The sequence below is a fragment of the Leiobunum rupestre genome, chromosome 4 (assembly GCF_980474605.1).
Source record: "Leiobunum rupestre chromosome 4, qqLeiRupe1.1.hap1, whole genome shotgun sequence".
Taxonomy (NCBI): Eukaryota; Metazoa; Arthropoda; class Arachnida; order Opiliones; family Sclerosomatidae; genus Leiobunum; species Leiobunum rupestre.
The window spans coordinates 69,926,049-70,070,227 of NC_143387.1; the positions used below are offsets into that span (position 1 = coordinate 69,926,049).

At 35.8% G+C, this 144,179-nt stretch overlaps 8 protein-coding genes across 13 annotated transcripts; 4 read left to right on the forward strand and 4 right to left on the reverse strand.

Annotated features, from left to right (window-relative positions):
- The first annotated feature begins 10,434 nt into the window (after positions 1–10,434).
- Positions 10,435–11,546, forward strand: LOC149948878 (uncharacterized). The gene is made up of 2 exons (XM_090171176.1): positions 10,435–10,767; positions 10,837–11,546. Exons 1-2 carry the CDS (start codon positions 10,749–10,751, stop codon positions 11,544–11,546), a joined length of 729 nt encoding a protein of 242 aa, XP_090027302.1. The 5' UTR covers positions 10,435–10,748.
- A 32,919-nt stretch (positions 11,547–44,465) lies between these two features.
- On the reverse strand, positions 44,466–54,641 carry LOC149948879 (neuronal acetylcholine receptor subunit alpha-7-like). The gene is made up of 7 exons (XM_090171177.1): positions 54,593–54,641; positions 53,830–53,984; positions 48,471–48,515; positions 48,291–48,400; positions 47,305–47,566; positions 46,946–47,246; positions 44,466–44,829 (listed from the first exon to the last, which is right to left on the reverse strand). Exons 1-7 carry the CDS (start codon positions 54,639–54,641, stop codon positions 44,507–44,509), a joined length of 1,245 nt encoding a protein of 414 aa, XP_090027303.1. The 3' UTR covers positions 44,466–44,506.
- Positions 54,642–55,940: 1,299 nt separating this feature from the next.
- On the forward strand, positions 55,941–60,933 carry LOC149948880 (uncharacterized). Of its 2 annotated transcripts, XM_090172765.1 has the most exons (9): positions 55,941–56,001; positions 56,094–56,434; positions 57,196–57,302; positions 57,363–57,434; positions 57,768–57,956; positions 59,049–59,156; positions 59,436–59,522; positions 59,594–59,696; positions 60,798–60,933. In XM_090172765.1, the coding sequence occupies exons 2-9, from the start codon at positions 56,350–56,352 to the stop codon at positions 60,836–60,838; spliced, it is 792 nt and encodes a 263-aa protein (XP_090028891.1). In that variant the 5' UTR covers positions 55,941–56,001; positions 56,094–56,349; the 3' UTR covers positions 60,839–60,933. The 2 variants fall into 2 exon arrangements, with proteins under 2 accessions (XP_090028891.1, XP_090028892.1); XM_090172766.1 differs by lacking the exon at positions 55,941–56,001 and having other exon boundaries at positions 57,196–57,290.
- A 5,586-nt stretch (positions 60,934–66,519) lies between these two features.
- On the reverse strand, positions 66,520–92,629 carry LOC149948881 (transferrin-like). Its single transcript, XM_090174054.1, has 11 exons — positions 92,369–92,629; positions 81,618–81,717; positions 78,581–78,705; positions 78,169–78,426; positions 73,041–73,340; positions 71,391–71,546; positions 69,892–70,138; positions 68,970–69,085; positions 67,606–67,824; positions 67,276–67,544; positions 66,520–67,141 (listed from the first exon to the last, which is right to left on the reverse strand). The coding sequence occupies exons 1-11, from the start codon at positions 92,454–92,456 to the stop codon at positions 66,806–66,808; spliced, it is 2,214 nt and encodes a 737-aa protein (XP_090030180.1). The 5' UTR covers positions 92,457–92,629; the 3' UTR covers positions 66,520–66,805.
- A 191-nt stretch (positions 92,630–92,820) lies between these two features.
- On the reverse strand, positions 92,821–98,023 carry LOC149948882 (WD repeat-containing protein 91). Of its 3 annotated transcripts, none has more exons than XM_090174057.1 (14): positions 97,841–98,023; positions 97,475–97,739; positions 97,162–97,284; positions 96,998–97,080; positions 96,513–96,607; positions 96,359–96,447; positions 95,924–96,217; positions 95,733–95,859; positions 95,340–95,436; positions 95,035–95,277; positions 93,693–93,801; positions 93,512–93,624; positions 93,258–93,452; positions 92,821–93,184 (listed from the first exon to the last, which is right to left on the reverse strand). In XM_090174057.1, the coding sequence occupies exons 1-14, from the start codon at positions 97,958–97,960 to the stop codon at positions 93,029–93,031; spliced, it is 2,109 nt and encodes a 702-aa protein (XP_090030183.1). In that variant the 5' UTR covers positions 97,961–98,023; the 3' UTR covers positions 92,821–93,028. The 3 variants fall into 3 exon arrangements, with proteins under 3 accessions (XP_090030183.1, XP_090030182.1, XP_090030181.1); XM_090174056.1 differs by having other exon boundaries at positions 95,733–95,856; positions 96,302–96,447; XM_090174055.1 differs by having other exon boundaries at positions 96,302–96,447.
- Positions 98,024–98,234: 211 nt separating this feature from the next.
- LOC149948883 (uncharacterized) lies at positions 98,235–100,609 on the forward strand. Its single transcript, XM_090174062.1, has 5 exons — positions 98,235–98,412; positions 98,587–98,847; positions 98,919–99,217; positions 99,382–99,527; positions 99,994–100,609. Exons 3-5 carry the CDS (start codon positions 99,165–99,167, stop codon positions 100,242–100,244), a joined length of 450 nt encoding a protein of 149 aa, XP_090030188.1. The 5' UTR covers positions 98,235–98,412; positions 98,587–98,847; positions 98,919–99,164; the 3' UTR covers positions 100,245–100,609.
- A 1,941-nt stretch (positions 100,610–102,550) lies between these two features.
- trbd (ubiquitin thioesterase trabid) lies at positions 102,551–108,174 on the forward strand. Of its 2 annotated transcripts, none has more exons than XM_090174059.1 (11): positions 102,551–102,602; positions 103,709–104,133; positions 104,542–104,822; positions 104,889–105,066; positions 105,134–105,685; positions 105,763–105,955; positions 106,032–106,103; positions 106,177–106,375; positions 106,441–106,915; positions 106,982–107,393; positions 107,466–108,174. In XM_090174059.1, the coding sequence occupies exons 2-10, from the start codon at positions 103,984–103,986 to the stop codon at positions 107,270–107,272; spliced, it is 2,391 nt and encodes a 796-aa protein (XP_090030185.1). In that variant the 5' UTR covers positions 102,551–102,602; positions 103,709–103,983; the 3' UTR covers positions 107,273–107,393; positions 107,466–108,174. The 2 variants fall into 2 exon arrangements, with proteins under 2 accessions (XP_090030185.1, XP_090030184.1); XM_090174058.1 differs by lacking the exon at positions 102,551–102,602 and adding an exon at positions 103,222–103,421.
- Positions 108,175–108,374: 200 nt separating this feature from the next.
- Mgat2 (alpha-1,6-mannosyl-glycoprotein 2-beta-N-acetylglucosaminyltransferase) lies at positions 108,375–115,621 on the reverse strand. 2 transcript variants are annotated; one of them, XM_090174060.1, is made up of 11 exons: positions 115,417–115,621; positions 115,267–115,337; positions 114,373–114,750; positions 114,102–114,300; positions 113,936–114,033; positions 113,639–113,869; positions 113,495–113,570; positions 113,322–113,411; positions 113,225–113,259; positions 109,925–110,014; positions 108,375–109,863 (listed from the first exon to the last, which is right to left on the reverse strand). In XM_090174060.1, the coding sequence occupies exons 3-11, from the start codon at positions 114,669–114,671 to the stop codon at positions 109,626–109,628; spliced, it is 1,356 nt and encodes a 451-aa protein (XP_090030186.1). In that variant the 5' UTR covers positions 114,672–114,750; positions 115,267–115,337; positions 115,417–115,621; the 3' UTR covers positions 108,375–109,625. The 2 variants fall into 2 exon arrangements, with proteins under 2 accessions (XP_090030186.1, XP_090030187.1); XM_090174061.1 differs by lacking the exon at positions 115,267–115,337.
- Positions 115,622–144,179: the final 28,558 nt, after the last annotated feature.

A 144,179-nucleotide genomic window follows, 5' to 3' on the forward strand; every position in this document is an offset into this window, starting at 1 on the left:
GACTTAACGGAGCCCTTATACGCTTTGTTGCTGGCTAAACCAATAATGACTCTGTTGGGCATCGGACCTAAGAATATATTGTCAAAACTATCGTTCTGAATAGAACTAGCTAATGTTTTAACTTTAATTTCAGTACGAGTAAAGGGATATTTGGCATTGCTACGTAATAATCCTTGCTGATGGGCTAATAAAATTTTAGGCATAATTTTAACTTTACGTACAATTAGAGCAGCGTCTATAAATTCGACTTTATACGCGTCGACAGTGTCGCTAAAAAGGGTAAAATTATCGCTATTTCTAGTGAGTGAAACCTTAAGTTGTACGCCATTAATTAAATATTTGTTGAAATTAAAAATGTCACAAAAAATGTTCCCGTAAAGTTCAATTTCTTTTGATTCAGCAGCTAGAACCTGACGTTTTATGAATCCGGCGTTTGTTATCAGATCCATACTTCCAGCCGTGTCATCGTACCATCCAGATGTCGCAAGGTGAGTGTTTTTTGCATCGTACCCAAAGTTGAGCAAGGTTTCGATATAGGCCCTATAGGGGTAATTTGAGGCCGATGGTGAAACCGTCGTATCATTGAGTTTCACTTCGCATTGTTTGAATAGCGAATGCAGAGAATTGTTCACGAGCGAAACGTTAGACCCGGCATCCAAGTTGTCACCGTTGGTTTTGACGATTTTTACTTTACAATATATCATTGTCATTGCCAAATCTGTGTAAGAGTCTCCCGTACCCGGTACCACGAATTCGATGATAGAACTGCTGTCGATAGATGAAATTGGCTTACACCATACCGTTTGACCTTTTTCAACGCTGAGTTGAGTTGGTAGTTCGTTGAAAATATTTAATTCGCTTTTAAGTACTTCCATTTTTTTAGAGAGCAAAAATATCGCGAACCGTACGCGTGAACTTGCGGCGTTTAACTGAACTCTTTTTCTTCTTCAATGGTTTCTTAGTAGTTTTTCTTCTCTTGCGACGACCCGAACCTTCTTGCGCTGCCATTTCGTCCACAGTTTCTGTCATTCGTTTATTGGCTGACGTTTTTAAGTCCTGACCTTGCAAGACGTCTCCGAGTACTTTCTTTCCTGTAGAAAGAGCCCTTTTTCCCACGTATTTGGCAGACTGTTTTAGGAATGGGAATACAAACCTAGCTAGCCCTGAAAAAAAGCTACCAATTCCGTGTCCTTTTTGTCCCGCAAACCCAGAGAAATAAGGTAAATCTACTCCTCCCCCCGCCTGATTTAAATAATATTGCATGTAGGGACAATTTCTATCAACGTACTGATAAGCCATTCTTTTTTTTTTTACTGAGCTCGTCGTAAATGTACTTTACACGTGACTGAACCAAACTGAAATGGCACGAATTCACCTAAACTAGTTCTTATATTAATGTCGATACAGTCAAAATAATTTCTACTCAGTTTAAGGTAATGCGGAGAATCGAAAGTTTTTGAAACGGTTGATCCATTGGGGGCGTTTTGGTCTACAACAATTGTTCGCAAAAGGGGGGCTAATGTATCCCCAACCATTTCATTTCCTACCAAATCGGAATACACGAACATAAGATCGGGGATGAATAAGTTTAATTGCATAGGGGAATCTGATCTGAATGCTACCTTAGGTGAAATATCAGTAACATTATCTCTAAATCCTAAAATTTTCCTCAACTTTGGCGTTAACTCGAGTTGATAATAATGTTTACTATAGGAAGTGTATTGTACGTGTCCACTTTCTAAACTATATTCAAATTTTCCTAATGAATCATTATCGAACTCTGAATTAGCGCTTTCCTTTAAATCAAGGTTCAAACTTTTAATACTTTCATTAAGTACTGCCAAAAGTTCATGAGGATTTTTGTAGTAGCCCTGAGGTATCTCGCGGAAGTCGTAGGTATATTTGTAATCTACTATGTGGGCTGGAGGTTTCGATAGTAATTGCTTAATTTCTATTCCACATCCCATTGGCTCGCTTACGTTATAAAAAGATAAAGGATAAATAATTTCTACCAGAGCAATTTCCCAATCTCCGCGTAAACTAATGGGTTTGGCCAACGTTGTAGAATACGAGGCTAGAGTATTTTCTGAATTATTCTTATTCTTATCTCTAGTATTACTAGGAAGAGTTATGTAAATCCCAGACGTCATCTTGATTAACCCAACTATTAAACGATGGAGGATATCCTAGCCAACTAACGTACAATTGTTTTACTCCGTTTTTAGTTCTCTGACGTAAAATCTTGTTTAACTTGAACGAACGAGGCGCACTGACCTTTTGAAGCTCTCGAAAATAGAACGTTCCTTTTATATCGGTTTCTGCCAAGTCTTTTATTTTATAAACGGGGGGATGTCTTTTAACTATAGCTACGACTTTAAATATTTCTTCGGTATAATTAGCTTCGAAACCCTTTTGAAATATCATTTTAGTTGTATTTATTCTAACCAAATCCCCTACTTGGAATTGCGGTTTCATTTTCAGTTTCTCGGCATAATATTTAGAGTAGATATTATTGTACACACGTAATACGTTATTTTCCGAAACGTCATTAGGGGCCATTTTAATTGAGCTATGATAAGAGGAATTGTACGCTTCGACCAAGTCCTGTAAGACTTCCAAATATCTATTTGTGGAGTGATGGGTAAAATATCTATACATTTTTGTTTTTAACGTTCTATTAAACCTTTCTACGATAGAGGCTTTTATTTCGTCATTTTCGGTACTAAAAAATTTAACTTTATTCTTTTTGAAATATCCTTGTACTTCTTTATTCCTAAATTCCGTGCCCTTGTCCGATTGAAATTTATATGGAATTCCGTCTTTAAAAACAATTTTTATATTTTTCAAAACCTCTTTCCCCGATTTAGTTTTAAGAGGTAACCCCCACGCTTTTCTACTAAAACAGTCTATAATTGTTAAAATGTATTTGTATCCGTCATTATCTGCCTCTAACGAACGCATATCGTTAATATCAGCCTGGTATTGTTCCCTTATATTACTAATTACTATTTTATTTCGTTGAAACTTTTTATATTTCGGCCTATGCATCGTAAAAGCGTCGATTCCTCTTAACCATTTTTCTACAGTTTCCCTACTTAAGCCGTGAGACTTTACGGACTGGAATAACCTTTCAGCGCCTCCGAAAGAAGCCGGATGCTTCGGGTTAAAATATATTTTTTCTAAAATAGCTTCGCCCATACTTTAGACTTTTGCGCGCGACTCCTTGTTTGTTTATAAGAGTGAAGAGAAGAGTCAGACGTGGAGGAGTGATCTCGGTCGAGGCTACGAGTGGGACGGGGCTTATCTGTCCTGCGCGCACGCCCACTTTGAGGAACCGGATACTCGCGCTTAACGGGAGAACGTCGTTGTCGGGTTCTCGGAGCTATCGGGGAGGGAAAGCCTTGGATAGCCGGTGAAGAGTTAAATTGGGTTAAATTGGAAATAAACGCGAAATATCCGATAGGTTTTGGGTGGGTTTTAGGATTTAAATACGCTTTGGTAATTTCGCTAATATTGGAACCTTTAATAGGTCGACCGTTTATTACGAGCTCCCCGTTTTCATCCCACCGTATTCTTTCGGGTACAGTTTCCAACTGATCCACCATGCTTTGCGCTTTTTGGTAATATATCAAAGGCAAATCGTCTATCCAGTCCCTACTTAGCGAGTCGAATGCGGGGGCAATTTCGATTTCTTTAGGAGCCGAGGCTTGCTTACGTAGATTTCCGTGTGTCATTAAAGCTTGTTCGTATAAAATCCATTTCGAGGCGTCGTCTAAATCTTTCATATTTAATATTTGGTCCATCTTAACGTCTAATTCAGAGACTGTCAGAGCGAGGGGGTGCGGGAACGGGTCTGGCTTTAAAACGCCGCTAGGGACGAGAATCATTTTTCTGGCGTGTTTCATTGTTTACTACCAAATATAGAACCAAGAAGGGTTGAAACGACGGGTAGAAGAAACGAGAAAAATCCGCCCCCAGACTGAACTAACAATTTCTTTTTACTTTTCCAAGCTACCCGCTTACTAGCTAGTTTTCGAAGGGTATTTTTATGACGAGATAACCTGGTTTTTTGGGTATTTGATAGTTTTACGTTACCAATTAAAGTGTTATGAATACATTCACTGATAGCGTCTATGAGGGATTTGTCGGCTTTAGCTAAAATGGCTTTTCTTTGAACGGGTTTGCAACGACCGAGATATCGGAGAGCGTCTCTCTCGATACGTACTCTACGAGACATGATTCATAACTGATTGAAGTTACGAAATGTAAGTTCTATTTATTTATTTAGGGAGATAACCGTAGCACGTTTCTCCAGGTAAAATATTAGTCAAGACTCTTTGATCTTCGGGACAAGTTTGAGTTAAATTGAATACTAGGTAACCGTGAGGTCTCGAAGTCGCGTCTTCGTAAGCGTCAACTACAAAACGCCACTTATCAGGGAACATTTGTCTAGCGAGATAAGCCACTTGCTGACGGTCTCGTGGGCTTTTCAATAAAATTATGTAATGCGAATTCAGGGATATGGATCTGCTATCTTTTGATTGATGGAATAAGTTCTGTGTAATAAAAATAACGCTTAGAGAACGGTGATGGGTGCCTTTCACGAATAAATCACCAATTTGACCTTTACTCTCGCTCATCTGGTCGTCGATAACTAATAATATAGGATCTTTTCCGTCATAATCAGATAAAACAGGCAATCCTTCTTTAAAAACTACCCTGTGCTTCATTTTATCGTATAGAGCTTGCCATTCTCCGTAATACCAATGTATTTCTTTGAAACCCGGAACAAACATTTCCTCTTCGTGATTAATTATAGATTCAATTAAATAGCTTTTGCCACTCTGACTCGGGCCTGCCGTTACGCAATTAAACGGATGAATAAATTGCATGGTTATCTCTCTTCGAGTACTAGCGTACAAATGAAAATGTAAATTAAAATTCGGTTAAATTTATGGGACTCTTCAGCGGAGGAAAAATATAATCGAATAACCTATTTCATCCCTTACCCCGTATAGGTTTGATATTCACATTAGAGTCGCAAGACTATATTTACTTTAGAGTCGTAAGACTGAAACCTATATTCACTTTAGAGTGGAGAGACTAATTTTTAGCGAGAATTAGCAATTAGATTCGCTTTATAGCCGTAGGGTACCGTAGTGAAGTCGTCCAGTAACCGTACCTTGTCTACGACGGGTCTATAGATTTTAGTACGGTCGACGGAAACGACCGTATGATCAGGTAGACGCAAAATCTGCCTCGGCTGGGGTACGGTTACTGGCTCGTTCGTTTCTCCGTCGACACCTATTAATCTTTTAAGCGTGTCCATATTAACCAAATCTTTAATGCCTTGATTTATACGGAACCCTTTGACTTTCATTTCGTAGGAGACTTTACCGGTCGTAGGGTTCAGTACTTTAAAGGCGTAATTTTTTGCGCCACCTGTTGCCAATTCTTGGATGTACGAGCCTTTTCCGTACTTTGCCAACTCATCGGTCATGTCTCCGAGATAGTTGCCCGTATCAATCTCTATTCCATCTCGTTCTTTTAGATAAATGCAACTATCCGTATCATAATAATACGTAAGCTGGCCTAATCTCCTTAAATAAGAGTATAACTTGATCCTAGCCATTGCGGTCGTATAGGCGGCAATTACTACGTTCGTGTTTGGGTAAACAAGATCAATATCTTTCAAAAACGCCCACTTGATCACGCAATGCGTTTGACTTAAGGGAATAACCGATTTAACTTCTATGTCGGGGTCTAAGAATAAATCGAAAAACTTTTTGGGATCGCTAATAATAGCCGATTGGTCTTTGCGAGGGTTTAAACCAAAACGACCCCAAAAAGAGTTAAGACAAAGCTTCGCGATGGTACGAAGACCAGGGTTCTTTTTAATATTGGTAGGATCAAGTTTTACTCCTTCCTTTTCGTAATATTCGTCAACGTATTTCTTAATCTCTTCATCGGTCTCTATTCCCGCGGGTAAGCCGCTGGATTCCTGTTTGAGTTTAAGAAACGCGTTGACGTACTCGGAGAAAAGACCGCCCTCTTTCGATATCGGGTCGTATTTTACTACCTCGTATTCCCAAATTTCGTGAATAGAAATGACCTTGTAACCCATTTCGATTGCCAACTGTACCTCGTCTGCAACCCAAGTACCTGTTATTTGTCGCTCTGAGTCTTCGTGGGGACAATCCTGCTGGTTTCGAGACTCACTACATTTTTGGCAGTTGGCAAACACTAGTTTCGATCCTATTCTTTGGGGTAAAACGGGATGGTAGAGAGCTTGAGGCGGTAACATTGTGGCTTTTATTAATCCGTTTACGGTAGAAATGTCAGGGAAAGGAGCTTTTACATGTATTTTAGGGTGTCCCACGGGTAACTTGCAATACTTGTTACACCACGGATAGAGTGAACAAATATCAATGTATTTAATTTCCTCCCCCTCTTTACACTTGTGATGTAATTTCAAGGCTGACGTACGTCCTCCGAAAAAGGCTTCGCGGGGGCAGATTGGTTCTTTAATTTTTAATTTTAAATTTTCGGTAGAAAGATATGCGTTGATGGCGGGGTTAGTACTCCGCTCAGCTTTGAAGGTACATCCCCATTTTTCATGGACAGTGTATCCCAATTGTTTCAAACGGTTAGTGGTAGCAATGGTTGACGCGTATCGCGAATTATGGGTCTGAGTGTGGTCGCCGTATAACGCTAAGTTTCTATTGATAGGAAAACACTTTTTACACCCGTGAAAATAACATCCGTGATATTGAAAGACTTCGTTATCGAGAAGTCCGTCCACGTTAATGTTAAGAATTCTAGGTTCAAATCCATTAAAAGCAGACTGAATTTCCTTCCCTCGTAAGTGAGACATCCATTCAAGCCATTCGATCGCTACAAAACTCTGGTTGCAGTTCATACGATAGCCGAAAGGGGGCACTACACCAATCGTATCGGACTGTAAAAAGTGTTTCCTAAAGATAAAACTGCATACTCCCGCAATCGTTATCGCAGTTAAGAACGGGTCTATTTCAAATTTATCCATGAAAATAGAACGATATGATAAACAGCCTTGCAAAAGAATGTTTACGTCCTGGCGACAGTACCGGATTAAATCTCTTTTATAATCAAAATAATTAAAGTTGGGGTCCGAATTACCGCAAGCTTCGGACAGGGAATCGTTATACCACTGGATAAATTCATCGTAGGCCTTACCGCTTAAACGATTAGGGTCGTACGCGTCCATCGGAGGCATGTCATTATGTAGTACGTAATTGGTTTCGTTCGAACGGGCTGGATCAAATTCATGGTCTACGGTATTAAACAGTAAATGCGGAAAATATCCCTTATTTAAATTATTATCTAAACCAAATGTGGAAACGAATTGAGAAAGGGCAAAGGGCATAAAATTTAAGGAATCTAAGAATTTTAATTTTTTATACTGTACATACATGAATTTGGTCCCGTCTGTCAAGACTTTAGGGGTCCACTTTAAATCGATCATTTTACGTACTATAAATTGCGCGTCGTAACCTTTAGCGTTATGGGCAATACATATTATCTTATCAGCCACTCTGTTAAGCGTACGAAGATACTCTAGAAAATCGCCTACGGGGTCTTTTGAGAGAAATATTTTCTCCCGAGGACCACTACCGCATTTAGCGCATGCGTACTGACTATCTTTTTCTTCGAAACAGAATTTACACGCTTTTTGCGAAACGCATAAAATTGGTTCGTGAATCAAAGCATTGGCGTCAGTACGATTTGTTTGTTTACATTCCAAGTCATAAAAAACAAAGACTTCCGTTTTTGGAGTACTTCTCTTGGTCAGTGGAGATTGTTCATTGTCGGAGTCGTGGACCCGTTTATTATTGCTATTTATTCGAGAGCGAGTAGTTTTATCGGCAGAATCTTTACGGACGGTCTTTAAAGGTTGCATGTAACATAGATGACCTGCGGGGTTAAACTCACTACACGAAAGACAATAGGTCTCTCCACAAACGTGTACTGCCTTACGCTTAAACATACTGATAAATTTTCCGCAAAGATTACAAACGTAAATTTTATTACATAAGGGCTCAGGTCCTGATAAATGGTAATCGTAACAATTTTGATTAGGGAAAACTCTTAAACATGTTTGGCAAGTTATTTTATCCACGTCCTTCCTGCAATCTTGTTTTCTACAACAAGCGTGACAGAAAAGAATGCATTTATGCTCACTGAGATTATTAAAACCTACTAAACATTTTTCACAAAAGTAATTAAACGCGAAAAGGGGTTTGGGGTTAGTAATTACGTTGAAATGTCTGTCAATATTTAGAAGATAAAGACGTTTGCGGAGAGGCCCTTCTAGTTCCCTCTCTTCTTCGATGTCGCCGAAAATAACTAAGGGTACGGGATCGTGTAATCGAAAAACGATAATACTGTATTCAGGTAAGATTTCTTGGAAGCGAGTTAAAGCGTCCGGACCAGCGCATTCTTCGTCTGTTAATGCAGAATATACCAAAAGGGTCCTAGCTTCGCGGGTCTGTAATAGCGTTTCAATATTTTTTCCTCTACACTGTCTTATAGTAGTATATTTTCTTTTAAGTTCTACATCATTTTTATTATCCATGTATTCTCTATGAGCTATGGCTACTACAAGAGCGCGTGCTAAACAAATTTTATCCTGGTTATTTATCGTTATCGTGCAATGTTTATAAAAAGAAAACTCTTTTTCAAGGGAAATCCCTAATCTAACTGATCTAGTTCCTCCTTGCGGTAATCTGACTCGATTAAACGTAACCGTAACTATTCCTTCAAAAAAACTACCATCGTTCTCGGATCTATAACTTTTTTCATCGATATACGTCATCAACCATTGCAAGTCTAATTGGTCCCGACGCCGGAAACTGACGTTAATTTGAAAACCGGGGTTAGTAACGTTCACGAATGAAACCGAAACCATATCTGAAGGCAAACAGTCCTCCAATAGGGTTTCCATCAATATATAAATACCGTTTTCTATATTATTTTCTAACCGGACATTTAAAGTCCGTCCCATTAGTCCAAAATTTGGGAAATTTTGGATATTATTATTTAATATTTTAATAGAACCTGGTAAATTAGGAAAGGATGGAGGCGTTATTGGAACGTCAACCAGCCCACCTCCAACTTGAGGAGGAGACGAAGTGGGGGCAGCCAAATTTGCGTTCTCGGAGTTCGCGTTTTTCTCAGCAGTCTGAGACGGTGGAGGTGAATACTGCGGAGCTCGTGAGGGGCCAGCGACCGCTATAGGGTCATTATTACGCTGAGGGGAAATATTATGATGTGGCCTGCTACTACTAGCCGTACGAGCAGCTAACAACGCTTTAGCTTCCTCGAACATTTCGGCTGCTCTTGCTGCTGCGGCTGCAAGTTCCTCCGCGTCCCGTCGGGCAACTTGTACGTTCTCAGCTAAACGCTGAATGCTGTCCGTACTGGGGGGCGACGTGATAAAATTATCTTCCAAAGATAAAGAGTGGCACGTGTCATCTGATTCTAGAAAGGGTGAGGGAGCATCCATAGGCGTATACGAGGGCGAATAACGTACTTCGTCAGGTGGGATAGAACTAGGTCTTAAAAGGGGTGAAGGTAAATTAACGATAGGGGGCGAACAAATTTGATGGGTTAGTTGATATTCTCTAAGATAATCTCGTACCATTGTCATTTCTTTTAAACGTTCCAATTGCGAATCAGTTACTGTAGTTAAGGAAAGGGTAGGATCTTGGGTATCAGTTAAATCTATTATTTCCATTTCTGGAGAATCGGGTAAAGTTACTATGGGTACTTCCGGGAGCTCGTTATCAGTTATATCAATCAATTCTGGGGAGTCGATTATAATCATTTCCGGGGTATCAACTAAATTAATTTCTGGGTAATGTACACCTTTCATTTTTATGCCAATTTACTTAAACCTTATTCAAAAAAATTACTATAAAAAAATCAAAATAAACTTACGTAGAGAGAGAGCGCGCTTCAAAAAAAAATCCTGGTACTAGACGCACAAAGAACAACAATTGAGTGACGTTCCCCCGGTTCAGGCACCCCCTTATATAGGGCCTAGGGGAAGATAGTAAGCTTATCTCTTATTCCCAAAGAACTTGTTCAGTTCTCGAGAATATATTTGGGTTATGCTAAAATTTATACTTATTTACGCAAAATATTCCATATAACTTCATTTCCGATATGGACACTGAAGTACAAACATCAGCCATAATCACCGTCCTGAAACAACCTTCTAAAATTATAGCCTTAGTGATTATTTTAATTACAATTTTCTTATTTGAGTTCATTTTGTGGTATTTTGAAAACGTTTCTACCGTAAAATTGTAACTTTTTTCACTGTAGTTCACAAAATGGTATTAAAAGTATACTAATTTTATGTTAATTTCTATTAATTGTATTGTTTTCTAGGATATGATTGCATCACAAGCTCTCGAGAGGAAACTACAATGGGTTTTTTTCTTCTTCCAAGTGGATTAATATGTGACGTCAATGGGAATAATTAGAGGTAGTTTCGAGAACGGGACGGTTTAATTTCGAGTGTCTAGAACAGTTATCTCTGAGAGAGAGAGCCGATAGAATTTGAGGGTTATTTGAAGTTTAGATCACGTGATGAATTAATCTCAACAAGATAGGAACTGATTAATCTCCCATGCGTCATTTCTCTCTGAGACGCTGAACTGAAAAGAAGTGCATCCGCTTTGCTCTCGTCATCTACCGTAAACATGGAAAAACGATCTATTGGTAAGCATTATTTTATTAATACTATTACTATTTCAATAGACAAAGGCTTAACATTTTCATTTTCTATAGCCGAGACGCATACCGTATCCAAACGCATGGGCAAAGAAAGACGTATCAACATAAAAATCACGTTAGGAGGATCAGTCTACATTTCTTTTGGTTTCGACGGATCAAAATTACAAGTTCTCTTCTTCAAAAAATCGAACGAAAATATTCTGTTCCTGACCTCCGAAGCTTTCACCAATCTACTCTCTCTTTGGGGGGAGCTTTTCGCCGCTACGCAAACCGGAGCATCGTCTCTAACCCACAACATCATCGACTATCACGGCAACAACGTATCCGTCGTCGCCACGAACAACAACAACATCAAATTTAGCTCAGCCTACGGTCATGTTCTGGATCTGGGAGCTCGCGAAATCGGTGAGTTCCAAAAAAAAAATGATTTTATTCGGTTTCAAATAAATCTTTTAAACGAACATAAAAATGTTATCGAATGCATGTACTTAGCTATTGTTAAAAACCTTAAAAAAATTCACGAATTATTATATGGAAAACCTTTCGAGGGTTTATTTTTGTACCCAGATCAATTTAATTCGTACCATCAAGTAAAATCTTATTTTGGCTGTTTTAAATCACCCTCGGAAGTACTACAAGATTTTACTAATTTACTCGTAGATAATCAATTAACCTGTAAACTTAGCTACTTTAATTTGTTTTCATTGTGTAATGCGCAAGATAACCATCTAATGGAATATCTGATAGTACCTACTAACATGTAAACAAAGTTCTAAAATAAAATAAAAAATTAATTAAATTGAAAATAACTTGTTATTATTGCCTAGAGATTAGAAATTAAGGAGTTCTGAAGCGATAAGCAAACGGGTAAAAATCTAATCTCCAGATATCTGCGCGAGGAAAACAAATTCTGGAGAATGGGGATGGGGGAAAGCAACTGGTGATTAGAAGGGGTGAACGCAATGGGGGAAAGGAGCTGGTGAACGAGAGATAAAGTATCCAGTGAATGGGGGGTGGGGGAAAGCAACCCGTGAACGGGGGAATCTGGTGATTAGAAATTCTGGTGATTAGAAATTCTGGTGATTGGAAATTCTGGTGATTGAGATGGGGGCGCGGGTGGGGGAGGAACGGGGGAAAGCAGTGGGAGCCAAGCAAACAGCTTTGTGTCCTTCCGGTGATTGAGAATGAAATTCTCAATCACCGAAAGGACATCCCTTTTCTCTATTTATTTTCTCTATTTCTCAGGTTCTATTTCGATAGTGAACGGCTCGCTGGGGTCCAATTGCTCAGCGCGAAAAGAAAAAGAGGCTTCTGGACATTGCGAGAAGGCCGCTGGTTTTGGAGGCCGGAGGATAAAGCTCGGCCCTCTCGGACGTAGAGGCCACAAATGGAATATCCTACCGCTCCTTTGTTCGTTGCTAAAACCTTGTAAACGCCATTTCTTGAAACGTTTTTAGATAATAGTGAAATTAAGGTTTAGGATTAAGTATATAAAAATAATAATTTTTTCAAAATTTTAAGCCAGTAGTGCATTTAAAAATTAGGACTAATTTTACAAATATATAAAAATAAATATTTTTTGGAAATTTTAAGCTTGTACTGAATAAAAGGACTAGGTCTAATTTTACAAATACATAAAAATATAAATGTTTGTCTTTTAAATTTTAAGATAGTAAGGCATATAAGAATTAGAAATAATTTTAAAAATCTATAAAAATACATATATTTTTGAATTTATCTCACTGAACAAAAGAAATGGGACAATTTAAAAATATATACATACAAATTTAAATATATTTTTAAAAATTTTAAATATATTTTAAAAAAATAGAAATTTTAACTTGTACTGAATAAAAGAACTATGACAATATTTACAAAAATATATAAAATAAAAATAGATTTTTCAAAATTTTAAATATATAAAAATATAAAAAAAAATTTCAAAATTTTAAATATATCAAAATATAAATATATTTTTTAAAAATTTAAAGATATAAAAATATAAATATATTTTTCAAAATTTTAAATATATAAAAAAAAAATTTTGGAAATTTTTAGCTTGTACTGAATAAAAGGACTCGGAAAAGGTACTTCCACCGTAGGGAAAATAAAATTTGCAAATTTTTAATAGCGCCATCTTGTTTCTTTTACTAGAAGTATATATACTCTTACGGGAGAAGTTTACTACTAATACGTTATTCTCTTGAAACATGTACCTTCGCAGGCTCCAGATGGTTTTTCAAAATACACTTAGGAAGAAGAAACTATAGCTTATTAAAACTATTACTATTTTTATATTTTACGTTTGCGGAGTTATTGCGCCATCAGAAGCCCCCTATTGTCGAGATATGCCCAAATTGAAATAAACTAATACCAAGGACGATAAAATTCTACTCCGTTTGGTTGCTAGTCCAAGTCGGAGTGTCAGTGTCGAAAAAAAGGTTCGGTCAGAAAATTAACAAGAAAACAATGAGAAGTGTCATTATGTTACTTATAATAAAATATACTTACATCATCGTAAGCAATAAATTCGAGGAGCAGGTCACTACGTGATTATTAGGATACCCTCAAAATGGAAATTAGATATAATAGTGATTAAAATGATTAAATTATGAGTTAACAAATTGATTAATTTATGAGTAAATTTATTAAATTATGAGTAAATGAATTAATCGTGATTAAAAATAATTAATCGTGATTAAAAATAAGTAACGTGATTAAAAATAATTAATCGTAATTAAAAATAATTAATCGTAATTAAAAATAATTAATCGCTATTAAAAATAATTAATCGCTATTAAAAATAATTAATCGTGATTAAAAATAATTAATCGTGATTAAAAATAATTAATCGTGATTAAAAATAATTAATCGTGATTAAAATGAAATACTCGTGATTAAAATGAATTTATCGTGATTAAAATTATATAATCGTGATTAAAGTGAATATATCTTGATTAAAATTAAATATTCGTGATTAAAATGAATTAACCGTCATTAAAAAGAATTAATCATGGTTAAAATTAAATAATCGTGATTAAACCGAATTAATCGTGATGAAATCGAACTAATCGTGATCAAAATGAATTAATCGTGATTAAAACCAATTAATCGTGATCAAAACGAATTAATCGTGATTAAAAATAATTAATCGTGATTAAAATGAAATAGTCGGATTAAAATAAAATTATCGGATTAAAATGAATTAATCGTGATTAAAGTGAAATAATCGGATTAAAATGAATTAATCGTGATTAAAGTGAAATAATCGTGGTTAAAATTAATTATTCGTTATTAAAATGAGTTATTCATGATTAAAATTATATAATCGTGATTAAAGTGAATATATCTTGATTAAAATTAAATATTCGTGATTAAAATTAATTAACCGTGATTAAAACGAATTAATCATGGTTAAAATTAAATAATCGTGATTAAACCGAATTAATCGTGATCAAATTGAACTAATCGTGATCAAAATGAATTAATCGTGATTAAAACAAATTAATCATGATCAAAACGAATTAATCATGATTAAAAATAATTAATCGTGATTAAAATGAAATAGTCGGATTAAAATAAAATAATCGGATTAAAATGAATTAATCGTGATTAAAGTGAAATAATCGTGGTTAAAATGAATTATTCGTGAATAAAATGAATTAATCATGATTAAAAATAAACACTCGTGATTAAATTGAATTTATCGTGATTAAAATTATATAATCGGGATTAAAGTGAATATATCTTGATTAAAATTAAATATTCGTGATTAAAATGAATATATCTTGATTAAAATTAAATATTCGTGATTAAAATGAATATATCTTGATTAAAATTAAATATTCGTGATTAAAATGAATATATCTTGATTAAAATTAAATATTCGTGATTAAAATGAATTAACCGTGATTAAAATTAATTAATCATGGTTAAAATTAAATAATCGTGATTAAACCGAATTAATCATGATCAAATCGAACTAATGGTGATCAAAATTAATTAATCGTGATTAAAACGAATTAATTGGGCCTAAGGTGGTGCCTTGGGTAATAGCTTAGCTGATTATTATTATTATTATTATTATTATTATTATTATTATTATTATTATTATTATTATTATTATTAATATTATTATTATTATTATTATTATTATTATTATTATTATTATTATTATTATTATTATTATTATTATTATTATTATTATTATTATTATTATTATTATTATTATTATTATTATTATTATTATTATTATTATTATTATTATTATTATTATTATTATTATTATTATTATTATTATTATTATTATTATTATTATTATTATTATTATTATTATTATTATTATTATTATTATTATTATTATTATTATTATTATTATTATTATTATTATTATTATTATTATTATTATTATTATTATTATTATTATTATTATTATTATTATTATTATTATTATTATTATTATTATTATTATTATTATTATTATTATTATTATTATTATTATTATTATTATTATTATTATTATTATTATTATTATTATTATTATTATTATTATTATTATTATTATTATTATTATTATTATTATTATTATTATTATTATTATTATTATTATTATTATTATTATTATTATTATTATTATTATTATTATTATTATTATTATTATTATTATTATTATTATTATTATTATTATTATTATTATTATTATTATTATTATTATTATTATTATTATTATTATTATTATTATTATTATTATTATTATTATTATTATTATTATTATTATTATTATTATTATTATTATTATTATTATTATTATTATTATTATTATTATTATTATTATTATTATTATTATTATTATTATTATTATTATTATTATTATTATTATTATTATTATTATTATTATTATTATTATTATTATTATTATTATTATTATTATTATTATTATTATTATTATTATTATTATTATTATTATTATTATTATTATTATTATTATTATTATTATTATTATTATTATTATTATTATTATTATTATTATTATTATTATTATTATTATTATTATTATTATTATTATTATTATTATTATTATTATTATTATTATTATTATTATTATTATTATTATTATTATTATTATTATTATTATTATTATTATTATTATTATTATTATTATTATTATTATTATTATTATTATTATTATTATTATTATTATTATTATTATTATTATTATTATTATTATTATTATTATTATTATTATTATTATTATTATTATTATTATTATTATTATTATTATTATTATTATTATTATTATTATTATTATTATTATTATTATTATTATTATTATTATTATTATTATTATTATTATTATTATTATTATTATTATTATTATTATTATTATTATTATTATTATTATTATTATTATTATTATTATTATTATTATTATTATTATTATTATTATTATTATTATTATTATTATTATTATTATTATTATTATTATTATTATTATTATTATTATTATTATTATTATTATTATTATTATTATTATTATTATTATTATTATTATTATTATTATTATTATTATTATTATTATTATTATTATTATTATTATTATTATTATTATTATTATTATTATTATTATTATTATTATTATTATTATTATTATTATTATTATTATTATTATTATTATTATTATTATTATTATTATTATTATTATTATTATTATTATTATTATTATTATTATTATTATTATTATTATTATTATTATTATTATTATTATTATTATTATTATTATTATTATTATTATTATTATTATTATTATTATTATTATTATTATTATTATTATTATTATTATTATTATTATTATTATTATTATTATTATTATTATTATTATTATTATTATTATTATTATTATTATTATTATTATTATTATTATTATTATTATTATTATTATTATTATTATTATTATTATTATTATTATTATTATTATTATTATTATTATTATTATTATTATTATTATTATTATTATTATTATTATTATTATTATTATTATTATTATTATTATTATTATTATTATTATTATTATTATTATTATTATTATTATTATTATTATTATTATTATTATTATTATTATTATTATTATTATTATTATTATTATTATTATTATTATTATTATTATTATTATTATTATTATTATTATTATTATTATTATTATTATTATTATTATTATTATTATTATTATTATTATTATTATTATTATTATTATTATTATTATTATTATTATTATTATTATTATTATTATTATTATTATTATTATTATTATTATTATTATTATTATTATTATTATTATTATTATTATTATTATTATTATTATTATTATTATTATTATTATTATTATTATTATTATTATTATTATTATTATTATTATTATTATTATTATTATTATTATTATTATTATTATTATTATTATTATTATTATTATTATTATTATTATTATTATTATTATTATTATTATTATTATTATTATTATTATTATTATTATTATTATTATTATTATTATTATTATTATTATTATTATTATTATTATTATTATTATTATTATTATTATTATTATTATTATTATTATTATTATTATTATTATTATTATTATTATTATTATTATTATTATTATTATTATTATTATTATTATTATTATTATTATTATTATTATTATTATTATTATTATTATTATTATTATTATTATTATTATTATTATTATTATTATTATTATTATTATTATTATTATTATTATTATTATTATTATTATTATTATTATTATTATTATTATTATTATTATTATTATTATTATTATTATTATTATTATTATTATTATTATTATTATTATTATTATTATTATTATTATTATTATTATTATTATTATTATTATTATTATTATTATTATTATTATTATTATTATTATTATTATTATTATTATTATTATTATTATTATTATTATTATTATTATTATTATTATTATTATTATTATTATTATTATTATTATTATTATTATTATTATTATTATTATTATTATTATTATTATTATTATTATTATTATTATTATTATTATTATTATTATTATTATTATTATTATTATTATTATTATTATTATTATTATTATTATTATTATTATTATTATTATTATTATTATTATTATTATTATTATTATTATTATTATTATTATTATTATTATTATTATTATTATTATTATTATTATTATTATTATTATTATTATTATTATTATTATTATTATTATTATTATTATTATTATTATTATTATTATTATTATTATTATTATTATTATTATTATTATTATTATTATTATTATTATTATTATTATTATTATTATTATTATTATTATTATTATTATTATTATTATTATTATTATTATTATTATTATTATTATTATTATTATTATTATTATTATTATTATTATTATTATTATTATTATTATTATTATTATTATTATTATTATTATTATTATTATTATTATTATTATTATTATTATTATTATTATTATTATTATTATTATTATTATTATTATTATTATTATTATTATTATTATTATTATTATTATTATTATTATTATTATTATTATTATTATTATTATTATTATTATTATTATTATTATTATTATTATTATTATTATTATTATTATTATTATTATTATTATTATTATTATTATTATTATTATTATTATTATTATTATTATTATTATTATTATTATTATTATTATTATTATTATTATTATTATTATTATTATTATTATTATTATTATTATTATTATTATTATTATTATTATTATTATTATTATTATTATTATTATTATTATTATTATTATTATTATTATTATTATTATTATTATTATTATTATTATTATTATTATTATTATTATTATTATTATTATTATTATTATTATTATTATTATTATTATTATTATTATTATTATTATTATTATTATTATTATTATTATTATTATTATTATTATTATTATTATTATTATTATTATTATTATTATTATTATTATTATTATTATTATTATTATTATTATTATTATTATTATTATTATTATTATTATTATTATTATTATTATTATTATTATTATTATTATTATTATTATTATTATTATTATTATTATTATTATTATTATTATTATTATTATTATTATTATTATTATTATTATTATTATTATTATTATTATTATTATTATTATTATTATTATTATTATTATTATTATTATTATTATTATTATTATTATTATTATTATTATTATTATTATTATTATTATTATTATTATTATTATTATTATTATTATTATTATTATTATTATTATTATTATTATTATTATTATTATTATTATTATTATTATTATTATTATTATTATTATTATTATTATTATTATTATTATTATTATTATTATTATTATTATTATTATTATTATTATTATTATTATTATTATTATTATTATTATTATTATTATTATTATTATTATTATTATTATTATTATTATTATTATTATTATTATTATTATTATTATTATTATTATTATTATTATTATTATTATTATTATTATTATTATTATTATTATTATTATTATTATTATTATTATTATTATTATTATTATTATTATTATTATTATTATTATTATTATTATTATTATTATTATTATTATTATTATTATTATTATTATTATTATTATTATTATTATTATTATTATTATTATTATTATTATTATTATTATTATTATTATTATTATTATTATTATTATTATTATTATTATTATTATTATTATTATTATTATTATTATTATTATTATTATTATTATTATTATTATTATTATTATTATTATTATTATTATTATTATTATTATTATTATTATTATTATTATTATTATTATTATTATTATTATTATTATTATTATTATTATTATTATTATTATTATTATTATTATTATTATTATTATTATTATTATTATTATTATTATTATTATTATTATTATTATTATTATTATTATTATTATTATTATTATTATTATTATTATTATTATTATTATTATTATTATTATTATTATTATTATTATTATTATTATTATTATTATTATTATTATTATTATTATTATTATTATTATTATTATTATTATTATTATTATTATTATTATTATTATTATTATTATTATTATTATTATTATTATTATTATTATTATTATTATTATTATTATTATTATTATTATTATTATTATTATTATTATTATTATTATTATTATTATTATTATTATTATTATTATTATTATTATTATTATTATTATTATTATTATTATTATTATTATTATTATTATTATTATTATTATTATTATTATTATTATTATTATTATTATTATTATTATTATTATTATTATTATTATTATTATTATTATTATTATTATTATTATTATTATTATTATTATTATTATTATTATTATTATTATTATTATTATTATTATTATTATTATTATTATTATTATTATTATTATTATTATTATTATTATTATTATTATTATTATTATTATTATTATTATTATTATTATTATTATTATTATTATTATTATTATTATTATTATTATTATTATTATTATTATTATTATTATTATTATTATTATTATTATTATTATTATTATTATTATTATTATTATTATTATTATTATTATTATTATTATTATTATTATTATTATTATTATTATTATTATTATTATTATTATTATTATTATTATTATTATTATTATTATTATTATTATTATTATTATTATTATTATTATTATTATTATTATTATTATTATTATTATTATTATTATTATTATTATTATTATTATTATTATTATTATTATTATTATTATTATTATTATTATTATTATTATTATTATTATTATTATTATTATTATTATTATTATTATTATTATTATTATTATTATTATTATTATTATTATTATTATTATTATTATTATTATTATTATTATTATTATTATTATTATTATTATTATTATTATTATTATTATTATTATTATTATTATTATTATTATTATTATTATTATTATTATTATTATTATTATTATTATTATTATTATTATTATTATTATTATTATTATTATTATTATTATTATTATTATTATTATTATTATTATTATTATTATTATTATTATTATTATTATTATTATTATTATTATTATTATTATTATTATTATTATTATTATTATTATTATTATTATTATTATTATTATTATTATTATTATTATTATTATTATTATTATTATTATTATTATTATTATTATTATTATTATTATTATTATTATTATTATTATTATTATTATTATTATTATTATTATTATTATTATTATTATTATTATTATTATTATTATTATTATTATTATTATTATTATTATTATTATTATTATTATTATTATTATTATTATTATTATTATTATTATTATTATTATTATTATTATTATTATTATTATTATTATTATTATTATTATTATTATTATTATTATTATTATTATTATTATTATTATTATTATTATTATTATTATTATTATTATTATTATTATTATTATTATTATTATTATTATTATTATTATTATTATTATTATTATTATTATTATTATTATTATTATTATTATTATTATTATTATTATTATTATTATTATTATTATTATTATTATTATTATTATTATTATTATTATTATTATTATTATTATTATTATTATTATTATTATTATTATTATTATTATTATTATTATTATTATTATTATTATTATTATTATTATTATTATTATTATTATTATTATTATTATTATTATTATTATTATTATTATTATTATTATTATTATTATTATTATTATTATTATTATTATTATTATTATTATTATTATTATTATTATTATTATTATTATTATTATTATTATTATTATTATTATTATTATTATTATTATTATTATTATTATTATTATTATTATTATTATTATTATTATTATTATTATTATTATTATTATTATTATTATTATTATTATTATTATTATTATTATTATTATTATTATTATTATTATTATTATTATTATTATTATTATTATTATTATTATTATTATTATTATTATTATTATTATTATTATTATTATTATTATTATTATTATTATTATTATTATTATTATTATTATTATTATTATTATTATTATTATTATTATTATTATTATTATTATTATTATTATTATTATTATTATTATTATTATTATTATTATTATTATTATTATTATTATTATTATTATTATTATTATTATTATTATTATTATTATTATTATTATTATTATTATTATTATTATTATTATTATTATTATTATTATTATTATTATTATTATTATTATTATTATTATTATTATTATTATTATTATTATTATTATTATTATTATTATTATTATTATTATTATTATTATTATTATTATTATTATTATTATTATTATTATTATTATTATTATTATTATTATTATTATTATTATTATTATTATTATTATTATTATTATTATTATTATTATTATTATTATTATTATTATTATTATTATTATTATTATTATTATTATTATTATTATTATTATTATTATTATTATTATTATTATTATTATTATTATTATTATTATTATTATTATTATTATTATTATTATTATTATTATTATTATTATTATTATTATTATTATTATTATTATTATTATTATTATTATTATTATTATTATTATTATTATTATTATTATTATTATTATTATTATTATTATTATTATTATTATTATTATTATTATTATTATTATTATTATTATTATTATTATTATTATTATTATTATTATTATTATTATTATTATTATTATTATTATTATTATTATTATTATTATTATTATTATTATTATTATTATTATTATTATTATTATTATTATTATTATTATTATTATTATTATTATTATTATTATTATTATTATTATTATTATTATTATTATTATTATTATTATTATTATTATTATTATTATTATTATTATTATTATTATTATTATTATTATTATTATTATTATTATTATTATTATTATTATTATTATTATTATTATTATTATTATTATTATTATTATTATTATTATTATTATTATTATTATTATTATTATTATTATTATTATTATTATTATTATTATTATTATTATTATTATTATTATTATTATTATTATTATTATTATTATTATTATTATTATTATTATTATTATTATTATTATTATTATTATTATTATTAAAACGAATTAGTCCTGATTAGAATTACTAAACCATTATTACATTTTTAATCATTTAATTATTGGGAATTCCAAAAGTATAGTGTGCTGCCGCCCTTAAATAATTTAAGCAATAAGCAAGGAACCACCTGAACGGTGAACCATCTTTTCGGCGTTTATAAGGTTTTGCCAATGAGAAGCGGTTGGTGGGGACATCGGAGATCGTCGGACAATAATGGAACTTTAACAACCTCGGGCGCCAGAGAAATGAGGGAAGCCACCAGAAACGGAATGAACCGCGTCACACTATTATTATTTCTTACGCGCCACCTCCCCCCTTTGATATTGATCTCATAAACGCTGGAATGTTAAAGGTGCCTTTGGAAATTATAGCAAGAATATATTCGGGTTGACAGAGGATAGGTAGCAGCGACTATTGTCTCTGTCTTCGTGATATCCAGAAGTTATTCTCCGACTTCGTACAGGAGCGTCTTCACCCCCTTACAAGGAGAAAGGATGACCGATCACGCGAGGGGCGTGGTTTTTCTTCCGGGTATGACGAGGCCAACAGGGTACTTACTGCATATTCTTCGTTTGACGAAATGCAATGTTTGCTTAAAGAGATTGAAGCCACCCCAAAATGAGACGCTCCTTATATTAAACCCGATTTATATTTGTCATTTAGAAAATGGTATTAGATAACGTGAAGACTTGAAAGCGTCAAAGATTCGTTTGAAAATCAGTTGGATAAATAATCCGATCCCAGTGTCTAGATTCGTAAAATTATAATAGATAAAAGCAGCTCATCCTATGACGTCATAAAACCCAGAATCCCCATTTGATGATTGACAGCTATGAATACTCGCGAAGATTTGGTTTGCATCCTTAAGCCCCATTTTCATGCTCGCTGGTAGCGGGTAAAAATCGAAACAATCCGCTTCATCTATACACTTTTTCACTTTCCGCGTCGATCTGTTTCAAACAGATATTTTAGCTTTATTTTCACGCTTGCGAGTGGCGGATGCGAATTTTGACGATTTTTATCCGCTACCAGCGAGCATGAAAATGGGGCTTTATTCCTTAATAACAACCATTTCGCTCTGTTCGAGATTTCAAATGATTGATTTAAATAAATGTGTTTTAAGTATATGATATATCCATAAGCTTTAATAATTATTTATTCTTCTTATTATTAAACATCCACTTTCTTTGCGGTAGATGGCGCCACGTACTCTATAAACTAGATTTAAAGACAATATTGGGACGGTAATCCTAAATATGAGAAGGGGAAGCGATCGCCTTGACGATGTTACAATGTTTTTCAGAGTTATGTTATTCAAATTTATCATTACTGCGACGGAGCGCCATCTATGTTAATGACATTGAGAAACGATACCAATAATTTTAAATAAATATTTAATTTTAATATTTATTATGAACGTGAGTACATTTTATTAAATTATTTTCATAAATAATTGATTCCACCACGAGGGGCAAGTAAAATGTTTTCCTATTTTTGGTGAGCTCCTATTAGTTTTCAATAGAAGGCGCTGTTGACCAAATCAACTCTAAGTTCCCCACATGTTACTTTTACGGGTATAACATCGTAATCCAACCCCCTAAAGGTTAAATAGCCCTGGTTTGGGAGATAAAGGGTTCCCAACTGTAACGACAGTCAACCAACCTCAAAAAGGCGCGAACTAATGGCGGAAGTGCACACTTTTTTAAACCAATTTACTCCCAAAAAACATTGTCCATAGAGCTCCCCGTGGTTGGCTAAAAGCTAGAGAGATTTAAGTCATGTATCCCGCGAAATTAAATTTACTTGAACAGATTTATTAAGATACGCCGCTTTTGCGACATGAAAGGTCGTTCATTAATTAAAATAAATTTAAACCGTATCTTAGAGGTCGGGGACGGTTAATCATTATCCATGTTTAAATTGATTTTTGGGGGGGGGTAATGTAAACAAAGAAATTCACAGGTTAATATTTCGTAAAATGATTAAAAAACATGTATTATTCGTAAAATTTGAGCTTTTTATCGAAAAAACATCGTTTTTCCGATTAATTTTACAAGTTTATCAAAACATTAATCGGATAATACAGAAATATAAATTACTCGATCAAAATGTTTTACGAATAATTTTGAGAGCTTTATCTATTGAATAAAAGTTAACCATCCCCGACCCCTACCGTATCTGACGACATCGTACGTCACCATTACGAAATGCTCGTCAGCCAATCAGAAAAAAATCACGAAATTCGAGGTTGGTCGGACTGTTGTTACACCCGTAAAGCATTATACAGGGTGTTTAAATTTGATCACCCCAGGAATTTTTCTCAAAAGCTATATTGCCTAGAAATTTCAGGGTGAACACTATCGGGGAAGGTTGTTGTTATTTGTAAATTTCAGGTGGTAGATGAAAACTGTAAATGAACAAGTTGTAGAGCATACTCGAAATCCTGAAATTAAATTGGTTTGGTCGGAATAGGTCAATTTCGCACTGAAATATTAGGTAATATAGTTTTTGAGCAAAATGCCTGGGACGATTAAATTGAAACACCCTGTATAGATAGGCAGTGTCACTCTTCCCATTTATATCCCTCTGGTCATAGTAAGTAAATAGTAGTAGCGTAAATTGACTTTTAACCGTCAAGTTACATTACATATAAGTCATGGTTACACATCTATCGCTTGTAACCAGTTTTTTGCGAGTTTCTCAAAATTGTATTGGTCAAAATTACACTATAAAAATCCATTTTTAGGTTACCTTCTTGTACTCAGTATAACTTTTCTTCTGATTAAACCTGTGGTACAATTATAGCATGCTGGTGCCCTTCAGAAAACAGTTTTCCATCGGCGTTCTCCTTATAACACGCCCGTGTCTTGTAATAGCCTTAGAGAAAAGACAGGTTAAGCTCGCGTTACAAAACGCGTAAGGAGAACGTGCGCGAGTGTAGATGAAGAATTATTGTGCACAGATTGCTATACCCCTCTCGTTACAGTTACTCGTTTTCTAACGTAGGCTTAACATGTCTTATAAATCGTGACCAAGGGGGAATGAATATTACACGAGCCAGGGGAGGGACTAATACGTGGAGCCAAAGGATCGTTTTCCCTTTAGACCCATACATATTTGACAAAGGGCAAATATCCTTTCATGGAGGGTAACGCCATTAGAACACGATTATTAAATACCCGAATTATCAACAGATGGCGCCCACAGTCTGAAAATCTTTCGTGTTTCTTTTTCACTATATTTTTTCAAGACGACCTCTTTGTTTGTAGATTTTACATAAAACAGCGCTTAAAGTAGTGTTAAAGGTTCTTGTTGTCGTAATAAATCAGGAAGCATTTATTCCTTTATTACCAAAAAATGTAAAGACGAGTCATCTAGTTATTTATTTCGTAATAAATCAGTTTGTATTTATTCTCATTTCGCCAAAAAGTTTTGATTGGGGTCATTCAGTTATTGATTTCGTAATAAATCAGTAAATATGTATTCCCTTCCTGCCAAAAAGTGATAAATGGGCGCCATCTAGTACAACTAAAAACATTAAAATAAAACCTCTAATGGCTTCACTCTAATTGTTTCTTTCCTCGTAATCAATTTGGAATCGTTCTATAATCTATTCTACAAAACTGCTATTACTAATACTAAACGAGTCTAAACCTGGTTTTATAAGCCTCGTCTGAAAAGACTATAAAGACTATAGGGAAGTATAATAGAAGTATCGAGTTCTATCTGGAAGTATATTCAAAGTATTGTGCAATATCTGGAAGTAATAAAAATCTTTGAATTACCGAGAATCTCGTAATATATTCGTAGTATTGAAGAATTATTTAGTACGGTGTACGTTTCAAATGATAGTCGTTACCCCCTCGGACTAAAGAAAACGCAAAAACCCTGTACATCTCTGTGATCATTGGAGTATCACTCTTAAGCCAAAGTAATTCTTGGTCGCTGATATAATCTCGAATAAAATAGCTCCCAAATTTAATCAAATAAATTGAGCTCAACTCGATTAATTATCAAATAGGCCCAGTTGGGCCAAAAAGAAGACTGAAAAGAACGCGAAAGTAATTCGTCAATAAAAAATTCAAAAGCAATCGGTGCATCCGTGAATTAAAAGTATAAGTGAAAGAAAAAAATATAGACACGCAATTACTCTTCGATGCGGAGGGGAGGAACTTTTATACAAGAAGGAATATTAGCCCTCCCCCCAAATATGTGTGAATGGGCGGACTCCTCTCATTTTGAGACGGTTTTTTTCATTTTGAGCCGTAACGACCTATTTTTTAAAAGAGCACTGATCTCAATGCTTAAATAAAGAGCGAAAAAGAGGAGCCGTAATTGAGCCCCTTTAAATAGAGCGAAAGAGAAGATCTCCAATTTCGCCATTCAGAAATGAGCGAAAAGAGAGGAGCGTGAATTTTTCAATTCAGAAATGAGTGAAAAGAGAGGAGCGTGAATTTTTCAATTCAGAAATGAGTGAAAAGAGAGGAGCGTGAATTTTTCAATTCAGAAATGATCGAAAAGAGAGGAGCGTGAATTTTTCAATTCAGAAATGATCGAAAAGAGAGGAGCGTGAATTTTTCAATTCAGAAATGAGTGAAAAGAGAGGAGCGTGAATTTTTCAATTCAGAAATGATCGAAAAGAGAGGAGCGTTAATTTTTCAATTCAGAAATGATCGAAAAGAGAGGAGCGTTAATTTTTCAATTCAGAAATGATCGAAAAGAGAGGAGCGTTAATTTTTCAATTCAGAAATGATCGAAAAGAGAGGAGCGTTAATTTTTCAATTCAGAAATGATCGAAAAGAGAGGAGCGTTAATTTTTCAATTCAGAAATGAGCGAAAAGAGAGGAGCGTGAATTTTTCAATTCAGAAATGATCGAAAAGAGAGGAGCGTGAATTTTTCAATTCAGAAATGAGTGAAAAGAGAGGAGCGTGAATTTTTCAATTCAGAAATGATCGAAAAGAGAGGAGCGTTAATTTTTCAATTCAGAAATGATCGAAAAGAGAGGAGCGTTAATTTTTCAATTCAGAAATGAGTGAAAAGAGAGGAGCGTTAATTTTTCAATTCAGAAATGATCGAAAAGAGAGGAGCGTTAATTTTTCAATTCAGAAATGATCGAAAAGAGAGGAGCGTTAATTTTTCAATTCAGAAATGAGCGAAAAGAGAGGAGCGTGAATTTTTCAATTCAGAAATGATCGAAAAGAGAGGAGCGTGAATTTTTCAATTCAGAAATGATCGAAAAGAGAGGAGCGTTAATTTTTCAATTCAGAAATGATCGTAAAGAGAGGAGCGTTAATTTTTCAATTCAGAAATGATCGAAAAGAGAGGAGCGTGAATTTTTCAATTCAGAAATGATCGAAAAGAGAGGAGCGTGAATTTTTCAATTCAGAAATGATCGAAAAGAGAGGAGCGTTAATTTTTCAATTCAGAAATGAGCGAAAAGAGAGGAGCGTGAATTTTTCAATTCAGAAATGATCGAAAAGAGAGGAGCGTTAATTTTTCAATTCAGAAATGATCGAAAAGAGAGGAGCGTTAATTTTTCAATTCAGAAATGCGCGAAAAGAGAGGAGCGTGAATTTTTCAATTCAGAAATGAGCGAAAAGAGAGGAGCGTGAATTTTTCAATTCAGAAATGAGCGAAAAGAGAGGAGCGTGAATTTTTCAATTCAGAAATGATCGAAAAGAGAGGAGCGTTAATTTTTCAATTCAGAAATGATCGAAAAGAGAGGAGCGTTAATTTTTCAATTCAGAAATGATCGAAAAGAGAAGAGCGTGAATTTTTCAATTCAGAAATGATCGAAAAGAGAGGAGCGTGAATTTTTCAATTCAGAAATGATCGAAAAGAGAGGAGCGTTAATTTTTCAATTCAGAAATGAGCGAAAAGAGAGGAGCGTGAATTTTTCAATTCAGAAATGATCGAAAAGAGAGGAGCGTTAATTTTTCAATTCAGAAATGAGCGAAAAGAGAGGAGCGTGAATTTTTCAATTCAGAAATGAGCGAAAAGAGAGGAGCGTGAATTTTTCAATTCAGAAATGAGTGAAAAGAGAGGAGCGTGAATTTTTCAATTCAGAAATGATCGAAAAGAGAGGAGCGTGAATTTTTCAATTCAGAAATGATCGAAAAGAGAGGAGCGTGAATTTTTCAATTCAGAAATGAGTGAAAAGAGAGGAGCGTGAATTTTTCAATTCAGAAATGATCGAAAAGAGAGGAGCGTTAATTTTTCAATTCAGAAATGATCGAAAAGAGAGGAGCGTTAATTTTTCAATTCAGAAATGATCGAAAAGAGAGGAGCGTTAATTTTTCAATTCAGAAATGATCGAAAAGAGAGGAGCGTGAATTTTTCAATTCAGAAATGATCGAAAAGAGAGGAGCGTGAATTTTTCAATTCAGAAATGAGTGAAAAGAGAGGAGCGTGAATTTTTCAATTCAGAAATGATCGAAAAGAGAGGAGCGTGAATTTTTCAATTCAGAAATGATCGAAAAGAGAGGAGCGTGAATTTTTCAATTCAGAAATGAGTGAAAAGAGAGGAGCGTGAATTTTTCAATTCAGAAATGATCGAAAAGAGAGGAGCGTTAATTTTTCAATTCAGAAATGATCGAAAAGAGAGGAGCGTTAATTTTTCAATTCAGAAATGATCGAAAAGAGAGGAGCGTTAATTTTTCAATTCAGAAATGAGCGAAAAGAGAGGAGCGTGAATTTTTCAATTCAGAAATGATCGAAAAGAGAGGAGCGTTAATTTTTCAATTCAGAAATGATCGAAAAGAGAGGAGCGTTAATTTTTCAATTCAGAAATGAGCGAAAAGAGAGGAGCGTGAATTCAGAAATGAGCGAAAAGAGAGGAGCGTGAATTTTTCAATTCAGAAATGAGCGAAAAGAGAGGAGCGTGAATTTTTCAATTCAGAACTGAGTGAAAATAGAGGAGCGTAAATTTTTCAATTCAAAAATGAGTTAAAAGAGAGGAGCGTTAATTTTTCAATTCAGAAATGAACGAAAAGAGAGGAGCGTTAATTTTTCAATTCAGAAATGAGTGAGTAGAGAGGAGCGTGATTTTTTCAATTCAGAAATGATCGAAAAGAGAGGAGCCTTAATTTTTCAATTCAGAAATGATCGAAAAGAGAGGAGCGTTAATTTTTCAATTCAGAAATGATCGAAAAGAGAGGAGCGTTAATTTTTCAATTCAGAAATGATCGAAAAGAGAGGAGCGTGAATTTTTCAATTCAGAAATGATCGAAAAGAGAGGAGCGTGAATTTTTCAATTCAGAAATGATCGAAAAGAGAGGAGCGTTAATTTTTCAATTCAGAAATGAGCGAAAAGAGAGGAGCGTGAATTTTTCAATTCAGAAATGATCGAAAAGAGAGGAGCGTTAATTTTTCAATTCAGAAATGATCGAAAAGAGAGGAGCGTTAATTTTTCAATTCAGAAATGAGCGAAAAGAGAGGAGCGTGAATTTTTCAATTCAGAAATGAGCGAAAAGAGAGGAGCGTGAATTTTTCAATTCAGAAATGAGCGAAAAGAGAGGAGCGTGAATTTTTCAATTCAGAAATGATCGAAAAGAGAGGAGCGTTAATTTTTCAATTCAGAAATGATCGAAAAGAGAGGAGCGTTAATTTTTCAATTCAGAAATGATCGAAAAGAGAGGAGTGTTAATTTTTCAATTCAGAAATGATCGAAAAGAGAGGAGCGTGAATTTTTCAATTCAGAAATGATCGAAAAGAGAGGAGCGTTAATTTTTCAATTCAGAAATGAGCGAAAAGAGAGGAGCGTGAATTTTTCAATTCAGAAATGATCGAAAAGAGAGGAGCGTTAATTTTTCAATTCAGAAATGATCGAAAAGAGAGGAGCGTTAATTTTTCAATTCAGAAATGAGCGAAAAGAGAGGAGCGTGAATTTTTCAATTCAGAAATGAGCGAAAAGAGAGGAGCGTGAATTTTTCAATTCAGAAATGAGCGAAAAGAGAGGAGCGTGAATTTTTCAATTCAGAAATGATCGAAAAGAGAGGAGCGTTAATTTTTCAATTCAGAAATGATCGAAAAGAGAGGAGCGTTAATTTTTCAATTCAGAAATGATCGAAAAGAGAGGAGCGTGAATTTTTCAATTCAGAAATGATCGAAAAGAGAGGAGCGTGAATTTTTCAATTCAGAAATGATCGAAAAGAGAGGAGCGTTAATTTTTCAATTCAGAAATGAGCGAAAAGAGAGGAGCGTGAATTTTTCAATTCAGAAATGATCGAAAAGAGAGGAGCGTTAATTTTTCAATTCAGAAATGATCGAAAAGAGAGGAGCGTTAATTTTTCAATTCAGAAATGAGCGAAAAGAGAGGAGCGTGAATTCAGAAATGAGCGAAAAGAGAGGAGCGTGAATTTTTCAATTCAGAAATGAGCGAAAAGAGAGGAGCGTGAATTTTTCAATTCAGAACTGAGTGAAAATAGAGGAGCGTAAATTTTTCAATTCAAAAATGAGTTAAAAGAGAGGAGCGTTAATTTTTCAATTCAGAAATGAACGAAAAGAGAGGAGCGTTAATTTTTCAATTCAGAAATGAGTGAGTAGAGAGGAGCGTGATTTTTTCAATTCAGAACTGAGTGAGAAGAGAGGAGCGTTAATTTTTCAATTTAGAACTGAGTGAGAAGAGAGGAGCGCGAATTTCGCAATTCAGAAATAAGCAAATAGAGAGTAGCGCGAATTTCGCTTTTCAGAAATGAGCGAAAAGAGAGTAGCGCGAATTTCGCAATTCAGAAATGAGCCAAAAGAGAGGAGTGCCAATTTAACCACCCTAATAAGAGAAAAAAAATGAGCGCCGATTTTCACATATAAAAATGGCCGAGAAAAGAATAGCTCCAATTTCGCTTCTCAAAATATCCAAAAGAAAAGAAGCAAAATGTATCCTTCCAAAAAAGAAAGAAAAGAGAGTAGCGTTAATTTCGTCATATCAAAATTAGCGAAAAAATAGGAGCTCGAATTTCGCTTCTCAAAAATATTGCCAAGTTCGAAATTAAAAAAATTAGTGGAAAGAGAAGAGTGTCAATTTAACCTCTCAAAGAGGAGCGAAAACCGAACTGCGCCAGTTTCTCGTCTCAAAAACGAATCAAAAGAGAGTAACGCCAATTGCGCTACCCTAAAAAAGAGCGGAAAAAGTTCAGCTCGTCAGTTTATCCTAAAAATTCCGCGATAGCGAGCAGTGCGCGAGCTGAGCGGTTCTTTAATGAAAGCGCCCATCACTGCCCAAATGATCCAATCTTACAAACGAGCGAAAAGCTTCGGCTCGCTATCGGCTAAACTTGGTTATTAGTCACAGCAGATGTCTAAAAAAGGTAATAAATTTGGGCGCCAGATTTTTTTCTCCCGTCCGAGATTTGCATAATACAATTGAGACTCTCGCCGAATTTGAGCCTCGGCCCTTTTAAAATGCTAATTTTTGTTCTTTCTGTCCCCCTAGTTTTCGGTGTGTGAAACAAATTTTGGGTTTTTTTTAAATCTAAGTACCTTCCGAGGCAACGGTGTAATTGAGCCTCGCGCGGCTGGTGTCCATTAAAGACATAAAAGAGACGGTATAATCAGAGTATTAGTGAAATCTGAAAGAAAATGATATTTTTGATAAGCAAAATGCCCTTACATCCATTCAGAGATCTTGAGAATAAAAGAAGATACGAAAGCTTCGAAATTTCTCCACCACGTTTTTATTAGCGCTAGTTGTCGGTTGTACTCATACAAATAGAAATGAGACCACTGCGGCGGTGAATGAATTTAAGACGAAAATATATTTCTCGAGCGATTTTGAAGTGGCAATTTCTATTCATTACAGATGCTTACGTTTAGAAGTAGCAAAAGCGACATAAGACCCAAGAGTGTGTCAGTACGGTATAATGTTTAATGAGAGCTTGTTCCGAAATAAAAATACATCATCAAAATTGGAAATTTTATCCACTCCAGCGGCACCAAGTGAGGCGTTTTAGAACGTTTGTTTAGCGAGTAAATCGAAGAGAGAAATTCGCGCAAAACCATCGATGAATATGTGGTTGCTAGTACTATTCCTACTAGTAGGTTATGTACTCTATTGTGAGACTAGCTCTCAGTAAATATTTTAATTGGCGCGAAGGTAGAGTTGACACACTTTTGGGTCTTAGGTCGCTTATGGAAATAGATCTCTATAATATATACAGGGTGTCCCCAGAAAATGATAATATATACAGGAGGTCCCCTAGAAAATGATAATATATACAGGAGGTCCCCTAGAAAATGATAATATATACAGGAGGTCCCCTAGAAAATGATAATATCTACAGGATGTCCCCTAGAAAATGATAATATCTACAAGATGTCCCCTAGAAAATGATAATATCTACAAGATGTCCCCTAGAAAATGATAATATCTACAAGATGTCCCCTAGAAAATGATAATATATACACGATGTCCCCTAGAAAATGATAATATATACAGAATGTCCATTGGAAAAGGCTCCACTGCTAATAATTCAAAATCTATTTTTGCTAGGAATTTAATAGATTTTCAGATAGCATACCCGGCGCAGAGGGTCATTTGATGAGATAAAATTCAATGACCTTGAACCATGTCTTCAAGGTCATTTCAAAATGTATCTCGAGAACCGTTGAATTTAGAGACTCGGTTCCAATTTAATAAAACTGTGTGCCATGATCACATTCTGGGTCTAAATGGCTTAATACGGAAGTTAATTGACCAATTGGAAGCCAAGAAAATTGACATAAAAACCACAAGGTCATTAACTAAAAATATTCAAGATATCACGCTTGGTTGTTAATTATTTGGAAAGTACTTGTGCTACGGCATTGAAAATTTCACGACCCACTCACCCTGGTAAGTGGTCTTTGGCTATGGAAGTGAAAAACTGTATCTATACATATAAAATCTGATGTTTGTATATATATATCTATATTGGTTTGTTACCTTCTATGCACGCCCAAGATAATTGTCGCACGAAATTTGGTCTGTGGCATTGTAGCCCCTGCCGTCTTGAGATTGCTAACCTTCGTAGTTTTTGACCACGGGATCAATAACCGGTGACCGCAAGACCGAAACCCCTGACCTCACGCTGTCAAGAGACGCGGGTATTAAGAGGCACGGGAGTTCATATCTCTTGCTCTAATTGTCTAACTTAGCTGCTGCATGGCACGACCTTCGACCCTTTTCGCTCACGTTCGTTCTCTTTTCTCAGCCCCCCCCCCCCCTCCCTTCCCTCTCTATATGTGTCACGCAGACACCTTTGCCCGGGCCGTATTCATTCCACGCATACCCATAATACCAACCGATATGCCATTTGATTTTAAGCGCCTGCAATTTCCAATCAATCTTCGCTTGGCAATGACAATTAATAAAGCGCAAGGACAGTCACTTAAAACTGCGGGAAACCCATGCTTTATGTATCGTGCTCAAGAGTTGGAGCTGCAAATAACCTCTACATACTTACTCCAAACGGAGAAACTAACAAGTTGGCTAGCCAAAATATACCTCTCCTCGGAAGAATTGTCCCTAGTGGTATTAATTTCTCGAGATAACCCTTAAAAATATATATCCGCAATTCAGAGTTATTTGCTAAAAATGTTATCCCAGTTCTATCCAGCCCGGTATAAAATTTTAATTATAATTAAAATAATTGAGACGAAACGACCAATTTTAATTTATTCAGAATATCATAAGTTAAGTAGTTACAACAGTGAGTTAGACGTACTATAACAATGCGCAATTGAATTTAACCCTTTTTACAGATCAAGTTTATCAGTTACATATAATACGAAGCAAATTTTAATGAAAGAAATATCTACAGAGGGTATTTGTATTTTTCTCGCTTACGAAATACTATAGCCACACCTTTAACGCTCATTTTATTTCAGCACTTGCCCTTGATGAAGATACCGTAGAATAGTCATTTTCGACATCTGGTAGTGGACGACTCGTAGACATCCAGTTGACGTTCTGACACATACCCCATAAAAAAGACCAATGCCGTCCAATTTCCAATATCATATATTGACTCGCAAACCCAGGAAACCAATGACTGTATTAGGAATCGTAGATATCCAAATATCCACACCAAATGTATTAACAAGAAGCAAAAACCTTACCATCAACAAAGCACAAAGAGCCACTTGACTAAACGCAACCTCGAATATCAATAAACGTTAAATGAACGCCTTCGCTGTATTGCAACTATATTTAAGACGATTGTAAAACCCGTAAATAAATAACAAAAAACTAACAAAGTGGATCACTCTTTAACCCTCTTATCTCTGCTGACTGAGCTAAAACAAGATTTGACCTTTAAAATTTCATACTTAAAAAATGTAGACTTTAAAAACCATTAATATACTGTTCCGCTAAGCTGAGTTTATAATTTTCAAAGAAATGTAATGTGTAACGGTGGTTCTGTGGTAGAACATTCGCCCATCATATAGAAGGGTTCGGGTTCGAAACCTGGGCGGCGCATTATTTTTAATCAACAGAGAAGACGTTACATTAGAATATCTTCGTTGCAATAATTTAAATGGAACACGAAATTTCGTTCTATTTTAAAAACCGAAATTTAATACTCTGTTAATTTGCAATAAACGCTTCCGCTTAAGCTGTGCTTATAATTTTCTTTGAACCGTAGCATGTATCGGTGGTTCTTTGGTAGAACACTCGCTTGTCATGCAGGAGGGCTCGGGTTCGAATCACGCCCGATGCGATCGCATATTGATACTAAGACGAATACCGTAAACAATTGGTGGAAACCCTGCCATTTAGACTTTGAGACGTTAATCGTAACCCTCAGCACTCGGTCCATCCCAAAAGTCAATAAGAAGAAGTTGGAGAGTAAACACCCATACATACAAAACGCAAACACAACAAACTCATCACCAGCAACCGCCATAACACCAACTCAACATTCCCACACTACACATAAACATTACGACAATGAAACTGAGTTAAAGAAAACAAGTTGGCAAGCCATAATATACCTCTCCTCGGTAGAATTGTCCCTAGTGGTATTAATTTCTCGAGATAACCCTTAAAGATATATCTCCACAATTTAGAGTTATTTGTTAAAAATATTAACCCATTTCTATCCCGCCCGGTATAAAATTTTAATTATAATTAAAATAATTGAGACGAAACGACCAATTTTAATTTATTCAGAATATCATAAGTTAAGTAGTTACAACAGTAAGTTAGACGTCCTATAACAATGCACAATTGAATTAAACCCTTTTACAGAACAAGTTTATCAGTTAAATATAATACGAAGCAAATTTTAATGAAATAAATATCTACAGAGGCTTTTCGGAATTACTCGCTTACGAAATACTTGCCGCATCTTTAACGCTCATTTTATTTCAACACTCGCCCTTGATGAAGATACCGTAGATATCTGGTAGTGGACGACTCGTTCACTTCCTGTTGACGTTGTGACGCATACCACATGAAAAAGACCAATGCCGTCCAATTTCCAATATCATATAATGACTCGCACACCCAAGAAATAATTGACTGCGTTAGAAATCGTAGATATCCAAATATCCACACCAAATGTATTTACAAGAAGCAAAAACCTTACCATCAACAAAGCACAGAGAGCCACTTGACTAACCGCCACCTCTTAAAGCAATTAACGTTAAATTATCTCCTTTGAATTAACAGAATTATATATAGGTCGTTAAGAAAGTGGACCACCCACAGGGTCTACCCTTTAACCCTCTAATCTCGGCTGACTGCGCTAAAACAAGATTTAACCTTTAAAAAATACCAGATTAGGCCTTCATAAATTCATTAATAAAAAAAGACTTTATTACCTATTATGCTTACGATGCCTGTCTTAATTTCAGTGAACCTAAGGAGCTATCGGTGGTTCTGTGGTAGAGCGCTCGACTGCCAAGCCGAATGGTCTGGGTTCGAAACCTGGTTGGCGCATTTGTTTTTAATCAATAGAGAAACGCTAAATTATAATTTCTTCGATGCATTAATTTCAATTTCAATTCTATTTCAATTAAACCAAAATTTCGTACTCTATTAAATACGCTTCCGATAAAGCTGAAGGTCTAATTTTCAATAAGGTGTAACAAGTGTCGGTGGTTCTGTGGTAGAACGTCCGCCTGTCAAACAGGAGGTCTCGGGTTCAAATCCCGCCCGATGCGATCGCAAATTGATACTAAGACGAATACCGTGTACAACTGGTGGAAACCCTGCCATTGGACGTTGAGAGGTAGCAATACACTCAGCACTCAGTCCGTCCCAAAGTCATTAAGAAGAAGTTGGAGAGAAAACGCCCATATAAACACAACAGACTCAACATGCACAACCATCAGAACACAAATACAACAAATTCAACACTCACAACCTACGTATAAACACTACAAAAACGTAAGACACCAAACCGTCACGACGGTGAGCGAAAAAACACCATCCAAACCAAACCGCAAATGCATCCGTTAACGCTCACCGTCACCCGGTGGTTTTGCCAACCCTTTGAGAAACTGCGTACGCAGTGATTACACTTTGCACCGAAAATGCGAACGCGTTCGCAGTCCTGACAGACAGACACACCCACAGACCCACAGACAGACACGGTCGTTGTATAACCCCTCCTAGGGGACTTTGTCCCCTCGGAGAGGTAAAAAACAACCGCACCAGCCGCACATTTATCCGTTAACGCTTACCGACAGACGGTTGTTTTGCCAACCTTTAAACTACAAAAACGGTTTTTCGACTTTGCTCCGTTAACGCGTTCGCAGCCCACAGACAGACACACACACACAGACAGACAGACACGATGATTGTATAACCCCTCCTAGGGGACATAGTCCCCTCGGAGAGGTAAAAATATTGTGTACAAAAAAGCTTTATCATAATTACATCTTAAACTTATCAAAGAAATCAAATATATGTTACAAGATATGATATTTTACTCTATTAAACGTTTGCAATTTAAAAAAATTCCTACTTACTATTTAAAAATAATTTAATTTGCATATTTAATGTAAAGTGCATTTTGTTCCCGTTTTCTAAACCCCAATTTACTCAACTAGCTGAGAAGCCCGGCCGAATTATTTTTAAATAGTAAATAGGCATTTTTTTAAATAGCAAACGTTTATTAGTGCAATATTAACATATATTTGATTTCTTTGATTAGTTTAAGATGTAATTATGATAAAGCATTTTTGTACACAATATTTTTAGTTTATCCGTTTGGAGTAAGTATGTACAGGTTATTTGCAGCTCCAAGTCTTGAGCACGCCACATAAAGCATGGGTTTTCTAAATGAATTCCCGCAGTTTTAAGTGACTGTCCTTGCGCTTTATTAATTGTCATTGCGAAGCTAAGATTGATTGGAAACCGGCCGGAGCAGTAAAGTGCATTTTGTTCCCGTTTTCTAAACCCCAATTCACTCAACTAGCTGAAAGCACGGCCGGAGGCCGGGCTTCTCAGCTAGTATATTTATAAATAAGATGTCACGGACATTTAAGTACACACAATCCCACTGATGTATTAACTTAATAAACCCAAGAGGAATGTTATCGGAAAAGAATTATTCGAGTTACCTGGTTTTGAAAATAAGGTGGCGAAACGCGAACACTTTAATGTAAATTAATTTTTAAAAAAACCAAGTTTTTCGAGTTACCTGGTTTTGGAAATAAGGTAGCGAACAAGTTTTTCGAATTACCTGGTTTTGGAAATAAGGTGGCGAAACGCGAACACGTTCATTTAAATTAATTTGTATAAAAACCAAGCGTTTCGAGTTACCTGGTTTTGGAAATAAGGTGGCGAAACGCGAACACGTTCATTTAAATTAATTTTTATAAAAACCAAGTTTTTCGAGTTTCCTGGTTTTGGAAATAAGGTGGCGAAACGCGAACACGTTCATTTAAATTAATTTTTATAAAAACCAAGCGTTTCGAGTTACCTGGTTTTGGAAATAAGGTGGCGAAACGCGAACACGTTCATTTAAATTAATTTTTATAAAAACCAAGTTTTTCGAGTTTCCTGGTTTTGGAAATAAGGTAGCGAAACGCGAACGAGTTAGATGGCACCTGTATCAATTGGCACGAAATTCAAATATGACAATAGTGCCTACGCGGGTGGTGGGGTATATTTAATTGAAAATCGACCAAAAACACTAAAGTGGGCAAATGCCCCACTTCTCGGGCTCCGATCCCAAAAATTACGAAAATCCCGTCGAGGCTATAATAGTGCCTACCGATTGAGATATCAATCGGCTTTGTACCACTAACGTACCGCGAGCAATCGTGTGTACGGCAGCTGGTCAAAACAATATTTAGTGGCACACTTATGCTTAACTTCTGGGCATAACAAATATTTAGGGTCACGCTTATTTTTTACGCGCCTGTTCATGCGTTATTCTTATTTCAGTAGGCTTTCAATGGAATGCGAATATAGCTTCAGCGCGTAAAGAATTCAGGTATGACGCGAAAGGCTAATTAACTCACTTAAAATTAACTTTTTCCAACGCGGCTGCAACCTAAGCTGGAATAGGCCTAGAAGTAACAAAACTGGTGATTTTTGATCAAATCTTACTTACCTACTTCCTGTCGTACGACGTGCGTAAAAAGGGCGTTAAACGTGCGTAAAACGTTGGGGGTCACACTTATTGTTACTTCTGGGAACACGTTGAAAGCTCGGCGCGAACTCCCTTGAAAAATGCGAGAGGGAAACTAACGTTTAGAACTCTATAGACACGCGGATTTACCATGTCGGAAGTTGCGGGGGTCCGTATACGCTGTCCAAAAAACCTCAATAAGAATTAAAATTAAGCAACGTAATTGCAAATCTAGGTTTAAGGGAAACCACAGCTATTCAAAAATAGAACTCTCATGAAAATCGGACTTAAATTAAAGAACGTTATGCAGACTTTTAGGCGAAAATATAAAACCGCGAAAATTGGGGTCCCGTAAATTAACCAGGGAACTATACTTAAATTTAATATTTACTGATATAACTGAAGTTGCATATCCGCTGAATCCTAACCTAATCGGACTTAATTTTAGATAAAATATCAACCACACAAAGCGAAACCACAAAAAATAGTAAATTGGGCATTTGCCCAACTTCTCGGGCTCCGATCCCAAAATTACGAAAATCCCGTCGAAGCTATAATAGTGCCTATCGATTGAGATATCAATCGCCTTGTACCACTAACGTACCGCGAGCAATCGTGTGTACGGCAGCGGCGGCGGCGGTGGCGGCTACACAGTAGGTGATCGTAATACACACAAATCCCTAAGGATTGTGTGTAAAAAGCGACACTACTAGTTTCGGGACCCTTTGGGTCCATTATCAGGTGTTATTCTAGAGATGAGAGGGGAAGTTACGAATTAACTTTAGAGACACGGTGGTCACTGGTCACCCAGGAAAGGTCAACTGGACCACAGCGCCCCATGAATGGACAATGCTCCTTCCAGTGCCTCCACGCCTTATATATGTATAAGAGTTTTCTGGTAAATTAATTTTCCGAGTGAGCGTCTCTAATTTTGGTTTCAGACGGCGAGGCGGGTATAGCGATGACGTTTACCCAATGTACTCGAATATAAGTTCAAACTTCAAAGGAATTTAAGTCCCGTTTCTAAAGGCACAGAGCCAATTGAATCTAATTAGACATTTTAAGTGTACTGTATAATGCCGTGATATTGGGGTTCAAAACTTGCCGAGGTTAACGGTAATAGAAAGCGTAAGGAGCTGTTGGCTTGAAGGGCTTCCCACCACCCTCCTACGCAATTTAACCCGGCCACCGGTAATTGGCTTCGCAAGTCACTAGTTGACCTAGGCTAATGTGGTTCCTTGGGTATAAGCTTAGCGGATTATTATTAAAAAAAACTACTAACTTTTGGTTTTAAAGAACTCGGACCACAAAGTTTACCTTGGTTTATCCGTATAACGAGTCACTTCCTTAAAAAGCATCAGGACGTCAAGACAGCGCGGTACCAAACATTAACAAAGAGCTCCATTTAATGTCTCATCATTTCCAGATTAATTATTCGCACTAATTTCATAATATATTGAGACATTTTTGTTTTTAAATAAAATACGAGTTATCGTAGTCATTAACAATGTCGGCATCCAGCGACTAGTCTGGAAAGTAGCCTTCATCTATGCAAATAAACCTATTAACTGTATTTTGCAACTAATTTGAGTGGAATTTCTTTTGGTACGGGCCTTACTAGAAAAACTCAGAATTTATTTAGTTTTTCCGTGAATTGATATGATTCGGAGGCGGCACAGAACCATTAATAAGTCTGGGCGATGTTAAAAGCGATTTATTTATGATTTCCCGAGAAGCGGCCGCGAGATTAAAGATTACTACGCGTTCTGCAATATTCAGTTTATCCATTCGGTGGCGCCCTCTAGCTAGGCCCGCTTTCATTTGGCCCTCTATAATTCATCACGACATAAAAACAGTGAGCAAAATGCGTCTTCACCGCGTCGAAGGGGAAAAAGCAAGGATTCTATATAGAATCCTTGGAAAAAGCAACCACAAAACCCGAGAATAGGCTATAAATACCGTAAACCAGAAGTAAATAATAAATAACTTGGTCTTCGGTAGCAAAACGTGGTGAAGGTCGTCGCTCCAGCAACCGACGAGACGGAATGTCGCGAGTGGTCAACTGCAGGCGCAGCGGGGTGCCTTGAATAAATAAATCTCGTATTTGACAAATTTCCTTAGAGGGGAAACCCTGTTAATGTTAAGTAACATTTTTGGCCACCAGATGGGGTAAGGAATCCCTCAGCATCGCGCTGTATTGGTAGAGTAACGTTCATAAAAAGTGTCTTCGAAACATTGTTTTTTACTCGGACGCAAAATAAGCCAATGGGCGTTCTTCCTATTTCCCTCAAGCGGCGGTTTTCGGAAGATTGAGTGTGGAACATTGTGAAACCATTGAGTTGGGAATATTAATCTAGAGGTCCAATCAAAACATCGGATTTCAGTATTTCGCGAAGCAAGTTTATAAAAAATAAGAATACTGCCGTCACTCTGCTCCCAAAATAATGACGAGAAAACGTTATCATTCTACCCGTGGCGCCGTCTATCTCTCAATGGTTCGTTCAAATAAGACGCGTTTTCCGCCAAAAATATTTTTTTTTCAAAAATAATGGACGGCGCCACGGGTCATATGATAACGTTGTCTCGTCATTTTAGAGGAGACGGCATTTGATTGGATCTCTAGATTAATATTCCCAACTCAATGTGTGAAACAGACGCTATTTTAACAGGGTTGCCATGCATTTTTCGTTCTAAATTATTTATTTAACATTGAAAATGTATGGCAACCCTGTTTTCCATCGACCTAATGCGCGTGGAAAATGAAGATATAGAATTTAAATTTCGGTTTATTGTAAGGAAGCGGAGCCACCTAGTACCCAAATTTACATTTCAAACGATATTTCCAATCGATTAATGTAAGATAATCAGTTGTGGACCAAAAACCGCTTTCTTAGAATGGAAATTTCCATGTGGGGCCGAAACCCCCCCAAACCCCTTTGTATAATAACTGTGGCACTGCACTGGCCGAGACACTAGCATTATTAATCAAACGGCGCCGTATTTAAAATTCTATCAAATGCCTTTGAGGGAATTCGATGTTTGTCGGGAACCCATACGGGGACGAAAAAACCCTTTGTATAATAAATGCAGGTCGACTGTGGCATGGTTAGATGCAAATATAATATGAAGCGCGTAGTCATTCAGCGTTACCCACTTCCTGCAGAAGCTCCGAAAACCTTAGCTACGTAGTTACCATGATAACCAACTATAGATAAGACCACGGACCACGATAATGACGCGCTGTTCGATGGAGTCCAATTTTTCGGGGGTCACGGGCCGGAAGTGGGTAAACGCTTCTATACAAAACCGTCATTCAGGAAGCTCTCAGAATTTGAATGTAGGTTACGGAGTTCTATATCATCTTTGATAGAGGCAAGCAGCGGCAATCAGATGAAGCGGAGGCACTTACGCCGATTCGTACGAGGCCATAATGGTATACCATCGGTATCCTACCACGAGAGCTTCACAGTACAGTGTTAATCAGAAATAAAGAAAAAACGCCACAGTTTTTATCTAGATATCTGTAAGTGGGGTGGCGGAGTGGTTAGCACTTTCACCTCGCAGCAAGAGGAGCCGGGTTCGATCCCAGCTTGTGGCACCGGGTGAAAACTCGGAACAACTCCTTCCGCGTTGAGTTTGCAAGTTCTCTCCCCGCTGGTTTAAGGGGTTTTCCCCCGAGCTTTTCGGTTTTCCCTTCCATAAGAACTTGTTGAGGTTAACTTTAATAGTTAGTATAGGGAGCTGTTGGCTCGCGTGGCATGCAGGGCTTGCCACCACCCTCCTACGCATTGTAACCCGGCCACTTGAATTAATGGCTTCAAAGGTCGCTTGATGACTTATGCCTAAAGTGGTTCCTTGGGTATTAGCCTAGCTGGTTATTATTATTATTTAAGGGAACCAATGAGATAACGGGCTGATATGTTTTTTAAGGGGGGTGGAGCTTACTGTGAGGTGGATTGGGAGCAACGCTAAAACTAGTCTCAAAATTGTCAACCTCCCGAATTGTCCGACACTTGCTAATTTTGCGCACGGGATTTTGAATCTCAAAGCAATATCAGAAGCAGATTTTAAGATTTTGCAACTGATATTTTCCCAGATTTCGGATTTTCGAGTTGACTTCAAGATTTCTGAGATCATTTTTCTCTAGAGGTATTATAAGATTTTTACCAATCGCAATCTTCCTAAGTATATAGAAATAAATGCATTCTTGGTTAAACCATGGATAGTAGATTTTAGAGGATCGGTAAAAAGCCTGGTTTTTAGCCCCCGTAAACCAATCACACTGAGGGAGTCGGCCAAGGTTATTTGAAAAAAAAAACAAGTATCGCTAAGAGTGGACGATACTGTTCGAAAAAACAGAAGATAAACACGAAGTACATTTTTACGCCAAAAGGTATTTTTTCACGTTTTTATAGATTAAATATGATATAGTAAATATCAGTTGATAGTTTTTATTGAATTAAAAAACCAAAATTAAAAATTACTAAAATATAATGCGTAACAAATTACGTAACAATATCAACCGCATTAAATTGCCATTTTGAAATTTTAAGATCACGTGGTACAAACGACCTTGCAAGACTCCCTCGGAGTCTCTCGAGCTGATTGATACGCGGGGAGAAATAAAATGCACTGTGGAAGGTTATCGAAAACCTGTCCTCTTAATTTACTGTCCATGGTTAAACTATCGTACTGTCTAGCTAAGCTGAGCGGTACATACGACTTTCGATTGAAATTACGAGCAATAGTTTATATTAAATCTGTGCTTTAATTGACAAAATTCAAATTGGGAATAATATAAAAAAAAACCTCGGGTAACGGAGAATTTAAATTGTCGAAGAATACGAAATGACGATTTACCAAAATGAACCGGTAACCAGAAAGAGAAACAGGAAAAGGACGAGGAACAGTCGGTCCAGCAAGGAAGCCAGCATCAACCAGTCTTTCTTCCTGGGGTCCAGCGATTCCACCACTCTGGTTGTGCCGTCTTCCTGGACAGTGGACGAAGGGGCCGTGCTGGCGCCGCAAAAGCACAGCGCGTAATTGACCCACTTCGGCTTCAAGAAGCGAGTCATCCAATCGGGGGGACTGCAATTGTTGCAAGAGGATAAGTTGATAAGCAGGACTTGCAGCAAGAGTGATATGGAAGACAGCGCAAACGTGGCCTTCAGAGCTCGAACTAATTGAAATTAATGGAAATTTTAGAAAGTCAATTAAACGAAAAATAGAAATTCTTTGTGATAGTCTTAACTCTCAAAATTAACGAATTCTTCGGGTGAAACCCTGCTAATATTTAGTTCTGATTTTTGACACTAGATGGAGTTAAAACGCCTTCAGTCTCGCGCTGTATTGACTTCTTAAGATGAATTAAATTATTTTCAACCGGACGTGAATATCAACCTGTACGCTAAACTTTTAATTGATACATATCTCCATCATTAGGAAACAAATATTGGAACTTGCTTAGAAGTGTCATGGGTAATGTAAAAACAAATTTTCAAGTGTACCGTTTACAGGTCTATTTCAAATATTTGATTAAATAAATCAATGACTTAAATTGTTTTGATCCTAGTCTAGTATCTACTTAACGGAATATACGAAACCCCAACATTCTAACTTAGACTCCCACAAAATTGTCTGTAATACTCACAAACATTGCGTTTTTAAGTCTTTCACATATGATTTGAATATTTAACAATATAATTAAAGGGATTACCAAAAATCAGCTCCTCTGAATCATAGAGCGAATAGTGTAGTTCATGTTGCAAAACCTATTCTATTTTAATTCAAACGCCTACATAGTGCTTCCAACGGTCACTTGGTCAGGTTATTCAGGTCATAATTATCAGACACTTGAAGGTAATCAGCTAGCCAGATCAGGTTATCGCTCTAAAATTTTATCTTATTCATTATCTCAAGTAACCGATTTGAACTGATCTGCTACATTTCATTTCAACAGATTCATTAAACGGAACAGTTATCTAATTTATACGTTTAGTACATACATGTATACAGGGTGTTTTGAGTTGCTCTGACTAGGCATTTTTTTCAGAAACTGCAAGAGATAGAGTTTTCAGGGTATTATTTCTAGTGTGTTATCGCTTTAAATCCTAAATTTCAGAAAAAAATCGGAAATAATTTCTGGTTTTTGTAAAAAATATTTTTTCACCGGTAGGTGTTAGAAAAAACGTTTCAATGAGAAAGTTGTAGAGTGCTGTCGAAAATGTTCAAAGAAATTGGTTTCATTGGAAAAGATCACTTTTCCCGAAGATATGAGCTGATGAAAAAAACAAGCTGTCCATAGGGGCCAATAGATTTCGCATTTTTGTACGTAAATGAAAGAAATCACGTTAAACGATTAAATTCCTTAAAAACAGTACATGTACTTTACCAAAACGCCAATTTAGGCCAACAGTAGGCCTAAAAACATATCAGTAGGCCAACTACGCACAAAGGTCAAGTTTTCAATTAGTATTTAATGTGAAATGTTTTCAACCATTCTCTAACGTTTATTGAGTCTAATCAACATGCCACTGAATTATTCTCGTGATCAGCGTCCTTTTATGGTGAAGCCAATCGTAACGCGCATAGGGTTAGTGAATTGTTCACCATTCGATACTCGGTTCGATATCCAGATAGAAGTCCAAGCCACAACACCGTTCTTGGAGCTGTTCGTGACTTTCAGACTTACGGAAACGTCAATCCCAGATTTCGTGGGCCAGGTCGTCGAAACATCAACATGGAAGACACCGTTCTAGCCTATTTTGTTGCGTATCCTCGAGCAAGCGTCAGAGGTGCAAGAGACGATCTCGGATTATTATTATTACGTGTGAACCACTCTTTACTTCCATCCGTATCGAGCGACCCTCCACCAAGCTCTCCACGAAGGAGATATGGAACGTAGATTTGATTTCTGCAACTGGCTAAAAACCATGTCTGATGAGAAATACTGATACGTCTTAGGCCTACTGTAGGCCTAAATTAGCGTTTTGGTAAATTACATGTACTGTTTTTAAGGAATTTAATCTTTTAACGTGATTTCTTTCATTTACGTACAAAAATGCGAAGGCTATTGTCCCCTATGAAACTGCAACTCTTATCTCTTGCAGTAAATACAGATAATCTGATATATCATAATTATTTGCTCAGGTAAGAAAACGTAACTTTCATCTGAGAATTGGTTGGAAGCACTATACATAGTGAATTACAAACGGCTTTTTCAGTGTTTCACCCTGAAGCTATTTAAAATGTGGCTACTCAAATGGAGACTATCACGAATTCGTTTGGTTCCGTACGTCCATTGGGCAAACAGGAAACGGTGGGCACATTCATAGCAACGAGAAAGATGAGCACGACTAAGATGAGAAGAGGCGCGCTGCCCAAAATCATCTTCATGGTTTGGAAGTCGGTGCCGTGAGGAATTACGAACATCGTCAAGGTCAAAAATATCGCCATGATCCTCGGTAGCGCCACCAGATCCTCTTCGGCCATACCAATCCGTTCTAATTTGATGACGTACTCGACGGCGGAAGATGGTTTTATTTCTTCGAACACTTCGTATTTGTTCAGAATTTTCGACGCGGAAACCTTAAGCACCTAAGGGAGAGGAATGACGTTCGATTCAATAGCTTAAACTGAGAAGCAAAACACATACCCTCCAGTTGGGGTTGCTGTTCTCGATCAACATGAAGGTGTTGGTAATCTCGGTTTCGTTGTCGTCCGTGACGATGTCGAGGAGTTCGCCATGGTAAGACCACGAGCCCACCGTCATGGAGCATTCGTGGACGTCGTTGGGGTAATCTTCGAAGTCCAAGGCGCAGATAATATTCAGAGTGGCGGGTGGGTTCCAGCGGACGTACCCCGAACTGTTCGCAACCACGTAAACGTTGTGCCACGGATCTACTTCCGAACCCATGCTAGCGGGACCCACAAAAGAAGGCCAAATACGTTAGAACACTCAATTTGATATGGGCACGAATTTATCAAGATTAAGAGTATTCAACATTATCATTTGAAATAAATAATACGTAAATAAGGTTTGTGGATCAACTATAAACGTCACTCATAAAATGTTCAGACCATTAATAATCACCCGGACTTGTTTATTTTTATTTACCTATAAACATCGGTTACATAGACGAATATCTATAGGCTTCCTGCGTAGTTTAAATTTTGGTCAAAAGAATCTTGATTTAAATGGAATATATGAAAGCTGTCTGCTCGTTCAAAATTATCTCGGCGCAACAGCTGAAAGTTTCAACCGAAAAACATTGAAATTGAAAAGTCATCTGCTATTTCTTCACATAATTAGTTGGCTGATATTAAGGCAGATGGCGACGAGGACAAGCTATTAGTTTACTTCTTTTTGCCACGTTACGTTACTGGCGTTAAGTACCAAAGAAAACACTTTTTTGGTCTCAAATAAATATTTAATTAAATACTAAATATTTACGTTTACCCGCGTCCATTTAGTTTCGCATTTGCGCGATATGTAACGCCAGGGTAAATGAGGGTTTTTAATTAAATTTAAGCTTCACAGGCTGCGCAACGGATCAAGTTTCGAAAGCTTCTCGTTAGTTGAATACCCCTATCTCTATGAACTCCTGATACGGGGACGCATAAGGTGAATGCATGATAGACCTTTCGTAAACCGTGACGTCCGGTTTCCAGACTTCACTTTCCGCAAAATGGGCGTTTTTGACTCCGTCGTATTTCTCGGGCAGCCAGACCAGACTTGGATCTCGCCACACCTTCGTCAAAAGATAAAGTTATCAGTTGCGATTCTCAATTGGTTTTTAATATAAATGAAAAGGCCCTTACGAGTTCCATGTACGCCTCTATGGTCATGATACCTCTCAGCTCATCCTGCGATTTAAATATTCAAATCAGATGTATATGCCAGTATTGAGGGTGACAGACCAGACCAAAAACAAACATTAAATGTATGTTCATTGATAAATTCCCTGAGGTATAGCATGAATGTATGTATTTCTACTTAGTGAGACACGCAGACCACCTACCCCAAGAGGGACACGCGTCGCTGGTAGTAATTTCAATAAGAGTATGTATCGAATGAGATGCGGTTCTTTTAAGAGCGCGCCATCTCGCGGCAAGTAGAGGCAGTTTTAAAGGTACAAAGACGAGCACACGCTACAATAAAAAATTGTCGCAGCTGGCACGTTAACGAAATTTTAATTTAAATTTCTTAAAATGAAGGATTTTCACGCTTTTTTCTGTTTTCTGTAAAACAAAAATGAACATCACTTTTGTGACACGTTTTTTCGAGGTTAATGCGAGTCCTTCTTGGGGTAGGTGGTCTGTGGTGAGAATAAATAAAATTTTTTTTTCAAGTTGTTGCCAACACCCCTCTCGCTCTAGCAGTAAGCTCCGTCCCACCAAAAATATCTGTTCAGTGCGGTATTTCATTGGTTCCTTAAAATTGACGACATCCGACGCGTTGCCGACGGATAGTCTAAACATACTCCCTAGGGGCGCGAGTTCTCACGGGAAGAAAAATTCTCTCAAGAGAAGAATTCCTTCTTAGAATTTTGACGGAAACCCAGGTATAACTAAATACATTCTTAGTTATCATAAGTATATAATATATTTATTTCGAGAGAAGTATCCAGTTATGACAAGAACGTAAAATATAATATGAGACTGCAAGTACTCGCCACCAAAACTTTCGATAGGTGCCGCGACCGTTGAGTCAAAAATAGTGAATGTGTGGAAACCATGGACTAATTTTTGGGGAAACGAAATTGCGGCTCCATTCGTTAAATTTCAAGACGGAAAAAAACGCTCATCGACAGTCGTATTCCCGTAAATATTTACAATTAAATCTATTGATTTATTGATTTGTAAGTTTATTTTTTAAACAATGGGGTGAAATTCTGTTTGGTTACAGCTTTTTCATAAAATCGCAAAAGGCCTGGGTATTAAAATTTAAAAATTGGTTGTGTATTCTTCTCATTTCCTAGCAAACGATTACAAAACCAGGGTCCGCATTATGAAAATACAGATATTTATTTATATTCTTCTAAATTTAACCATTTTTTATGTAATAATCAATTAAAGGGCGTGTCAATTATCCTTCCCTATTCCAAAAATAAAATGGAAAGTTACTTTTTTCAGCACATATTGATTTTCCTACATCTGTCACTTCCTCTTCATTTAAACGTAATCTCAACACTTGCATAACTCTAAAAAACTAAAGAAGTAAGTTCGGGAATTGTTAAGCCTTTGAGATTTTTCTTTCAAGACGCGAAAACCGCTGACAACCGCTTTGGCTACCTGGCATGGTGGCGCTACTGAAACTTTTGGTTGCGAAGAGGTTTTGTTTGAACGATATCCGTCAGATTATACCCGCCTACACGGTGCGCAATAGCTGGTGGCTTTACCGGGGAGTCGGGGTCCGGTTCTTGTAACCCAGAAGGGCGGTGGTACACTGGGAGATGCTAACTGTAATCAAATGGTCCTATCTCCACCTCCATTTGAGACGCTGTGACCCTGTTTCCCGGCCTTTTGGGGTCACACCGGGATCTCCGGTGCCAGCTGTGCCGGGTTACGTGGGTCGCTGTGCCCGTCGTTCCCCTTTGGGAGCCTTTTCTGAAGTGCTTGGCTGTCTACATATGTAGGTAGAGTGTCGGCTAGAGGTGCTAGTGCATCCACTCTCTATCCCACAGCTGCGCGCGAAGTGGGAGCGGGTCGCCCCATGGCTGCGCCTTCTGTCGTGACGAGTGGCTCGCGTCGAGGGCGCGACTGTCAGTGGTAGGGTTCTATTGCCCATGGCTGTTTTGTCACTTGTCCAGGCTTGTGGATGCTGGCTTAGGGCATATTGATGGTACCATCGGCGTAGTAGGCTGATTATTCGCTTGGAGCGCCGGTATACAAAATTTACAACACGCGTTCTTTGTTCACCTAAATGCATTCGTGGTTACGAAAATGAAAAAATGTACCTTAGCAGGTTCGCGGCAGTTACGGACCGAGTGTAATACTCGGCCTAAAGGCTGGTTCACACGGGCAGTGTTTTCCTGATTTTCTCTATTTTCTCGTTTTACCACCTTTTCCCGTTTGTACACACGGACAAAATTTGCCGGATTTTATCACAGCGAGCGCTGCCGGGGAATGAGAAATCGGATAACCTTTTTTTGAGGGGCGTTGGGCTCGACCAATCAGCGAGCGTTATGCCGTCACGTGGTAGACGCAAAAATTCTTAAGCCTACTTTTAAAGAATTTCAAAATCCCGTGACAGCGAAACGCTCGCTGATTAGTCGAGCTCAAAGTGCTTCGGAAACCGGGGAAAAAGTAGAGATATTTCAACATTTTTTTCTCCGTTTTCTCGTTTACCGGCAGCGCTGACGGCGGAAAAGTCCGTTTAATTTTGTCCGTGTGTACAGTCGTTTTCCCGTGCGCCAGAACAACGGGAAAAGGTGGTAAAACGAGAAAATAGAGAAAATCAGGAAAACACTGCCCGTGTGAACCAGCCTTTACAACTGTAATCAAATAAATTTAAGTTTAAAAAATTAACGTACAAAACGTTTATGACAATAAACTTCTAAGCATATTAGTGCCAACAAACTTTATAAAGTATCTATAGAATTAGCTTCTCTAAATGTTTTCTATAGAATAATTTAAAGGCTATAGAGCCAGGTAAAGTCTCTGTAGATATAACTTTTGGATTCTCTAGAAGCCTTCTAGGGTACATGTTTTAAAAACCAAAAAGTAGTAGTAGGAGGCACAAATAGTGAGAAATCTAAATAATTGGGAAATTTATAAATATATAGATATTTTTTTTAGAAACCATTACAGTTGTACTTACTATGCCTTTAACAACTTTATTATAAATAGAAATATAAGGAATTTGAGAAATATTGAAAACAAATCCGTAAATCCGCTGAAATGTTGGAAATGTCGGGGGAAAAATATATTAATTCTGCAATATTTGAGAAATATCAGAGATATTCGAGAAATATCAGAGATATTCGAGAAATATCAGAGATATTCGAGAAATATCGGAGATATTCGAGAAATATCGGAGATATTCGAGAAATATCGGAGATATTCGAGAAATATCGGAGATATTCGAGAAATATCGGAGATATTCGAGAAATATCGGAGATATTCGAGAAATATCGGAGATATTCGAGAAATATCGGAGATATTCGAGAAATATCGGAGATATTCGAGAAATATCGGAGATATTCGAGAAATATCGGAGATATTCGAGAAATATCGGAGATATTCGAGAAATATCGGAGATATTCGAGAAATATCGGAGATATTCGAGAAATATCGGAGATATTCGAGAAATATCGGAAATATTCGAGAAATATCGGAGATATTCGAGAAATATCGGAGATATTCGAGAAATATCGGAGATATTCGAGAAATATCGGAGATATTCGAGAAATATCGGAGATATTCGAGAAATATCGGAGATATTCGAGAAATATCGGAGATATTCGAGAAATATCGGAGATATTCGAGAAATATCGGAGATATTCGAGAAATATCGGAGATATTCGAGAAATATCGGAGATATTCTAGAAATATCGGAGATATTCGAGAAATATCGGAGATATTCTAGAAATATCGGAGATATTCTAGAAATATCGGAGATATTCGAGAAATATCGGAGATATTCTAGAAATATCGGAGATATTCTAGAAATATCGGAGATATTCGAGAAATATCGGAGATATTCGAGAAATATCGGAGATATTCGAGAAATATCGGAGATATTCGAGAAATATCGGAGATATTCGAGAAATATCGGAGATATTCGAGAAATATCGGAGATATTCGAGAAATATCGGAGATATTCGAGAAATATCGGAGATATTCGAGAAATATCGGAGATATTCGAGAAATATCGGAGATATTCGAGAAATATCGGAAATATTCGAGAAATATCGGAAATATTCGAGAAATATCGGAGATATTCGAGAAATATCGGAGATATTCGAGAAATATCGGAAATATTCGAGAAATATCGGAGATATTCGAGAAATATCGGAGATATTCGAGAAATATCGGAGATATTCGAGAAATATCGGAGAGATTCGAGAAATATCGGAGAGATTCGAGAAATATCGGATAGATTCGAGAAATATCGGAGAGATTCGAGAAATATCGGAGAGATTCGAGAAATATCGGAGAGATTCGAGAAATATCGGAGAGATTCGAGAAATATCGGAGAGATTCGAGAAATATCGGATAGATTCGAGAAATATCAGAGAGATTCGAGAAATATCAGAGAGATTCGAGAAATATCAGAGATATTCGAGAAATATCAGAGATATTCGAGAAATATCAGAGATATTCGAGAAATATCAGAGAGATTCGAGAAATATCAGAGATATTCGAGAAATATCAGAGATATTCGAGAAATATCAGATATATTCGAGAAATATCAGAGATATTCGAGAAATATCAGATATATTCGAGAAATATCAGATATATTCGAGAAATATCAGAGATATTCGAGAAATATCAGAGATATTCGAGAAATATCAGAGATATTCGAGACATATCAGAGATATTCGAGACATATCAGAGATATTCGAGAAATATCAGAGATATTCGAGAAATATCAGAGATATTCGAGACATATCAGAGATATTCGAGACATATCAGAGATATTCGAGAAATATCAGAGATATTCGAGAAATATCAGAGAGATTCGAGAAATATCAGAGATATTCGAGAAATATCAGAGATATTCGAGAAATATCAGAGATATTCGAGAAATATCAGAGATATTCGAGAAATATCAGAGATATTCGAGAAATATCAGAGATATTCGAGAAATATCAGAGGTATTCGAGAAATATCAGAGATATTCGAGAAATATCAGAGATATTCGAGAAATATCAGAGATATTCGAGAAATATCAGAGATATTCGAGAAATATCAGAGATATTCGAGAAATATCAGAGATATTCGAGAAATATCGACAATATAGAGAAATCAGCAGTATCCTTAGGAGGGACATTATATACTTCTGTTTAACAACAGGTGTGTCCCAAAAGCAGCTTCAAAAAAGCCTATCAATTTGCGGATTAACAAGACGAAATTCAAAGATCCATCTACCGTTTCCCGCTTCTCCGCGCGGCTTCTGTTTGTTTTTGGTCTTTGGAACGCGAATCTCTGAAGACTACGCTCATAATTTGAATACCAATTCGCTCATGTGCAGCGGGATGAAGGTCAACTTGACGCTCGTGGCTTTGTTGCCACTGAGAAATGGCCGACTGTGAGGATCGTAATGTTCCAGCAAATCTTTTCTGAGACGAGTCAGCGTGTTTTGCGACTCCGCCGCTGCGAAGGATAAATCTGGAAAACAAACAAGAAACGCCACGAGTCGCGAACAGTTCGACTGTACGCGCCTCTTTCCCTCTTGCCGTTCGCGTTCACGTACGATAAGCCGACGCTTAATCTCCGCTTTTAGAACCTTTGGAAGCTGTCTGCTGAGCGGTCTATATAAGGGAATTAATTTCGAAGGCTGAGTCAATATTGAACTACCTCATTATGCAGAATTTACTTGAACCGAAATGGAGGGAACCGTTTCAACGACTTCCCGTTATAAAACTTATACCGTGAAATATGAACTACTTCACTTCAGTTTTAAAAGTTCTTCATCCATCTAAAAAACTAAATATCGTATCTTTTCATAAAGAGCAAAACAAATTGTGATTAAATTTTAATATTAACGAAATCAGAAAAATATGCTTTTTTCAACGAATCTTATACCGTGAAATATGAAAGATTGAAATTAATTTAAAAACTTATATTTTTCCATAGAATAAAAAAAGGGGTTTAAAAGATCGGAATTAATTTAAAACCAATTTAAATCTTTCCCTAAAATAAAAACTTGATATGAAAGTTTAATATTAGCGGTTCCTTCGTAAAATTGGAATAAAAATGAATGCAGTTTCACTCACCTAAGTGTATAAATAGCGTGAAAGCTACAGGAATTGAAAATAAAAGCATGACTTAATTTAATTATTTCTTAAATGGATATTTTTTCTAAACTTAAGAATACGGGGCGGCAAATGTGAAGCGTCCGTGTAATGGCTAAAAACTGTTCTATTGGTTTTACCGCTCTACCGTGTATGGATTTCGGTCTACCAGGAAAACTTTCGTCAAAAATAATAATATCACCGTAGAGCCATCTTTTATCGGAAAAATAAGTTTTGAAATTTTAGAGGTTAAGTTGAATGTCACGATTGATGACATTTTGGTATCACTTTCCCTGGCGTTTGCTTTTTGCTAAAATAATTTTATTTCTTTGGAGAACAAACTTGACGAGCCAACTAAAATCCGTAAATTTTGTGAATTTTAGTTTTTTTAATAGTGGATAGTTTAAATACGTTCAGAGCGTATTTCCAATTTAGACTCATAAGTATTTTATAAAAAGTATTTAATATTACCATTTTAAGTCATAATTTAGCCATCATTATCGATATAATAGCGCCCAATAGATTATGTTTTTGTATTATTGATAATAGTTTCAACTAGAGTTGTAAGTCGTAAAATTACCGATGCCTTTTTTCCGGAAAATTTAAATCTCACGTCATTTTCACCTCATTTTTTCGAATCCAAAAGTATAACTAAACCTTTAGACTAATCTAGAATAAAAACCTTTAAAAAGTAATATATGCTTAATTTTAATATTTTTCCGATTTTAGGAAATTTTTACGCATTTAATTTTTCCGGAAAATTAAGCATTCACTTTACTTTCAACACTTCTAGACAATTTATTTGAGCATTACTCTAACAATATAGCTCGATTCTGCGCCCTTATCCTATCTGGTGTAAGAAACCATTACTAAATATTTTAGTGTGGTTATTTTTCCGGAAAAATAAAATGCGGAAAAATTTCCAGAAAATTTTCGGAAAAATGCAAAATTGAAACATAAGTTACTTTTTAAGGGTTTTTAACGTTTTTAACTTTTTATCGATATAAAATGTCTATTATCAGTAAACAACTAAACATACTACAAAACATTAATAGTGTTACATTGTTAATCAGTTTAAACTAGTCTAGAGGTTTAGTTTTACTTTTCGAAAAAATGAGGCGAAAATGCCGCTTTATTTAAATTTGCAAACAATATATTAGACTAATCATGGAATGAAAACTTTATTTTATTTTCTTCGAAAAAATACGGAAACTTTTCCGGAAAAAAGACCTCGGTCATTTTCCAGAAAATGTTCCGACTTACGACAGTAAAATATTTGCATGGTTTCCCTTTAACTGAAAGTTAGAGCGGATTTACACAGAAATTACTCGTTAATTTAAACGTTTCGTTTAAGTAAATTGTTTACGTTAAAATTATGACTTGGGCCCAAGGTATTGCCTTGAGTATTAGCCTCGCTAGCTAGCTGATTATTTATATAATTACCTTATTACTGAACCCTTAATATAAACTGCGCGAATTCTAGTTCTAGACGACACGAAAGAGGCATACATAGGGTATGCCTTAAAATGGGCCGACGATTTGGAATTTGGCATCATTAATTGGATACAAAAGCCAAACATTAAGAGGACCGGGGAATGTTTAAACGAAGAGCCGCTTTTACACCTGACTTAGAATTGGGTAAACAGGCGGCATTTATAAAAGGCGACGGCGGACTGAATTGGCTCTCATTTCAATTACCGCCTTCTCAGTGATCGCGTCCCAAAATATACAATATTCAAATGGCCATTTTGTATCGGTTACTGTTAGTTCTTTTCAATTTTCATTTCTTCAAGTGTGACTACTTAGCAGCTGTACCTTCGTACGGTAAGAAATTTATATGTTTTCTTATTGTAAAGTTCATGGACAATGGATGGACCCTTCTATACATTGCTCTGCCAGTACTTTCCAGGCCAGGACATAAGGTTCATTAATTTAGTAGTTATTTGGATTTCTGAAGCCCACCTTTTCAATTTTTTAGGAGACATTGACCAGTAGGGTGAAAATGAGTAGTTTAAACCTTTTGTTCATTTTTGGTTTTATTGGGTTTGATATTGGGCAATAGGACTGAACATCAGCCCATGTTTCAAATCAAAAAATAGTCACCGTAACAAGTCCTACTGAAATAGCGCTGTATAGTTTTTGTTTCCTAGTTAGCTATAGATTTTATAATATTTTCAGGCCTTCTTAACCTTCTTTATCCCCCCCCCCCCCCCTGCTCTTCCGCAATGACCTCAGACCCTCGACTGACAAGTGGCCTAATGGTGGGCGTCCATATTGCTACTATGCTTGTTTATAGATAGAAAGTGTAAATTATACCGTAAAAAAGTATCATTTAACTCATCAGCAAGAAGGTAGATTTTTCGTATATAGCTAAGGTGACCAAAAATCTGCACACCAATTACAGTAATTTAAAACTGAGTACAGCCTTTGGTAATGCTAAATCTGTAATAAGATCGTAATCACTTTAGTACCGTCCATGTTCGGTGGTTTTGATTCTAATCAGTTTTTTCATGCGCCAAAATCCGATTTAAAAATTACCAAAATAATGCAACGTTATTTTATAAAACAAATACCTGTCTTTTCAGGTTATGTCGAGCATTTAAAACCAGTGTATAGGGCTGAAAATCGTCCACCTCCGTTCGTAAGAATACAAAATGAAACTAAGCCAGCATTCGAAGCAGTAAGTCCATTTGTGAAATTGTGAGTTCTATATTTAATTATAATTTAATTTGAATAATTGAAACTTTCGAAGAAAATTTTGTCAATGACCTGCTTAGCCTGTTGCAAACTTAATCACACCCTGCGAGTTTGCGATAATAGAAAGGTATATTCAGTATTTTATCGATAACTTATCTAAAGCAAGGGTAAGCAAATGGATGATCTTGACTTGGAAAATGACCATCTCGACCTTCAAAACATTTATCTCGAAAAAACATTAAAATATCATAAAAAATATCTAGCATGAACTTCTCGATCTTCAAAATGCATTCCTTTAAAATACATTAAAATCTTATAATAAAAAGTAACTAATATAAACCAGGCATTTTTGACCTTGAAAATGGTTATCTCGACCTTAAAAATTAGACATTTGGGCACCCTTAAACTAAAGATAATTACAACTGTAAATTAATGTGGGGATTTTTACCGGGGGAAAAAGGTTTGCGAAACGGCGATATGCGTCAAGTACATGGATCGGCTGAAGAAACTGTCATCTCCGCCATCTCGAAATGTAATCAACGAGCGAACGGGACGACAATTTCAATTCCAAGATATCGATTCCGGCCTCTACGACAAAGCATCTCAATGCCGATTGCTTCACCCCACCATCGCCGATATTCATTTCTTGGTGCATATAGCCTTCAATAACCCAGAATGCATTTATTTCTACTTACAAGGAGACTACCCGTGGTGGCTAACCCCGATTTTGTTGAAACTCGGGGGTTAGGTAGACCGGTAGTACGAAAATTGCCAAAGGGAAAAGTTGCAATGGGCTTTAGGTTTCCCATGGCAACCGGAAATGATTTTGATCTCTCAAAACAAAAAAATCTCCATTTAAAAAAGCATGGGATTTTCTCGGTTTCACTTAAAAAATTATATTTTCAAAACTTACCCAAAAAGATAAATTTGACCTATTTTGGGTAAAATTGATAAATTTTGATTAAATTTTAACAAAATTTGGGTGACCGAGAAAATCTCATGCTTTTTTAAATGGAGAGGTCAAATCATTTTCGGTTGCCATGGGAAAACTAAAGCCCATTGCAACTTTTCCCTTTGGCCATTTTCATACTACCATAAGGTCTACCAAACCCCCGAGTTTCAACAAAATCGGTGATAACCATCTCGGGTACTAGTCTCCTTTGTTAGTTTAGTTTGTCTAATTATTACACCTCGCAACCGTATTCGGTCGTCTTTGTTATAATGAATGGTCTTATTTTAGTATGCATTGACGCCAGTAGATAGCACACGTAGTCCAGGGGGCTCGGATTGCGTTTACGGTTGTTGGAAGGTGTTTTGATCACGGACATTTTATTACCAGGACGAGAGACTGTCTCGAAGAAATGGCGCCTTAAATGTCTTAGTTTTAAAATCGCAACTGTGTGATAATTTATCTCTGATAAGAAAAATCAAACGACAACTTGGTTGATTTAGGCTTTAAAATGGATTCCCCTAACAAAAACTGCTAACTTTCCTATTTAACCCTCAGAGCCTGATCTTCTGATCAGCGCGAGATAGATAGATGTACACAGGTGCCACACTGCCAGATCTTTCGACAAATAAAGATAAAGGTATTAACATGAGAAGCTCAATTCATTTACTCGTCCCTGGCAATAGAATGTCCGTGCTTCTAGAAGCGTTTCGTCAGTGTTTTTGCCATTCTTTTATAGAGCCAATACTTGCTTTAAGAATTTAATATGTTATAACTAGGATTTTATTACAGCTAGCAGACCACAACGCTATCGAATGCAAATTTCACTGCTATTCGCCGTCGCGTTCACAAACGTTTCCACACATAGAATACAACGGCGCACCATGCCAAGACAAAAAAGTATTTAATATTACATAATATACTCTTATTTCTCTCACTGGGCTGAAACCTTTAGCTTTTGTACAGAGAGATTTTTGAACGAGCAGACAGCTTTCGCACATAAAATTTAAAACTCGATTGGTAGGTGGCAATACTATTGTGACCCAAAATAGAAGTCTATAGAATATAGATAGATTAATACTTATCTCGTAAGAAGTATCTGATATTTCTGAACTTAAATAACAGCGAGTCGCTTTGATCAATTCGATTTAATGTGACGCGTTTAACGACAATTGTCAGGTTTGTTGGAGTGGAACCTGTCGAGACAGAGGCGACACCTTGGACTATATTCGTTGCCGCGCCAGATTTCCCACAAGACCGGTTCATGTACGTACGGAGCTAAAATAGAATGATCCAACAATAATAAATAAAGTTTTCTTTGGGTATTGATTGCTCAGGCACTGGTGAAACTTGATTGTCATATAGTGTGTCAAACCTTGGACGATCACCGACTTTGGATTTACGAAAAACAGAACAGCCCGTTGTGTGTTCCGCCATTTTGTAAGCATTATCAAGAATGTATTGAAGTTACTAAGAATATTGGACTACAGGATTCTAATTCCCATCCTCGCAGCCTTTGTAGCTTAAATTCGTCTGCTTTCTCATTCAAGTTTGCTATATGGTATGACCTTGAATGAGCCTTAAATGAAGACGAACTTTCTCCACAAAAGCTGTGAGGATGGTACCAGGGGTTAATGCTATACTGAAATATTCTTAGTAACTTCAATACATTCTTCGCATTATTATATACTTTTTACAGAGTTGCCAGATCATGAAAATATAATTATTCGCGACCGAAATGAGTCTGGGTAGCGTAACGGTGCTAGCGTCTGCTACTGACAAATTAAAATTCATAGGAACGTTTTTTTCTGAAATAATCTTATCAAAATTTAAGCAAACGATGCAAAAATTATAATAAAATGCAAGTGTCATTATTTATAAAGTCAAATTAACGAATAACGATGAGGAAAAACTAAAAGCGTCTGCTTTAGCCGCTACCTATCAATTATGTTACGCCTGAAATTTGACGATAAATTATGATTTTGGCGAAATATTTACGTTAAACTTTATTGTAATAACGCTTAAATCAAGTCGGGCCTATTGAAAAAACTTTATTAAAAACACAAACTAATATTAATAGTTACAATTTTAAGCAGATTTCGGGAAAATCACAAATTATCGCACATTATCGTACGCTCAGACCCAATTATCGAAAATAAAAGGGTACTTATGCCGTTGAGTTGACAATATCGTACCAAAGATAATTTAAACTCGTGCTCTAGATTCGAATACTGAGAGCTTTCCCATTGACGGTTTTGTTACGAAGCGTTTACCCATTTCCGGCACGTGACCTCAGAAAAATCGGGCTCCATCGGTTGCGGTAAGGCGCAAACCATGGAGCGAATTTTTTCTGAGTTCCACCGGGAAGTGGGTAAACTCTATCGGCAACGCGCGAGATAGTGATTTCGAATCTAGGGTACGAGTTTAAATTATCTTTGATCGTACGACCCCAAAAATTGATTAGAAATTATCAACTTGTACTCGTATATCTGGCAACCCTGATTTCTTGGAGCTTTTGTATTTGAGGTTTTATTTTTTCAGGGCTACCTCGAAAGCAAGATTCGAACGCAGCCTTTAATTAAAGTGTAGCCATTTTAAACAGTGCGCGGTTGTTTGTAGTGATAATAAAATATAAAATGTACCCGCGGACCACCTAATAATTTCATTTGATTGAAAATTAAAGTTTTGACTTTTTCATACAAAATTTACTGATAATCATTTTTACACGGTAGGTGTGGTCTAAATCGGAAATGCCGCTGTTGTATCTCAGCCACTAATATTACCGCTAAGCTGCTCTTAAAGGAGAACTGTCACCACCCTAAAATTGGTTAAAAACTAATTAAATGGATAGAGAACGTCCAAAAATGGTTATACAAAAAGTTTCATGTTAATATTTCCAGTATTTGATTTATTATAAGCAACCGAATTTCGCGTTTTATCCCCCCCGACTCGAGAATCTCAGAACCGCTTGGTTGAACCTACCTGCAGCGCCATCTCGTGAACGAAATATTTTTTCACCGGTTTTATCGTTTTTCGGTCGGAACTGCCGTCTGCTACGACATTCTCCTTGGCTTTTTAACCTAGTTATATTGGTAGATTGTAGTTAATGGTGTTTTTAATATGCCTTACACGTCGCCCTTTCTAAAATTTTTGCCGCTTCATTCTTTTGGCGCTGCATGTAGGTTCAACCGCTATTTCTGAAATTTTTGGAGCCGTTTGATGTAGGTTGCGGAAAAAGTAGCGTAACTTTTTAAATACTTTTCCAATAACTATAAAATTTCAGGGACATAATTATTAATATATTTTCTATCTTTCTGTAAACAAACCTCGTAAATTTTGGTTTTGGTGACAGTCCTGCTTTAATAGTCATGTTGAATAGCGCGTGAAAGCTGAAACGTAGCGTGTTCCTTAGATTCATGGCTGAACTAATAATTAACAAAGTTCTCTGAATTCTAGAAAATTACTCAGCAACGAATCTAGAGATCGTGCTAGTGGAAGTACAAAATGTCGTCTGCTTTTATAGGACTTTTTATTACGTTGAATGTCTAGTGAATTTTTAGCTACCTAGGTAGAGCGATCGGCTCCAGTCTCGCTACGCTCGGTAGTCAGACATTGACTGCAGATACACCAAGTCGAAAAAAACTGAAATATACAGAAAAATAAATAATCAAGTAGTTTTATTTATTTCTTTCGTTTTATTTATTTTTTTGGTTTTATTTATTTTTTTAGTTTTATTTATTTTTCTGTATTTGCATGTATAAGTGGCGTAGATTTTAATCCATTTTTATTTTTTATTAAACTATGCCGTAGGTTTTGTAAGGTATGAAAACTATCTTACTAACCATTTTAACGCCCTTTGCCGATAATGTTGGTTGTAGTTAGTTGCAAAATATGCTTAAACATTTACTGCTCCGTGACACTGGAGAAAGTGGGAAACTGTGGCATCATTTAGTTCAGAGTAAGTCCGACTGTGGCGCAGCTGTGGCCCTTATCAGGCCAAGAGGATAAATAACTAGTGGCTTTACTCTCAAGTGTGGTTGCCGCTCGGTGGTTGCGCGCTGGTCCTACCTCCACCTTTGGCTTTGGTCAGGTAAGGAGTGGTAATTGCGCTTCGGCTCAGGTTAAGGGGAGTGGTTCTGCTAACGCTCCGGCTGGGTTGGTTTCCAGCTGCTCGGCGGCGGGTCTCCGTATAAGGCGCTACCATAGATATAATAAATGTATATAAAGGTCTAGATAAATTTCGGGGCGTCTAAGCCTAACATAAAATACGGAATTGACACCTAGCAGACCCCTAGGAAGGCACGTGACCAAGAGCGCGATCTCTCTAAGTATTTTAGTACTAAGTGCTTGACCTTTCCGCAGGCCGTAGTCTTTAGACACCATCTGTTGGTGACTTTTAGTATAATTTTTAAGCAGAAGACAATGGCTCTCGCAACGATAGCACGAGCTTTCTTACCGATAGATAGCGCTTTTTAAGGATAGCCTGCAGATATTACACGTTTCTGCTAGCTGTCACCTCCGTATTCACTCCCTTTGAAATATTTTATCTAGACCTTTATATACATTTCCTATATCTATGGGCGCTACGGCCCTTGCTTTCCCACCTTTTGGGCTCCAGCTGCGAGGGGGATGTGCCTTTAGGTACATTCACTTCCAGGCGTTCACTCCTGTCCTTTTGTGGGCTGGGTGTCTGTCGTTGGTGGTACATAACCATCTTTAGTCCCAGAGCTGTGTGCGAAGTGAGGAGTGGCCGTCCCATTTCTTTAACTTTTGGAAAGTTAGATGGCTTGCGTTAGTGGTGCGACCGTCAGCAGTAGAGTTCTCCTGCTGGCTATGGCTGATGGTCACCCGTCCGGACAGAGGACACTATAGCAGGGTAGTATTAAGAGACTACCGGTGCTATGTTATGATCTGATCTGATCTGATATCCTAGGTGCACCAGTATATTAATTCTGAACAAATGTGGGTCACACAACTTCAACTGCACTTTCACCCGCCAATTTTAATATTTGGACAATCTTTCACCACAAGTTAATAAAAATTACGCTGAAAAGCTAAATTACCGGCAAGATTGAGTTTAGGTTGAATAGAGCGGACATTAAATGGCCTGAGCTATCTTCAGCTGTAACGAGTTTAAACTATTCGCTCTTCCGAACTACACCATTACCAAAAATCTTCATTTAGTTCCAGCATGAGAATAGCTCGAGATCGGACTTAAGCTGCTCGGGGCAAGCCAAAAGTATTCGCGTACTGTTGTTAAAGCAGTTAGCCTTTTCAGTTTAAAGGCACTCTATTGCACTAACAATTGCCCGACAGCTTGCTGGTGCAGAAAAGTCGGGCTAAAATTATCAATCTTGAGCATTCATTGCTCAGGAATTTCATGTTTCAATGCTGCCGAGCTTTGTGAAAATGAAGACATTGATGAAAATGATGAGATTGAGACCAATAATAACGATCAATACACAGATGAAAACCAAAAGCCCGCGACAGTCAATCAATAAAAATTAATTAAATAGCCATATTGAAGTAGAGTTTATGTTAAAATATCGGTTTTACTAAAATAACTACCGGACTAGTTTACTAATTATTTAATATTTTTATTTAAAGTATTTGAGTAAGAAATAACGCCAGAAACCTCAACGAAAATCCCAAGAATCCAATTTTCCGACACTTAGCTTGCTTATGTTTGAAGCCCCATAAATGAAAGATGGATTGATTTTTTGTACTACATATATTATACTTTCTAGTTCAGATTTTAATAAATTTCAATTTTGATATATTTTTTTTTTTATTCAAGGAAGAAAGGGCTGATTTGAGTCTGAGAAGACCGCGAGCCCGGCGAAACACCATCTGATTAATCAGGGCGAGATATGGGTAACGGCCACGCCAACGGGGGGATACGTGGGGACAGGGGTGGGGACACCCGTGGCGGAAGTATTCCGACCACCTGTTGGGGAATTGGTAGTCGTCCTCACACGACCATCCACAAACTCTGCCTCCCGGACGCCTGGGATTACAGGAGTGAGCCACTACTCCCGGCAATTTTTTTTATATTAACGAGTGTTTCGAAAAACGCGTTATTTATCGAGAAATTCGACACAAACGCGAAAAGGGGCGTGGTTTTCAAGTCCTGAAACTTTTTATTATTTCCGTGAAAGAGCACCCTTGAATACATGTGTAACAAATTTCCTATCTGTAAAATGAGCTAGGATGACTGGGCTATTAATAAATAGTAATCTACTACAATCTATGTTAATAAACATAATAATAATAGGCTAATACCCAAGGCACCGCTCTAGGCCAAGCTTGGATAAATTAACGCATAGGGATATTCCGGCCTCGCAGAAATTCCCCTCGCTGGCGAAAAATCTTGTGCTTATGGCGCTCTATCAGGAAAGATAGACATGTGCGAAAAACGGTGCACACTTTTTTCTACGTAAAATACGCCACCCGTTAATTCTACTTTCAAATTGGACGCAAAAATTAGTTCGGAAAGTAAACCCCCGGATGTCCCTACTTTCTAAATATATTCGTGCGCGGTTTTTTGCAGATATAGCTATGCATTTTCTTGCCGCTAGTGCGAAATTAGAATTTAGCATAGGTTTCCAGGTTTTTGCTAAACCGGAATATCCCTATACTTTAATTATTCCAAGGCCTAAATTATCTAGCAACTTTTATTGACGGATTTTGAAATGACGTTTTAGCGCGCGGCACTACAGATACATGTCTTGGGCACACAGCCTTCTTTGCGTGCTTTTTTGACCATAACATGTAGAGGTATTTTCACGGGCAAAATGAATTTTAAAAGCCGTCAATTGCCTTTAAATTCGGGTGGCCGGGTTAAATTGCGTAGGAGGATGGTGGCAAGCCTATCATGCAACGCGAGCCAACAGCTCCCTACACTTACTATTATAATGTAAGTGTGTTTACTTGTTATATTTCATCTTTATTTTGTTCAATCGAAAAGATGTTTATTATAATTTACGAAACAAAACTTTCCGCTAGGCCTCGGTCATATGGCGCCAAACAAGAAATAGACCGTAGAATTGAATAAAGTCTAGAAGGCTTATTTGCCTATTTTCGTACCCTAATATGGCGACGTATTTTCCGCTGAAACTGAATTTTGAGGGCCAGTCATATTAGTGAAAATCTCCAGAAACCTTGAGTGCCATCGACGCGGTATGCCCCCAAACTGTAGCGCCACAAGCGAGTATTAACGGAAGCTTGACCTTTATTGCAGTATCGTTTGAATTTCCGTAATTTCCCGCGCTTATTTCCAGAATTTGATTGGTCGGATCTACTTATCATAGGAGAAGATTGAAACTCGGGTCGAATTTTTCATATGATATCTAACCTAAGCCTGCCCATCTGTAGAATGGGACAGCACGTTTGTGTGGCCTATTTTTTTGCCGTGGTAACGAGCTTATGTCGGCCATGACATTACGAACCAAGTTCTGTCCTCTCTGTTAAGAAGTTCATGGTGGTCACGTGATTATTTTCTAAACAGGATCGTATGGTATTTTGCCTCGTGATTGAAATTGAAACGTTACCGCCATCTACACGAGAATTTACCAAGTAAAAATCTTAGAATAAGGCGGCGTATTTGAATAAGTTCGCACATATTATCTTTAAATATAAAATAGTTAAATATATTTATTTTTAAATACATATGCAACATTGAAAAAGTATTTACAAATAGATATATTATGTACAGGCAGGCCTACAGTATTTATAAAAACAACATGATTGGTATGGTATAATTGTCGAAAAGCGGAGACCATTTTTGGTTAAATAAATTCCGACAGTGGTTCTAAATTCAGCTTGATAAAAACGAGACTTTATATCACATTTTTTTCTATTTTAAAACGCTTATTTAGTTAAAGAGATTCTCGAACATGATCATATCGAAGCTTAGGACCTTTTTGTGACATTTTATTCTTACGTATTTTAAGAAATACGACAATTTCTATTCCAAGGTATAAACATAAGTCTATAATTAAGTTCGCAAGTTCGTCAGTTAGTCGAAATTATTACTGATAGCTAAATGTGAGGAAAGACGTAGAATTAGGTTTTTCAGTTTACATTCATACAATGCTAATTTCCGTCTGCTAAGCGGATGATTTGCCATTCTAAAACACAAAGCGTCTGCTTAGCTGACGAAAATTCCACAAGATTTCGAACCTCACACGGCGCTATATGTAAACTGAAAATGATAATTGACGTCACACCTAAAACTTAGAGAGCCTCTAGCGAGAAAATTAGGCTAAGACACAGCTCCCAACACGCTCTCACAATGGCGGCTAAACAATTAGGCATAATGACTTAGTCTGAAGTCCACAAAAAAATGTGTGGTCATTTCAGAAATGGCTCTCAGTAAAAATTTAGGACGCGGAAGATAGGGAACTGACACTTCTTCGAAACGTAATTATAAACTTATGGCATTAGTTATTAGGCCTTGTAAATTTAAAACTCCGCACCTCTTTTCTTTTAGTAAAAGTTTGTACAAAAATTCGAAGCTAACGCGATTTTTAGTGACTCGATTTTGGTTTTTAGGCGAAAAAGCGAAGTAAGCCTAGAATACATATTAACGTAATGGAAATTTGCGGTAGAACGGCGCAGGAAATGTCCAGGCATTCGTCGGGTTCGATAATTTTCATGGCGCTTTCAAACTCGTCCCCCAAAACTGTCTGATAAGTTTCGTTATCGTCCAAAATCCTCAAAGTTGTCGTGTGATCGATGAAGATCAGATCTTGGACGCCTTGGTAGGTACCGAATAATTTAAATAAATGCGTCGTTGAGGATGGCCCGAAGGCGTAAGCCGCTTTGGCCAAGAAAATTGAGGCATCCATTTGAACTTCGTCCGACGCTTTGGTTGAGATCATTACCTAGGAATACGCAGTTCAATTACAATAAGGAACAAAAATTAGGCAGTTTTGCCAAGATATTTTTATGGTGAGGTCAGCGCACTTTCAGTCTTATTGCGAAGCTTGTTTGTTGAAAAAAAAATTATAGAGCTTACATTATGAGCTGGAACTCGCGCCATGTTGCAAGTTTCATACTCTTGCAGGCTAGCGGTTCCACCGTGACGACAAAGAAGCTTAAAATCCATAGAACGTAGTCCTCTGGCCCAGAATTGCTTGCCCCGTCCTTTAGTCATCTCCATGGGCGTCCAGTGGTTCGAGAAGGACACATCGCCCTGGTTGTCCACCAAGCAGTGGAAGGCCCCCATCTGACCACTGTACAACTCCTCGGCTCCCTTCGAACAACGGAAAGTGCCGTGATCGTCTCCTGAATGTTGACACCAAAAGGTCAGAGAATGGTTACACGACCGAGAATGCAAGTGACACACCTTGACACTGCGAACAAAGGCGGTCGATCAACGTGGCGTTCCTGACGAGCTGCGTGTTGTTGGAACCAGGGACGCATAACGCCGAAAAGAAATCGGCAACGGGACCTAGTCGGTCGCAGTTTCGACCGGCTGTTTCCAGGAGATTATCTTGAAGTAAGGCCACAACCGGTATTATCCAACCCGACGTCTGACCCAAACCAGTATGACAAGAATGTTTCCCTAGGCAGAAAAGAACGTGATATTAAAATTGTTTTACCGACTTTATATCCCTTGCTTTGGCCAAAAGATAATAGAGATCTCCGTACTCTAGATTCGAATTCTGAGAGCTTCATAATTGACGTTTTACTAACGAATCGTTTACTGACATCGGTCGCTGTATTGTCCTATCAGTGATATCACGGCCAATTTTCATGACGGGCCGTTGCACGAAAAGTGGTCTTATCTATAGTTGACCATAGCAACTATGGAGCTATTTTTATTTCGAGTTCCGGCAGGAAGTGGGTAAACGCTAATGACTACGCGCGAAGCAGTTATTTCAAATCTAAGGTAAGATTTCCATGTTATCTTTGTTTTGGCAAGGTCCTCAAGCCACCTTATTCCCACTACACTCGGCAAGGCTTAACGAGTTAAAATAAAGAGTCGTGTAACTAAACGTAGCAACGGTTCTTAACTTTTACTGGCTTCTAAGACAGCGTTTAGTCACGCTCAACGGTCTCACCGTTGAGTACGGTTTTTCGCGTTTTGGGTTTCAACACCAATTTGCTCATGGGTTGCTTAACGAAGTCATCATCTGGAAGAGCGGGTTATTTCGTAGCTCAACGTTATAGTGCCGTCTCGACAAACGAAGAAGGACGCAAACATTATAAACGATCGATTGTTCGATAATTCTATTGTTTTACATATAAAAATGCAAAGTAATTACGAAAAAAACATTTTATTTAGATTAGTTATAGACGGACTTTTATTTAAGGCTTTGCACATATAAGGTAGCCACTACATTGGTAAAAAAATTGCGTTTTACTTAACGCAGCCTAAATAGAGGGACGATTTCGATTTCCCGTGAAAACCTCGCGTCGTCTACTATTTTTTCTGCAGTGTAATACAAAACTATACCATTTGCAGATTATCTCATAGACGCAGTGGAGTAGCTAAACCCTTTGGGGGGCCCCTTTAATCAGTGGCGTTAATAAGGGACCCATCCATTATGGGGTAACTTAAGCCGGGGGGGGCCCCACATTGCGGTGTCATTATTTAGGCCACTGCGTAGACGGTAGGACGTTTTTCCGAGTCCATAAAACCGTTAAGCCTTGCCATTCATATCGGCGATAAGGTTCATGGGACAACAACCGAAGTCAACGTGATACCTTTCAAGTGAGCGAGTTCGCTGATGGGACTGTTTTCTTTCAGAACGGCAACGGCGTAATAGTACATTTCTCCATTGCCGTAGATTTCGGTAGCCAAGGGTTTCAGATCTTTATCTCTACAGGATTAGATTTAAATGTTAAAAACTACGAAAACCTGCGGGAAAGAAACTAGGAGAGCGCATTCCCCATTCGAGCCTTGTCATTTAAACGCCCATCCATAGTCAAAACCAAGGGTTAACGGGAAAAAATTAGATATTGGTTACGTAAATCAAGATATATCAAGTCTTGCTGAGTGCGAATTTCATCAGTGGCTGAAGCCCCGCCTACGAAAGTGAAGCTCAATTGACCGTGGCGCCATCTTTATGGGGTAGAGGTAACCATATACTTATGCCTTAGTTATTTTGACTGAAAAAACTAATTATTTTCAGTTTTTATCAATGTTTTCATATCTTTGTTTGGGTCAAAAAATAATTAATGCATTTGTTTTGTTTTACGGTTATGAAACAGATTTTACAGTCAGCTATTTTCAATAAAAAAAATTACTAATTTTTATAATTGACATCTCTACAACTGTGTGGCGCTGCAATCGATCCAGTCTGATGAATACCCATCGAGTGCACTCTCTTACAGAGTTTTCGATTTGACTGCTCTCGAGCGCTCGAGACCACCCCGATCAACGTTTCGCGTTTAATTTGCGTGCTCGAATCTACTCGGGTCAATTATCGCGCATTCCATTTACTGCTCCCAGGCGCTCCGAGAGCTCCGAGATCGCTCTCGGAGCAAGTTTTTCGCGTGTTCCAACACGCTTGGACAGCTCAATCGGAGCTTAGACCAAAATAGGATCGAGATCAATTAATCTCGAGCAGTCAAATGGAAAACGCGATTAGCTTCTTCCCTCCACGGCGAAAATATCAACTCTGACCTTCCAGTCCGATAGACGTCACTGCTTTCCAAGACCATAATGTCCGCTTTGCGCGAATAGACGGCGTCGATGCAATCGGCGTCCGTACTTTCCCAGTGACACCTCAGGGCAGGCTGGATCCTTCGGGTGTAAGCGCTGGCGGCCAAGTCCTCGCATTTCCTTTGTTCAATCAGGGACGTGACGCATAAACTGATGGATTTACCGTCGCAGTTAGGCAGTTCTCGCTGGATGGATTTCGTATAATTACCTGTCACACGCCGGACAATTGTTAAAAATCGAGAACAGAAAAGGATCTTGAACTAATTAATACCGGAACGTTTCGGTGCCACTCAAACGCTCCTCCAGATATGGCGGGAAAACGAAAGTTGGCCATTTTCGGAGTATTTCAAACAAAATCCTAATTTGGCTACACTGCAATCTTTTTTTTGGTCGGATGAGAACGTTTTACTTGGCTGACGTTTGCGCCGCCAAAATATTTTCCTAAACTGGTCGGCGGCTTTTTCGGACGTTATTTTGAATTATTAACTAAGACCAGGGCCGGATTAAGACTTTATGGGGCCCTAGGCCCAAGTTAATTTTGGTGCCCCCTTTCAATATCGAGCGAAGCGTGCTAGGCGCTTCCTCAATTTATAATTGAGAAATTGAAGGAAAATTGATTTTGCTGCCAGATTTAGTATGTCGTCAGGGGCCAGACGGCAGTCCGTCAGAGAATGTGACAATCAAACGTTTTTGGTTCATAAAATATTTTGTGAAAAGCAAATGATTAAAGTTTTGTACTTTTTCGAACCCTCTTGGTGCCCCTTGTAGGCTTGGTGCCCTAGGCCCAGGCCTATTCGGCCTATTGGTTAATCCGGCCCTGACTAAGACTATTCCTATCCCTCTACATACCCGGTATGTTTTTATTTAACGGTACGGGGGTATACAAATCCTTTAGTGTATGTATCCCTCTACCGGATAAAATCGGTATAAAAGCGCCAGAAAATGCCTCGCAAACGTGTAGGGAAAACTTGTAGAGGGTTCAGGCTGTACACATAAAGGTACGTCTACAATCCTACAAGTTACAAGTTTTCATGCGCTGACTTAACCGGTCTAATATTTCAACGCGACGAAAGTAGGATGTTGCGTATTAATTATCTAATGGTGTGTTTGTTGCTCCTAGATGCCACCAGCAGTGGCGTAGCTGATGGTCCGCAGGGCCCGCGGTGCGGGGGGGCCTCGAGTTTCAAGGGTGCCCCGCTAACCATAAAAAAATTAAATAGGGGGGCCTCAGAGAGATTTTTGCGGGGGGGCCTCTTGAGTTCTCAGCTACGCCACTGGCCACCAGGAGGAGCTACGAAACAGGATCGTTCCACGCGACACCCACGTATATGCGCAGGGTGAGATACCCATTTTTTCACCGGCAGAGGGATGGGAATAATCATTGGAACGCTTTAGGGGAAGCGAAACGTTTCTGCGTGAATTAGTTCAAGTAGAAATAGAGACGAACGGGAAGCAAATACCAAGATAATCCGTGTAGAGTTGCCTCGAACTAGGAACCAGGACGATGTCGGACGTCGAGGAACTTCGTACCAAAACCTTTTCGAACCACTTAGGACGGTTGCTTTTAAAATTGTTGTATATTTGGCTGATGGTTCTGTGGTAACTTGGCATATCGTCTGGAATTTTAAAAATTTACGATTTTTTCTCAATTTCACTACTTAAAAAAAGAGTTGGGTCTCTTTCTAACCCGCATTGCAACAGGACAGAGGGCTATTTTCACAGCGATTCGGAATAATTTTTACCACGTGTTGTGGCTAGCTTTGCCACGGCTAACTACTATCGTCCCTATACTAGCTATTACTTTAAAACGAGCCGTGAGTTCTTATGGAAAGGGGAGACAGAAAACCAAAGGAGCAGACGGGCAGATAACTTGCAACTCTACCCAGGAGGAATGGTTTCAGGATTTCATCCTGTGCTGGGATGAAACTACAATACAGCCAAAAACTCTAACATCTTGGGTAAGTTTTATAATCTAAAACCCAAAAGGTTGGTTTCCACTGGTGCAAAAGTTCCACCACGGCGAACGTCGACGCCAAAGGTCTCCTTTTGGTCAAATACATTTTTTGATCAAAAAGTCTCCATTAAGCCAAGCATAATGCTTGGTTTCCACTTTCCACTAGCGCGCGTAACAACGCGTCACTCAACTTTGGGACGTAAAAACGTTTCGACGCGCGTAAAACAACAGGATTCATACAGCTATTGGCAACCCGATTTCTCCGATATTTCGAGGTTTTCCCACGAATATTTCCCTGATTTTTCCAGGTGCAAGATAAAATAAAACTAAGATTTACAGAGTAACTCATTTCATGATTGTCATTTAAGTTAAAATAGTTCAATATTAATAAAGAAAAAATAATGTCAAATCATTAATAAGAAAAACTTATTGATGTAAATTTGTATTCACCAGGGGCGTAGGAACCAGGGGGGCAAGGGGGGCAATGCCCCTCCCTAGAATTTTGCTGGGAGGGGCAACTAATGTTATTGCCCCCTCCAACGTTTTGGTCAGTAGAAATCTTCACAAGTCTCAAATTCTCATTTTATAAGCATAAAAAACTTATAGAACCTCAACCGTGTTTAAATTTCAGTCTTTTCCCGCCAATTTACATAGTAGTAAAAGGTACACATGCATTCGGAGAAGCTACACTCGATTAAAAATTCAAAACAATTCTCCAGACCCCTTTTGGTTTCTCTTTGCCCCCTCCAACATCTAAAACGTTCCTACGCCCCTGGTATTCACCAGGGCAAACTTTCTGACCTCATAAATGATTTTTATTAAAAAATAGGAATCCCCCTGATATTTCCCTTACTTTTTTGTCGACAATCGAATTCCCTGATACTTCCAGGTTTTCAAGTTTTCCAGGTCTGTATGAACCCTGAACAAATATGGAGCGCGCTAGTGGAAACTAAGCGTTAAGCTTGTTTTCCACTGGCGCGCGCAACGACGCGTTTCTCAGCTTTGAAACGTTCAAACGTTTTTACGCGCGTAAAGAAAATAACATTATGACGCGCGCTAGTGGAAAACAAGCTTTACACTTAATTTTTGGCGTTTTTGCTATGGTGAAAAGCAGCCTTCAATCCTACGGCCTACACGGAGGAGGAATTCGACGGACCTTTTTTGGAATAGGAACCCATAAAAGCGGTCGTGGGTTTCCTTCCCCAGGTGCACAGCGGCAATCTGTTGCTCTCTTCGGCGTGCATACGGCTTCCATCCACGCACAAAAGGTCCAGCTGATGGCTTTTCGACGGGTTCTCTCTCAGGAAGGTCTCTACTGACTCCAGCTTGGTGAAGGCGACGTCGCCATTGCCCTCCAGCAAACATTTCATGGCGCCTTTGTAATCGCCGTACTCGTCGGAAGAGTCGCACTGCTTCGGCTCCTTGCACGAGGAACACAAATTAGGAACTTCGGCTTCTGTTACGCGATTATTAAACAAAAACAATATATTTAAACCTGAAATCGTCCGGCCAAGAGACCAAATCGCAAATTGCTTACACCGTAACGTTTAGAACGAAGACGTTGGAGGTTCGATTTTAACGCTTTCATTTCTACTAGATGGCGCTAATTTAACACTTATTGACGGCAAAGAAATAAATACCGATATATTACAACAATTTCAACACTATTAGAAATGTTTCGTGTATAAACTATAACACAAAAAACTAACATTTTTTAGCGGTTTTAGAATATTTGTAAATTTGACGTTTCAGGTCGTTGGCGCCATCTGATCAGACTTATCGTATTTAAAAATATACCTCTAATGGCTTTTCAAGTGTGAAAGGATCTTCTAAATTTTATCGGTCTAGGGAAAATGGAAAATTTGTAAAGGGAAAAGATCTTTTCAGGGAGTTAACGCCATTAAACCCCATTTTAAAATACCTAAAGATGGCGCCAGCTGTCTGAGACGTAAATATTTCTCATTATCTAGAAACCTCGGAAAATATAATTTTTGGTGCTTATTGTTATACCGAATTTTTCCTGAACTTTTGCTTATACTTTTTACATAAAACATCGCTTAATATTATGTTGATAAATCGGGTATCGACGAAACAAGTTTCATTTTCGTTCACACCCTCCGCGAAAAGTTGCCCAGATTTCACGCGTTAACCGGCGAAGAAATTACTCCTTATTCTTAAACAAATACCTCTTCTACTACACATTACAAAATTTATATCAATAAAGATATTTATTATTAATATTATCATTTAATTTTATCAAAAGCGACATAAGACCACTTTAGCGCCGCCAAGTGAGGTGTTTTAGAACGTATGTCTACGGGCATATGTAACATAATTACTCATAAGTATAACATTTCCATTGAAAAAATTCAATGAGACGTTGTTTCACGCGGAACATACATTAAGCGGACCCAAAAATGCAAAAATGCTTATAATCCTTGCGCTATTGAAAAGGTCACCATGGAAATGAAATAACGTGATCGTGAGGCCCGAGCTAAACTTGACATGGGCAAAGCCAGAAACGCGCGAGGAATTCTCACTAACTTCCGTTTCCCATCAGTAAAGTTAATGACGCGTATTTCGTCACGGAATTGTAAGTGACGTAATTTACGTCATATCCCGTGAACAAGGTTTCATTAACGAAAATACTTTTATGGCATACTTATGAGTAATTATGTTACATATGCTACGGGTGAGTAAATCCATGGTAAATCGAAGAGAGGAAAACGCGCCAGACCATAGACTAAATATAGTGTTTCTAGTACTATTCCAACTAGTAGGCTATGTAGTCTATTGTGAGAATAGCTCTCAGAAAATATTTTAAAGGGCGCAAAGGTAGAGTTGACTCACTTTTGGGTCTTATGTCGCCTTTGGTTTTATGTAACCAAAAAATTTGTATGATAATTATGAAATTTAAATATTTGTAATTGAGCCTCGGTCACTCATCAAAACCAACCAACAAAAGCGTTGTTGTAGCCAAAAAGTGGTTAAAATATTTTCTACATTTACGCGGAACAACTCGACTTGCAACTCGCGTAGGCCAATAATGTTTGAAATGGTTGTGCCGGTTTCTGTAACCAAGGATTAGTTTCAAATATTTAAATCTAATAACATCTGTACGCATCCTTTCGATTGCATAAAACTATACTCGAAATCAATGTTACCCGAGACAACTGATAGACCGAGTAACTTCATTATCTGCTCAATAGATGGCCTTAGTCTGTGTTTTAAAGGCGCAATTTTCAAATAAGAGCAACTACAGATAAAATCATTGAGTTGGGAATATTAATCTAGCGGTCCAATCAAAACGTCGGATTTCAGTATTTCGCGAAACAAGTTTTTAAAAATAAGAATACTGCCGCCTGCTCCCAAATGACGAGAAAACTTTATCATTCTACCCTTGGCGCCGTCTATCTCTCAATGGTTCGTTCAAATAAGACGCGTTTTCCAGCAAAAAGATTTTTTTTCAAAAATAATACATGGCGCCACGGGTCATATGATAACGTTTTCTCGTCATTTTTGAGGAGACGGCACATTCGTAATTTTCAAATACTTGTTTCGCGGGGAGCAGATTTTTTATTGGATCTCTAGATTAATATTCCCAACTCAATGGATAAAAAATTACCTCTCAACTTATAGACTTTGCCATGATCTTTTTTAAGTAGAATGTATTCGGATGTTATTACGAATGAAAGTGGTTGAGGTACTTCAAAATCAATTTTTAAGTGGGAAAATATTTTTACAACAACATGCTTCGGCCTTCGTGCGTAATTTAAATTTTGGTCACAAGTATCGCCGTCTACCGACCCGGTTTTAAATTGATTATATGAAAGCTGTCTGATCGTTCAAAATAAAATTATCTCTGCACAACTGTACAGCTTCAACCGAAACACATAGCTGACTGTTATTAAGGCAGATGGCGCTATATTAACTAACGAGGAGACTACCCGAGGTGATAATCACCGATTTGGTTGAAACTAGGTGGGTATGTAGACCTTATGGTAACATGAAATTTCACCAAGGGAAAAATTGCAATGGGCATTAGTTTTGCCATGGCAACCGAAATTTTTTTTGACAACACAGTATGAAAATAACATGGGAATCTGAGCACTTCTAAGGGTACCCCTGTGAAAAATTTAAAAAAAAAATTCAAATTTGAAAACCAAAAAAATAGATCAAAATTGACAAATGAAATGAAATTTATGATATTTTGATTAATTTTGGTCAATTTGATCAAAATATGTAAAAATTTATCAATTGTTATTTTCAATGGGACAATATACAGACTGTGTTGTCAAAAACATTTTCGGTTGCCATGGAAAAACTAATGCCCATTGCAACTTTTCCCTTGATGAAATTTCATGTTACCATAAGGTCTACATACCCACCTAGTTTCAACAAAATCGGTGATTATCACCTCGGGTAGTCTCCTCGTAAGCTCGAAGCCTATGCTAATTTTTTAACAAACACTTACAAGCTCTTACTTCGTATTAATGGCAGACAATAAATTTCATCTAACTCTGTTACTCTAATCTAATAATATTCCACATAGGTCACTTTATTTAGCGGACTATATATTCGGCGGAGGCCGAAAAATCCCCGTCTTTGATAGTGGTCAAAGGTAACAATGAAATGATAAGATTAATAATAAATGCTTTTATTATTGTAAATTATCGTATTTTTGTAAATTATCGTATTTTTGTAAATTATCGTATTTTTGTAAATTATCGTATTTTTGTAAATTATCGTATTTTTGTAAATTATCGTATTTTTTGTAAATTATCGTATTTTTTGTAAATTACCGTATTTTTTGTAAATTATCGTATTTTTTGTAAATTACCGTATTTTTGTAAATTATCGTATTTTTGTAAATTATCGTATTTTTGTAAATTATCGTATTTTTGTAAATTATCGTATTTTTGTAAATTATCGTATTTTTGTAAATTATCGTATTTTTGTAAATTATCGTATTTTTGTAAATTATCGTATTTTTGTAAATTATCGTATTTTTGTAAATTATCGTATTTTTGTAAATTATCGTATTTTTGTAAATTATCGTATTTTTGTAAATTATCGTATTTTTGTAAATTTTTTTGGTAAACTATTTTTTTTGTAAATTATTTTTTTTGTAAATTATTTTTTTTTTAAATTATCGTATTTTTTGTAAATTATCGTATTTTTTGTAAATTATCGTATTTTTTGTAAATTATCGTATTTTTGTAAATTATCGTATTTTTGTAAATTATCGTATTTTTGTAAATTATCGTATTTTTGTAAATTATCGTATTTTTGTAAATTATCGTATTTTTGTAAATTATCGTATTTTTGTAAATTATCGTATTTTTGTAAATTATCGTATTTTTGTAAATTATCGTATTTTTGTAAATTATCGTATTTTTGTAAATTATCGTATTTTTGTAAATTATCGTATTTTTGTAAATTATCGTATTTTTGTATATTATCGTATTTTTGTGTATTATCGTATTATTGTAAATTATCATGTTATTGTAAATTATCATGTTATTGTAAATTATCATGTTATTGTAAATTATCATGTTATTGTAAATTATCATGTTATTGTAAATTATCATGTTATTGTAAATTATCATGTTATTGTAAATTATCATGTTATTGTAAATTATCATGTTATTGTAAATTATCATGTTATTGTAAATTATCATGTTATTGTAAATTATCATGTTATTGTAAATTATCATGTTATTGTAAATTATCATGTTATTGTAAATTATCATGTTATTGTAAATTATCATGTTATTGTAAATTATCATGTTATTGTAAATTATCATGTTATTGTAAATTATCATGTTATTGTAAATTATAATTTTTGTAGTAGAAAAGGAATTTATTTAAGAATTTCTGCAACATTTTTGTAGCGTGTTATCGTATTTTTGTAAATTACCGTATTTTTGTAAATTACCGTATTTTTGTAAATTACCGTATTTTTGTAAATTACCGTATTTTTGTAAATTACCGTATTTTTGTAAATTATCGTATTTTTGTAAATTATCGTATTTTTGTAAATTATCGTATTTTTGTAAATTATCGTATTTTTGTAAATTATCGTATTTTTGTAAATTATCGTATTTTTGTAAATTATCATGTTATTGTAAATTATAATTCTTGTAGTAGAAAAGGAATTTATTTAAGAATTTCTGCAACATTTTTGTAGCGTGTGAACGAAAAAAAGTTGGAGAAAATGTGGTCTCGTGTGAATAGGCCTTAAACGTTCGTTTCTCTGTCAGCAATTTGCGTACGCGTCTTACTGAGTTTCGCGTCAAGATGGGGGCTGGAAGTCCACGAGCCTGGGATGCAGCTGGAGTTGAAGAATCGCGAGACGGTGTAGAGTTCACCCCGGCAGTCGGGAGGCATGACCCCCGAGGCGATCAGGACGGCCACGGGCACGTTGTAGCCAGCTGTTCGGCCCATCCCGGTGTGACAAGAATTCTTCGACCGTAAATCTCGCAGAGAGCGGATATTACTGCTTCGTTTCACTACGGCGACCGGATGGTACGCGTATTCGGCTAGAGGTCCAGTCGCCAAAACAAACGGGTGGGGAGGGGGGGGGGGTTGGAAATGGGAAAAACCGTTAAAAACTGATTCTCAACAGCGCGGGTGTAGGAACGTATTATCGAAGGCGGATGTCCGGATCGCTTTAAAAATAATTCAAATATTTACATCTATTTATTTCCTCCATCATGAAAGCTGTCAGATTGTATTTCAGGCCGGCCACGAAAATGTCATCCACGGGTACTTGCACCAGATCGGCCACTCCGGTCTGCACTTTTTCCATACAATGAAGTCTGCGTGGAAATAATTGTCATAATTTCGTTGAGAAGGTTAATGTTAGCCTCAATTTCGCTCATTTGACAACGTAAATAGCAGTATATAATAGGCCTTTATTGAAAGGTGGGTAAAAATGTCGACCATCGCAGCAATATTTGAATTTATATGAAAACGAATTTCCTGTCTCGCGTAGTTTCGTGTTTTCGGTTTAAAATCGTCTGCGTTTCAGACGTCGTGTAACGAAATAGTAGTTTCTTATTGGTCTTTCACATAAATTGAAATTTAGCTGGGACGGTCGTCATTTTTACCCACCTTTTAATAAAGGCCTATAGTTGGTTTATTTTCGCTTGTTCCGAGATTTCGGAGTAGGGTAAGAAGAGTAAGGCTATGACGTAATTTTACTCCGATTCTGTGGTGGAGAATTGAGACGGAGTAAAAACGTTTTTCCAAAATGGCTCCCTGTGGCCTTTCAGCGGATAAATTCTGGCTAGCGGACGGCAAAATCCGATTTACTCCTTTACACCTCCTTTTCAGAAGGAGTAAAAAGAGTAGCCCTAATAGAGTAATGGCACTCCGTAGCTTTGACCATGGTCGCCATTTTGATCGCGATTATTTATCTATAGGAAAAAGCACGGGTGTCGTGCCGTGACGTCACACTGCCATTACTCTATACTCCGGATCGAGCGAATAGTTTATGGGGCGGAGTAATTATCATCCCCGGAACAAGCGAATAAAACTTTTAAGGGTAAAAAGAGTACACTTTTAGTCCGAGAACAGGCGAAAAGAAACCACATAGTAAACTCTTGCGAGATCTAGGTCATTAAAGGAAGTATAAACTTCCATAACGAATTTCACATTACTGCCACAGAAGCTAATGGTAATTGGCGTTAGTTACGTTAAAAATAATTCATAGCGCGTGCTAGCAGACGATTTAATCATTTTTCGACTTAGTTCATTCTTCCTTTAAAAGGAAGCATGTACGTTCGTCGGATCGATAAATGTTTTCAATCCAAATTTACCGCCAGACCATGTAAAATTTAACAACTAATTGGTTTACTTATTTATAAACAATATCATTTCGCCCCCAACAATGTTTTTCTGAAGTAACGTCTTACAGGGTTGCCACACGCCCGGGAAACCAGGGAATTTTAAGAATTTGTAAAACTTCAGAGAAAAGTCAGGGAATTAAATTTTATCTTGACACTTTTAGAAGGTAAATTCTATGATTATCATTTATTTCCATGAAAGTTTGGCCAATTTTTCAACATTGCCATAACGTTTTTACTGAAATATAAGTCAAATTAAATTTGTTAACGTCTGATAAAATTAAAAAACATTTGGCCTTAAAAAGTCAGGAAAAATCTCTTAAAATGGCCAGGGAATAGTCAGGGAATTTGAATCTGAAAATTTTGTGGCAAACCTGTCTTAGGAAAAATCCACGGGAGCCTGCGATGGTACGTGTTTCAAAACGAATAACATTAACATTATGGTGAGATGGAATACTTATGTACTTCTGGTATAAGCTAATTCGTTTTATAAGCCTACCACAAACAAAAGTAAATACACATCCTCTATTAAGATCAGCAGAAGTTTATCAAATATATCTTACCCATGTAGGCTATAAATATGAAACATGAGCCTTCGTAGGCTCACCAAATCAGTTAAATCACTATAGAGTAATAACACTCCGTAACTTTGGCTATGGCCGCCATTTTGGGTGCAAAATATTTATCTATAAGGCATGGGTGCTATTTCTGGATACGATATATTTCGCACCATGTAATTTTCCTTGATGTATTTTTTCGAATGAGTACACGGGTAAGATAAATATTATACCGGGTGTTAACTAAAAAAACGATACAGAGCTAATAACTCAAAATGTGTTTTAGGTTCGAATTTGAAATTTTAAGGGTTTATAAATAATTTGCGGCGCTTTCGACTGGGGCTACCATTTTTATTATTTTCCCCGTTACGACCCCCCCCCCCCAAAGTCACCTTCACATGGGTAACCCCCCAATATCACCTTTAGCAGGATCTTTCAGTAGGATGAAAAAAGAATATTTCTTCCCAGGGGAATCCCAGCTGATTACATTGTAGCAGAGACATAGAGACCACGTCCAGCGATTGTAGATTCTAAGCCTTGCCATTTTAGCCCGTGTACTTTTCCTAATTTTGATCCTTTAAAGCTTTTAACTCATAAAACATAAAAACTAATTAAGCTTACCTTTAATATTTGAGTTCTCTTAAATACTAAGGAAATGAATGGTAAATCACAAAGCCTTAAATATCCCACGCTACAACTATTTTTTTAAACTAATATAATTAACAGTAGGATAGTAGATACAGTATGGAAAAAAGCTTTTCATCAACAGGGCTACCAGAACATTTTTACGAGCTTCAATTTCAGACGCCGCAAAAGGTCTATTAACAATGTAAATTTCAAGGACCTTGAACCATTGGTCAAAAATAATTTGACACGATGGCGCGCATTTTTCTAATTGGAACCATTCCCCTACCCCTAATGGTTCTTGGGATAATTTTGAATGACCTTGAACCATTGGTTACGAACGCCACCTAGCGGTTTAGGTTGTTTTCTGGACCCCAAAAGGTCTATTAACAATGTAAATTTCAAGGACCTTGAACCATTGGTCAAAAATAATTTGACACGATGGCGCGCATTTTTCTAATTGGAACCATTCCCCTACCCCTAATGGTTCTTGGGATAAATTTTGAATGACCTTGAACCATTGGTTACGAACGCCACCTAGCGGTTTAGGTTGTTTTCTGGACCCCAAAAAAAGAATAACCATGTTTATGAACCGATAGAACTAAAACAGTCTAACAAAAAAGAAACGCGACCTCAGCGTAGAGATCTTCGGTTTGAAGAACATCCTAAAACGAAGCTAGTTAATTAATTAATGATTCTAACCTGTCTCTGACAATGACGCATTTGAGTTTGTCCAGTCCGGCGTTACCACTCATTTCGGTGCATTCCTCTCCCAACGCCTCTGGCACGCAGTATCGTAAAACTGAAACATGCAACAAACATATGTTAACACAGGCTTACGACTGAAATTGCTCTGTAAATTAAGGGCCTGTTACAAAACTATGCTTCGCGAGGATTCGACCATAGAAGTTATATCAATTGGTAAATCCTAGACAAAAATACTTTTGCAACTGGCTCTAAATGTGCCGAGAAATGTGGGGTGGCGAAGTGGTTAGCACTTTCGCCTCGCAGCAAGAGGAAACATCCCAGCTTGCAGCGCTCGGATCTATAGTCTTAGTCGATAATTCAAAATAACGGTAAAAAACGCCGCCGATCAGTTTAGTAAAATATTTTCGGCGGCGTAATCGTCGGCCATTTTCGGTTTCCCCCTTTCCATAAAAACTTGTCGAGGTTAACGGTAATTGTAAGTGTGGGGAGCTGTTGGCTCGAATCTGTTCCATTGCGCCAAATCCCATTCGACCGAAAAAACCGCACTTTGGCGGATTTAGGATACGGTTTTATCCGTTTCAGCATCTTGTCAGAACAGAATGCAGTGTTCCCAAACCGAACCTAACCTAAAGGAGTAGAAAGAAAAACTATTTTTTTTTTTGCGGTCGCGCAATTGTGATATTGCGTCGGTCGATTAGAAAATACAAAACCCGCCTTTGGGCTAATTTCATCAAAAACATTGGCGGAATTCGGTCTAATGGGAATTCGGTCGAATGGGATTCGGCGCAATGGGAAGATACCGTTGACTCGCGTGGCATGAAGGGCTTGCAACCACCATCCTACGCAATTCAACCCGGCCACCTGAATTAAAGGCATTAAAAGTCGCTAGCTGACTTGGGCCTAGAGTGGTGCCCAGGGTATTAACAAAGCTGATTATTATTATTATTATTATTATTATTATTAACAAAGAATATTTCCAAAGCACTCGCTGTCTGTAATCCTTAAAGACGTAATATCAAAGCGGGAATGAACGGACGGAAAACAGTGACGAATCTGCTGTTCTTGTTCACTAAGAACGATATGACGTGTTATATAATAACACTAACAATTGTAGGTATGGGCGTAAGTCAATAATAACGTTTCAAATAACGGTTCCCTATCCAGGCCTAGGTGTCACATTTTTACTGAAAGCGCGTGATAATTGGTTTTTCAGTTGCATATTTTTCTCGATAGAGGCGCTTATCTTTCCGGGTATGACGTCATTTCTACCACTTCCTACAAATCTGCACACCGATTAGTCATATGAAAGTGAATACAGCTTTTGCTAATGCTAAATCTGTTAGCAGTTAATTGTTAAATTAGTTAATTAATAAATAGTAATGTCGAAGCTACTACAGGCTTGTACAGCGATTAAGGACAGCTATCAAAAATTAAATAAAAATAACACACTTATAGAATGGTAATTATAGACTTATGGTATGGCACTGTACTTGTAGCGGAATTTTTTCTTACTACCACCTAGGAGCAACAAACACAGCACGCCACACAAGGAGAACGCAACCCGTCAAATATCGTGCATTTTCTTGTGTACAGTTTTCATTGGTTAGACGCTTTAGAGCCTGCTGCCGTCGGAAGGGAAAATTCGGAAATTGTCATCCCCCCCCACCCGTAAAACGTTCAGCGTAAACGCTCGTCCAATGAAATTTATACACAACACTGCGTTAGCGTGTTTAAAGGCTAGCTGCGTTCTCCTTGTGTTCGTTGCTCCTAGCTACCACTGACACATTAATTAATTAAATAAATATTACTAAGAATGTACTTATTTGACGTCCCCCCCCTCGCCCTCGTTCCCGGTGGAAAACTAGGCCATTATTATTATTTAAAATTCATTGAGTTTCATTAACCGGTCAGTAGATGGCGCTATTTTTCCAAGGACAGTAGATACAGGGACGAGAAAGCAGGGGGAAAAATTCGATTTTAAACGTCTTCATATTCACGGGGAGTTAGATGTAAACAAACCGCGGCCATTGTTAAGACGTGGTTCACCATGGACCGTATTATTGTAGTTAGGTTTTACCATTTTGATATTAAATTAAAAATAAAACTACGAACGTAAATAATGAAATGCCCATTTGTTTTGAACACTTAAGCCTCGTCAAGAACCGCTAAAATTAGGTGACCGCCATTTTTTTTTTGTTTACAACTAACTCTCCTTGCGTTTAGGTCGTTTTAGGTGATATATTCCAACAGAGGCCGCCAAAACACTTTCTCGTCCCTGTATCTACTGCCCTTGATTTTTCAAAAAGAGTGCACACTGAATAACCACAATCTCACAACTTACGAATTCCAGCTTGAGATGAGAAGAAAAACTAATGTTAATTTACGTAGACATAATTAAATTAAATATGTTACATATTTATTTATTTTTAATCGTGACAGCACTTTCCAATTAACACGTGTCCACGAGCGTACGTCGCGCGCTGTTATTATAAAGAAACGAGAAAATAAAAAATAAATAATCAGCTAGGCTCCAAGGCACCACCTTAGGCCTAAGTCATCAAGCGACTTTTGAAGCCATTAATTCAGGTGGCCGGGTTACAATGCGTAAAGCCACCCTAGTGTCGTAAGGCGCCATCCTTAGCATAGTCGGAATAAACAAATGTATTTGTTGAAATAAATTTGGCAGGAAATGCAAAACACCGAGTGCGCGACGAATACCGGTACGTTGATTTTATTGAATTTCCTGACCTGTAGATCTATTGAGTTTTTAGAAAAATAAAATGCTCGGAGAAGCCAACTTTCCGGGCTACTAAATATAACGCGGCTTCGACAAGAAGCACTTCCGCTAAACGACAACAACAATGAAGACGAATTCGCGCATACCCCATTTATTGCATTCCCGCAATGTTTAAATAAACTGACGGTAATATAGACGAGCTATATTAAATGAGATTAAACCGGGTTAACTAAACCGAAGTATTTTAATCTGCTATAAGTTATATATATATATATAATTTATATGTAATTTTTATTTTATATTTAAATATCACTTGCGTGTAATTTTTTTTAATATTTAAATATCACTTACATGTAATTTTTATTTAATATTTAAATATCACTTACATGTAATTTTTTTAATATTTAAATATCACTTACATGTAATTTTTATTTAATATTTACATAATTTATTTTTATTTAATATTTACATATAATTTATTTTTATTTTATATTTGCATATAATTTATAATTAGTTTTATATTTACATATAATTTATTTTTAATTTTATATTTAAATTTTACTTTTATTTTATACTTAGGTACATTTTATTTTTATTTTATATTTAGGTACATTTTATTTTTATTTCATTTTATATTTACATTTTTATTTCATTTTATATTTAAATTTTATTTTTATTTCATTTTATATTTAAATTTTATTTATTTAAATTTTATTTTTATTTATTTAAATTTTAGTTTTATTTATTTAAATTTTATTTTTATTTAAATTTTAGTTTTATTTATTTAAATTTTATTTTTATTTAAATTTTATATTTATTTATTTAAATTTTATTTCTTATTTAAATTTTATTTTTATTTTATTTCTTATTTAAATTTTATTTTTATTTTATTTCTTATTTAAATTTTATTTTTATTTTATTTCTTATTTAAATTTTATTTTTATTTATTTCTTATTTAAATTTTATTTTTATTTAAATTTTATTTTTATTTAAATTTTATTTTTATTTAAATTTTAGTTTTATTTATTTAAATTTTATTTTTATTTAAATTTTATATTTATTTATTTAAATTTTATTTTTATTTATTTAAATTTTAGTTTTATTTATTTAAATTTTATTTTTATTTAAATTTTATATTTATTTATTTAAATTTTATTTCTTATTTAAATTTTTTTTTTATTTTATTTCTTATTTAAATTTTATTTTTATTTATTTCTTATTTAAATTTTATTTTTATTTATTTCTTATTTAAATTTTATTTTTATTTTATTTCTTATTTAAATTTTATTTTTATTTTATTTCTTATTTAAATTTTATTTTTATTTATTTCTTATTTAAATTTTATTTTATTTCTTATTTAAATTTTATTTTTATTTTATTTTATTTTTATTTTATTTCTTATTTAAATTTTATTTTTATTTATTTCTTATTTAAATTTTATTTTTATTTTATTTCTTATTTAAATTTTATTTTTATTTTATTTCTTATTTAAATTTTATTTTATTTCTTATTTAAATTTTATTTTATTTCTTATTTAAATTTTATTTTTATTTTATTTCTAATTTAAATTTTATTTTTATTTTATTTCTTATTTAAATTTTATTTTTATTTATTTCTTATTTAAATTTTATTTTTATTTATTTCTTATTTAAATTTTATTTTTATTTTATTTCTTATTTAAATTTTATTTTTATTTTATTTCTTATTTAAATTTTATTTTTATTTTATTTCTTATTTAAATTTTATTTTTATTTTATTTCTTATTTAAATTTTATTTTTATTTTATTTCTTATTTAAATTTTATTTTTATTTTATTTTATTTCTTATTTAAATTTTATTTTTATTTTATTTCTTATTTAAATTTTATTTTTATTTTAATTCTTATTTAAATTTTATTTTTATTTTATTTCTTATTTAAATTTTATTTTTATTTTATTTCTTATTTAAATTTAATTTTTATTTCTTATTTAAATTTTATTTTTATTTTATTTCTTATTTAAATTTTATTTTTATTTTATTTCTTATTTAAATTTTATTTTTATTTTATTTCTTATTTAAATTTTATTTTATTTCTTATTTAAATTTTATTTTTATTTTATTTCTTATTTAAATTTTATTTTTATTTTATTTTTATTTTATTTCTTATTTAAATTTTATTTTTATATATTTCTTATTTAAATTTTATTTTTATTTATTTCTTATTTAAATTTTATTTTTATTTATTTCTTATTTAAATTTTATTTTTATTTCTTATTTAAATTTTATTTTTATTTTTATTTTATTTCTTATTTAAATTTTATTTTATTTCTTATTTAAATTTTATTTTATTTCTTATTTAAATTTTATTTTTATTTTATTTCTTATTTAAATTTTTATTTTATTTCTTATTTAAATTTTATTTTTATTTCTTATTTAAATTTTATTTTTATTTTATTTCTTATTTAAATTTTATTTTTATTTTATTTCTTATTTAAATTTTATTTTTATTTTATTTCTTATTTAAATTTTATTTTTATTTTATTTCTTATTTAAATTTTATTTTTATTTATTTCTTATTTAAATTTTATTTTTATTTTATTTCTTATTTAAATTTTATTTTTATTTTATTTCTTATTTAAATTTTATTTTTATTTTATTTCTTATTTAAATTTTATTTTTATTTTATTTCTTATTTAAATTTTATTTCATTTATATCTGATAATATAACCACTTTCTCTTACTACAGCATTTTTTCACGACTGACAAAAGATCCTTTCATAAAGTTAATAAACTGCTGGATTTTCGTCAGCTAAACAGACGTTTTGCGTTGTATAAAATAGCAAATCGTCTGTTTAGACTGCTTATCAGGTGAAAATTTAGCAGTTTATGTACTTCGAGGTTGAAAGGATAATTAGTAGGATTATCAAATCCAGTAGCCTTTTTCCCATTGGTCAGCTACATTGAAATTCAGCCAATCCGATAATACCCATAAATTTAAGGCCGAACGAATCTCCATACTAATCGCGTATTTAATAATACACGGTTCATACAACTATTGGCAACAGATTTTCGGATTTTCCTGATATTTTCAGGATTTCCCGCTCCTAATTCCCTGATTTTTCAAGGTGCAAGATAACCTCAATTAAACTAATTTCATGATTGACATTTAAACTCAATTGGTATCATATTATATTATATCAAATAAGTAATGATGTTAAATCTTTAATAGGAATAACTTATTGGTGTAAATTTGTACTCTTTAAGAAAAACTTTTTGAACTCATAAATTTTACTGTTTTTTACTAAATTGACCGATTTAAAAATAACATTTTTGCGCGCAACAGCACTTTTACATCATAAGGTATAGCAGGTTAATTTACCTGCTTTTATACCCCAACATGGCGGCGTATTTTCACGTGCAAAATTAATTTTAAGATCCACCAATAATGGTTATTTCCCTGAAAATTTCTGTCAACCATTTAATTCCCTGATATTTCCAAGTCTGTATAAACCCAGCAATACAGTAGTATCGCTCTGTAGCTTTGGGCTATGGCCGCCATTTTGAGGGCAGTTTTTTACCTATAGGAAAAAGCATGGGTGACGTCGACATGCGTCACGCCGATATTACTCTATACATTTTATGTTCATACTCGATTCATTATTAGTTTACCAAATTCATTTTACTTTGAAAGCATTTTAAATTTTACGCTAAGCCTTAACCTCACGCGAGCAAAGGCTACTAGAGGCGCTTACTTCGATCATTTTTGGCGTCACTGTGAAGAAAGGATGAAATAACAACCCGTGTTTATTTTGTAATCATGGAACTTATCCCTTATCAACAAAGCTAATTTGCTTAAAAATCGTGTCATACGATCGGATAAACTTTCGAATAAGACTCAAATTACAAACGCCAATACTTTGAAGACCTAGGTTTTGGTTTTCGAGCATATTTTCACTACGCATAAATTACAAGGTCCACTTGAAAAACATCTTCGATTGCGTTATTTTTCGTTTCTTATCGCTATAATCAGGGCCCCAACTGAAATAGGATTATATTTCAAAATATATCGGGCTTTATAGGACTATTTTTTCTAAATTATAGGATTTTATAGGAAGTCCTAAATAATAAATATGCCATTTCAATTACTAACTTTATGCATTTAAAACAAATTCTATAGTTAGTGAATAAAAAATAGAAACTATTTAACCATTTTATCACAAAAATATACTATTAGCTAGTTAACAAGAACAAAAGTATAAACTAGAATGTATAGGAATTTATCCTATTGCTAAATCTAGCAATTTAACTGAGGGGCGGGATTTGAAATGGGAAAAATATAAAAATTATACGATTTTATAGAACTTTTGGGAAAAATATAGGATGTTATAGGACATTTTTGAAAATATAGGATTTTATAGGAATTTGAATTTATATGGAGACGAATTTCCTGTCTCGCGTAGTTTCGTGTTTTCGGTTTGAAATCGCCAGACGACTTGTAACGAAATAACAGTTTCTTATTGGACTTTCATATAAATTCAAATGTTGCTGGGCGGGTCGGCATTTTGACCCACCTTTTAATTTCGGCGTATAGGACTTATGTGGACCCTGCTATAATGAAAAAGAAAATAATTTCCAAGCAACAAAGCTCATTTGCTTAGAAATTCGATAAGCCCCTTAGGATCAGCAAAATGAGCAAATTAAATCGTAAACTAAATTACCAAGAAAGTATGTATTTCTACTGTGTTGGGACGATTAGCGTTGCTTACAATATTCTTCATTAAAATCAAATCTGATTGGTTCCCTACATCTGACGTCTTCTGACGCGATGGATGCGCACGCCGGTGACGCACCCCCCCCCCCCCCCCTAGTGGAAAATTTGACCATGATGGCCACGTATAATCCCAACATACGTCATTCTCTCTAAGCAGAAATAAATGCATTTTTGATTTGCAATATACATCAACTCCAAGGTCAACTCAAAAAATATTAAAATACCGAACTATGATTGCAACCATATGTCGTTACTTATTGTAATACCGGTGCCTCCGAAATGAGTATTTCGGCGGCACTGGTAATACTGAAATGAAAACAATTTCATACCAACAAAGCTAATTTGCTTAGAAATTTCGTCGTACTACGAAAATTCTGGCAATGCGAAAGTTTTATCTTTTTTTTCAATTCCCTTAAATTCCAAGGTCAACTCGAAAAACTACTTGCTTACAAATGCGTAACTTCTTAAAGAAAAATTTTAATTGGCAGGTGTTTAAATATTTATTCTACGTGCCATTTTCGCTATTAACACGTTTTTCATAACAGGAATTGATCATACGAATTGCAAACCGGTGCTCAGGGAGAAGTTAATATACAGGGGTAATGACCTAACGTCGATAATTATAGCCGCAAATCGTTGGGATGCAAGGTTTTGCTCTTCTAACCCATTTAATCTATTTTCTGCGGGTCCCCAAGGGCGTATGCCCAACTTAAAAGCCGCTAGGGTGTGTCGGCGAAACAAAATAAAATGGGGATTCATATCAATAAATCTACGGGTTAACTGGAATAACCCTTCAATTTATGAAGGTATACCTGACCCACTTTATGGACACTTCTCGCGTAAAAAACCGCAAATTGGAAGACGTAACGCAGTTTAACGTCATAAATTTATCAATTCGCCAAATTCAAAATTACGTGACCTCTACATGACCAGATTTGTTATTTAGTAGGCTTATTGGCCTGCTTTTATAACCTATCATGGCGACGTATTTACACGCGCAATATGAATTTTTATAATTGTTCCAAAAAAAGACTTTTTTTATTGAAGAGTCTAGGCCAGTGGAAAATAATAGCAAAAAGTGAAATTTCACAAAAAGTCGCTAATAAGGGAAAAGTTTTCAATAAATGTTATTGTGAATATTGCTTATTTTACATTCAACGATGTTAATTAATATTTTACAAAGAACAAAACCGATTAATCAGAATTTGAGCATCCTCGTCAGTGCCGTATTTCCGCCTAGGCCAACCTAGGCCGTGGCCTAGGGGCCCTCCAGTGACCGTAATTACTGTATTCGAAGGCATAAATCTATAATATCAATCGTAATTTATATTGGAGAAATTCCTAGCTAGAAGATTTGGTTTTAAAATTACCAAAATTTCTGCCTGGCTTCTTTTGGTCAAATTATCTACTAAATTAACTTTTGTCCAGCCCGGAATTTAAACTATTTTCCACACGATTGGCCACCTGGATTTTTCCACTTCGGAACAGTTTGAGATCGACCGATTAAAGGGACAGTATCGTGTTTGATTGATGGGAGACGCCACTTGACATTCAGTTCGATTTTTTCAAATGAGTAAACACTACACTTCAGCTACCGAGTACAAGCTTTACATTGATGACGATAAATACCAGCGAAAACACGTTTTTGGTTTCTAATTTCAAAATTAACTACGCACACGACGCGAGTGCTTATAATAGTCAATTTTACGTTCCGATGAAATAATGTCATTATTTCGAGTCAATTTTAATTATGAAAATATTTTAATTTGCCTGTAGCCTGTAGGCCTTGGCTTCGACCACACCGTCATTACCTAGGCTTTATAATCTTGTTGATAATTTAAGCTTTCCATTCAAAAATAAAGAATAAACGTTCTCCCATTGTGTTTAAAACGCGGAAAATAAATAAAGAGAGACGTCTATGTTCATTTTTGAATCCCTTCCAAAAAAAGAAAATGAATATAGTTTCGAGTGGAGTGACCCGGGTCACGAGGAAGTGCTAAGTTTATGGTTTTTTTCGGTATCCTTAAAAGGGAGAATCGTAAAATATGAGCAATTAAAATACAACAGGCCGCGACTCTCAATGAGACGCGTTATGTTAATCCGCGCCTAATTATACGCAAAGTGAAAGCTCCGTGCGCTCAATAACCATTTTAATAAGAGGGTAGCCCTCTTCAAATTTCAAAATCGCGGGTTTTTTTTTTGCGCCATCATACACGTACGTATTTTCACCACACGCTACTTTCGGAAAAGTCCCTTATTCTCGCTTTTAAGAAAACGACTACCCGCTCGCTGAAGGGGGGAGATGAAACACTCAGGGAAAAATCCGCTTTCAAAAAGGTACCGGTAATGGGTCATTCTTATGAATCCGTGATTATGAGTCATTATGAAAATGAGTGGCGGGAAAAATCGATTGGAATAACAGCTTTTTTAACATTGACCTTTAATTTTCCAAAGGTCTCTATCGAGATGAGAAAAACTACCAGCGCTACGTGTAGCTATTACATTATTTACGCTTATGTAATAGACCAATTATCGCTCTAAAACCGTGAGATTTCGTTAAAATAATGTCCCTTTCGTTTGGGGCGTGGGTGGAATAAAATGTCCGGAGAAAATATTAATTTATATACCCAAACAACGAACTTTCTCAGCGGTTAAAAAAATCCTTTTTTCCCACGGAACACTTCTATAAAAATTATAGAACGTGAAGAACAATAGACCTGAATTTTTTGTTAAAAGGGGGGTGGATAATTGCGTTACGGTCTAAAGACATTCCGAAAAGGAAAAAGAAGAGTCGCAACCGCCCACGACTCCTCTTCTGTCTACTTTGTGTTTGGATCCTTCGAAAAGGAAGTTTCCAATTCTCCGCTTGTTGACGCAATCAAGGATCTATATTTTTATTCAAAATGTAACACGTTGCGAAACGTTCCCTTTGTTTAAATTCGTTGATTTTTATCAATTGCGAAGGACAAACATTTAAGTGAATTCACGCTCGATATAAGCCTATAAACAAAACTAAAATAAATTTATTGAATTAAAAATATATCATTCTAGGCCTATACATCGGCGAGATTTTATCGATTTTAAGGGGCCAAAATATATTTCAGCCGACCGTACCGCTTTTCGTTCTTGGAAATAGACCAGAAACGGCTACTGAAAAATCAATTTGGCCTTCTCCACTACTTAATCATTTTGACAGGAAGGAGCGGACTCACGAGGGTCATGACCTGAGAACGAGTAGAGAAGTTAATTCGGACTTACTTTTATCCTGTTGACCGTTGGCTAGGTGATCTTCCAGAAATATTAACAAAACGCAAAACGCGACACTATGAACGCAATTTAACGTCATTTTTACACGATCTAATCCTTTGAAATGACTAAAGAACGAACATTTAAACGTTTTTTACACTAAGGAATTCTTCCGGGAAGCTAAAAATTGACAAAAGCCAACGAAAACACCACCGACTTTCTCTCTCGCCGTCGCCACTGAAAAACCGCATGCAGAATTGCAGACTACACCCAAGGAGGATCTTTAACCTGAAGAGGCAAAAGTCCGGCCAAAATGGGCCAATCAAGAAGCGAGAAATAAACACTCGTGGTACGTTCGAGCCAATCGCGTTCCTTATTTGCCATACGCGATAATTTTTAAGATATTTTACGCGGTAAATACAAATTATAAGATTAGTATGAAATAAAAAACACTACACTTTGTTTTAAAAAATGCGTATTTACTTATTATTGCAAATGATTGTAGAATAAGGCAGAAAAAATATATTATGAAAAAAATTTTGATTTGCTTTTTAAATAATATAAATAAATAAATTTGGGGTAAAGCGTTTTTTCCAACTTTTATCACATTGTAAATTTATGTCCATTGTTGCAATGCATAAACGTGTATATAAAGCTATATATATTTTCCTTTCACTGAGCTAATAGCGTTGATATTTGAATTTTGCCATCAGATGACCCGGTTAAACACGTTCCACAGTCGACTGTGGTTGACCAATCAACGGAAACAACTGGCCAACGATGTCCACCAAGATTTAACATTTGCTTAATGTTCTCAGTTTTAGAAAACTGATTTATAATGAACAAATATTAAAGAGAATGTTTAAAATACTTCTTTTGCGCTGTGGAAAATGTTAATTACTTTATAAATTATGCCTCCAGTTGGTCCACACGTCAGTACATTTTTCCCGTTGGTGTCGAAAACGAATATTTTACTCAATGGATTGTATCTATAGTTGGCAGATTGACCACTAACGTTGAAAGGACCCGTGGCACCACTGTGAATTTTAATCTCTGACATTTTTTGACCAGTTTTGTTGACATTCCATTGAATAAACTAATCAAACAGGAAATTTTTACAATAATTCTGCTAATAAATATAATTTATAAACTTACTTTTCCATCAGAACCCATGGAAAAACAGGAAGTTTCATCAGCGCTAAATTGAACTGAAAAAGTTTCTCCATTATGAGCATTCCAGGTTGCAATACAATTAGATGTTCGGAAATCTTTTGAGAAAAGCAAAACAGTTTAAACATTCAAAAATTGAAATCTATCCAACACAGTGAAATATTACCAAAAAGTGAAATTTTTCCATCAGACATTCCAGTCACTAACAACTGGCCATTATGGTTGAAGGCGCAGCAATTAGTTATGATTGGGCTACTTTCAGGTGGTAGTGATCTCTGCAAAGATTTTAAGTCATTTTAATTAAGTATGAAGGGTGTTATCATAAGTGTGTTAGTTCCCTATCTTCGATGTGTTAAATTTTAACTGAGCACCATTTCTATGCCTAATGCACCCTTTTTGCCTAGCCAGAGATCCGTCATAGATAAGGCTGTGTGAGTAGTGGTTTTATGCAATCGAGTTGGGTACTGAGTATCTGAAATTTTTTTCGTCGAGTACAGAGTTGGGTAGGCAGGTAATTGAGTACTCGATTAAGCCAAAAAATTCCTTCTTCGAGTAGTAAAGTAGTTTAGAAAAACGTTCGGGTACTCGATTGAGTTTATATTTTAGGTAGTTTTCTTTAATTATTCATAACGGTATACTTTATTATTCATAACTGTATTAAACTTTATGATAATTCATAACGAATTAACGATTTAAAACTTAATAATTCATAGATAAGTTGACTGATTAGCTGTATTAATCATTTAAACTACTTAATTGATACTTAAGTAACCTAAAACTAACGCTGCCCAAACCTCCATCCAAACTCAAGGAGAAGAAAAGACTGCTTAAGTGACACTCAAAACAAAAACTAAAACTTAACACTAGTCGAACGAGGAATTTCAAATTCGCGCAGTCAAACTACAGAACGATTGTCGAATGTCGACTGTACTTTCTCTGAAAGTCATAGAAAGGATGGGTTAAACAGTTTTTACCATTCAATCATTGTATCACTCCCTTTCCCTCTCTTTCAGTAACAAAGCTATTCTAATAAAGTAATATCAGAGAACGTCGCGTTGAAATTATTGGGGCGGAAACACAAAATAGTAAAATACTCGTTGAATAGTACCTGAACATGATGGCAAAAATAATAACCCAACGAATTCAGCAAGGCAGCTTATTGTATTAGAGTATGTAAATGTTTGATACTCGATAATCGACGAGTATTGCATTTTTCTTAATCGTGTTACGAGTTTGGGTACTCTATGATGGTTGAGTACTCGCACAGCCCTAGTCATAGAACTCGCACATGATAATTGGTCTTTATGCAGCATTTTTCTCTCACAACATCAATAATACATCACTCCACTCATAGCCATCAGTAATTATTTCAACTGACTGAAATTCTCACGGGGAAATGAGCTTACTTTTCAAGCATGAGGAAAATTGGGAGCCATGCTAAAAATCACCTCAACATTGTCATTCTCCCTAAGTATAAATAAATACATTCTTGGTAATCAAAATTGTACTTCTAATTGTTGAGTTCTCAGGTCCCAGAGTAGAAGTTTTCCACAAGCAGTCGTTGGCGTAGAGTTAGGTTTCACAGGAGATACCGTTGAACAAACAAAATGAGAATCGCCTGGATTACAAACGATGCATCGTATTCGTTGATCTTTTAATGGACTGTTTGACTCAAAACCAATTTCTCCCACTGTTTTTTTATCTTTAACATCGTAGAGTCGAATATGACCTGACATATTGCCATGGAGAAGCTTATAGAAATAAAATTAAAATAAATCTGAAAACTACGTTACGTAAATAATGTAAGAATTACCAATTTTTCCCTCTTTGAAGCCCATTCGAGCGATAATATACTAGACCTTGAGACTATGCTAGCAATTGTTTGTGGAATTGGACTAGGTGACCAAACTCTATTAAAATTAAAGAAAATGACATGTATATATAACATCATAAGTAACATAATAAACATAAGTATGACACTTCCTATTCATCCAATGCAAATTTTTAATTGATAATCTGTTTCGCAAATCAAACTAAACAATTTTTTTGTCAACTAAAAGAGCCAGAAGGGACGATTTTCTTGTTCAGAAACTTCCTATTTTGCAATCACTCCACGACAGACTATCATTAACCAAATTCATTCTGTACCATACTTATGTTTATCCACTTATGATAACATGTAAACAAAAAGAAATAAAATTTTTACTTTATGACTCCTTCCATATCAGAACTAGCAGCTATGGTTCCGGAACAATTAAATTTACAGTGAGTAATACAAGCATGGTGCTCTTTGAATTCTTCTTGACTTAGAAGCAACAAAGGTCCTTTATCTTCTAATAAAAGGCGCACATTTTTAATCTACAATATTGTTCTTTAACACTTTTCAAACAAAATTACCATCAGAGGAGGCAGCTTCATTTTCTCTGCTAAGATGATTTGACGCGAGTGGAGTGGGTTCTGGAACGGATGAAATGGGTATCGATGATGCTGTTGCTCTTCTCCGATCCACAGAATTATTAATTTGGGGTTGTTGTTGCATTGCCCTGGCTCTGGCTGTAGAGTCTGAATCCATTTGAGGCCTAACCCTAGCAATATTTCCAGCCGAGCTAGAAGAAGTAGGTTGAGGAATGGTAGAATTTCCAGAGTGAGTTGGAGCCCTTAACTTCGGTTTTACAGCTGATGTTGGTTTGCCTACAATGTAGAAATAGTTATTTTTCCATTTCCTTTGTTTGAATTCACGGCCATAACAAAAAAAAGTGCAGAAATAAGCCTCACTGATTGCAGAATCGTCAATCGTATGCCTCCGTGAAGTACCGTTAGCTTGCCGCCTACCTAGTAAGGGGGAAGTTGGGAGACCACTACCTATATTTCGGATCAAAGAACGCAATGATCGAGATTGAGTTTCAGCTGCTGGAGTTTCCCTGGTAATAATATATACTGCATTAAAATAAAAATAGTGATAAAAAAAAGTAATATTTCGTCTTACTGAGCAATAACATAAAAATCATCCATAAGCTCATTGTGTCTGGAGAAATTTCTTTGGTCCAATTTTTCACCTTCACTTATTCCATGTTGGGCCAACTAAAAATTTAAACTTCAAATTAATATACCACACGTAAACAGGGTTTGTACAAAAATTTTGGATTGAAATTCTAACAATTAATTTTTAAGTCTCATTATCGTTTAACTTTAATATAAAACCCCACTAAATTTTACTTTATGGGAATGAGTGTAGTAGAACATGCGATGAACGCAAGTTGGCCTATTTCAAGGTTAGGTTAGGTTGGGTTGGGTTGGGTTGGGTTGGGTTGGGAGAAAGTACATATTACCCATTCCCATAAAGTAAAATTAAGCCTAAAACTTTACAAATCAAAATAATTTTCTGTAAAAGATCAATCTTGATAAGAATACATTTTTCCTAATTTTCAAATTACTCAATTTTTTCTGACTTTTAAAGGGTTGGTATTTTACTTTTAATTTTAAGGCTTCATTTTCTTCCTTTAAAGCACTCAGATGAAGTAGTTCATCCTCATAACTTAATATAGTTGGCATGGCTAAAACAAAGATGGAAAGATTTCCCTTCGTCAATAAAATTAATTTTAAGACAGGGAACAAAACTAAGTTAAAAAACAAACCCATGCTTTGAAAAACTACGCTTAAAAAATTATGCAAAGATAATAGCATTGTATCTTGCCATTGACGAGTAAAATACATGTGGAATGTAGGGTTTTCTTCGACAGATTTTAAAAATGGAAGGGCTATAGAATAAAAGATTATAATTATCTTTATTTTGTCATTACAGGATTGGGAAAGGCTGGATCACACGGGCAAGAATTTCCCACTTTTTTCTGTAGTCAATTTCAAACACTGTGGAAGGCATCTTGTGTAAATGAGGAAAACAGAAAATTCCTGCTCGAGAGAGGGCACCATAAGAATCGTGTTACTTACCAAACCAGTCTTTCCATTCAGACAAAGTATGTAACTCTGGCATCATTTTTTCAAAAAATTCGTTTAGCTTGTCAGCTCGATTATTATTAATGCATGTTACTACATACATCCTAAATAAAGCTGTTTCAAGTTTACGAGCCGCGTTAGAAAAAGAATGTTCTAATCTACAAAATATTCGTTGATCTAGATGTGCCCAGGTTTCCCGAAGTCCTACTAGGTCGAGGCTGCATATACAACTTGTCAAGTGTTCCACTATTTTATCGGGCTATATTTATATAAACAATATTCAAAGGCATAAAGACAACGATAACTTCTTGTATGTTACTGCAAATTTGTATAATTTACACAAGTAAAAACTAAACTTACCCTGAAACCCTTATCTTTGTCCGCTTTTACCTCAGTATCAAACGCTTTTAACGAAGAAACGAAACCTTTATATAATAAATAATCACGAACTAAATCGTCTGCAAAATTAATAGCGGCCATTTTTAAAAAGAAGTACGACTTGATTTTCAAGGCACGTGCCCTTTCCCACTGACAGAAGAAAAATCAGAGATCAACATCATCTTTGGCTACGTTCAATAACGCTCAGCGCTGAGTCCGCTGAGTAACCGATGTCAGCGGTGTTTTACTGAACGGCAATTTTAGGCTACGTTCAATAACGCTCAGCGCTGAGTCCGCTGAGTAACCGATGTCAGCGGTGTTTTACTGAACGGCAATTTTAGATTCTCGTATTGACGTCACGATAGTAATCGGTGAGTCAGCGAAGTCACCGAAAGATATAGTCGGTTTTTTTGATAGCGTAACGTAATACGCGTAGTTGTAGCTTAAAGGAGAAATGGCGTCGAACGAAATGGTCGAAGTGCTACTTGTAGATAATAATGGAGAAAGCTATTTAATTGCAGTTAGACCAGCTGACCATCAAAGAATTTTAAATGGTATGATATTGTTTAAACTTTCAGTTATGAGTTTATTTTTAATTTATTCCCATGAAGATGTATTCACTTGTGAAACACTAAGCCTTGGTACCAATTGTTTACATTTTCATTGTGTGCATCAAGCATGTGCTTTTTTTAAACCAATATTAATTAATCGAATTATTTATGATACAGATGCGGCCTTTGCAAATTTTTGCCTTGAGTAGGCAAAAACAATTGGGATTAAGCCGCTAAGAAAAGGCACAATGGAAATGGAGAGCGAAGTTCCATTTGATAAAGAAAGCGAAGTTCTATTTGGAAAAGAAAGTGACGTTTCAATTGGGAAAGATAGCAACGTTTCAATTGGAAATGAAAGTTGTAAAAGTTCTTTTGTAAAGAATAAAACAGATATTTTGAATTCAGATGAAGGAAGTGAAATCGATAAAGATTCGGATGGTAAAATCATTAAATTATTTTAATGTATTTTGAGTTTTAAAAATTATTAAGTAATGTTTTTCCAATTACAGTTTCATCTACAAGATGGGACCCCAATTCTACTTTACTTGCCACCACCCTCCTACGCATTGTAACCCGGCCACCTGAATTAAAGGCTTTAAAAGTCGCTCGATGACTTAGGCCTAAGGTGGTGCCTTGGGTATTAGCCTAGCTGATTATTATTATTATTATTATTATAAGTTTATTTGGCACCCACAAAGATGAACTAGAAAATTCAAGAAAAAAAAAAGAAAGTGTGGCAAAAAATTGCCTCAGCAATGAGAGAAAAGGGTTATGTTTGTGATACAAAATTTAGAAACTTAAAAGGAACGTAAGTTAAAACTAAGATTCTGTGAGCATTTACACATTTTGACTGCGTTGAACAACTCAGAAACGTTGAATGCGATTTCAATATCATCGCTGAGCATTTTGACTTCAGTGTTGTTTAGCATTTTACAGCAAAAATGGGGTCTAATAATATTATGTTCCTTATAGCTACAAGAAAGTGAAAGACAAGGCCAGTAAAACTGGAAGAGGAAAACAAACATGGATATATTTTGATGAAATAGATGAAATTTTCAATACAGACCATGCCATTTCACCAGTTAACTTGATAAATTCAATTGGCGAATCATCTTCAAGTAATTACAACTTTTTATAAATGCATTTAAATAACTTTTTTTAAGGCTGGGCGAATAGCACTTTTAGCCTATCGGGATGAATTGTAGTTTTAGAATCTAATACCGAATAGTTAGGCTTAATGCAAATATTACCTTATCGAATATTCGTTGCATAATATATCGAATTATTCGGTTATTCGCCCAGCCTTAGTTTTTTATACTGTTTTCCATTGAATTGCTCCAAATATTTAAACAGTCTTCAATTGAGAGAAAGAGCAATTTTGAGACTGATTCACATCTTCCATTTCTGATCTCTCCCGGATTCCTCAGAGTTGTATCGTCACGAGAGACGAAGTGATATTTTTCAGTGTTGTAATCTTGGTCTGATCAAAAATGGAATATAATCCTGACTCATTTTTGCTTGGTCCTCCAACCGACCCTGGTCACTAAACTTCATGGTTTTTAATGTGGGACGCTTTAATTTTAGAGTCGTCAAGTGTCAGTTCACCATCAATATCTCATTCAGGATCATCATCGTCAATCTCATCACCATTACTTAGTTCTCCTTCTACATCATCCGAAAGGATAGATATAATTGAAGAGGTTGACAAAACCATTCCCATTCAAGAAAGAAAGAAAAGAAAAACGAAAAGGAATGAAGAAGTTCAAGTTTCAAGTTTATTGTTGTTAATTCGTAGTAAATTTACAATATTTGGTTACGGGCCAAGTCATGAGTGACTTATAGCCCGGTTGGTAAATATGCAATTATTTTGTTATCAACATACAATAAATAGAATGCAATAAATGAGTATTTTTTTAAAATAACAATTACCAAACAAAAGTAATAGGGAAAAAATGTTTTTAAATTAGGTCATTTAACAATAAATTTTTAATTTTTTTTTAACCGACGCAAGTGATTGGAGATTTTTTACTTCCGAATAAACTTCATTAAATAATTTGACACCAGCATAGAAAATAGAGAGTATTTTTTTTAAATTTTACACCGGGGTATTTCTAAATATATATTTGACCTTGTATTTCTTATAGCTGTATTAATTTTAAAAAATGGGTTAAAATCACTTGTTGCGTTTTTGTAGATAAAAATTAAACATGCGTTTTTATACACCTGGTTTACGTTTAGCATTTTACAGTTCCTAATTGGTTTGTTGAATGGACCAAGAAAAATGATGAAAATGAGAAAAATGCTTTAGAACAAAATAAAGAGTTAAAAAATAAGACTTTAGATCAAAACAGAGAGTTTCAAGCTGAAATCTTAAAAAGGCTTGATACGAGAAATGATGTTCTAACAAAAATGGTTAATTCGTTTATGAACATGTGATTTGTTGATTAAAAAATAAACTGGTTTTGGTATAAACTTTTTTTATTACTAGTAGTATTTTACAAACTTACAGTGTATCTCTGTGCCTTCGTACCCTTAATGCATCAGAAATAGCTCTTCGTTTATTTTTAACAGTTTCAGGTGCTGCAATCTCCGCTTCTTCGGCAATATCAGCTGTTGGTGGGGCAAGATTAATGTCACCATCATCAATTAAAATAAAATTGTGTAATACACAAGCACTCATGATGACTTCAGAAACTGGAGCTATTAATGACATGTCTAAATATTTTAATCTTCGAAATCTACCTTTCAAAAGAGCAAAACAACGTTCTATCATTTGACGAGCGGAACTTTGACATGAACTGTAATTTTTTTCTTTTTCAGTTAAATGGCCATTATCTTTAAAAGGAGTTATAATGAATAAATCAAGTGGGTAGGCACTGTCACCCAGCAAATGGCCATTGCCAACACTCCTTGACCCATTTTTTAGACACTTGTAGATGGAACTGGAACGCCACATTCTGGCATCATGAACAGATCCGGGCCATCCGGCGCAGCAATCGATGAACATCAGAGTTTCGTTACAAATACCTATATGAACACACGCTATTTAATTTTTAACAACGGTGCAAGCAGATATTAAATTACCTTGTAATAATATCGAAGTTCTCTTCTTACGATTGTAGTAAGAGTGTTTCTTTTCAATTGGCTCCTTAATATCAATATGACAACCGTCTACGGCACCAACGGTTCCCGGAAAATTGTACTTTGATTCACAAAATACCATTGATGTATCCATCGTTTCGTCTGTAGGCCACGTAATGTATTTTTGTCTCATTTTTGATATAATTCTGACAAATTCAATAAATACATAATGCGCATTTCCCTTTGAGAGATCGAAACGATCTCCAATACTTCTGAAAGATTCGGGTGTTGCCAAGAGCCACAATGAAACTAATATCCTTTTATCTATAGCGACAGTGACATACATTTTTTCAGTTGTTATAGCCGCTCCGTAGATATTGATTAATTTCTAATGGAAATAAGTTAAAATTAGTATTTGTTTACGCAATTTTTTCATGTTCGTAGAGGCTTCAATATTCCCTGAAGGCATTGAGCAAGCTTGTGCCAACTGAAAGCTGACTTTTATTCAGCATAGCCTTTACAGAGGTGAACAAAATATAGTGAAAAAATATTAAACGTACTTCAAGAGCAGTCCTGCTCATTCTAAAGTGAGATTTAAAATCCTGGTCTGTGTAATAAGGCACTGTTCTTTCCACATAATCTGCAATTCTCAAGCGAGTGGACCGAGGCTTAGTGTTATTTAATAACATTTTTGCAATTAGCGCGCTTTGTTTCATTTTCTTTGAAAAAGAAGGAAAAGCACTAAAGTCTAAAGCAGCTTCGTCAACAATTTCATCGCTGGCAATTTCATTTATTATCAGATACAAAAGTTTTCTCTTTTTCCGATTTTCTGGTCCAGATAAATAATTTACCGCCATTTTGAAAAACACCGATGACTGAACGAAAAGCGTTCAATAAGTTTTGACGTCAATATGACGACAGAACGTGGTGGTTAAAAATCGGTAAGATATCGAGCTTTCTTCTGCTGAGCTTTACTGAACGTACCCTTTATCAAAAATTGAGGTGCCACTGTGGCCATCTGTGGGAAAAATTCAAAATTATTTAGAAAATGTCAGTTGAAAGTATATTTGTGTAGATAGGAAAGTCATTTTGGCCTTTGGCATTAGTATTAGGTGAGAGTATGTGCAATAATATTCTGTTATGGCGTTTTCCATTTTACTGCTCTCAAGCGCTCTAGATCGCTCTGATCAACATTTATGTTCCATTTGCGTGCTCGGATCTACTCCGATCAAGTTTTACGTGTGCCATTTCCCGCTCTTGGGTGCTTCGAGATCGCCTAAAAGCGATCTACCGATTTCGACAGATCAACGGATCGAGATCGAGATCGGAGCAAATTTTAGCGTGTTCCTTTTAAATTTTTTGCGAAAATGGCACACCAAGACGTGAAAATGCAAGACCAAGACACGAAAATTCAAATTACTAGCAGACGCAAAACAACAAAGCTTTCAGACATTCATTAATATATATGGGAATATGCTAATGGGATGTTCCATTGGCGGTTTTACTACCACCGTCAATTGGGGCAAGATCTATGACGTCAGAGATAGATTCGGAGCGAATCTCGAGCAATAAAATGAAAAACGCTATAAGTTGTCTATGGTGAGAGTATAAAAATTTACATTAAATGATTAGATTCAAATTTTGACAACCTTTCGTGCCAAAAACGAATTTTACGACAATGATTATTGTTTAATCAAGTTCGTTTTATAGTTTTTATCGAAAAATACATTATTATTAACTCAAAAAGTCCATTCTCTCAGGGTTCCCATAAATTCTTGTAGCACCCCGGAAGAGAATAAAAAAAAACATTACAGCAGGCTGCAGCAGATGGGCTTTACTTCAAACGCTTTTAGTTGATCTTGAACATTTTGTTTTCATAAAAATTGGTTATGAATTGATGAGTTAATTGTGTTTACACCCATGTTTTAAAGGTAAGTTAACATTTTAACTAATGAAAGTTACGATTTACCTTGGTAAAATAGTTCTTCACTGAGCGTATGAAGCTTTGTTTTCCTTTATAAATAACCTTGAAGCCCACCAGCCTTTGACTGGAATGCGCGTTAAGCCTTATACCTATTTAATATCAAAAACAGTATTACCTAATAAAGTTTTTCCAATAATATCAATTATTGTTAAGTGTCAATTTTGTCTTTGCTTCAATGAGAAGATAACCTAATTTAAGTCTAGACTAACGTTAAGTTAATTTTTTAATTCTCAGATGTTCCAGAGCATTTCCGCACAATGTAATTGTTTCTTAATTGTAAAAGAGAGACATTCAATTGCTTTTGGCGATAGTTCAGCATTTTTGGGTCAAGATGATACACCTCTGGATCAAAACCATTGACAATTTTGATACTGTAGAGAATGGAACTTTACACTTAGTTTTACTCTGCAAAAAAAGCTCTTCTCCATTAAAATTATAGTTAAAATTTTAACTAATTTTGGGGGTGGGCTTAACCTAGAAATATACCCTCTGTGCCTCTCTGCTCTATCATGAGTGAGGAGGAAAGTAGTAAATGGATTTGCCAATGTTGCACTTATGAAAATTGGCCTAAAGCCTTGAAATGTACCATCTGCCAAATCAGTAGACCATCGCAAGTTATTTGCGAGGCTGCATTGGGTGAAGAACGGGATATATATAAGGTAATATTGCACAAAAAGCATCAATTTCTTTATTGCAATAGAAGTAATGTTGGTGCATATGTCAACGAAACCTACACACCATAAGTTCCCTACAAATAAATTAAATGAAACCCAAAAAAATTCATTACACAAAAACTATTTAAAACCCATGACAATTACAATATATCTATTGACAAGAATTTGGTTTGCATGGAACATGGCACAAATGTCTGAAATAATTGCATTTTAACTTTTTCATGCCTCTAATAGTAACCCCTTGCCTAATATCTTTGCTACACATTCAAGTATAAGGTGAAGGTGTTTCAACCGTTTGCATCTCATTATTTTATTTGTGAAAGTCACCAAGGATTAGGACTTATTACAATAAAAGCCATCGTTACTATTAAAATTATAAAACTATTTCTATAGATGGCGCCACTAATAACGGACTGTGACAAAGCGAAACCCAAAGAAATTGAAGAGCATGAAGGGTCAGAGAGCGGTAGTAGCAGTGCCTTTGGGGTTACTCTGAGTAAATGGCCATGTCCAGTGTGCACTTTCTACAACTGGCCCAAATCGACCAAGTGCACCCAGTGCCTCAATGCTAAAAAACCCAATAATCCTTCCCTCTCAATTCAAGAAAATAAATCCCCCGATCACACATCTGATCAAACTTCGCCAAATAGCCCTAGATCGATAGAAAATGCCAGGTGAGCTTGGGTAACAGAGTAACCTTAAATCATTATTTACAAGTGATCATTATGGATATTTTATAGAAGCTACGTAAGTCCGGCTAGAAGTCCTCAGCTTCAAAATCAGCTAGAAATTGGCCAAACTGAGACAGGCACAACGAGCAGTGTTTCTGATAATAATGACCGTAACAAAAGCTGGACTCGTTCTCTGAAGTGGAATTGTTCCGCTTGCACTTATGAAAATTGGCCAAAATCCCAAAAAGTGTTTATAAAATTTTAGCCTTGCATCTTTGCTCATTGGAATAATCTCGATTCAACTTTTTTTCCAGTGTATTATATGTCATACTATTCGTCCCAGAGATGCTCAGCCTGGAAGCCCAGTTTTAACAGAGAATGAAGAGAATAAGAGAAAACCAATAACCCCTCACAGTGATAACGGAAACTTGCGACTGTCGCCTTCGGGGCGCATTTCACCCTGTAATAATAACAACAACAACATATTAAATTCTGGAAGTGGCAGTCCTGTGGGAGGTAGTCATGCTGCTAGCATCAGAAGAGTTCCATCAAATAGGAGCTTAGATCGAGCTGATATTCAAGTTACAAACTCTTTACCGGGAGTCAGCACACCAGCCATAGCTAATAACTACCTAGAAGAGAGGCGCTTGAGACACATGAGACGAAAAGCCAGAGAAGCTGCGGATTGGCTGTGGCTCAACGCGTGTTTAGCCGCTGTAGAAGGAAATCCTCAACCTATAATTCAGTACCTGTCCTCCGGGGGTGATCCTGCCCGCCAGTTAACTGCTGGTGAGGCAACCCTCCTTGCTAGACCTTCCGCTTTTGATGTGGGTCACACACTTGTACATCTAGCGATTAGATTTCAAGTCAGTCCCCTTTTAAAGGATTTTCTTTATAACACGCTTTGACTTTTTAATTAAAATGTTTTTAATACCCAAAACAGAGGGAAGATCTTTTATCAATTCTTTTATCAAACACTAGCGTGTCACAGCCAGTAGCCAAACGAGTACCTTCGGATATAAGTCGTGATGTAGCGGCCCAAATTACCAGACACCTTGGAGCCTCTCTAAGGCAAAGAAAAGGGGACTTTCCTTGTTATTTCTTCACAGAGTTTGTCACCTTTGCCTTGCCTGCAGGTGTGATAACAACTTGCTCGATTCTCATTATTTCTCAAAAACCATTTTAATTTGGCTTCTTTTTAATTTGGCTTAGAAATAGAAGACTTTCCACCACCAATTCAGGAAAGGTTGTTTGACGAGCTTTTGGATAGGGATGTACAGAAAGGTACATTTTCAGAAAGTTAACAGTTATTAAGAGGAATAAAAACTTATGTTACTTGTATGGTTAATGTTTGAAGAACTTGAAGAGGAATCTCCTATTATTAACTGGAGCATGGAGCTAACTGAGAGGTTGGGGTCAAGACTCTACGCTCTGTGGAACCGTAGTGCCGGTGATTGTTTATTAGACTCTGCCTTGCAAGCGACGTGGGGTGTGTTTGATAGGGACAACACGTTGAGGAGAGCTCTTGGAGACAGTCTTAGTGAAGCAGCTGCAGTGTATTTGATTTTCCCAATTTATTCTTATTAAAATTAGTTTCTGTATTGATAACTTGAATTGGCAGGTTATATCCTCGTTGGAAAGAGGCAGAAACGCTTCAGGCCAATTTACTTCATTTTTCTTTGGCCGAATCTCAGTGGCAAGAAGACTGGGCTGTTCTTTTATCGTTAGCTACTCAGCCTGGTTCAGCTTTAGAACAGATGCATATATTTACATTAGCTCATATACTGAGGCGACCCATAATAGTTTACGGAGTGAAATATGTCAAAAGCTTCAGAGGAGAGGCTCTAGGTTACGCTCGTTTTGAAGGAATATATCTACCTCTTTTATGGGAACCCAACTTTTGTTGGAAATCACCCATAGCCTTGGGTTACACCCGAGGTCATTTCTCGGCGCTTGTACCCATGGAACCTGATTCTGGAGATCCCTTAGAAGCAGGGGCCAACATACGCACCAATGATGATTTGCAAGTGGCGTTTTTACCCCTCATGACATCAGATAGGCAGCTTTTACCTCTTCATTTCCTTACACAAAGCGAAGTAATTTTATAAACTACTTACTTTCCCTCTAACCTATACTGATTGACATCCGTATTACGTTTTTAGTTGGGTCGTGAAGAAGAAATTATAAGGCAGTGGTTGGATTGTTGTGTGACTGAAGGAGGAATTTTAGTAGCTCAACAGAAAATTCCCAAGAGACCAGTTTTAGTCGCCCAAATGCTCGAGGAATGGTTAGATGTATATAGATCGCTAGTACACCATCAAGCTAGTAGGCCAATTCCCAGTCTTTCAAGCTTGCCTCTTCAGCAGCACTCATCAGTCGTGGTTCCATCATCAACCAACATTGATTCTCCAACGCAAGGCTATTCGAGTGACGGAGATTCCGATCAAGAATGAAGCTGAAAGAAGAAAAGCACCACATTATCATTAATATATTATCCTCATCCCGCTAATTTATAACCAAAGGTACACTAGAATGAAAACCCATTATTTTAACATACGCTACTAGGTTATTGTGGTGAGTGTTTCGGTTATTTTTTCCACAACGATGTAGATATTTATTCAACTTTTTCTCTTTCTATATGGAAAGTCCCGTCCATTACACTCCTTGCTGGCAACTTAACTAAGTCCACCACAAAAATCACCAAAAGCGCTTGTATGAGGTTAAAACTCGTGATAGAGCCATTCAGCGTAGCATTTCCAACATTAAAAATTAGGTTGTACATTTCATAGAGGTTCTGCAGATAAAAATTCCAGGTTTAGGTTATTTCGGAGCAAAGATATGAAAAAAATTGCTAGTCTTAAGAAATGTGAGACTGCCTTTAGTGACTCATTTTCAACCTTTTTTTTTTAAAAAATTGTTGTTTACGAAAGAAAATTTAGCTAAATATTTAGTATAGACAACACCGTTTTACTGAGTGTTAAATTTTTTGACTACTAAAAATAGTGATGATAAATAGTTTTCACAAATTTGTAAATAGTAATTATTACTCTTTGGGCAACAGAAATAATGCGCAAGAAAGTTTAATATTATAAATGCCCTTAAAATTAAGGAAAAGTATAAACAATCAAAATCATTTTGGGTTTTTTAATTTTCTTTTAACCTTTTTTTGTCAATACTTAGTGAGCAAAAAAATGTGGATAAAAATGATAAACGCCTGAAAGTTATTGTATGCATAGTTGTCTAGTTTGTCCACTCTGTATAAACAAAGATATATAGCAAAAATTTCAGCGATATAAAAAGTTATAAAAGAATTTAACGATATAAAATTGTAAAAATATTTGTTACATTCTACAGTAAATAGCAAATTTATGGAATTTAAATATTATAAGAATGGAAAAAAGTTGAAAACTTATACCACTCGTTTTATTGAAAAAATTACGAAGACAATGCGCATTTTTTCAGTACCGGTAACCAAAATTCCTGGTTATGTACATACAATTTATAAATTATTTATACCAAGAGAAAAAGTTATTTAATTCAAAATATATAAAATGGGTTGGATCATTTTCAGGGTGATACTTTAAGTCAAAATATGCTTAAAAATATTACAACCACATTTTCTTCGTTTACATCACACAAGACTAATAAAAAACTCTTTGGTCTCCTCCTGACACATACACACACACAATCAAAATTTTAAATTAAATTGATTAATTAGGTATTTTTATTTCATTTAAAACACTTTTCAGTCACCCCAATTTATCCAGATTATAAACAAATATACAGTTTCTTTTATAGCACATTTAAAATTGGCAGTTTTTGGTGCACCAAGATTTGTCTAATTAAATTACAAATTAACATTTGACTAGTAGTAGATTAGGTTTACTTTCATTTCGAGAGCACCTAAAAATGGCACAGTAGACATACGAACAATTGTCAAAAAATAAATTTTTAACCAAGTTTTAGAAAGGGCCCCAAAGCTAAATACAGTTGCCACAAAAAGTAGATAAAACTACAAAATGTACTGGAAAAGTTTTTTAAGTGGGCCCCAACCCCCCTTCCCTCCCTGTTAAATACATATGTCAAAATACACTTCTGTATACAAAAGCACATTTTGGCTTTTAAGGCCTATATATTTTGTTTCCTACAACCTATTACTTTGAAATTTCGTTTTTAGGTTTTTTCCATCTAGATTAGGGGAGATTATACTCTTTTTATGATATTTACACCTTTAAAGCTAAAAATGAAATTGAACGCTATATAAAAATATCATAAATAAGCATAGATATAGAAAATTAAGTTGTAGCGTAATTGCAAAGTAAAAAATATAATTATAATCCTTAAAGAAAAGTTAAACATAATGATAAAATGGGCAATAGAAAAGAAAAAATATAAGGCTTATGATAAGTAAAGATTCTAATAAACGAGTTTCAATAATTTCTGCTAGTGTTTTCAATTTGACTGTTTGAGATTTGCTTTCTCCAATGTCATCGAAAAAATTCACATGCTTGAAGATTCAAACAAGTTTATTTCGAAGCTGAAAGGAACGTGGAAACAAAACTTGCTACAAGGGGGAATTCAAAATCTATAGATTTGTTTCACAATATCAGAGCAATTGAGAGCAGTCAAATGGAAAACGCACAGTTAGACAAAAAAATGGATGAGAATGGCTTCTGTCATCTAAGATGTAATCTTACGCTTCCCTTTATCATGATAAACTACTAATCTAATAGTTATTAGAGCCCACAGCGCGGTTATTGAAACTCGTTCATTTGAACTTTTGATAGTTCTTTTTTAGCTTTTTCGCTAAGTTTGTAGCCTAGGGATGGCACTTACGTTAGGAAACGCGTGCCTAAGGCAAAGGTTAATGTCTCTCTTGTCCCCCCACCCTCCATTGCCTTTGGGCGGTTTCATGGGTCTCGGATGGCCTTGGCGCAAAGTCATTTTGGACGGGAACAGATATCGAGACGAACCATTCAAAATATTAATAACTTTTTTCACTACTTGACTACTTGAACAGTCTTTTCCTTTATGATGCACGCCGCTAAAAATGAGTTCCAATTAACCTTAAAATGTTTTCAGAATGAATTACCTCCTTATCATACCATTCTCCAATATGAAAAACTCTGGGCGCAATTGAAACCATAGCTATTAACGGAGTCGGTAGGCACGAAGAGCTTAAGTGCTGCAAAGACCTGTAATATGTTAAATGTTTTAATTGATGTTGCTCAATTTCATTTAAAATTTAACTGTAAGTGGAAACCTTCAGAATGTATATTTGGTACCCTTAATCTCCAATTCCACCCTCTTGTTAAAAAGTTCCACCAATGGTGGACCCAAAGATTAAGATGCTCTTAAAAGATTCCGCATCATGTCACTGATTATAATAGGCCATAAAAAAACAATTTTGTAGGAAATTTCTCTAAAACCTTATTTACAACATTGAGTCCAACCTCAGTTCTTGCTTTTTCCCGCAATTAATTTTGCTGAAAACCAAACCAAAAACTAGCTCATTTGATGTCATGATATATTTCAAAGAAATGAAATTGCCAAAAACCAAAATTGTGGATTTCAACTTTCATAACAATTTAAAAGTTAGATCAGAAATATACATGGTGTCCACTAAAAAATGAACCAGGGCTAATATCTTAAAATCTGTTTTAGGTATGATTTTGAAATTTTCAAGTCGTATACAAGATGTAGGCGGAAACCTACTTCGAAAATTTCGATGACCTTGAACCATGTCTTCAAGGTCATCCAAAAACTAACTCGAGAACCGTAAGTGTTACAAAGTTGGTTCCAATTAGAAAATTGTTCCACGCGACTTTCTTAGTACCAATAGCTTTAATCTGATCGGATTTGACCAATAGGAAGCCGAGAAATGCTAGATGAAAATTAAGAAGTTCGTTAAGTTGATAACGTGTCGAAAGCGAGTTTCGGGAGCTGATAACTCGAAAGATACTCGTGTTAGAGTAATGAAATTTGCTACACATCTTCAAGGTCATCCAATTTTACAAACTTGAATGAATTTGTCTAGCAAATTTCAATGTAACACAAATTGGTTTCGAGTTATGTTTCAATTTTCATTTTAACGACCTTTGTGATTTTGAAAAACAGTTCCTCGACTTCCTATTGGTCAAATTCGATTGAATCAAAGCTAATTAGACCTACAATGTGACGTGGAACACTTTTCTGATTGGAACCAACTTTCTAACACTTCTGGATCTCGCTTTAGGTTTTGGATGACCTTGAAGACATGGTTCAAGGTCATTGAAATTTTTAAACTAAAGACCCTCAACCTTGTTGAGGATGTGTAGCAAATTTCAGTACTCTAACACGAGTATCTTTAGAGTTATCGTCTCCCAAAACTCGCTTTGGACACGTTATCAACTTAACGACCTTCTTGTTTTTCATCTAGAATTTCTCGGCTTCCTATTGGTTATATCAGGTCAAAGCTATTGGTACTTAGAAAGTCATTGGAACCAACTTTGTAACACTTACGGTTCTAGAGTTAGTTTTTGGATGACCTTGAAGACATGGTTTAAGGTCATCGACATTTTCGCATTAGGTTTCCCCCTACATCTTGTATAAGACTTGAAAATTTCAAAATCGTACCTGAAACAGATTTTGAGATATTCGCCCTGGTTCATTTTTTAGTGGACAACCTGTATAAATATCTATCCAGGGTTGGCATAGAAACAACCATACCAGCTATAGCCACCTGGTTAAATCCGGATATAGCCACTTGAAAAAATCCAGAATTTTTTTGGCTTTTTTAAAAAAAAATTACAATAGGAATATTTTAGTACATTAATAGTTTTTATTTAGAAATTTAGTTTATTTTTTGTTTCATATTTAGAAACCGGTTTACTTTTACCAGTTTTTCGGTAGGTTTAAAGTTCCAAAGTCCGCTGCCTCGCTTCTGTCTGTGCGTCATACACAAAAACTAGGGGGAATTTCCAAAGGAAATCAAAAGAATTCAGTTATTTTATATAGTTATTTCGCTTTATTTGTTTAGTTTCTTATTTACGACAATAACTGCAGACAATTTCTACTTACATAAGTAAAAGGTACTGTTTAAATTTTAGCAGGTTATACCGAAAAAAACGGTTATAGACAATTAAAACCACTGGTCTGGATTTTTTCAAAAAAAGCCGGCTTTTATCCAACCCTGTTATCTATCTAAGAGATAAGTATTCATATCCTTTTACTGCTAATGATATACACATACATTAGGGAAATTAATAAACACGTAAAATTTGGATTATTGAAAGGGGGACATTGGCCAAAATGGACCCAATCGTGCACATTACAGCCTCAGACCCTAAGACTAAGTCCAATATCCGACACAAAACTGAAAATCCATGAGATGCATACCTTTGAGCTGCGTAATTTACGCATCTAAAAAGTATGTTTCCTCCTCAGCCTGACAAGCCCGGCAGATTGGATCACCCTTGATACCAATCAAATATAAATGTCTATTGAGTTGGCAGTGACCCGTTAGTAGGCCAACAACCAGCCTAATTCTCGACTTGGAGAGTGAGATTAATTTTTCTGCTATATGCCTAGAGGGGTCAAAGGGCTTTTTGGCCTGCCTTTATCCATCCATCTCAAGCCAAAGCTTGAGTTGATGGTCAGTCATGAGTTTGGAGATAACTCAGATAAGGCCACGCACTATGCCAAAGGGGATAGGTACAGAGGGTTCTGGACCAACAAACCTAGCCTCTGCTCTCCTTTTGTCCAAGGCATCAGCCATTTCATTACCGTAACACCCCCGGTGGCCAAGAACCCAATAAAGCGGAAACTTATTGTATGTGCCTAGCTCCAAAAGGAGGTTTAAGCAGCTATAGACTAGTTTGGAGATGTTTAACTGGTTAAGAGCCGTTTGACTATCTGAATAGATTTTGATAACCTTGCCGCGAAGCTTCTTTTTGAGACCAAAGTCAACACAGAAGCCTAGAGCAGCGGTTCCCAAAAGGGTCACAGCGGTTCCGAGAATTTGCAGCGTGGCCATCTTTGTTTGTGTCAAGAGTCTTTTAAGATAAGTATAAAAAATGAGTTGGGGTTCCGCCAGAATTAGGTGGATAATTTAGGGTTCCATAGCAAAAACAAATTGGGAACCGCTGGCCTAGAGACACTAGCGCCAAGACCAAGGCTCTCATAAAAGCCATATTTGCTAGTAAAACAATACATTCCCGCACCCGCACAAGAATGTGTCTTAGACCCATCAGTGAACCAGACTATCTCTCCTCTGGCTCAGAGGGTCTTACAGTTAGACCACTCCGTGCGGCTTGGGAGGTAAGTGATGGATGCTGTCGCACCTACTGAAAACTGCTTACAACCTAGATGGATACTCTCAAGATATAATACATACTTCTGGTTAGATTTGTATTTAATGTACCTACCAATCCCAGTTGTAGTCGTCGAATGTGCAAAATTTCTATAAGAGTCGAAAAAAAAAGAGTAATTAAAAGCTTATAAACTTATAAAAAAGTATTTTACATTTGTGCAATTCCTAATTTTGAACCAAAGATCTCTATCAAAAACCATTCCCATATTATGTTTACTGGAAATCCATTTAGAGTATTCAGTCTAAAAGAAATTTTTCACCTTCAGTATGACAATTGAAATTGAAATAGTTAAAAAAAGATTCATATATGTCAAACTTCAATTACATGGCGTCCTAGAGAAACATAATTAAACGATTTAACGTAGGTTCCCATACAAAGCATGCTACATTGAGGGCAATCTCTATTGAAATAAAAATAGTATATAAGCCTTGAACTGCTTTACTTTAAAGAAAGAGTTGCGCTATTTACGTTTTCCTCTTCGCCTGCATTAATTTTAATACGTGAATCAGATCGGGTGAAACATAATGATCTTCCTCAAGAAATAAAAATGGCCCTGAATGGTCTTTGGTAATTTTTACACCATCCATGATATGATTGATCTTCCACCACCAATGGTGTTTAGTTTGAGTAAATTTAGCTTCTCTATAATGTCCGTAAGAATCAGGATAGCGTGCGTTATTGCATCCCTTACGCATAGCGCTAGAAGTAAGCAAATAATATTTAATTTTCTTTTAAATATATATCTGTGAAAGTTAGAAAACTAACTCTATTTTTTTAATATCTCTAGGGCAATCGTTGGGATCATGCCCAGGATATTCATTTGGATATAATTGAATAGAATATGGATAAAATATTTGCATCACCTAAAAGATAAGATAAATACTCAATTAAAATCATAGATATTATAATGTTATTCTATAGGCTTACTTACTTTACAAAAATCTATTTCTTTTATCAAACTATTTATATTATTATCATATAGATCATGACTGAAGACTAGCAAAGTTTGGTTGATGCTTTGCGTTTTCCTGAGAGATTCTATTAGAGCGTATAAATACTGAACTCGATTGTGCACTTGTATAATAATAACCAAGTCATCTGGTTGCAGTTCTCCAAATATCTTTGCATTTCTTGATGGAGGGAAGAAAATTTACAAAGAGATAAAGAAAAATAATTTAGCGTCAAGAGCCAAGATAACTTACCTAACTTCTTGATCTGCATTAAGTTTATGAACAATACGCCGAAGAAGAAAAGGAGAAGGGTGAAGTGTGGCGTTTCTTATTAAAAGGGAATTGGCAGAGTAACTGGTAAAATTGGCAAGGAAGACGGCTACCTCCGCCTCGGAGGCAATAGGATTTTCTTTGGCAAAGAAATCAGAGGCAATGTTGGCCACTCGCAGTTGAAGCCATAGAAATGATACCATGAACAAAAGTAACGCAGTCTTAATAATTTGGTAGGCTCTGCGACGGAACAATATGGCACACAAGTCCAACAAGCCCATTTGTAATGATTCATCTTGTTTCTCGTTTCTCAAATGATAGTTTCATTTTGTTCATATGGGAAACTCTTTGAAAATGACTCTAAAAATGTGACAAAAAGTCATATTTCATAGGTCACGGACCAACACTCAAAATTAACTTCAGAAATGATTTTAGTATTCAAAAAATGTGCGAATGAAAACCATTCATGCGTGGCTTTCTCCTTTGTGTGCTAGAATTTAATAATAAGCTTCAACGAGTCCTATTTTTACTTTTCCTACCTATTATAACTAAGGCATACTATAAAGAAAAATTAATGAAAGTATTAGGCCCCTCCCACAGCAAAGAAGGGTGGATCATAGTCCAACTGAAATATTGAATATAGCCATTTGGAAACCAAATGCAATGTGGGAACTACATGCTCTATAAACTCAATCAAGCATTTACTATACTGGAAAAAAGCCAGCATGGGTGAAGGGTATCAAAGCAGTGAAACAACGTAAAGGAGCTACCAATAAAGGACAGAAAACCTGCGTGGCAGTATTAAATATTAATTGTCAGACATAAAGGTTTACGTGCATCAGAATGGGAGAATAAGAGAAGCAAGAAAAACCCTACCCCCTAGCGATATGCAGGGAAAGCCTTTTAGACCTTGGCCATTAGCTTCATAGATTTGCGCTTTCACAGATCTAGATATGACAAAATAAGCAAAGGGATTCATAATCTTGTTAACTTAAATAAATGCTTATCTAATTCAAAAAGTTTTACCTTTGGAAGTTAGATCAATTGAAGGAGAATTCTTAATTCATTTTAATAATTATTATTGTACTCTCCTCGATTTCATATATTTTTTTGGCGATGCTAACATAGCATTGCTAATTTCCCAATGTTGTCGATCCACTTCGAAAGAGAAACGAGCTCGAGCTAAAGCGATTCAAATTGAAGATTGAACGCCCCTTGCCCCCTTCTACTTCCGCGGTCGGCTATATATTTCTGTACAGTAAAGCACAAAAGTATTTTTCTTTGGGCTGCTCCAACTGTTGGGTCCCAATCAAGAGCAGATAGTATTTTTTATTGGGCTGTTGTTCCAAAATTAATGAGAGCCGGTTATTTTTTTGGTCAGGGGGCAGTGACGGCCCGCGATTAGGAATGCTTCAAAATTCTAAAAATTATTCCCTTGATCCATGGACTGTAAATTTTAGAGGACGAGTAAAGCGTAGCCTTCCCCTGTAGAATTTTGGTTTCCCCGAGCATCAATCACTTCGAACTAGAGAGAGAGAGTCCGTCAAGGTCATTTGTACCACGCATAGAGATAGACTCCCCCCCCCCCCCCGCATGTTATCTGGAAATCTGGCCGACCGAATGAGACGCGCTTTAGTTTTTTTTATGAACTTGAGCGACTCCCGTCAGCCTGATCGGTGAACGGGGCGTAAAATACCTCGGGAATACCGGTCCTCTAAAATTTACAGTCCGTGCTTGATCCCTGCCTTGTTAATTTTTTTTATTTTTTTTATTTTTTTTTAGAAGCTCGTTATGAGCGATTGTAACGGGTGGGACAATTCAGTCCGCTCGTCCATTTGATTAATCAGGTGCGAGATATGTGTTACGGCCACGCCAACGGGGGGATACTTGGGGATAGGGTTGGGACACCCGTGGCGGAAGTATGACAACCACCCGTTGGGGGATTAGTGGTCGTCCTCACACCGCCATCCACAAACTCTGCCTCCCGGACGCCTGGGATTACAGGAGTGAGCCACTACTCCCGGCGCGTTGATAAGTTGATAGTGAGAATCATTGAGTTGGGAATAAATAGAAGGTACAAATAAATCTGGCTAGCGCGGGACCAATTTCGTTCAATATGGAGACTTTTTAAACTATATCGTTCAACCAAGGTTCAACCCATAGATATAGTAAACTTATATAAAGGTCTAGATAAAATATTTCCAAGGGAGTGAATACGGAGGTGACAGCTAGCAGAAACGCGTAATTTCTGCAGGCTATCCTTATAAGGCGCTATCTATCGGTAAGAAAGCTCGTGCTATCGTCGCGAGAGCCATTGTCTTCTGCTTAAAAATTATACTAAAAGTCATCAACAGATGGTGTCTAAAGACTACGGCCTGCGGAAAGGTCAAGCACTTAGTACTAAAATGCTAAGAGAGCTCGCGCTCTTGGTCACGTGCCTTCCTCGGTGTCTGCTAGGTGTCAATTCCGTATTTTATGTTAGGCTTAGACGCCCCGAAATTTATCTAGACCTTTATATACATTTCTTATATCTATGGTTCAACCAGAGATCCTGGCAGTTATAGAGATGCGAAACTCCGTCGAAAACCTGACAAAAAAATGCAAGCATCAGCCGGAAGGAAGCGCCCGTTTCAAGCCGAGAGACGCAAAAATTGTAAACAACGGTAACAATCCTAGGATCTCTGCGATTACTCCCCACGTACAGGCGTCGCTGCGATCGGCAAAAATTTGAAAAAAACTGGTTTGCTTAGGGTATAGGGAGTTTCGCATCTCTATAACTGCCAGGATCTCTGGCTCAACCGTGGCGGCATCTGTCTCTAGTGGTGGCAACTATATTGCAATTGAATTTTTGCGCAAATCATATAACTTTACAAAATATAGATGGCGCTACCGCCCAATTATAAAGATGAATATCGTACAGTCTTCTCAGAACAGGTCCCGCGTAACCATGGCAACCGAAATGGTAATTGTAATTCTAGCAGTATTATTCCCAATTCAATCGTGAGAATTCTCACTTCTCAAAATTTTGACGGTCCTTTCTCACAGGAAGTGACGTAATCTCTTCTCATGTCATGAGTTCTTTTGAGAAGAGGAGTCATTCTCACTTGGTTCTAGGGTTCCCCCGTTAGGTGCCATTTTGAGAAGAACAAAATTACCATTGACACTTTTTAGTGAGTAACTGTTCTCACGGGAAGAAAAATCATCCTTAACCACTCATCTTACGAGGAGTTCCTTCTTAGAATTTTGACGCACCCCAAGGAAGTAGAGGTGCGAATTATTAATTTTACTCTGAAAAACTGCTCTTGAAGCATTGAGTTGGGAATATTAATCTAGAGGTCCAATCAAAACGTCGGATTTCAGTATTTCGCGAAACAAGTTTTTAAAAATAAGAATACTGCCGTCTGCTCCCAAATGACGAGAAAACTTTATCATTCTACCCTTGGCGCCGTCTATCTCTCAATGGTTCGTTCAAATAAGACGCGTTTTCCAGCAAAAAGATTTTTTTTTTCAAAAATAATGGATGGCGCCACGGGTCATATGATAACGTTTACTCGTCATTTTAGAGGAGACGGCACATTCGTCGTTCAGCCAATGAGAGGCGATAGAGTGACTACGCTTAGCTCAGTGTTTCCACACGGGCGACTTTATTTTTTCCTTTTTTTTTGGAGCGGATAAATAATTTTTCCCGTTTTCGAAGACCGTTTTTCCCGCAATTTTTCCCGCTAAATTCTAACCGACTTATGATAAAACAAAAAGTGAAAAGAAGATTCAATGTAACTTCAGGGCAGGGGCGGCTCCAGGGGGGGGGGATTGGGGCCATGCCCCCCCCCCCAAATAGTTTATATTTACGACGAGTATCATTTTAATATACGTGTAAGAAATCAATACACCTTACTGTTTACATGCCGTCACGGTCTTTTACATGCAAGAGATACTGCAGCTACAGAAGAGCTACGTAACGTTACCTGCGGAGATAAATTTATCAGAGCTTTAACAGCGGAACTTTGACCGTCACCTATTATGCTAAAGTTCTTGCAGCTGCAGGCAGGGCCGTCTTTAGCTTTCAGGCGCCCTTTTATATATTTTTTATAGTATGTGTTTAACAGTGTTTTTAAGAAGAATGTACTGTTTTAATTTTTTACAACGACTTTAATTAATTTGAATACGTTTTATACTTAAAAAATTAAATTAAGGGCAAGACGGCGCCCCTCCGGGGAGACGCCCTAGGGCTTAGCCCTACCTAGCCCAATGGTAGAGAGGGGCCTGGCTGCAGGCCGAGTCACTGACTCACTTCGGGAAAATCGAGGTAAATTTCAAGGCCGCGGCAGCTGCACTGCCGTGCAAAGCACAAAAGCATTAACGACCAAAACCAAAATATAGAGAAAACCCGCGAAATTAAAACTTTCTTGGCCTTAAGATACCCCAACTTACTTCTTTCAAGTTTATATAGTAGACTTGGATTTTTCAACTCAAATTATATTCTGATACTGAACAATTTACAGGCCAAACGATATTTCAGAAATATCATTAAAACCATGTCTTAAAACGCGAAAAAAATTCATTTTGATTTGATTTTTAAAGAAAATAAACACATGAATGCGTTTTTGGTTTGAAAATAATGCAAAAACCTAAAATAATGCGTTTTGCAACAAGTCATTTCTCAAGGAACAAAAATTTTAAATTCGAAAATTAGTTCAAAATTGAATTTACCGTATAAAATAAGGAGAAATAAAACCAAAATCTGTAAATCGAAAATTTGGTCGTTAATGCTTTTGTGCTTTGCACGGCAGTGCAGCGCCTAACGGCGAGGCGTTGACGGCCGTTTCCATTCCTTCTTCTAGAGGAGGCAAGGGCGCGAGCCAGGCCAATGGAAAATGTACGATACATTGTGTTTTTTTTTATTAAACTTCAGGAAATGTTATTGTTATTTATAATTACAATTTATAACTACACAAAAACCTCGTTTTTGTCGCTGCTTCAACTTGTTTGGGTGCACGTATGCGATTATGGTAAGTCACAAGTATCTTAGTGATAAAATTATTTTAGTAAGCCTATTTATGAAATTACGGTTGTAGTGCAACCGTTCAACGAAGGCGTCGTAATTTTCGTCGAAATTAAACCTAGTAGGCCTATATATAAGGGACAAACGATAAGCTTTATGGGAACTTTAGAATATCAAATGCAAGTGCTTTCTTATAAAAATATTCTAAAAATGTCTAAAAAGCTTTATAGAGTTTTATGGTTTTATAGAATGCCTATGGTGCACTAATACCTACAGTGCCATGGGTGGACTCTCTTGACCTAAATCAAGGCCCAGTATTCCTCTTTCCCCTACACCACTTTTCTAGTACTGTAATTAAGTAGTATTACGGTGCATGGGTATACAAATTCACAAGTGTCTGTTTTTTATGTTTTGAAAAAAATCTACGACGGTGCTGTCAACAACTTGTCTGCTTTAAGTAATTTGCCAGTTTCAATAGTCGCACCGCCACCTATCGATAATGTACGAGTACCACTAGTAAGGACAGTTTCAGTTATTTTATCGAGTGTTTTTATTTTGTCTCGGTTGGCCAAGGTGGTACTTTGAGCGAGACAAGAATTAAACACGTGCCAACTTTTATTTCACTGCCAAGTTATGTTGACTCTGATTATTGAGACTCGCTTACTATGCTTTTAAGGTAAAAGAGTAAATTGAAACAGAGTAGATAATATATTTCGATCTAAACAATATATACACCTATAAATAAAATAAACAAGCCGGGCCACGTTTTGCGAAAGAAAACTTTAAAGTCAGGAGGTTGAAATGGTCCCGTGATTAGGTTATGCTGCCATTTACAGGCCCGTCTTAAGACCTTTCGGGGCCCTGGGCTAAATTATTTCTTAAGACCTTTGCGATCCCCAACGGTCAGCCTTTGTATGTCCGTTGTTTAAATTCAACTACAAAATAATCAAACCAAAACTTTTAATTTCAAAAGTATAACATAGGCCTGCTGAAAATAAGATTTTTACTGACAGTGACTCGCTGTTAGGTTTTAGAAATTGTTGGTACCGTATGATACGCCGCTACGCGATGTGGCGATTAGTTAAAGGAAAAGTCCAGGTTTGGTAAAACTTGGGTCTATTTGAAAGATCATGTTTAAATAAACTCAAAAATATCAGTCGTAAAATTGTATTTTTTTTTAATGACGAGAAATTAATTTTTAAACGAGCGAAATTTACCGCCAAGCGATCTGCCATTTTTTGTTTCGGGGTGACGTTTTAGGACTTTAATCACGCGCTGTTTGCGCTATAACAGGCTTTAACAGCGCTCTGTTCCCCGCGCGCGCTTGCTCCGCGTGCGGTCTGCGGAGGGAAAGTGAAAGAAAATGGCAGCTCGCTTGGCGGTAAATTTCGCTCGTTTAAAAATTAATTTCTCGTCATTAAAAAAAGATACAATTTTGCGACTGATATTTTTTAGTATATTTAAACATGATCTTTCAAATAGACCCAAGTTTTACCCAACCTGGACTTTTCCTTCAAATTACTTTAGACGTAACTAACAGATACATTATATTAAATGACCATAAATAATGTTTAACAAACTAAACCCGTATCCCTAGAGTAGAGGCTGTATGGCTGGCCTTTCCGGGGCCCCAAAACTAGCTGGAGGCCCTGGACTGTAGCCTACTTAACCCATGCCTTAAGATGGCCCTGGCCATCTACATCGTTTGTAGGAACAATATATATAAATATATATATAAGAGATAAGTCTACCGATAGGGGCCCCTGCGGGCGGGGGAAACGGGGATGAAACGGGCCCCTGTGGGGGTAAGCATTCCCCCCCATTTGCGGCAATATTCGGCGGGGTCAAAAGGTTAGCTGATTTACGATGTTAGATGATTTACGACGTTACCCTCATAAAACCTGGGTCAATAGGTTATCTGCCCCTATTCGGCAGGCGGTGTGGACTGACACGATGTTATGCAAACAGCTATAAACTGTTAAATAGGTCCGTCAAAACCGATCCGTCATAGTGAATGTCTGGCCCCTGTCTTTCGAGTTGGTAATAAATAGTTCAAAGGGTTTCCGCCGACAAACACTTTCAAACACTTTCGGTCCCCTAAGGGTACCGTAAAATAGCGGGTGGTCATCGGTAAAAGTGTTTTGGAAAAAAAGAGCAGAGTGTATACAAATTATAAGGTTTTATTTATACATTCAAAGTTACAGTACATTAAGCGGATGAAAAACACTTAAAGATAAAACAATTTATTTTTAATATATTTATGGTTTGTAGATACCATAGTGAACAAATTGTAAAAGTTAAATACGCAAAACATATTTTGGTTGGCAACTGTTTCTTTAAAATCTTCAATAATTTTAAATGCGGTTACGTAATTGGACGCGTAGCGTACAACGGTATCGTACCTTTCATGTTCAACCGATAGAAATAAATTGTTGGGTGCACATGGTTCTTTATACAATATTTCGTAAATTTTACGATAATTATCGGTTATAACGTAACCCATTAATTCAAAGAGTTTTTGGTTCACTTTAAGGAGTTGAATGTGCGAATTAATGAAATATTTGAGTCTGTCCAATTCTCGAGTTTCAGGCGCTTTGATTACAACCAACGCTTCGGATATCGTACTTTGCAAGGTTAATTCTTTTTGGTCAGACATGGCGGCGGTCACTAGCGCATCAGATAGCGGGAACGGTGATCGAAAGGGCAGCCGTTGGGGGTCATTTATTTGTTCCCAGTGGCCGTATAAATCATCCCAGGCGCGCGAAGACATCTCAAAGACCTGGTGTGTGATTTTATTGCATAGAGCTACAGATATATCGAGCTCAGACGTGAACCCCGTAGTAACGAAGAGCTCGGATGAAAGTGAATACCGAGGGTTAACTTTCCGCTGAGTCGGATCAAACTTAGACATTTTAGTAGGCGCTGGAACGTTATCTACACAGCTTCGTTTATACATGATGCTCGAGAAACGGTTTGTAGTGTACTGCCGATGGATGACGGGGGTGAATGCCTTATATATAGATAATAATTTGATGACGTAATCAGGATGATGTAATGGGTTGACTCAATGACTCACGTGATTAGTCAAATTATGCGGTGTTATGTGTATAGCGACGGCCATATTGGTAAACCAAAGAGATAGAAATTCTACAAGTCCCATTAAGAGTAAAATCAACGCGATTAGTAATGCGTTTTTAGGATTGTTAGCGATAAGCCGACTAACGGGGAGGCGGGGATAGAACCTTCCATACCGGAAGTTATCTTTAAACTAAATTTATCAATAAACCAAAAAAACGGATTTAAACTTTATATATTTTATAAAAAAGCAAATGGCATACAAAGTATTAAAATAAACAAATAACTAAAATAAACAAATGACTAAAATAAACAAATGACTAAAATATACAAAAAGAAATATTGACAAATAACTAATATATAGAAAGGAATTATTTACAAATGAAAAATACAAACGAGAAATGAAAAAAATATATACAATAATTATATGTTGTCGACGAGTAGTTGTTGGAGCATGTCGTGGAACAGCCCCTCTGTGTCGTATACAGCTTGGCACTGCTCCTCGCTGTCGGCGTACGCGAGACACGCTCCAACCTTCCACCGACACAACTCGCTTATTTCGAGCGAAAGTCTAAAAAAAGGTGTGGAGGGTTGTATGACGTAAATTTAAATCGTATGAAATAAATTAAAATTACCTGTGGGCGAATGCCACGACTTCGAGACTGGGTTGGTGGTCTGCTCCCATGAGGTTCCTTTTTAGAAAAAAAAGACTGAGCAACACGGCGTTTTTTGTAAAAAAGAATATATGCGTACGTTATAAGCGAGTCGCTAGGCGGGAATAACCGGAGCCTAGGGTCAATTTGGTCCAAGTCGACCGGCTCTAAAGGTATCACAGCCCGATATGGGGTGTCTAATAATAGAATTATATAAAAAAAGAGATAAGATAAAGCATTTATTTTTATAACACCCTGTTACGAAAAATGAGGTCTAATAAAACCCGCAGGGTTTGGAGGTCGCTGTTGAGCTGAACCGCCGACATCGCCAATGACGGTGAGGTCGTCACCGTCAGGAACGCCCGGGCCTCAAAGAGGGCCGAAACGTCTCTGATGAGACTAAATGTTGAAGTTTTGTAGCAGCAGCGCTTCGCAGTGATGATCAAGAGACTCGAATAAACGATAAACTGGTTATATTTATTAAAATAATGAGAACAAGTTACATGATTGAAAGCTGGTAAATCAGTGACACACTGATACGCAGTGTAAAAGGTTTTTATACTAAAAACCGAGCGGAAAACATTTAAAAAACAAATATAAAATAAAGCGGAGAGATAAAGTAAAGAACATCTCTCCGTGGTTTTGTTCTCTTTCCCGCTGTGTTGGAAAACAATCTTCGTCGGTTATCTTCAACACTCTCCCTCGACGAAGATATGGTTAAATGCGTGGAGATTCAGGCTTTGGCGAAGGCGTGTGAATATCTCGGCACATAACGGCTTCGTGAAAATATCTGCCAACTGCTCTTCACTTGGCACGTAGGTGACATCAATCTGGCCGTTGATCACAAGTTCTCTCACGTAGAATTGACGGACGTTGATGTGCTTTGTACGACGATGAAATTCTGGATTCCGGATCAATTTGATAGCTCCGGCGTTGTCAATGCGCAGAACTGGAATCTCATTTTCTCGTTCAATGCCCAAGGACCTTTTGATGGCTTTGATCCAGACAATATCCTTCGCTGCTTCTGTGGCGGCAACCAATTCAGCCTCGGTAGTAGATAATGCAACGGACTGTTGCTTTCGACTTGCCCATGTAATTGGCGTTGATCCCATCAGGCAGACAATTCCCGAGGTTGAGCGTCTGGTCTTTTCACATCCGGCATAATCGGCATCGCAGTAGGGGACAAGTTCCGATGTGTCATCTGATTTTACGGCGTTCCAGTCTGCAATAGTTGGGTTTGCCATAGCCTGCGATGTACGATTTACGGCGAACTCGATGTCAGGACGTGTACCCATTGCAGCATACCGAAGGCTTCCAATGGCTGAGGCGAACATCGTTTGAGCTTCGAATTTCTTCTGACCATCTTCGCTGGTATCTGGCATAGAGGCTGGTGTTTTTACAGCTTTACAGTCAAGCATATGGAATCTTTCCAAGACCTACTCGAGATAGGCGCTCTGATGAAGGAAAATTGAGCCATCTTCCGTGAAGTCGATCTTGAGACCAAGATATGTTGAGGCGGCTCCTGTGGTAATCTCGAATTCATCAGTGAATTGACGGAGGAATGCATCAACATCTGTAGCTGTAGTTCCGGCAATGAGACCATCGTCGACATAGAGGATTAGGATAAGCAATGTCCTTCCAGATGAAAAAACGTAGAGGCAATGATCACCATCAGCACGTCTGAAACCGAAATCTTGTAGAACTCGATCAATTCGCTCGTTCCAGCAGCGTGGTGATTGTTTAAGGCCGTACAGACTCTTTTTAAGCCTTCAGACTTTGCCGCTACTGTCATCAAATCCTTCTAGTTGGCGCATGTAAATCTCCTCGGACAAGTTTCCATGAAGAAAGGCTGTCCTTACATCAAATTGCTTTAAATGTAAATTCTTCTGAGCAACGATGCTGAGGAATATTCTCAGGGTCTCGAAACGGGCAACTGGAGCGAAAGTCTCTTCATAATCGATCCCTTCTCGCTGTGCATATCCCTTGGCTACGAGTCTGGCCTTATACTTGGAAATCGTTCCGTCTTCGTTTGTCTTCGTACGAAAGATCCATCTATTTCCAATGATTTTCCGGCCCGAAGGAGGATTGACCAATTCGTAAACTTGGTGTTCCTTCATTGAAGAGAGCTCTTCAGACATTGCCGTTTGCCATTTCATGGATTCGGCGCTTGAACGAGCTGCTTCGGCTGTCTTTGGAAGATCATCACCGATCAGGAAAACTTTGTCTACAGGCATGCAGGTACAACAAGTGTGCCCTTTTGCCCTCAGTTTTGAACGATCTCGAAGTACGGGTCCGGTGGCTGCAGATGGTGATTCGACGGATCTGGATGTCACGTCTTCGGGAACATTGACGGATCTGGATGTCACGTCTTCGGGAACATTGACGGATCTGGATGTCACGTCTTCGGGAACATTGACGGATCTGGATGTCACGTCTTCGGGAACATTGACGGATCTGGATGTCACGTCTTCGGGAACATTGACGGATCTGGATGTCACGTCTTCGGGAACATTGACGGATCTGGATGTCACGTCTTCGGGAACATTGACGGATCTGGATGTCACGTCTTCGGGAACATTGACGGATCTGGATGTCACGTCTTCGGGAACATTGACGGATCTGGATGTCACGTCTTCGGGAACATTGACGGATCTGGATGTCACGTCTTCGGGAACATTGACGGATCTGGATGTCACGTCTTCGGGAACATTGACGGATCTGGATGTCACGTCTTCGGGAACATTGACGGATCTGGATGTCACGTCTTCGGGAACATTGACGGATCTGGATGTCACGTCTTCGGGAACATTGACGGATCTGGATGTCACGTCTTCGGGAACATTGACGGATCTGGATGTCACGTCTTCGGGAACATTGACGGATCTGGATGTCACGTCTTCGGGAACATTGACGGATCTGGATGTCACGTCTTCGGGAACATTGACGGATCTGGATGTCACGTCTTCGGGAACATTGACGGATCTGGATGTCACGTCTTCGGGAACATTGACGGATCTGGATGTCACGTCTTCGGGAACATTGACGGATCTGGATGTCACGTCTTCGGGAACATTGACGGATCTGGATGTCACGTCTTCGGGAACATTGACGGATCTGGATGTCACGTCTTCGGGAACATTGACGGATCTGGATGTCACGTCTTCGGGAACATTGACGGATCTGGATGTCACGTCTTCGAGAACATTGACGGATCTGGATGTCACGTCTTCGAGAACATTGACGGATCTGGATGTCACGTCTTCGAGAACATTGACGGATCTGGATGTCACGTCTTCGAGAACATTGACGGATCTGGATGTCACGTCTTCGAGAACATTGACGGATCTGGATGTCACGTCTTCGAGAACATTGACGGATCTGGATGTCACGTCTTCGGGAACATTGACGGATCTGGATGTCACGTCTTCGGGAACATTGACGGATCTGGATGTCACGTCTTCGGGAACATTGACGGATCTGGATGTCACGTCTTCGAAATCCGAATCATCGGAACTCTGCTCTCCCTGACTAGAGACATCCATCCATTCTCCAGGTTTGGTTTCGAGTATGCATTTCTCAGGATCGAACTTGACATCTCGAGATCGGATGACGTCATTTAGCTCTGGAACGTAGACTCGATATCCATCCATGTTATCTTCATAGCCAACGAGAATGCCTCTCAAAGCTTTCTTAGACAGCTTCCTTCGCTTCTCCTTTGGCACATGAACGTAACAATCGGTTCCAAAAATGCGCAAATGCTTGACTGATGGATTCGGCTTTCCAGTCCATAGTTCGTACGGTGTCTTCCCTTTGATGCAGGTTGGGGCTGTGCGATTTAGAATATACGTCGTCGTGTTGACTGCTTCGGCCCACAGCTTTGGAGGTAGATTGGGTTTTGAATGCAGCATTGCACGAACAGACTCCATGATTGTTCGATTCTCACGTTCAGCTACTCCATTTTGCTCAGGAGTGTATGGCATTGAGGTTCGATGCTTCAGGCCGACTTCTTGTGTCGTTATTCGGCGAAACTCATCGTTGACGTACTCGGTCCCGTTATCCGTGATAAGTTCTCGTACGGTATGCTCATGGTTCTTGCAAAATGCGAGAAAGTCCTTGAAACGATCCACGACTTCAGATTTCTTCGCCAAGAAATATGTGATACGAATGCCGGAATACTCGTCCTTGAAGAGAAGATAGTAGAGCTTGTCCTTCATTGATGGAGTCGGTGATGGCCCCCAGAGATCTGAATGAATTCTATCTCCTGGCTTCGTGGCTTTATCTAACCGAGTGCCAAAGCTGTGACGAGTCATTTTTCCAAAGATACATCCTTCGCATAGTTTATCAGTCTTCTGATTGACAATCTCGTAACCGAGTTTCTTCAGAGTAGCCGCTACATGTCGTTTATCTTGATGGCCTAGTCTTTCGTGCCAGACTTGGAGGTCCACCTTTTTCTCGTTTCTTGGACCAGTGGCAAGATATAAGGAACTCGATGGCTGCTCCACAGTCATATCTACCCGGAACAGTGATTCGACTTTCCCAGGAAGACGTAGATGCTTTCTTCCCTTTATTTTCTCATACAGGCCGCAGGAAAACGCAGTGGCTTGAAATTCCAAGTTGGAGTTTCGTTTCATGGCGCTTTTTAGAGAAAATACATTGCATGCAAAACCACTGATGTGCCAAACGTTGTGGATAATCTCGTGACGAACGGACTTTCCATCATTAAAACGTACGCGAATGTCACCCTCGCCGTCCGCTGTCATCTGAGCTTTGTTCCCAACTTGTAGAGTGGCTGGACTGTGTAAAGCCCGCATTTGCATCCGCAAATGTAGGCTTTGTCCCTAACAGTCTTTCCCTTTACTTCAGAGAGTTATCTCGTTGTTTTGGGCCAACGCTGCGCGGGAAGGTAGGGATGACTCATCCTCGCTCGCGCCGTCCACCTTCGGAATTCTCCGAAAGTGGCGACCTCTGACCCGAAGGGTTAAGAGCGGGGTAAAGTTACCGGTGCCGCTTACTATTGCACCACAGTGAGTCCGCAAGATTTCTTGGCGGGCTTACTTCTCCAGCCAATTAGGTTGGAGACCGGTAGCGTCATCCGAGGGGCCTGCTATATAAGGGACGTCGGGACAATGGATTACTTTCCCTTGGTTACGGACTCCGACCTAACCAGTCACATCTTGTATATTCTCTCTTCTAGAGAAAGTTTAGTTGTTTGCCATGCCTTGTAATATTTGGTAAATATATATATATTATTAATAATAAAGAGTATTCTATAGTTTAACTCTCGTACATGGTTTAGACATAAGCCAACAATTTCCAGGCTTCACAACTGGCGCCCAACGTGGGGCCTGAGTTGTTGAATGTACGAGAGTTTATGTTATTTTAATTTTTAAGTGTAATTTTTGGGAATGGGTTAGTTAAATTTTTAGTGTTAGTGTATTTTTTATATTAGTGTATTGTAGGTACCTTTGTTTCCCAGTGGGTTTTCCGAAGGGGTTTTTGGGTTAGGCGGCTCTAGGGATTTTAGAGTCGCGGTTTAGGTCTTAAACATTAAAACCAGGTCCGGAATGGTTTTGGGAAATGAAGGGGGTACTGGTGCTGGAAACCCAGCCCAGGAGGATATGGCGCAAGTCATGGCTCGTGCTTTGCGCGAGGCCTTGGATGGTTATGCGACCAGCCGGGATGCGGGAGCACGCGCTGCCCAAATCCCGAGGGTTAAGTTAAATGTAGAAGCGCCGATCTACATGGGTCCGGCCGACGAGAAGTCTCCGTTGGAGTTCCTGGAGGCTCTCGACCGGTATCAGGCGGTTACGGGGTACAGCGAAGGGGATATCCTCTTGCAAGTACTACCGTCGTGCATGCGGGGACCCGCTGCACTTTGGTGGTCGTTCCAAGGAGTGTTTCCCTCCTTGAACGGTTTCCAAATTGAGTTGGATACCCGAACTCAAGGTGCAGATGAACCCCTGACGCAGTATATTCACTGTATAGCTGAATACTACCGTCGTATTGGGGGAAACGCCACCGAGGCTGATAAGGTAGCTCGAGTGTTACGGCAATGTCACCCGACATACCGTCATCACTTAAGGGGAAAGGCATTCGCCACCCTGAAAGAGTTGTCGCAGGAGGCCAAGATTATTCAATCTGACCTTCTCGCGCAAGCCATTTATCGCCCCCCGCCCACCGCTTTAGAATCCCTAGAGCCAACTCTGGCTTACGGGGGAACTTTAGGACAGGTTGGCCGAGCGCCCCCTGTTACTGGTGGCGCGGTGAGTTTAGCAGCCACCGGAGTGCCGGCTAATTCTAGCCAGGTATCTCTGGGTGCTATGGGAGTAGGCCTAGCTGCTCTGGATCCTTATTGGCATTATAGGATTCAGAGGCAGTCTGCTAATTGGTCGAGCGCGGCAATCGCCCCTCAACCAATGCAGCAAACTTTCCAGCAGAATCCTGTAGAAAGTTTTAGGCCGGTGCGCCAGAATTTAGTTTGTTATGGTTGTCGGAAACCCGGACATATCAAACGCCAATGTCCCGAGCAGGGAAACTGGCGAGGGAGGCCTTCCAATTAAATGGATGTACATCCAGGAAAGGGAGTGAGCCTCGGCAAAATTCTGACGTTTGGAAAGCCGGTAACGAGGGAGAGCTTCCGAATACTCAGAATTGCACTCCCTTGGTCAACCGGTGTGCTGACGGAACATTTGGCGGGAAAAATCCCCCATTGTTACGGTTCCGAGCTTTGGAACATTCGTTTCTCGGCTTGTTAGACTCTGGTTCCTCCGTCTCTCTCTTGGGTGATAATTTTATCCCCATTTTTGAGAAAAAAGGGAGGAAAATGAGCGAAAATAGCACTACAGTTAGATTTGGCCGTGGCACGTGTCGTGTCGCGGGCAGTATCAGGCTTTCCATAAAGTGGGCCGGCGGCATTCGCCGCCAGCGCTTTCTTGTAGTTCGAGGTCTGACCCCCCCTGTTATCTTGGGTAGAGATTTTATTGGGGCGGAAAAAATAGACCTAAGAATGAGCGAGGGAGGGTGGTCAATCGGCCCCCTACCTCAGCGCGTCGTTCCCTTCGATTTCGAAGAGGAAGGCGAAAGGGTAAATTATTGTCAGGTAGACAATGAGAGTTTCGGCGCCGTGGGAGCCCCCGCAGCGTTGGAGACGTTAGTTTCAAAGTCTAAGTGCACGGATGGGGAGAGGGAACTTTTGTTAAAAACCATCTCGGATTTCCGAGAAGTTTTTACGAAACGGCCCGGCGAAACTTCTATCATTGAACACGCGATAGAGACGGGCGATGCCAAGCCGATTTTCGTTCACCCCCATCCAGCTAGTAAAAAAAAGCGAGAGGAGATTGACAAGGCGTTTGATGAGTTGTTGGATCTAGATTTGATAGAACCCAGTGTCTCGCCTTGGGCTGCGCCTATTGTACTAGCGAGCAAGCCGGATGGTACCAAACGGCTTTGCATTAACTTTAAGGGAATAAACGGGGTAACGGAGTCTGACTGTTACCCCATGGCTTCGATCCCAAATATTTTGGCGTATTTGGGAAGCGCGAAGTATTTCACCACGTTTGACCTCTCGAAGGGCTTTTATCAAGTCAGCGTTAGGAAGTGTGACAGGCCGAAGACCGCCTTCGTCTGTCATCGGGGGCTTTTTCAATTCAAAAAGATGCCTTTTGGAATGAAAAACGCACCGAGCACGTTCATGCGTCTGGTGGATACCGTTTTAGCTCCTTACAAATGGAAATTTGTTTTGGGATTTTACGACGATTTCGTCGTATATTCCGAATCGTTTGACGATCATTTGATCCACATTCGAAAGGTCCTAGAGCGTATAGCCGAAGCGGGATTAACAGTTAACCCGGACAAGGTGCAACTCTGCGCTGACGAGGTGTCGCTTCTGGGCTATAAGGTCGGACCGGGGTACTGCAAGCCAAATCCGGATAAATTTAGGGCTATAGAGGATTTCCCTCAGCCCAAGAATGTAACGGAGTTGCAGCGATTCCTCGGAATGATCGGGTATTATCGGCAGTTCATCCCGAATATGGCGGGAACTGCCAGGCCGTTGTATGACTTGCTGAAAAACGATGCAAAATGGCATTGGGAGGATACCCATACCAATGCTATGCGGGAACTAAGTAGGCAGGTTAGAGACACTGCGGAGTTGGCGCTCCCGGATTTAAATGGGAGCTTTCTCATTAAATGCGATGCGAGTTTAAAGGGCTTAGGCGCTGTGTTAGAGCAGAAAGGCGGGAAAGGGATGACCCCTATAGCCTTTGTAAGCCGGGGACTCGTATCGGCGGAGCGCAACTACTCGACGACGGAATTGGAATGTCTTGCTGTGGTATATGCCCTCAAGAAATTCCGAATGTACGTCGAGGGTACGGACTTTGTGATCGAAACCGATCACCAAGCGTTGAAGTGGTTACGACACCTTAAGGAGCCGGTGGGCAGACTTGCCCGCTGGGCCTTGGAGCTACAGCCGTATAATTTCGAGGTGCGATACCGCCCAGGGAAATTGAACGTTGTAGCGGATGCTTTATCCAGGGCCCCTCTCGATTCCGAGAATGGTCAGGGAGAAGCGGTGGTGACGTTGGCGGTTTCAGAGGAAAACTCTTCTGACTCCGCGGAGGGAGAAAACTCTTCCAAGGAGTGGGGGCTTCCTTTCGACAGGAAAGCCATCATAAGTTCGCAAGTTACTGATCTAGGGTTAGCGAGGATTATCGCTGAGTTAGAGCGGGTTAGAAGCTCTGGAAGTCCGAATACGGCATTGGAAGCCGGGACAGTACTAGATCAGTATATAATGGACAAAGATGGCCTATTGTTTAGGTATTTCGCTCCTTGGGACGAGGAGGATGAAGACGGGCTTGAAAATGCTTGGAAAGTGGTGGTACCTAAGAGACTTAGAGTACCATTCATTAAGTATTTTCATGACGATGCGCTTGCCGGCCACCAGGGGGTTAACAAGACGTTTAAACGTTTGAAAATCAGAGTCACGTGGTCGGGGATGAAGCGGGACGTTATAAAGTATGTGAGGGGTTGCGGGGTGTGCCAGAAAAGTAAGCCATCCCAGCAGTTAACCCCCGGGTTACTTTCTAGCGTCCCCAGTGAAAGGCCTTTTGAATTGGTAACCGCTGATTTAATGGGTCCCTACACTCGAAGTGCCAAGGGAAATCAGTACCTACTCGTCATAGTAGATCATTTTACAAAGTGGGCAGAACTCTACCCGCTTAGGAGAATGACTACTGAGAAAATATGGGAGAAAATGTATGAAGTTTTCTGTCGATATGGATTCCCACGACAGGTGATAACTGATAATGCATCCGTATTTTCTAGTAAAAAGTTCAAAAGGGCCTGTTCGGATTTCGGCATTCGCCCTAAGACGACGGCCCCTTATCACGCTCAGGCAAATCTGACTGAGCGGATGAATAGAACTATAAAGCCAATGATAATTTCTTATGTCGAACGACATAAGGACTGGGACGCCCGTCTCCCAGAATTAGGCTTTGCTTTGCGTTCAGGCGAGAGCAAAGCGACAGGGTATTCGCCCGATGCTTTGAACTTAGGCCGAGAGCTTCGCGCACCCCTGGATTGGGAGTTGATACCAGGAAATACTTCCGGTAATCGAAGCGCAGGCACGTACGCCGAGAAACTGAAAATTAGGCTGCATGATGCAATCGACCATGCACGCTTGAATTTACAGGATTCGAAGCTCACGCAAAAACTGCACTACGACAAGCGTCATCGAGCTGTTTTCTACAAACGTGGAGACCTCGTATTGCGCAAAACTCATCTTCTTTCCGACGCTAGTCGTGGTATCACGGCTTCGTTGGGAGATAAGTTTGAGGGGCCGTTTGTAGTGCAGGAAAGGACCACTCCTTTAACATATCGGCTGGGGGACCCGAACTCCGGTGATTTCATCGGAGTAACGCACGTGTCCCAGCTGAAGACTTTCACCCCGCCGTGGCAAGGAGATGACCCTCCGTGTGACGAAACCGGGAGGGGGGCGGAAACGCCGGACGAGAAGAAGGAAACCCTCTCTCGTCCGAAGAGGAAGAGACGACGTAGAAGGGGTGAGAGCGCTGTAGACCCCCCTAAGCATCACTACAATCTGCGTTCAAAGGCAAACGCCTAGTAACACTTTTTGAGTGGGGGTCTAACTTATTGCGTTGAATTTGAGATACCTTGAATTGTACGTAATTTTGGCTGAAGATTGTTGCGCATTCGCGCCATCTTTTAGCAATTGTAACCAGGATCGGGGAGGTCGATCCCGTTCTCGCCGGTCGGGGCGGGGAGCAGCCGCCTCCACCAGAGGCCTCGCGACCCGTGGACGTCAGGATGGGCAGACGGCCCAAGGAACGCCGGGGCAGACCGCCCTGTCGAGAGGAGGGCAACCAGCCCAAACTACAAGGCAGACGGCCTTAGGAGGACCCTTAAGGCATACCGCCAAAGGAACAAGGGGGCAGTCCGCCTCCTCCGCAACAGCATCACCGGCGTCCATTGAGGCGAGGCATACGCACCCTCAACGGATGTCGAGGACCGTGGCTACTTGGGTGGCGCCGATGGACCTTGGCCTGTTGATCTATTTCAGTGCCGCCCGGTGGCCCAAGCAGCAAATGCTTGGGGTAGTGGGACGCCCCACTCCCCATGTCTTCCAGGGGTGTACTGTGGTGAAAGTAGCTCCGAGGGTGTACCCTTCGGTGGCTGTCCCTATGGTGCAAGGGGTTACCGTTGTCAAGTCAGTCGAGCCGATTACGGTCGCTGAGCTTGGCGCTGCCCCTACCCCAGTCTTACCCCCACGAGTGCCAGGATCTGCCGTCACGATGGATCTGGACACTTTGTTATTGGGGGATGACGACGTCTCTCCCCTCGATAGCGGTGACGAGCACTTTCTCGACGCTATGGACCACCTTAACCTCACACCCGACGCCTAATTTTTGGGTGGGGGTGTGTAAAGCCCGCATTTGCATCCGCAAATGTAGGCTTTGTCCCTAACAGTCTTTCCCTTTACTTCAGAGAGTTATCTCGTTGTTTTGGGCCAACGCTGCGCGGGAAGGTAGGGATGACTCATCCTCGCTCGCGCCGTCCACCTTCGGAATTCTCCGAAAGTGGCGACCTCTGACCCGAAGGGTTAAGAGCGGGGTAAAGTTACCGGTGCCGCTTACTATTGCACCACAGTGAGTCCGCAAGATTTCTTGGCGGGCTTACTTCTCCAGCCAATTAGGTTGGAGACCGGTAGCGTCATCCGAGGGGCCTGCTATATAAGGGACGTCGGGACAATGGATTACTTTCCCTTGGTTACGGACTCCGTCCTAACCAGTCACATCTTGTATATTCTCTCTTCTAGAGAAAGTTTAGTTGTTTGCCATGCCTTGTAATATTTGGTAAATATATATATATTATTAATAATAAAGAGTATTCTATAGTTTAACTCTCGTACATGGTTTAGACATAAGCCAACAATTTCCAGGCTTCACAACTGTCAAACCTCCTGAACTGAATGAACTTCGTAGCGTCATTGGTAATGTGCTGCGTAGCTCCGGAGTCGAAATACCAGACAGTGTCTGCCGTAGTATGAGCAACAAGGCCATTTGCCGCATAAAGACCACCGCCATTGTCGGCGCCAGTGTTGCTTCTGCTTTCTCCAGTTCTCAGATTGCCGGATGGTTTCTTCCCTCCTGTGCAGTCCCTCGAGAGATGTCCTAACTTCTTGCATTTGAAACATCTCGGTCAATTTCCTCTTGAGCTATTTCCAGTGGAATTGACATTTTTTCTACCATCTCGACGAGCTAGAAGACCAGAAGACTCTTCAAAGGCGTTTCCATCACGTGTTGAACGGCCTATCAGTAGGCGCTCCAACTCCGCGACCGTCTGCTTTTCTTTAGGCAATGTATCCCAGAGCATACCAAACTCTCGGTATTCGTCTTGAGGTAATGACTCGAAAATGCAGGCGATCAGAATACAGTCATCAAATGAAACGTCCTTTTCCAACTTCGCTGTCGTCAGGATGTCTGACCATAGGGAACGCATTTGTGCAAGATGGGTGGCCATGTCATCTTCAGGAGCTTTCGTCGTTTTTATCAGTTGGGCGAGTAATTTTCGAAGCCGGTTGGATGACTTTTGTTCGAAAATTTCCAGTAGTTTACTCCACATTTCCCTTGGTGTTCCACAATCAGCAATCATGTTCTGGACCTTCCGGGATAACGCTGACCAGATGACAGTACGGGCTGTACTGAATGCAACTTGGTATTTCTCTAGGGCTGCAGAGAACGCTGCCTCTGTCTCATCGGTTCGTACTGGTTCCGTACGACTTCCATTGACAATGTTGTATACGCTTCGAATTGTCAAGACGTCACAGACTTGTCTTTTCCAGCTTCGCCAATTCTCTGGACCAGACAGCTTCTCGACGTCATGGCGTAGAAGACCGTCCATCTTGGCAGGAATTAGTGTGCTGTGATACAGGATACGATGAAGACAGGTAACCAGTTCAGTTGATCATCTTAGTCAGCGGAGTGGCGCAGTGGGAGAGTGCTGGGCCCATAACTTGTTGAAGTTTTGTAGCAGCAGCGCTTCGCAGTGATGATCAAGAGACTCGAATAAACGATAAACTGGTTATATTTATTAAAATAATGAGAACAAGTTACATGATTGAAAGCTGGTAAATCAGTGACACACTGATACGCAGTGTAAAAGGTTTTTATACTAAAAACCGAGCGGAAAACATTTAAAAAACAAATATAAAATAAAGCGGAGAGATAAAGTAAAGAACATCTCTCCGTGGTTTTGTTCTCTTTCCCGCTGTGTTGGAAAACAATCTTCGTCGGTTATCTTCAACACTAAACAAATATATAATTTAAAATACGGAATATATTTTTATCAATATTTAGGTATAAATTCAAGCTTATCCATCCCCGTCAATGACGAAACCGGATCCGGCGGTAGGGATTACGACGGCGGGTGGCTGGAATTGTTGGTCCGGATAACTTCCTCCTTCACCTTCCGAAGAAGAGCGACTCCAGCTACCCGCTTCAGCAGCAGCCTCCAAACCCTGGGGGTTGAACAGGTGTTCACCCTCTTGTATTAAGGCGAAGCTGAAAATATATATATTATTATTAAAAACCCCAGCCAAAATCGACAAAGGGTTTATTTGGGAAATATCCAAATAACATTTAGAGATCACCGAGCTAAAAAACTCACATGTCGACGTCCTCATCCGAGAATAGTGGCGATGGACTTCTGGATGTCATGATAGCAGAGTTGTGATGTCTTGGGGGCCCAGTTCCAGGGTTTTTATACCAAAAGGACCCCCATACCCACTTTGAGGGGCACCCCCATACGTAGGGGCCATTTGGGATGTAAAAACAAAAATCTATGAGAATCCCTCGTAGTTTAAACTGAAATAGTTAAGAGGATCTATTCCACATAGTTTATGGGGCTCCATAAAATTCTACGCGCAACAACATTCATTTATAACCAATTTTCGACAAAACGTTTGTCCCCAAAAAATATCTAACACTTTGAAACGTCTTTTTTTAAAAAGTTTTTGAGTATATAACTGTCACCTCTTTCACCATGACCATCCTTCTACGCTTAAAAACAGCTGTGAAAACAATCGCTTTTTATAAACATTTCGGTGCGCAAAAAAAGCACACTATTTTAACAATACCCGATTTGACGCGTCATGTTAAATTCAGGAGTCGCGCGTGGATCAAAGACAAACTTAATTTGCATCGTAAAAAGGTTAGGGTTGACACAAAAAAAAGAGCCCTAAACCATTTTCCCTTCAAAGAAAAAGACCGGTGGGGGCCTACATTGTTCAATTAAGACTCGAGCGGCGTGGGCCCAAAGGATTCCACCCTAAGGGTTTGGTGTCTAATAAAACAGCGGCTCGTAAAAAAAATTGGGCCGCTCGGAGAACAAGAAGGGCACTGTCAAAAAGTTTTTTTTCGTATATTCATCCAGCTTTGTCAAAATAGTCAAAAGATTTTTCGGCGGCGTTTTTGAAAAACAACTTTTGTCAGCGATAAAAGGATGAACCGCCACCAAATTTATGGGGGATGGGGCTATCATTAAAGTAGCCATTGATCACTATCCATCCTTAAATTTATAGGCTTAAAAAACAGTGGGCCCATCTTTTAGAAAACAATCGAGTTTTATATAATAGAGTTTCGAATTAACGACGTGATATTATTTCTATACAGCCCCAAAAGATACGTATAAATAGAGCCCGATCGGTCAAAGAAACTTCACTAATCAGCGGAATTCTCAAGTTGGAAGTCGTTTTCTTAGCGCCTAGAAAAATGGATAGCGAAAGCTTATGTTGGTTTCTAGACGATTTGGCGGTAAATAGACCCTGGTCCGTACCCCAACTGCTGCAATTTTATTACGGAATATGTTTATTTTTAAATTTAGAGCCGGGGTTTGCACCAAATAAGTTACCCGCAATCTTTAGCCGTCTGAGTTTTAAATTAATTTTGACGGTTATTGAAATTTTTGAAACTGTTCAACTATATCCCACGTTCCAGAAGCGTGCCAAACGGTAGCCGAAATCCGATTATTTAATCAAGCATTACCGCCTCGGTTAGGCGAAATTATTGAAGCGAGATATAAAAAGAGGGAAAAAGAATTACTCGAACTCGAGTGGGATGCTATGTTGGGTGCCGAATATGACGAACCTGTGTTGGACTACCTGAAGAGTAAGTTTTTTTCTCTCGTACCGCGTATCAAAAATATAAAAGAAATTTAAAAAAATATATTTATTTTTTATAGACACCCCTGAAATTGTCACGGCCGATGAGGCTAGAGACCCCGAACCGCGTGAATCCGCCGAAATGGTGGACGAATATTTCAACGAACTACTTAACCAAAGCGGTTACGGGGAGGAGGATGGAAATTTCCCAATTGTAGGGTATATTGATTTTGAGGACCCTAATTGCGTAATTTTGGGTCAGCACGAAAAACAGTTCCCGAACTTCAATATGACGGGAATTGAATTGGAAGCTGAAATATCTGATAATATAGCGGAAGGGATTGCCAGGGTCACTGAACGGGTATTACGCGATGTAAGTCCCGCTGACATGGTACAACTGGTAATCCGTAGTTCGGCGCTGGGGGCAGCTCATCCCGATATTACCATTTCATTTAGGAGACGTGACCAAATTGATATTGAGGCCCTTCTCGACGAGGTATCCGAAGCTATATATTCAGATGAGGAAGAAGCGTTTTTCCTGGCACCCGTTAATTTAACTTTTTCCATTGTCCGGCTACCCCAGGGCGGGGGCCGTGCGAAACGGAAACGACTAGAGACATTTGCCATGTTTTCTAGAAATAGACAATCAATTGTCCGTATTGCGAACAGCGACTCAATCTGTCTCGCTAGAGCTCTTTGCGTCGGGGTAGCGCTGTGTAAATACCAGAACGAACCTGAAAACAAAAGACTAAAAACGGTCTATGAAACTTTGTCGCATACCAAAGAAAACAATCGGGCCCAGCGCGTCGAGGCGCTCCTCCTATGCTCCAAATCGGGTGTCCGACCTAACAAAGAATGCGCGTCGCCAGAGTCAATTAGAAAATTTAGAACGTACCTCAAAGAATACGATATTTTAATCTATCAAATTAAAAACAGCTGGCCGATCTTGGTGTACGATTCTAGAGTACGAACCAGTATGGACAGAAAACGTATTGTACTTTTAAACGAGGGGGCGCATTTCAATCTAGTTAAAAAGCTGGCACCCTTATTCGGGAAAGAAAAGTTTTGTTCAAAGTGTCTCGAGGGGTACAGACAAGATAGCACCCACGCGTGTTCAGACTATTGTTTCGCGTGTTGCAGGGCCATAAAATGTACCGGAGATATAATAAAGTGTACCGACTGTTTACGTAATTTTACGGGTGTCGATTGCTACGCGCATCATAAAATAAAATTAACCGGCGATAAATTATCATTATGTCAAAATTTATTTTTTCCCCCATTTTCTATTCAACGTAGTTGATAATAATTTTGACATTTACAAACCCGAGCAAACAAACTACGTCTCGGAGAACTCGCTGCCCCCCTTGGAAGCTTACGGTGCCCAATATTTCACGGCGAAAGACCGCGAAAGTTTTAACAAATGGTACGCTCTCGAAACCGAAAAGAGTTCGGGGTTTAATTACCTCGAAACGTTAAAACTATATTGTTCTAGAGATACCCACATACTAGCTAAAGGTCGTTTAAAGTTTATGAAACTATTTCAAGACTTGTGCGAAGTTAATCCGTTTAGCGTTGGTGTGACTATCGCGTCAGTGTGTAGTTACGTGCTAAGAAAAAAATTTTGGAGCCCGAAACGATTGGCATAATACCGGCTAATTTGTATCGGTTATCCGAGCCTCAATCCACCGAGGCTTTAGAATTGCTGGCTTGGGAAGCGCATGTCCGGAATGTTACCATCGTATCAACGCTGAATGGTCGAGAACCGCGTGCTGGAAAAATTAAAATTGATGGTCTAATCGGTGAGAAAAACGCTCTACAATATCAGGGCTGTTGGTAAGTATTATTTTAAAAAGTTCGAAGAGACAAAATATAAACAGGTTTCTTTCACTAAAGGTTTCACGGATGTAGGACTTGCTTCGGGGACTCTGTAAATAGGAACCAGCCTTTATACGCTAACGCGAGCGATACCCTTAATACACGATTTTCCAACACGATGCGGACAACCAATAAACTTAAAGAAATGGGTTATACCGTCATTCAACAATGGGGGTGCGATTGGATTTTGGAAAAACAACAAAATCCAGCCATAAATGAATTTTTAAAAAATTCTAATTTTTCGGAAACTTTAACTGAGCGTTTAGACCCCCGAGCCGCTTTTTTCGGGGGCAGAGTATCAGCCTTACGAACGTACTGTAACGTTGAAGGGACCGACGATAAAATTTTCTACGTGGACATTTGCAGCCTGTACCCTTTTATAAACAAAAGGTATTATATCGAAAAAAAAATATGACGAAAACAAATATTTAAGTGTGTTTTCCCTTTTTATAGCGGCAAAGTCCCCGTTGGCCATCCGACAATTCTGCTCGGTACCGATATTCCAGCCATTGACGATTTTGAGGGAACCAATTTATTCCATCCTATCCTTCCGTATCGGACCGTTAACAAGAAGTTAACGTTTGCGCTATGCCGGACGTGCGCCGATTTACGGTACCAGGGTGACTGCGAGCATTCTGACGACGAAAGAATGCTTAAAGGCGTTTGGGTAATCGACGAATTAAGATGGGCAGTAAATCGCGGATACAAAATTACAAAAAAAATCGAGGCCTGGTCGTACAAGGTGACGCAGTACGATCCTGCAACGGACAGCGGCGGGATTTCTCGAGACTACGTTGACTGTTTGCTAAAAACCAAGGTGGAGGCGAGCGGATGGCCGTCAGAATGTCAGACTACCGAAGCCAGGGCCGAGTACATTGCGGCTTTCGAGCGTCATGAAGGGGTCAAATTGGACCCCACCAAAGTATCGAAAAACGAAGGACTTCGAGCCATCTCGAAACTAATGCTGAATTCCATGTGGGGGTCTGTATGGATTTTATTAGCCCATGGGCTTTTAAATCATATTAGGTAGCGTGATAGATATTAAAACGAGCTTTTTTTTTCCAGAAAACTCGGTCAGCGATCCATTGTGACCAAAACTGAAATCATTCGCGAACCCAAAGTGTTCTTTGAACTGCTATCAAATCCGGAAATCAACGTAAAATCGGATTTGACAGTCAACGATACGACTCTTCTAGTGAAATCAGCCCCCATCAAGGAAGCGGAAATCCCTCTAAAACATACAAATTGCGTAATTGCCGCTTATACAACCTGTCAAGCGAGATTAGTCTTATTAAAATATCTAGAAATAGTCGGAGATAACGCGTTATATTTGGACACTGACGCCCTCCAGTACGTCTCGAAACAACCCCTTATAGCTACGGGCCATTATTTGGGCGATATGGTCAGCGAGTTATCTGTTTATGGAAAAAATTCGTTTATTTACGAAGCCGCGTATGGCGGGCCAAAAAATTACTCGTTTTGGGTGAAAAATCCGGATACGGGCGAAAAATTTAACGTTACTAAAGTGAAAGGATTTCGAATTAATGTCGGTAATCAGCATATAATTAACGGCGAAAATTTAAAAACTATGCTAGGAGTGACTGACGAAGAAACTGAAATACCGGAGGCGTTTGCCGTGCCTCTGCCCAAACAAAAACGTCGACTTCCGGATCATACACTCGTTAGCGTCCACGTGGGAAGTGGGTGTGTCACGGGAAATCCTTTTTGGTTATTGTCAAAAATAAAAATATTATATATAAAACAAATGTCCATTTTATTTCATTCTGGTTTCAGCTACGCGGTGATAATGTACCCTTTTTATCACAGTTGTAACATCATACTTTGCGGGCCTAGCCAAAGTGGTAAGACATATTTCGTAGAAAAACTTATTAAACATTTAAAACAAATGTTTGAACCTCAAATTGAATAAATCCACTGGTTTTACGGCGAGGATCAGCCAGGATACGATAAACTTAAAAAATATAACGTTATATTTCATAAGGGTTTACCAGATCCTGACTTATTTGACGGCTCGAAACGTATACTGGCCGTTTTAGACGATTTAATGGGAGCGGGCCAAAAGGGAGAAGTTGCCCAATTGTTCACCAAAGTCTCGCATCATCGTAATGTTAGCTTTATCTACATAAGTCAAAATTTATTTCATCAGGGTCGCGAGTGTCGCGAAATTTCCCTCAATGCGCACTACATACTTTTAACGAAAAATGTACGGGACAAAACACAGATTAATTGCTTAGCGCGTCAAATGGCCCCTGATAATTCCAACTTTGTTATCGAAGCGATTTCTGACGCGACTAAGGAACCAAACTCTTACGTATTGATCGATCTTCAGAAAGATTGCCCCGACCCACATCGGATCAGAACTAATATTTTCCCCGGCGAACAAGTGTCTGTATACATCCCGAAATAATACTTTTCCGAGGGTGGTTAGTGAAGCGAGTCGAATTCATTCGATGTACAATGTCTCGACGAGTCAGGTCGCAAAAACAACTGCTCGAATCGATCGGCAAATTAAAGGGCGTTAAGAGACGTAATATTTTAATTAATGCCAATAAAGAGTTGATCGAAGCGATATCCGATTGCGTGTATAATACGCTTATAGGGAATATACGTCTAACCACGCGGCAAAAACTACGATTAAAAATACACCGTAAAACGTTACGCAAAATTTCCCAGAAAAAATTGGGCTGGCAAACTAAAAAACGAATATTATTAAATCAAAAAGGTGCAGGATTTTTTTCGTTTCTTCTGCCTATTGTGTCGTCGCTCGTGGGAGCCCTAACAGGTTGAAAATAAAAAATGTTAAGATACTCGAAAAAGATGACTTTAGCGCCGATTACGGCCCCCCCATCAACTCAAACCGGATATTGACACGGAAATGGCGGATATTATAAAAAGCGAAGCGCTCGATGACCGAACCAAGTGGAAGATATACGAAGAGATGCTACTGAAAAAGCACGAAATAAACCGATTGAAAATAACGATAAGCCCAGTTTCGAAACATTAGTCAATCTGTTCCCGCTAGGATACAGAGCGAGCGCCCGAGCTATATTTAATCATTTGATTTCGGACAGCGGTCGACTGAGGTGGGACAGCCAGGGGCAGATTTTATTAGACGGTGAAATACAAACTGATTCTGATATTGTTGATTTAGTATATTATCTAATAAGTCCCCACGCGCCGAGACCCCAGAGTTGGTCAAAATTTAATAACCTGGTGGGTAAACTACGAAAAATCACCCCTCAAGCCTTCCCCACCACCACCACCCCATTACCGTCTACTTCGTTCGTAACAGCTTCCGCCCCCCCCCCCCCTGGGCCCCCATCTTTCGCTCGCATCCTCCAAACGAAAGAAAACTTTGTCGTCAGCGGTCGGGCCTAATTCTTTCGCGACACCTCGACAGTCACCGAAACTTTGGTCGCCTACTATTAAGAACCGTTTACGTAAAAAAAAACGCCGAGTGCCAAAATTTTGAAATGGGAGAGTTACCGATAATATCTAGGGAGAATGTTGAAACGTTTTTGCAAACTCACGACGCCTATACGTTACATAGACCAGTCATTCGAAAATTCCAACGACGAAAGATTCGTGTAGGAAACAGACTAGACCTCTATCAGACTGATTTGGTGGATATGCGCTCTTTAGCGAGCGACAATTCCGGATACACATTTATTCTTACTTGCATCGATTGCTTTTCGAGAGTGGCATTTGCCGTCCCCCTAAAACGTAAGACCGGCGCGGAGGTTGCGTGCGCCCTGAAAATAATTTTTAAAGAGCGGGGCAAGCCCCGCGCTATACATTTCGACCGTGGGTTGGAGTACGTTAATTCGACTGTTTTAAAACTCCTAAAAGAGGAGGGCATTAGACATTACCATTGCGAAAATAGCGATGTTAAAGCCGCGATGGTAGAGCGTTTTAATAGGACCCTGAAACAGCGCATGTATCGTTTTTTTACTCATAAAAACACGCGACGCTATCTCGACGAGCTGCCCAATTTAATTCATTCGTATAACGCCAGTTATCATACGGCAAATAAAATGGCTCCCTTCGATGTAAACGACAAAAATATTCTTCAAGTTTATAGAAATATTTACAAACCAGGGCAGTCTCAGCCAGCGGTCCTCAAGCCCCGAAAATGCCGTATCAAAGTCGGCGATTACGTAAGGATTACCCGAACTGCCAGACCATTTTTAAAAGGATACAGCGATCAAAATTGGAGCGCCGAAATATTTAAAGTTGTTTTCAAGAATACTAAAAGACCTCTTCAATTTAAGCTCGTTGATTTGGCTGACGAACCCATCACGGGATATTTTTATTTCAAAGAAATTCAACGAGTTATAAAACCGGAAGAATATACAATTGACAAAGTATTAAAGAAGCGACGCTCAAAGGGTAAAGTCAAATATTTCGTTTCCTGGTTAGGGTATCCGGCTACATTCAATTCTTGGGTTTCTGCTAAAGATGTCCGAAGTCTTTTACCTAACGATACCCA

Bases quoted from the DNA above. Each gene is read 5' to 3' on its own strand.
- LOC149948879 (XM_090171177.1), bottom strand. From the start codon at position 54,641: ATGCTTTTATTTTCAATTCCTGTAGCTTTCACGCTATTTATACACTTA. The intron at 48,516-53,829 runs GTATTCAAATTA...TTTAAATCGCAG, and splicing joins CGCTGCACATGAGCGAATTG to GATGAGCTGAGAGGTATCAT. The intron at 47,247-47,304 runs GTATGTGTTTTG...CCTCTCCCTTAG, and splicing joins ACAGCAACCCCAACTGGAGG to GTGCTTAAGGTTTCCGCGTC.
- LOC149948880 (XM_090172765.1), top strand. From the start codon at position 56,350: ATGGCCATTTTGTATCGGTTACTGTTAGTTCTTTTCAATTTTCATTTC. The intron at 57,303-57,362 runs GTGAAATTGTGA...AAACTTTCGAAG, and splicing joins TCGAAGCAGTAAGTCCATTT to AAAATTTTGTCAATGACCTG. The intron at 59,523-59,593 runs GTACGTACGGAG...TTGATTGCTCAG, and splicing joins TTCCCACAAGACCGGTTCAT to GCACTGGTGAAACTTGATTG.
- LOC149948881 (XM_090174054.1), bottom strand. From the start codon at position 92,456: ATGACGTTAAATTGCGTTCATAGTGTCGCGTTTTGCGTTTTGTTAATA. The intron at 69,086-69,891 runs GTCAGAGTTGAT...CTAATCCTGTAG, and splicing joins GACGTCTATCGGACTGGAAG to AGATAAAGATCTGAAACCCT. The intron at 67,142-67,275 runs GTAAGCTCTATA...GCGTATTCCTAG, and splicing joins CGCGAGTTCCAGCTCATAAT to GTAATGATCTCAACCAAAGC.
- LOC149948882 (XM_090174055.1), bottom strand. From the start codon at position 97,960: ATGGCCGCTATTAATTTTGCAGACGATTTAGTTCGTGATTATTTATTA. The intron at 97,740-97,840 runs GTAAGTTTAGTT...ATATAAATATAG, and splicing joins ACAAAGATAAGGGTTTCAGG to CCCGATAAAATAGTGGAACA. The intron at 96,218-96,301 runs GTGAGGCTTATT...TCTACATTGTAG, and splicing joins GATTGACGATTCTGCAATCA to GCAAACCAACATCAGCTGTA.
- LOC149948883 (XM_090174062.1), top strand. From the start codon at position 99,165: ATGAGAGAAAAGGGTTATGTTTGTGATACAAAATTTAGAAACTTAAAA. The intron at 99,218-99,381 runs GTAAGTTAAAAC...TGTTCCTTATAG, and splicing joins TTTAGAAACTTAAAAGGAAC to CTACAAGAAAGTGAAAGACA. The intron at 99,528-99,993 runs GTAATTACAACT...CTTTAATTTTAG, and splicing joins AATTGGCGAATCATCTTCAA to AGTCGTCAAGTGTCAGTTCA.
- trbd (XM_090174059.1), top strand. From the start codon at position 103,984: ATGAGTGAGGAGGAAAGTAGTAAATGGATTTGCCAATGTTGCACTTAT. The intron at 104,134-104,541 runs GTAATATTGCAC...CTATTTCTATAG, and splicing joins AAGAACGGGATATATATAAG to ATGGCGCCACTAATAACGGA. The intron at 106,376-106,440 runs GTATTTGATTTT...TTGAATTGGCAG, and splicing joins CTTAGTGAAGCAGCTGCAGT to GTTATATCCTCGTTGGAAAG.
- Mgat2 (XM_090174061.1), bottom strand. From the start codon at position 114,671: ATGGGCTTGTTGGACTTGTGTGCCATATTGTTCCGTCGCAGAGCCTAC. The intron at 113,412-113,494 runs GTAATTGAAGTT...AATTTCTTTTAG, and splicing joins ATGTTTCTCTAGGACGCCAT to ACTGAATACTCTAAATGGAT. The intron at 109,864-109,924 runs GTATGATAAGGA...ACTCATTTTTAG, and splicing joins GTTTTTCATATTGGAGAATG to CGGCGTGCATCATAAAGGAA.